The 144,179-nt window shown below is 40.2% G+C and overlaps 5 protein-coding genes and 1 long non-coding RNA gene across 9 annotated transcripts in view; 3 read left to right on the forward strand and 3 right to left on the reverse strand.

The window, feature by feature from the left end:
- The first annotated feature begins 13,525 nt into the window (after positions 1 to 13,525).
- Positions 13,526 to 23,495, forward strand: dusp8b (dual specificity phosphatase 8b). 2 transcript variants are annotated; one of them, XM_066685370.1, is made up of 5 exons: positions 13,526 to 13,897; positions 20,005 to 20,171; positions 20,932 to 21,091; positions 21,354 to 21,477; positions 21,644 to 23,495. In XM_066685370.1, the coding sequence occupies exons 1-5, from the start codon at positions 13,789 to 13,791 to the stop codon at positions 22,656 to 22,658; spliced, it is 1,575 nt and encodes a 524-aa protein (XP_066541467.1). In that variant the 5' UTR covers positions 13,526 to 13,788; the 3' UTR covers positions 22,659 to 23,495. The 2 variants fall into 2 exon arrangements, with proteins under 2 accessions (XP_066541467.1, XP_066541469.1); XM_066685372.1 differs by having other exon boundaries at positions 13,880 to 13,925.
- An 11,720-nt stretch (positions 23,496 to 35,215) lies between these two features.
- mob2b (MOB kinase activator 2b) lies at positions 35,216 to 82,975 on the forward strand. 3 transcript variants are annotated; one of them, XM_066684397.1, is made up of 5 exons: positions 35,216 to 35,663; positions 77,056 to 77,216; positions 79,007 to 79,100; positions 80,836 to 80,960; positions 81,289 to 82,975. In XM_066684397.1, the coding sequence occupies exons 1-5, from the start codon at positions 35,647 to 35,649 to the stop codon at positions 81,558 to 81,560; spliced, it is 669 nt and encodes a 222-aa protein (XP_066540494.1). In that variant the 5' UTR covers positions 35,216 to 35,646; the 3' UTR covers positions 81,561 to 82,975. The 3 variants fall into 3 exon arrangements, with proteins under 3 accessions (XP_066540494.1, XP_066540493.1, XP_066540492.1); XM_066684396.1 differs by lacking the exon at positions 35,216 to 35,663 and adding an exon at positions 60,496 to 60,652; XM_066684395.1 differs by lacking the exon at positions 35,216 to 35,663 and adding an exon at positions 66,457 to 66,654.
- Positions 82,976 to 83,218: 243 nt separating this feature from the next.
- On the reverse strand, positions 83,219 to 114,050 carry abcc8b (ATP-binding cassette, sub-family C (CFTR/MRP), member 8b). Its single transcript, XM_066684394.1, has 38 exons — positions 113,967 to 114,050; positions 113,175 to 113,296; positions 112,641 to 112,807; positions 111,110 to 111,352; positions 109,507 to 109,695; positions 108,116 to 108,280; positions 106,638 to 106,793; positions 106,123 to 106,257; positions 104,594 to 104,756; positions 104,237 to 104,277; positions 103,136 to 103,287; positions 102,416 to 102,527; positions 102,158 to 102,289; positions 101,793 to 101,865; positions 100,873 to 100,978; positions 100,017 to 100,049; positions 99,896 to 99,934; positions 99,520 to 99,618; positions 97,691 to 97,775; positions 97,523 to 97,603; positions 96,351 to 96,488; positions 95,992 to 96,105; positions 94,797 to 94,881; positions 91,368 to 91,612; positions 90,828 to 90,994; positions 90,617 to 90,686; positions 90,153 to 90,310; positions 89,790 to 89,882; positions 89,577 to 89,679; positions 88,696 to 88,809; positions 88,405 to 88,525; positions 88,006 to 88,136; positions 87,839 to 87,917; positions 87,644 to 87,752; positions 86,773 to 86,876; positions 86,075 to 86,208; positions 85,530 to 85,592; positions 83,219 to 83,356 (listed from the first exon to the last, which is right to left on the reverse strand). The coding sequence occupies exons 2-38, from the start codon at positions 113,263 to 113,265 to the stop codon at positions 83,219 to 83,221; spliced, it is 4,428 nt and encodes a 1,475-aa protein (XP_066540491.1). The 5' UTR covers positions 113,266 to 113,296; positions 113,967 to 114,050.
- An 8,941-nt stretch (positions 114,051 to 122,991) lies between these two features.
- On the forward strand, positions 122,992 to 129,101 carry scamp5b (secretory carrier membrane protein 5b). The gene is made up of 5 exons (XM_066685306.1): positions 122,992 to 123,106; positions 125,446 to 125,602; positions 126,657 to 126,758; positions 126,919 to 127,036; positions 127,574 to 129,101. The coding sequence occupies exons 1-5, from the start codon at positions 123,076 to 123,078 to the stop codon at positions 127,751 to 127,753; spliced, it is 588 nt and encodes a 195-aa protein (XP_066541403.1). The 5' UTR covers positions 122,992 to 123,075; the 3' UTR covers positions 127,754 to 129,101.
- LOC136709794 (uncharacterized) lies at positions 126,214 to 129,132 on the reverse strand. The gene is made up of 3 exons (XR_010804532.1): positions 129,009 to 129,132; positions 127,541 to 127,734; positions 126,214 to 127,027 (listed from the first exon to the last, which is right to left on the reverse strand). It is a non-coding gene; the product is annotated as an uncharacterized lncRNA (long non-coding RNA).
- Positions 129,133 to 138,730: 9,598 nt separating this feature from the next.
- The window catches only part of loxl1 (lysyl oxidase-like 1), a 15,049-nt gene continuing 9,600 nt past the window's right edge, over positions 138,731 to 144,179 (reverse strand). Inside the window, exons 4-7 of the mRNA XM_066684761.1 lie at positions 143,672 to 143,828; positions 143,330 to 143,425; positions 141,962 to 142,077; positions 138,731 to 141,587 (exon numbers count right to left, since the gene is read on the reverse strand). Of these exons, the coding sequence (XP_066540858.1) occupies positions 141,581 to 141,587; positions 141,962 to 142,077; positions 143,330 to 143,425; positions 143,672 to 143,828 (376 nt within the window). The 3' untranslated portion in view covers positions 138,731 to 141,580. The remainder of the gene's footprint in view (positions 141,588 to 141,961; positions 142,078 to 143,329; positions 143,426 to 143,671; positions 143,829 to 144,179) is intronic.

Raw genomic sequence — 144,179 nt, forward strand, 5'->3', positions numbered from 1 at the left:
ACCCACAACCTTTAGAAGTCATCTAGAAGTCCAATGCGCTATCCATTGCATCACAGAGCCTGCAGCAACATATAAAATCAATGCCACTTAAAAATCTAGAGTTAATACACAATATGTTACACTTGTGGATTCAAGTCAAGTCAAATGAAGTCAGTAATGACAAATGGAAGGAAAGCCATCTTAAGCTACAACTTATTGGAACCACTGATTAGTTCAGAGTCTGAGGGCACTATGATCTTTGGATTGGTGTCCTGTTGATTTTTAGGATAAAGTATGTGTAATTGTCTAATAACTAAGAATAACCTATGACATGTTACATACTCCCAATTTCACCAAAGAGTGCCACTAGTGTGCTTTAAGAAGAAGTATGACTTCAATAGAGATGCCAGCAAAATGACTTGCTAGCAAAAACTATTACTGCATCTTGACAAACCCAGAAAAGTACACATTCATTCAGAATTTCATCTCCATTGGAATGACCTTGAGCTCCTGCAGACACAAAAAAGCCAGTTTAAAAGTTGTAAATCTGTCAAGATAGAAACACTTAGAGCTGGTGTTGTTTCTCAGGTTTATGTGTTTTGTACAAATATTGCTAATATACTTCCATAAGCACTGTGAATATTCATTCATTCATTCATTATCTGTAACTGCTTATCCAAGTCCGGGTCGCAGTGGGTTCAGAGCCTACCTGGAATCATTGGGCGCAAGGTGGGAATACACCCTGGAGGGGGCACCAGTCCTTCACAGGGCAACACAGACACACACACATTCACTCACACACCTACGGACACTTTGGAGTCGCCAATCCACCTACCAACGTGTGTTTTTGGACTGTGGGAGGAAACCGGAGCACCCAGAGGAAACCCACGCGGACACAGGGAGAACACACCAACTCCTTACAGACAGTCACCCGGAGCGGGATTCGAACCCACAACCTCCAGGCTCCTAGAGCTGTGTGACTGCGACACTACCTGCTGCTCTATAATCCACTAATGAATACAGTACTGTAGAGACCACTCATTTATTAGAGTTTTTAGACCTGGTAAGCTCAAACCTCCATCAGCTTTATTATTGAGATACAGGTGAAAGTCATGCTCCGTTCTTGTTTCAAATCTGAAACGACTAGTTTGTGGTCCTTCAGTTGTGAGAAAACAACTCAGAAATACGAGTTTGAAACGATGTGTAGCTTTCAATGAGTAAATTATGTAACATATATAACATCTATTTAATAGTGCCTAATATATATGTTTTGTCTGATTAATCAATCAGTTATCTGTTATATGTCTGATTAATCAATGTTGCTTGATTTTATAATTGATCAAAGGAACACTAGGTAAGATTTGGGTTGTTTGCACTTGGGGCTCCCCCTAGTGTAACTCATTTTTAAAGCACTGGTTTCCTACACACCCCCAAAAGTTACATTGTGCAGTTTCCGCAGTGCTGAGTCCAGAGTAGCAACTGCAGAGCCTCTTTTTACCTTATTACAGGTCCAGGAAAGTAATGTTAGTTAATATTATTTGCTATTTCTTTAGAGCGAGTTCATACCACAAGGTAGTTCTGCATGGCTTTATTAAATTTGACTGACAGCGCAGAATGAGGTCAATCATAATCAGATAATCTTAGGTAATAAACAGCGACCAAGCTTTGGTATCAGGCCAAAAGAAAAGAAAAAAAAAAGTACAACACAGAAAAACGGTAGTGGATTTGACTGCAGATATGACTCAAAAACCTGCATAATTTGCTCGATTTGTTGGAAGGTGGTTCAGAAAGTCATTGCTACAATTTTATTAACTGACGACACATGAACCCCAGACCAGAGGCTCATTCAGCTCAACAGAGAATCAATACACATCCAGTTCATTTAGGAATCTGGCCGTCCAGATAATGGATTACATTTCAGAGACAGAGGTGACTTCAGTGAGTGTAAACCAATCTCCTCTAAGGCAGCCCTTCTCCCTGCCGCGCTCATTGGCTACAAATAGAAGTGCATCTGTTGACATTGGTGATGCATGTTCGGCATCCAGTTGACCCGCTGTTTTGATCATGGTTGTTGCCCCAGCAACACAAACACTGTTATCATACAGTCTGAAAATGGAACCCAGAATCTCCCTGACAGCTGCCAGTAATGGAGGCCAATATCTGTCTGTTTGACCGGTTTGCTCCTGATCCACTGCTAATGAAGGCATGGATATCTGACTCATTCATTATTGTAGTAGTAAAGGATCATCTACTGGAGCTCAGACAGCTCAGAGCTTGTCAGGGAATATGATTTCTGATCAGCATATGCTAATACAAAAATGGAAAACTACATTGCACTACAGTACAGTATGCCATACAAGGTTTCTTATTAGAGTACCCTTTGTAACCTTGTAAATGCAGTCAGTGATATATCCAGGGCTTACACAAGACAAAGAGTAATGTTTCTCTCCATGAAACGATGGTGGATTCTGCTTTCAAATTCATGCTTTTGACACGTTAGCCCTTCTGTCCAATGCCTGAGAATATATTACTATTGTTAATGCTTATACAAATGGAGTATAACTAATTGGAGATTGTTTGTACAGTGTTTTCCTTCACAGGGCAACACAGACACAGACACTTTTGAGTCGTCAATCCACCTACCAACGTGTGTTTTTGGACTGTGGGAGGAAACCGGAGCACCCGGAGGAAACCCACGTGGACACGGGGAGAACACATCAACTCCTCACAGACAGTCACCCGGAGCGGGAATCGAACCCACAACCTCCAGCTGTGTGACTGCGACACTACCTACTGCACCACCGTGCCGCCCTTACCCACATATTATGGAGAGGAAACGATATGAGATTAATTATTGTGCATTTCAAAATGTTTATCCCTTAGTTTCCAACTAAATTTAAATGAAATGAAAATGTATGAATGTGTGTAGTTATTCTTTCATTCATTTGCTTACAAACACACAAATATTTTTCCATATACTGCCATACAACTCTTTAGGCCTCACCCTACGCAACATCTGAGCAGACAAACAAAGCTTCAGATTGATACTACATTCTGCCAATGACACATTTGAAAAATCCATTTCAGTGATTTGATCATTCAGTTGCTGGTTTAGTAATGAATTCAGTGTTTTCTGTTCTTGGCCATTCATAATTCCGCAGGCTAACGGATATCACACCATCTCCTACTAGCTGCAGTCCATTCAGGCCCACGTCTCATTTCCTGTTTCTCTGTGATAGCTTCCATTGTGTAGCTGAGTTTCACTAAATTTGGAGCTTGTGGCTCCTGCGTGAGGAATGTGGCCTTTATTATCATGATAAGTCTGTTCGGTCTTTTGTTTATTTCTCTGCATTAACAGGCCTGCTTCACTCACACGAACATGAAAAGACCCCTGAATGAACCACCACCCATCCTGAATCTTGTGTCCACACGCACACACACACACACACACACACGCACATTCCTCCATGCACAAATAATCTCTCCCTCCTCTCTTCTCCCTTCATAGCACTCACTCTCTGACCCAGGTCTGTTTTGTTCTCACAGTGTTTGTGATCATTATTAAATCCAATGGTGAAAGGCAGATGGTAAATTTAACTGAAGCAGAAAGTCTTTAATGTTTAAACTCATTACACATGCAAGGTCAAAGTTATCATCTTTTTCACATATGTTATGTATTTGTATAATAACATAATGGATCCACTATGACCCTGAACTGGATAAGCGGCTACAGACAATGAATGAGTGAATGCATTAATTATTATATACAATAGAAATAAATAAATATACATATATATATAAATATATATATACATATTGTGCAGGGCGGCACGGTGGTGCAGCAGGTAGTGTCGCAGTCACACAGCTCCAGGAACCTGGAGGTTGTGGGTTTGATTCCCGCTCCGGGTGACTGTCTGTGAGGAGTTGGTGTGTTCTCCCCGTGTCTGCGTGGGTTTCCTCCGGGCGCTCCAGTTTCCTCCCACAGTCCAAAAACACACGTTGCAGGTGGATTGGCGACTCAAAACTAGACCGTACGTGTGAGTGTGTGTGTTGCCCTGAGAAGGACTGGCACCCCCTCTAGGGTGTATTCCTGCCTTGCACCCAATGATTCCCATCCATTCCCATGGACCCACCGTGACCCTGTATTGGATAAGGGTTACAGGTAATGGATGGATATACTGCGCAGAGGTCTTAGGCACCTAAGGTAATTAATTTTTTTTTCTTGTTCTTTTTTGTTAGAATAGTATCTCTGTTTTTGTAATATCACCAGCATTTTGCACTGTTGGTATCCTCCAGGTGCTCCAGGTTCGTCATATGGTCTAAAAACACACAATGGTAGATGGATTGGCTACTCAACAGTGTCCATAGGTGTGAGTGTGTGAGTGAATGTGTGATTGTATGGTGGCCTGAAGTGGACTGTCACCCCCTCCAAGGTATGTTCCCACCTTGCCCCAAGTGATTCCGGGTAGGCTCCAGACCCACTGTGCCCCTGAACCGGATAAACAGTTAAAGGCAATGAATCAATGAAATTTTTTTTTTTTTTTTTTTTTTTTTTTTTGTAGATTATTCCCCTTTTGGCTGTATGCTTACTTCATAGACACACACACACACACACACACACACACACACACACACACAAACAAGCCGGTACAGCATTACGGAGCAGCTGATTCTAATGAATAACCAAATCTCAGAGACAGCTGTGAGCACACAAGCCATCTAATGTGATTTTATTAAGGTTTATTCCCCCTCATACACTGTCAGTTACAACAAAATGCTGAAAAATAGACGCCGTTCTGGTTTAATATGAAGATACTTAGCATGATTTATGTAGAAATTTACTAACAATAAATAAATCACATTAAGTAAATTCATATTAAATCAGAGAGCTTTCCATTTTCCCCCTGAATGAACATACCATCAGTTTCAGTGCTCAGCTCTCCTCATAACACGGTTCAATGTATTACACACTCAATCTCACTGTTTTTTTGTGGTTCAGGAAATACAGAATCAGTAGACTCTGGATGACTGTGTCTGAAGATTAATTGCATTATTTACCCATTTCCAACACTTGTGGAATCAGAAGTTTGCTTCACTTGTTTTTTATCTTCACTTTTGCAGGGATTTAAGTCGTAGTTTGGGCAGAATGTTATTTACACCAGTTTCTGTCCTCACTCCAAATGTAGCTTTAAGGCAACAGGCATGTTTACTTTTTACATAAGCCCTACAAGAGCTAAAAACACTACTAGGAGCTACACGGCTAATATACCTAGTGTTATAGGATCATATGGAATCATATACAATGAATTTCTAAATCACAAGATCTGCTATAACGACCAGAAGAGGAACTGTGTAGTTCATGTGTGAACCTATCTTTGTGCTTCCTTTCACCGAAACCTACATTTACATATGGCTTTCCAATAAGCTTGAAGTACTTGCTAAAACATCTGTTTTATTTATTTTTTTTACTGTGTGCTAGAATATAATTATGGTTACACAACACAACTCTTGATTTCATGATTTCAGAGTCATTTCTACAAAGCCACTTCCATTTGAATTCATTTGTTGCCATTTTGTGAATTATGTGAAGGCTCATTATGATATCAGACCCCTGAAATAAAAACAGGAAGTCAACCATCTTCATTATTTACTAATGATGGCTACAATACTTTTTTAAACAGCTCACACTGTGATGTTTTAATGTCCATATCTGGTGTATACTGAGCACCACAGTGTGCTTCCCTGTAGGGGCCTGATTGTCTAATGCAAAGAGCGGTGCATCGTGTGCCTTGTCTACTAAGTCCATCCAACACCCCAATGCTCCAATGCCATAGTATTACAGATGCTGATCAGTGACTTTGGTTTCCATGGTAACAATGCTAAGACATTTGTATTTCTTGGGATGTAGCAATGTAGCAAGGTCTCACCAACTGATCATCATACCCCACCAAACTCAAAATATTTCATATATGAAGCAGTCAGCTAAAGTCTGAGATACCTTTCCTCACATTTCTAATATAAGGCTTGGCTGCATTCAGACGGCTGGCCACATTTCTCTCTTACTGCCAGTATACCCTGGGAAAAGGCATGAATTGGATTGAAATATGTTCATTTGAAGTGAAAAAAACCCAATTTCTTTTCTTTTTAGTTTGTTTAGTGCATCAATTTCTTTGTTTTTCTGGGCCTTTTGAATGTGTTATTCATCATAGGTCCTGACACTGCATGACAGACTACTATCTATAGAAACAGACAAACGTGTTGAAACTGTAGTAGCTATCGATCTTGATGCTTTCTCTTTACTCCAAATCACACAGGACTCTTTGAGACAAATGTGCGATGATTTCAGTAGTGGTTTGGACAGTGCTAATAAACTAATAAGCAATTAAAGACCATACATTACACATCATCACAGTCCAGTTAAAAATATTTATCTCCAATTGTCATTTTTTAGATTACTATATACTTTAAACACAGCAGAAACGAACACTTCAGGATATGTTTAGCGATGTTACCTTTTTCACATGTAGTTCCCTTTTCTTGCTTGTTCATCTAGTGTGTGATCCCTTGTTGTGATCCCGAATCTCCACAAAATTCCCATACCTTGTTCCTAGCATTCACTTTGACATCTGGTCATCTCTTGTTAGCATTTGTCTACGGTTAGTCCTCCAAATGATTTGAAACTGATCTCTAAAGTTCCATTCCCTAATGTTCTTTACTGTTTTACAATGCTGGTTGATTTTGTATGCATATGCACATGAGCATTTTCCAATGGTTTTGAATATAGCTCAACCAATCAGACTTCAGATCTGGAACCATCTACTTTATAACAGAAGCTCATGTAGATTAACACTTTAAGCCTGATGAACTTCATTTGGTGTAAGACGGGGCAGGAAAATTAGATGTCGCCCAGTCCATCCCAAACTATCTGTAAATATATGCAAAGTAAAATTCAAATAGATTCCCTTTGGTTTAAGGGACAATACTGATGCTGATTTTTGGCAGAACCACTGCTTACTAAAGTTGTGCCCTGACCTCAGTCATGAAAGCATGGCAGTATAACATGCACTGACAGGGTCCACTGAAACCCACACTTGAACACGACTGTGTGTCTGGAGTCAGAGAACTTTAGGGGCAGGTGTGGGCAAGTCAGTGTGTGCTCATTAATCAGGGCCAGATTTCTGAGACTGTGTGGTGATGCTTCTCTCTGGATCTGGATGCCAGAGGTCTGTAGCTTCGTAGGTGAGAAGAGGGGGTGGTGTCCAGTTACAGTCCACTCCAAGATCACTACGTCAGCTCCCTAGCATGGTAGGCAGCTGTGTCCTGCAGCTCTGCTGATGTAATTACATATTAATTGCGTGTTGCTGGTGCCCTGACAACGCATTCTGTCAACACAGAACACGTTTCTGCCTGTACCACAGCGTGTTTTCACCTGCTGCGGGTAAATTAGAGTGCTGGACTGACACTGGACATGATAGATGGACCGGCGCCGCATTGCTCCAGGCTGATATCACACACTGAAACAGGGGAGACTGGGTTGAATGCTGTTGTGTATTTGTTGGTGTTTGTTTCTTTTGCATTTGTGTGTATCTGTGTCTGTTTTCATGCATGTCTGGGACCACAATGTTCTGACTTTGAAGAAAACAAAACTCACCAACACTGTCCATTCTGACCATGCAGGAACACTTTGATTCGACAAGCATAGACTGGAGTCCATATGTTGCTCTGCATGCTTTATTTGCTCACTTACTTCCTGTATTTCAACTGTATTAGTAACTCCACAGTCCCACCACAGAGTAGATATGATCTGGGTGTTGAATCACTCTCAGAGCTGCAGTGACAATGATATTATTGTGATGTGTTAGTGTGTGTGGTGAGTGGTTCAGACACAACAGTGCTGCTAGAATATTTAAAGCCCTCAGTGTCACTGCTGGACTGGGAATAGTCCACCAACCAAAATCATCCAGCCGACAGCGTCCTGTGTCACTGATGAAGGACTAGAGGACGACTGACACACACTGTGCAGCTACAGAGGAGCTACTGTCTCTGACTTTACATCTACAAGGTGGACAATGACATAGGTGGGTCTCATTACAAAAATAACAAAAACAGAGAAGGGAAAAAGAGAACAAAATTGCATATTATTATTATTATTATTATTATTATTATTATTATTATTATTATAAATACATATAATATAATCCCTTGTCCTGACATTAAATAACAACAAACACATGTGGAAGAAAGTAGGAATACGTTGTGAGAGTGGGTGTATGACTTTGAGGACTTGACAGGCACACACACACGCACACACACGCACACGCACACACACACACTCAACACTGAACTGTAATATCAGATAATCCAGAGCAGTTAGAGTCTATATACAGAAACATCATAAATATATCAGGAGGCTGAGGGTACATACTCAACAAAAATTCACAGCCTCTCTACCAGGGCTAATTAACTGAGCTGTGGTGTCTTATCCTGCGTCTTCTCTTATTTCTGATAACCAAACTGGTAATAAACTGCTGTACTGGGGAAAAGTGCAGCTAAATGCAGTGTGTGTGTGTGTGTGTGCGTGTGTGTATGTTTGTGTGTGTGTGTGTGTGTGAGTGGGTGGGTGGTTGAACTGGGATGTGTGTGGAACATGATTTACCTCATTGTAAAAGAATGTGTGATTTATCTCACCCTCACTCTCTCTCTCTCTCTCTCACACACACACACACACACACACACACACACACACACACAGTTTATTATTAGTTTACACCTTTGATAATGAATTGATTTACTACAATACTTGTATTAAAATTTGTGATATTAAAATAAAAGCAGGAGAGCACATATCAAAAGTGTCATCATTTAAAAAAAATAAAAATCTCATCAGAAACACTTCACAAGAGTACTGGTCAGTGAGCTTCTGGACATATTGCACATAGAGTATCACACGTCTCAGAATGAAGAAAGACAGAAAACCTAAAAGTGGGATACATATATAATAACACACCTAGACAACTGCAGGATTTAGTCTTGTAAAACAGCTTCTGAAAATATCAAAAGATATAACAATCAAAATGTAGCAGTTCAGTTCATTCATTATCTGTAACCCTTATCCAGTTCAGGGTCGCGATGGGTGCAGAGCCTACCTGGAATCACTGGGCGCAAGGCGGGAATACACCCTGGAGGGGGCGCCAGTCCTTCACAGGGCAACACAGACACACACTCACACCTACGGACACTTTTGAATGGCCAATCCACCTACCAACGTGTGTTTTTGGACTGTGGGAGGAAACCGGAGCACCCGGAGGAAACCCACGCAGACACAGGGAGAACACACCACACTCCTCACAGACAGTCACCCGGAGGAAACCCACGCAGACACAAGGAGAACACACCACACTCCTCACAGACAGTCACCCGGAGGAAACCCACGCAGACACAGGGAGAACACACCACACTCCTTACAGACAGTCACCCGGAGGAAACCCACGCAGACACAGGGAGAACACACCACACTTCTCACAGACAGTCACCCGGAGCGGGACACGAACCCACAACCTCCAGGTCCCTGGAGATGTCTGACTGTGACACCCACCTGCTGCACAAAAGCAGAGATAAAACACAACCTTGTGGTGAACCAAGAGAAATATTGAATCTGAAAATGAGTCATTTACTTTGACTTTATGGGTCGTGTTTGTTAGAAAAACCCCAAATCCATCCAATTAATCTAGAGTCCAGTGCAAACTGCCAACCTCTCGTCCAGTACACTTGGCTGAATGGTATTAAAGTTAATAATGAAGTAAAGTTGCAGTAGCTTCCTCGGCCCCCATGTTTACCCTGTATGCAAACTGCAGTGGGTCTAAGTGTCTCTCTGTCTTTGCTACTATTTCTCTCTTAATCAATCTCTCAGTCTAATTCTTCATCTAATCATCTGCATATATCCCTTTCAGACTTTAGTCATGCTTCAGTCTTCGGAGAGCAGCAGTCCCACAGAGCACATAGGCCTTGCACCCTCTGGGTGGGTATAGGTTGGTTTTTCTTTTCCTCTATCAGTCAGTATCATGCTAGAAAATGTGGACAGGTGTTAGCTTGCGTAACAGTTCTGGTGAGTTAGGGTTATGAGAAGAAGGAGACAAAGGAAGAGAGATGAAGGAGAGAACAGAAGTCAGAAAAATGACCTGCAATAAGAGAGAGGTGAAGGAGACAACATGAGAGAGAGGAAGGAGATAATGGGAGACAGATGAATGAGAGAACAGTGGAGAGAAAATGGAGATACAGAGAGAAAGATGAACAGGAGAAATGTGGGAATTTGAAACTTGTTGTGCCCTCTAGTGGTTGACAGGGTAGAATCCCTGTGTTCCAAAAGGAAGGTGTAATTCATCCATATGTGGGTTTTATATGTTTCTCTGTTGCTGGGCAGCGTAGCAGAAAGCAGTGGAAATCAGTGATATTGAGCTTCTCTGAATACTCTGTATGTGTGTATGTATGTGTGTATGTGTGTCTGTGTGTGTGTGCGTGTCAGTAAGAGCAGGGTAAATTGGCTGGCAAACCTCCAGGAGTGATTGTCATTGTGTCTCTGTGCAGGATGTGGTGTATTCCCTCTCGACCTCCATCCACCAAAATAACTACTATAGCTGCCTTACACACACCTATTTACAGCCTCTCTCTCTCTCTCTCTCTCTCTCTCTCTCTCTCTCTCTCTCTCTCTCTCTGACACTCCTGTTCTTCTGAAGCCTTGCAGCTCCATTAACCCCACACACTACAGACACCATGTTCAATTTGGCTGAGCATAAACATATGGAAAAAGATTTTAGTGTGTTATATATATGAATGAGATTCTTTTGGATATTTGTATATTGTCACTGTCCAAAAGCACATGTATATGATACGATAGAAATGAACTAATCATAACTACACATTGTTTGTAATAGAAACACTTTTAAATGTGACCCTCAACTCCTGAAGTGCTTTTTCAGATAAAAGAAACAAACAAAATATTCAAACAAGTATTTTAGTGTTATTTCTCTTTGTCTCTCTCTCTCTCTGTCACACACACACACACACACACATACAAACAATGCAGTAGCAATACTGAAACCAAGCAGGTGAGGTGAAACCAACGTCTCAATTCACATCCGTACACAGGTTCTTGATGAATGTCTGTATGCTTCATTGAAGGTTGTATGTGAATGGATTTTGACCCGAGTGTCGAGTTACATGTGTCTTTTTACCGAGCGGCAGAAAAGACGAACCGCTGTGAAAGTGCTCGGCCACAGATTTAATGCTCCATTTACTTCCGCTATTGCATTTCACTGCTCTGCAATTTTTCTGTCCATTACATTTCACAATATGTATATCGTCGCTGCTGTAACAAAGCCTCATGTCTTAAAATGGTCATTTTAAAGGAGAACAGAATATGTATTTTATGTGATTATGATTTTACTTAATATTAAATGTAGACTATTACTTCGTAAATGGTAAGTGACAGACTTGGACATTAGTACAGCGCATGTGTTTGTCTGCAGTCCACTGCAAGTGGCATATTCCTGGATATTAAATAAAGTCTGAGTCTCTAATTCACAAATGTTTATGAAAAAAAAGAATAATCCATAATCCATATGAAATAATGTTAAAGTATTTTATGTTCTTTTTAGAGGAGCACAGTGGTAGTGTCGCAGTCACACAGCTCCAGGAACCTGGAGGTTGTGGATTGAAGGCCTGCTCCGGGTGACTGTCGGTGAGGAATTTGGTGTGTTCTCCCTGTGTCCGCGTGGGTTTCCTCTGGGTGCTCAGGTCCCCCCCCCCCATGGTCCAAAAACACATGTTGGTAGGTGAATTGGTGACTCAAAAGTGTCCATAGGTGTGAGTGTGTGTTGCCCTGTGAAGGACTGGCCGGGTGTGTTCCCATCTTGCGCCCAGTCATTCCAGGTGGGCTCCGGACTGGATAAGTGGTTACCAACAATGAATGGATGAATGAATGAATGTTCTTTTTAGTCGAACCCATTGGAAATCAAGCCTTTGTTGATTCTTTTGTTAATCTCTAATTTTGTTTATGGTTATTCTGACATTTAAGGCCTCAGTTCTGATATCAAGCACAGATACAAAACATGGAAAAATGTTTTAGGACACACCTCCTTATTATTAAATTCAGAAGTTTCATGCAGTATAATTGCCACAGGTGCATACAATTCAGCAACTAGCAATGCTTTCTACCTTTATAAACAGTTGTGTGAAGGACTGTGTCATTATAAAATGCTCACTGAATTTAAGCATGAAATGGTAACAGAATGCCACCACTGCAACATGTCAATGAAGAAAGGCCACCACTGGACTCTAGAGCAGTGGAAACTCTGTAGATTGAAGAATCATGCTTCTCTACCTGTCAGTGTGATGGATGAGTCTGGGCTTGGTGAATGCCAGGAGAACGTTACCTGTGTGATTGCACTGTGCCGACCGTAAAGTCAGGTGGAGGAGGCATAATGCTATGGAGTTGTTTTTCCTTAATGTTGCAGCATACCAAGACTTTTTTGAAAATTGTATGTTTTCAAAACTACAAGAACAACTTGGGGAAGGCGCTTATCTGTTCCAGCAATACTGTGCCCCTGTGCACAAAGCAAGGTCGATAAAGGCATTGTTTGGTGAGCTTCGTGTTGAAGAAGCTGACTGGCCCACACAATGCTTTGACCTCAACCCCATTAAACACCTTCAGGATGAAATAGAATAGAGATTGTCTCAATGTGTTTGTCCATATTGTGTAGCTACAGAATTGAACTATTTTATTTCTAGTAAAAATCCAAAGACTAAAATAATGCAAACAGTCTTTTTTAATGTGAAGTTAACTGACATAACTTTAACATGGAATTACAACTAATCAGTCTGAGTCATCAAAACCTGACATGAAAATGACAAATATCTTACGTCTTATTTCACTGTAAATGAGTCACATCCTAAATTTCCTCTGAACTGCTGTCACCTCCTGCAGACTGTGCTCATTACATAAAGGAGTGTTGATATATTCCTGAAAAAAAAAATGCAGTTCCATTGTTGATTACAAAGAATATACTGGCCCCCTCCTTCTCCAAACATACACACAAACCACATACACACAAACCACACACACACAAACCACACACACAAACCACACACACAAACCACACACACAAACACACACACAAACACACACACACACACACACACACACACACAAATACACACACACACACACACACACACACACACATACAGACATACAAACAGGGCTGTGTCCAGCCTGCGTAGGAGCCCTTTCACCCCCTGAGCACAGCGGCCCCAGAGGTGGCCACATATTTGTGTGGTGAGTAAGGAATGCGGTTACATGCCTTACACATGAGCTATTACTGAACACTCGCCCCAGTGGAGCACAGCCGGTCCACACACACAGAGGCTGTGAGCTCATCCAGAGAGAGAGAGAGAGAGAGAGAGGGAGGGGAAATGGGAGGAGGTTCCACAATAGAGGGATGGCACTCACAGTTCAAGTCAGTTTAGAACATACATTGAGGAGAGAGGAGTGCAGCTCCATCAGACAGACAGCGTAGTTGATGCTGAAGTGGACGCACTGGTTTGGAAACAGCTCTCTGTTGGGGGAAACTGAAGTCCCTTCACTCGGCTGAGTGAAGATTTCAGCAGATTTTCTCAGCAGTTTTGCTTTAGTGCAGTGTGCGGACACTGAGTGGACCTTGCTGTAAAAAAAAGTGCTGCATTAATAATTCTGAGTTGAGTGGACTCTAAGTGGACAGTGAGCAAAACTTTGAGTGGACACCGGTTGCCTGGATGCCAGTTGACGTGGTGATCACTCCTCCGCTGTGGACGAACATGCACGAGAGTGAGATGAAGCTGAAGATTCGTGTGCGGCGCATCAAAGAGGGAAGAGACCTGAGAGGTGGGGGCACAAATGGGTGAGAGAGGAAGTGAGTGAGTGGGTGAGGAACTTGTGGGAGAGTGTGAATAATAGGTACACAGCATGTGAGTGAGTGAATGGGAGAGTGAGGAAATGAGTAAAGTGAATATGTGGGTGAATGAACACCTGAATTGGTGAAGAATAAGAATAAGTGCAGAAGTGAATGAGTGAGTGTGAGTGCAAAAGTAACAGTGTAAATAAACGTGAATGCTTGTATACATGAGTGAGTGAGTGAGTGAGTGAATGCATGAGCAGGCGACTTGCTTCTTGTTTCTATGTGCTGTATTTCTTCAACGTGCAAAGAACATATTGTCAGTTACAGCCTTTTTTACTCAGTAATTACTACTGAGTCCTTTCAAAAGGCACAGCAGAGGTCCAGTTGTGTACTTTAAAAATATATTACATTAAAATATTACATGTTAAAATGCAAGTTGAATGTCTGTACGTTTTCATAATAGAACTGTTTTAAATTCAAAACCAAAACGTGATATTGAAATAGGATTTATGAAATGAATTCACTTTAAGAGGGCAGTTAAGGGGTTAAATGACCCATGCCACCTAAAACTGTCACCTAAAATAAAATGTAAAAAATGATTTAAAAATAAACAACAACAACAACAACAACAACAATAATAATAATAATAATAATAATAAATGCCATCTAAAATAAAAGTTGCTGCAGGGTGCGCACAGGCTGCACAGTGCTTATTGCCAGTCTGTGACCTTAAATGAGACAGGGAAGGGAAGTGTAAACGCTCTCATTAATGTGAATGCTGAACAGGGGACTTATGTGACATCTTGAATTGTAAGCATTATGGTAAGAATGAGTAGACTCTGGCTGTGACGATAAGTGAATATAGACAGTGGATTAAGACCCTGCTGGCTGGGCGTCAGTATTAGCAGGTTAATCCCTCTTGTACCCTTGTTGTTAGGATGCGCCGTCTTAGAGTAAAGAGAGATTGAGGCATTTTCTCTCTCTCTCTCTCTTTCTCTATGTTTTTCTGTCTCAACCACAAAAAGACACTTGCATGTGCTTTTTCTGAGAACTGTTTTCTCACTTTCAGAACAAAATCTCATATCTGTTTTTAAAATCGATTTCTTTTTTTGTTAAGACACTTTTTAAAGCTTGTTTATGTCCATTTTTAAGACTTATTTTGGACACTGGTTTGTAAGCTATGTTGCACTTTGAGCCCACAGTTAATGAAGAATTGCCAAATAGTGGCAGGCTTATGATTCTTTGGATGGCACGGATGGTATGGCATGGTTTCATTGCTCTTAGTTTGAATGTGTCTTTACTTGCCTGGGGTGGCATTCACCCCCCCTCAGTGCACATATTTAGCCCATGCTTGTTGTAGGCTGCTGCTAAGCAAAGACTTAAATACTACTGTGCTGTATTTAAACCCCCCCTCCCCCCCACCCCCCAAACACTCACACACACACACACACATACAGACTGGAAGGCCATGTACACAGGATGATTTCATTTCTGTAGGGACTGCCCCCTATGATTCTTTTTGTCCTGTTTGGGATGAGCGCTATTTGTCTCCAACAAAAAGGGGATGTGTTACCCACTGTAAATGCTTTGAAAGAGAGTTGCAACTGGGCATTTGTTTAGACGCTGTGTTTGATTGCGAATCCATTGACTCAGCCCTAATGATGCTAAATGGAAAAAGGCCCTAAGCCTGGCCTATGGGGCAAACACAGTAACTCTGTCTGGGACAGTGATGTCAGCTAATTAAACCCTAGAGGAAGAAGGAGGGAATGTTGAATCTTTGCCACAATACATTTGAAAAGATTATCAGATCTGCTGCATGACACCTATAAATTTAATAGCTAGCAATTACAGATGAAACAATAGAATATTAAATTTATAATACTGATACAGGAACCTGAAACTGTCAGACGACTGGGACAGTTCACAATAATCTATTACAAATGACTCATTCTTCACTCTAAACCAATGTTACCATTCATGCATTACACATATTTTCCAACGGGAATATAGCAGTCAATCACACATTAAATTTTAAAAATAAATAAATGAATATTGGAGAATATCAGCACTAATATTTGCTTTTGAAATGGTAAAAAGGCTGGCCCTGAGCAATCACAACATAAAACAAGAAACTAGTACTGAGATGGTAACACCAGGTGTTCGCCAAAACTAGCTGGGGGTGCTAGATGCAACTGGAGAGAGAGAGAGAGAGAGAGAGAGAGAGAGAGAGAGAGAGAGAGAGAGAGAGAGCGAGTGTGTACAGCAGCCCAGAGACAGCCCGCTGGCCACCCATGTGTTGGGCGATGATGTCATACCGCTTGGCAGTTGCTTTTAATAGTTAGAAACAGACAGGCCTTGAGCAGAGCTTTAAAGGGCCAGGCAGACACAGCTGGAATATTCACTCGGGACCCTCCAGTCTTTCCTGTTCTCCCATACACTACTCACTTCCTTCCAGGCAAAATAAATCAAATAAATAATTAATAACGATATATAAACTCCATTTCAGTCCAAGACAAGGCCCAAAAATAACTCTTAAATAAAAGAGCTCAATGCAGTAAGAAACACTGCTCAAATGTGTAAAAGTACTATTCAGTTTCAGTTTAACCAGTTTAGGCTGAAGGAATAAAGAGGGTTCGGCAAGTGGTCCTGTAAAAATGTATTCTTTAAAACCATGTATACACCAAAGACACGAGGAAAGAAAATCAAGCAAATGAGCTTTAACATGTTTTAACGCTTTATATATATATATATATATATATATATATATATATATATAACAACAGCAAGTAAATCTAGTAAATCTAAAGGTCTCTGTACCCTGCTGCACTTCTGAGGGACTGAAAGTGTGACCTCTCTGTGCACTAGGGGAGGGTTTGGCGTCGTAGTATTACTGGGAAACATGCCTCCATTATCAAAGGGTAGTACTTAGAAAAACACACTTCTCACCTTTGCACCACCTTGAGGTTTCTCACGGTGAGATGTGAGAGTTGGAGAGAGAGAGAGAGAGAGAGAGAGAGAGAGAGAGAGAGAGAGAGAGAGAGAGAGAGAGCAATATAGAGATTCTGAGCTTGCGTAACGCCCATGCCCTTCGTGACAAGACCTGTCATGATGTCATTCATGAGTCAGAAAGTAAAGAAGCTTGTTAAAGCTTCTGGGACAGGTTTGTGTGCATTGACTCATCATTAATATCTATGACAGAATGGCCTTGATGAGTGATCACATGTGAAACATGAAGTGGCAACTGAGAAAAAAAAACCAAACAAAAACGCTTTCAAAAGCTTTGTTCGATTGCCTTTTTGTACAAGCAAATATATAAAACAGCGACTGAAGGAATGAATGGATGGATGGATGGATAGATGGATGGATAAACAAACAAAAACGAATGAATGAACGACTTGACTGAATGGGTTCATGAACCCTGATATCAAGCTTCACTCTGTTCTCTGTGTTCTCTCTGCCTCTGTCACATGTATCTGTTTACCAACTCTTACCTCACTGCTCTGAGCTCATCTGTTCTTTCATGCTTTGTTGCCTAAATTCTCTTTGCTCTCTTCCTGCTATTTCTAGGTTTCTCTCTTCGTTTCATTATTCCGTCATTATGTAAACCAATTCCCACCCAACTTTAAACATGTTTATGCTATCATTTGCTAATGGACCTTTTGTGAAAACTAGAACAGCAAAAATGGTCCGGGATGATTTCCTTGAAAATGGCCTTTATTCTAAATAATATCTACTTTTACACCTCATTCCAGTTGTTATTCACCTCAACTGCTCTTAACAGTTATATGTTAATGAGATCTGGACTGAAACACTCTGTATAACTTCAGTGTGAATGGGCGGAGCTAAACTGCCATAGGCTACAAGTTTGTTTGAATGTAAAAATGTTTTGATTAAATAAATATATATATTTTTTTAATGACCTGTTTTTGCAACTCACATTCCACATATTGACCGGACTACAATAATGTCTTAATAAGTTTTTTATTGAACAAAAATGAGAAATGTTTTGCTTATGACACAGGCTCACTTAAACCATAATTCTTTCTCCTATAAACTTATAATTTCAGATGTACAAGGATTTGTTATGGCAGCAACAGCATGTTTGGGGTGTGTGTGTGTGTGTGTGTGTGTGTATGTGTGTGTGTGTGTGTGTGTGTGTGTGTGCGTGTGTTTGTGCAAGGCCTAGATGAATGATCAAGAGATCAAGCCAAGCCTGAGCTTTTAATCCAAGGTGATGTCATTGCCCATGCTTGCCAGCCTTACTTGGAAATTGAGCTAACACCTCACTGATTTAAGGCCTGATTCCAGAACAGCAGGCTAAATTAAGCCACTACACTGATGCCATCTTGTCTTGTGTTGCACCTAGAATATAGGGGCCTGTTTTTCTTCTTATCTTAGTTTTTTGTTGTTGTTTTTTTCCACATCTTTCCCTCATTTCTCCATGCACTAAATGAGGGGAGTAGAAAATCTGTGTGTTAGGCATTTGAATGTGCCCATTAGCGCAGGGCTAATTTGGTGCTGTGTTTAGGCGTGAGGTAATGTGCTGCTACAGAAAGGGAGGGGGTGGGACTGGCTCTATTAGAGCTGTAAGATCCCAAAATACACCACTGTAGGTTGAAAAACTGCTGAAATGAACTGGACTTGAGGCTGGTCAGTGGCTGGAGAGGGTTTGTTTGTCTAAGTGAGTAATATGTAGTCTTAAATGCCCATAAGAATCCTGGATTCCACTGGACTTTGGTGTTAGTGGTTGTTTATTTTTGTGGTTGTTTACATTTTATTTGGTGAAACACTGTAGACCCAGTTTTTAAAGCTGCTGCACACTTGTGAGTAAAACCCTGGACCGTGGTTGGGAGGACGTGTTCTTGTGGCCTACTTCATTCCCATGGTGTGATGCTGTTCTCTGGGAGAGGAGATGAGATCATGCAGGAAGCAGAGAGCCGAGAAGCAGACACTGACACCCTATCTGACTCTTAAAGGAACAGCCGTGCCCTTTCGCAGCCCCACTTTATCATTCCTAATCAAGCTAGGGTTTTGAACCTGGCAACCAAACACCAGATCCATTTCACAGGCTCCATTTAGCATAAATAGGCCCAAGCTTGCTACTAAATATACCAGCTGTTTAATTATTAAAATGCCAGTATATTTCATTCTAAACTCTATCTGCTGCATCAGTATCATACCAGTGATTGCCATGGACCATAACATCAACACGTATCATGTACGGGGGGGAAGTGCAGGATGTCTATTGACCACAGCTTACTTAAAATAGCAGCTAATGGGCAGCTGCTGAAAAATGTGTATGAACATTTTAAATTTTTGATTACATGTAGGTCTTTGGGTAAGATATGTGATATTCTCCAACCAAAGATACTAAAAAATGGGAAATGGATTCTATTAGGGCACATTTATTTTTAAGAGTGAAGCATTTGTAATGCTACATTCACTGGTTCAGATTCTCTTACAAATTCTTCCCCTCTAAAACTAAGCTCAGCCCAGTTTTTAAACACAGTTGACTAAAAAATGTATGTGTTCTGCAAAAATATGTGTATGACAGAATTCAGCATCTGTCCAATTGCTTGTATAAAATGTTTCAAGTCAAAGGGTTTCCTGCTCTTTTCTAAGCACAGTCATCTAAATCAACCTCTGTGGTAATTAACCATATGCTACGCATGTAGAGATAAAGATCAAGATAAAAATGGCATATTCTTTAAAGCTTATGAGCGCACAGAATTCAATTAAAAGCCAAGTAAAAACAGAAGGATTGTAATCTCTCTAGGTGAGTGTGAATCCTCTAGCTGTAGGTCTGCTCGTGTAGTTACAGATGGCTTGGTCAGGCAGGATGCTAACACAGGAGCGGAAGGTCAGCTGCACTCCTGTGGGAGTTGGACCGAGAGTTCTTATGTGATTCGGAGAGTTAGAATGTTAGGAAAGTCCCACCATTGTTATTACTATACTGTGCAGTATACACAAGAGCTGTTTAAACTGCAGGTCATACTCTGGGCTGCCATCAGAAGCTAATGCATGGATTGTGTGGATTTATGTACGCCCTTCTTACACTTTTCAAGCCATGTTCTGTCTCTGTGTATTTTTTTAGGTGGCTTTGCAGCCTTCTCCTCCTGCTTCCCTGATCTGTGTGAGAGCAAGCAGACATCTATACTTCCCCTAAGCCTGTCTCAACCATGCCTGCCAGTGGCCAACTTGGGCCCAACTCGCATTCTGCCTCACCTGTTCCTGGGCTCACAAAAGGATGTCCTCAACAAGGTAGATACTTTCTACAAAGACACTGGGGTTTAGGGTATTTTATACCTGTCTTCTTCACTGGAAGATATTTTCTCAACAGTTATCTGTAGAACCGTCATATTCACTGGGTGTTATTGACTTTTTTAAGTCCAGACAATTTGTTTATCACATTTTGCATACCTCCAGATCTGTATGCAGCATGCCAGCATTAATATTCCCATGACATATTTGTCATATTTTTCTTATACCCTTAGGGTATTCTTGTTTATCAGTAAATCATTTAATGTGGTATATATTCTATTACATAACCAGAGGCAGCAGAAAGAGCACATTCCTTGAAATCATTCTCCTTTGTTGTGAAGATGAATTGCAGTGAATGGAGCTACCGTCAACTGTCAAAACAAATGGTTTTAGATTCCATCACTGGCAAAGAATGTCTTGTCATTCTATCATCCTGTATCGTAGGTGCTTACTTCTGACAAGGAAAGAGACAAGGGATGTGGGTCCAAAAAACATAGGCTTATATTTATCAGGCATCTCAAAGTAAGACAGCAGATCTAGTCTAGTCAAGTCTAGTCAAGTTAGTGTAGTTTTATTCAGTGTCATGTAAATGGCATAAAATGATCTTGGATCAACATTCTTCTATCCCAGCTATCAGTCGACTGATTCGGTTTCTATCCATTACTTTTTGTTCATTTTGGGGTCTTGGGTCATTCTTTTTAAGATAATATTCAAATTTCTTTAGCACTGAATAAAATGTCTCCATCCTCTGGATTGACAGGAACTCATGGCTCAGAATGGGATCACCTATGTCCTGAATGCAAGCAACACCTGTCCCAAGCCAGACTTTGTCAGTGAGAACCACTTCCTGCGCATTCCTGTTAATGACAGCTACTGCGAAAAGCTACTCCCCTGGCTGGAAAAAACCAATGAATTCATAGGTAAGAATACCCACCGCAAAACACGCTGATAGACTGGACTGACCCAGAATAGCTCAACTATTCCACTTACGGTAATAACGAATGTGAGAATTATGGTTGACCAATTCTGGGTTTGGAGAAACACTTCATGGGAGGTCTGAGGGTTGTCAGCAGTTGAGGTGGGAAAAGAATGTAAACCTGATGTTTTATTGGTGTGGTGAAGGCATTACTGGTCCTCACTGTTTCTTTATTCTCATCTGTCTTTCCCTTTCCCTTTCTCCAGACAAAGCCAAACTGTCCAACTGTAGAGTCATTGTACACTGTCTGGCAGGAATCTCTCGTTCTGCAACCATTGCCATTGCTTACATCATGAAAACCATGGGCCTGTCCTCGGATGATGCCTACAGGTACCTAGTAGATACTGTTTTTAATTTATGGAGAAATATTAATCACTGTGATGTGGTTATGATTAATCACTATGATGTGACTTTCTCAATTTTGTGCTAAATAACTTCAGCAGAATATAAAAAAAAATTTGGAAATGCAATTTAGCAATTTCTTTACTTCCCATAGGTTTGTGAAGGATCGCCGACCCTCAATATCTCCCAACTTCAACTTCCTAGGACAGCTCCTTGAGTTTGAGAGAGAACTTAAGCTGAAGACCCCCTTACCCTGCAGCCCTCTGAGATCAACCGCCGATCACTTTGAAGAGACCACAAAGATTACAGTGGAGCAGAGAACAGACAACAATCACCCTTATCATAGAATCCAAGAAAATACAGTGGTACAAACTAAGCCACCCTCACCTACCTCTCTGCAGAAAGACCTCAGCAGCCTTAAACTCTCTACAGACCAAGTCCTTCACAACAACAAGCTCAAGTGCTCCTTCTCCCTCGACATCAAGTCTGTCTACTCATCAAATCAGCACCTTCAAGCCTCCCCCAGTACCTCTCAATCAGACTCGGAAAACATGCCCAAGCTTTTCAAACTTGACAGTCCAAAGAACAACAGTGTTGTGTGCCGATACATTTCATCTCAAGACAGCCCAAGTCCAGTTGAGTCATGGTGTTCCCCTGTGGTAGTGCAACCAAGACTAAACCATCAGACTGACAAGCAAGAGAATGGTAGATTTGAGAGGCTATCTACGACAACTCTTTCTCTCAACCTAAACCGGAGTAATCAAAATCCAGGTAAACATGGCACCAACGGGAAGGCATCTTCTTTCCTAAGTTTGCCCCTGGATACATCTGGTGTCTGGACCAAGCACAGAAGCACAACCCAAGCTACAACCCCCGTTACACCCACAGAAGACCACACATGGTTCTTCAGCGCAGACTCTTCAGTGACAACTACAGTTCCAACTGCTAGTAGCTCTGTGCGATTTGGTGGCTCATCACTGAACAATCCTCCCACTTCTGGTGTGCAGATGTCATGGGACAAGTCACACGTGGAGACCCAGTTCAAACGGCGGAGCTGCCAGATGGAGTTTGAGGACATCATCAGCACAACAAGCAGCAATGAAGAGTTTGGTAAGCTCGGGAAGCAGTCCAACTTTTCTGGCAGCATGGAGGTCATCGAAGTATCGTGACAGAAAAAGTTTGAAGAGACAATGGCCACTGTGAAGCTCCCAAAGCCCAGAGGTACCATGGGAAAGAGGACTTGATGACAGAGACCTATTATGAAAGATCGGCTCTGATCTAGCATGGTCTTGTTAGACTGGACAGGGATAGTTTGGGAGATACCGGTTGGGAAAGGACAAACTGCATGCACAGATGCATGCAATTACGAGACACTGTGCTAGACTCTCCAAAGGACAGTGGACTCAGAGTACAAAGTGCTGTAGAGCTTTGGTGCTCCTATTAATTTTTTGACAGGCGAAATGGAGTAGATGACATAAGTCACACCAAAGGGCAAAAATGAAGTTGTACAGATGTGTCATCATAAGGTACTCTCCACATGAAGGATTTACACTAAGAAATTTAATTTTACAGCATGGCTAAAGAAATGTCAGTATGAATGAGCGCTTTACATAACAATAGATTTTTTTCTATCTACCTGAGAGCAACTTTAAAATAAAATAATTGCTGTAATATATTTGTGCTCCATTTTGAGATCATTTCACAAGGCTCTTTAATACTGTCAGCAGTGCTATTGTGCCTAGAGGATTCAATAATAGTTTGTGAAGATAAATTGTGTGTTAAGCTAATATGATCTCTCAGACATACTACTGTTCACTGGGCATGCTCAGAAATGGCTGGCTACCTACAAACAGACAAGCTGCTTCCTAGCAGTACTAGGCTTTATATGTATGCAGAATTATTACATATGTATGTCTAAAAGAAAGAAAGTTAACAGCAATTTAAATGGACTATTTAATGTGTCGTGCATTATTGATTTAATTTATTGTATCCGTTTCATTCTGGCAATGAGCAATAATATAATATTTGAACATTAATTTGTCTCTGTTTCTTTCTGGAAATCACATACATAGCTACATGTATCTGTAATTTATTTCTCTACTGGGGAGCATACTTTTAAGGGTGACACCATATCACAGTAAATTGAATGGCGAGACGATGAAGCCAACTTGATGTGGTAAGGAGGACACAGAAGACAAGAGCGAGTGGCTTTCAAGGATCAGTTAACAGTCACAAACATGAATGAAAATTAATTTAACAGCTTTTCAACGTGATCAGCATATAGCTGCTGTCCAGTGTAAAGCATGTATCTTCCAAAACTTATAATAATAAATGAATTTTGGAGCATTTCTATTGGTCCATTACTCGTGAAATTTTCACACAATATGAAAGACAGCTGCTGTGTTTGAAAGATTTTGTAAACTAAATATCCACAAAAATGGATATAAAAAATATATATACATGTTTTTAGTTGGAAAGTGACAATATAGTCTCCAAAGCAAAGTCAGAGAGTAACAGACTCACACACAGCACATTGTTTGAATGATCATCTGCTGGAATGAAGGTATGAGGTATGAAACCCAGGTACAAAAAGAAAAAAAAATATTTTGTTTTCATCTATCTGACACATTTTAACTCGGTTTAAAATGATTATAGAAGCCAGGCACCTGAAATAAAATCACAAGAGGATTTTTACCTTTTACTTTTGTCACTTCTGGCTACCGACCACAGGGCCACGGTTGACGAGATACTGATTGAGTGTTGAACCATTTCCAGCACTCAACACATTGTCGTTCAGAAGTTGAAATACCTTGCTTTTAGAAGAGAGGTGTGAATTGTTTTCAAATCAGCACCTTTCTCACACCTAATCTTTTCATCCCTCATTGCTCACCAGTGGCTCAACAGTCACGAGTTTTCATAGTCAGACAGCACACATTATCCTGTAACAGAACTGCACATAATCCAGTAACCGAATTGCAAAATAATATATATATATATATATATATATATATATATATATATATATATATATATATATATATATATTTATTATATATATTTATTATATTTTATATATAAAATTTAAGTCATTATAAATAATTGAATTCACTTGTTTAATGTTTTTGCCAAAAGAAAAAGCTTAATAATATACTTCAGCTATTTATTGACTTTAATATTTTTCCAACAATCATCTGACATATACATACTTAAGGAATAATACACTGGAGGTTCGTGATATAACGTGAGATATTGGCACTCACGTTATCTCACATTATAGAACGAACCTCCAGTGTATTATTGCGATTATATCACCGTTCGTTATTGCTGTTTATTATTAGGTTTTAAGATAAATAAGACCCGGATAAATTACTTATCTGTTTATCAACCTTCCGCAAGAAAGAATAGTTCCATTCCGTCACGCATTCCAAACAATCAAGTCAATAAAATGTCATGGTTTAACTATTGTTTACAGTGGATTCAGATAGTTGTGATATAAATCATACACTAAACGATGCCAAGTTCCCTCTATTTAAGTTATGTGAGTATTTTTGAGTATGGTTCCAGAGCCGTGCTGCTGAGCTGGTGAATGAGAATTAAACAGTCACAGAAACCACATAGATTTAGCAATGTACATTAATTTACTTTATTTTCCGTATTTTTCCGAACGCAAAAAAGGTGCTGGTTCCCCATTGGCTGAAAATATCCAGGCACAGCGCTGGTGCCGTTGCTAGGTTACATGTATTTTGTGGAGTTACGCCTGAAGAGCAGTAATATCAGTAATATCGGTACTCCTGGAACGTCTCTCAGCCAATCACATTGCAGGGTCATTCCTAATGATTTGGAGTTGGAAAGAACTTTTAGTCTTGTATTGAGGAAGAAATAAATACATTATTGGGCAGCAGTGTAAGGGCTAGGCTCAGAAGTGCTACATGAACCTTTCTCTTGATTTCCATTTTAAAAATTGCTACATACTCTACATCAAAAAAGATCCACTGATTCAGTGTAGGTCTTATTCCTGGCCCTTGCTCAGGCTTGCCTTTACACTGCAGACATCTCAACTACCAAACAATACCAACAGCCCTCAGCCAGCTGACTCAACCACTGCCAACAATAGATTAGAACACTGGGGTTAATTGTGATCTGCTATTGTTGCAATCAACATCTAAATCTAATTGTGTATAGGTGATATTTGTTGCTGTGTGTTAAAGCCCAGCCTAATAGTCTTAGTAGTGTTGCTTTGCAGAGATTTATTGCATATCATTATGGACTTTCCATTCTGCATGTGTGACAGGGTTAGATTTGTGCATAATGTTCTATACCCTGTGTGTAATTAAAGAGACTATAATTGCGATAATGATCTATACTTTTCAGAAGGTGTCACTTATGTGTGCAGACACAGACTTACAGACACACACACACACACACATACACACACACACTCCAATTTCCTTGCCAATATTTACAGCAATACTTGTCACCTGCTTTAAATACTTGAGACTTAATTGTATGTTACATGTAAGATTCCTTGTTTAATTATAATCAGTAGTGAGATATAAGTCATAACCAATAAATCTGACCTTTCCCTGTTGTCTAATGTAAACTGGACATTGCAGCACAGGGCAGAACCAATGGCATCATGGTCTATACACATGTTTGTGATCTAGATTTGCCACTGTTAACTCACATACACCACTCCATTGGTTTGTTTGCATTCATATTTTCACAGTATCTACTCCTCACAATGCGTTCATTCACTTTTATTTAAACTCATTGTATATTGAGGATGCCCCTTGTTTACAATGGACAACATTTAGCCAAGGTAAGACATAAAATGAAAAGACAATTTCTATAACTTTAAGCAAATATGATATAAAACAAAAAATCGTTTTATATCATAAATCGTCTACTCTATATCTCTAAGGCTTATAGAAATGTCCTCCACTTTGAACTTAACTCATTTCTAAGACAGAGATTCAGCTGTACACACAAATCTGGTGTAATATGAAATGGAATGGGACACACTGAGAAAGTCTAAGGCCCCCACGCACAATGCAAAGTGTGGACTAATGGGGTATAAATTGACATTTGACCCTCAACATTGGGTTGTTCAACAGTGGAACTATGTTCTCAGGCTTGATGGAGTTCCAGCCAGAATCTTTGGTCTGAGCTGGAGTTGCGTTAGTTACTAATGTGTTTGTTACTTTGTTGAACTAATCATTGAACAGAAATATTCCCAGTGGGAATAATAAGGACCAGACATCTGAAGCGTAATGTGTTTCTAAAGGCTCCAATAAAGAAAGCAGCTACATATAATAGATATAAATTTGTCCTGATGATTGAAACAACAGTAAAAGAGAAGATAATTGAATCATCTACACAAAATAAACACATACCTGAAGCACATGATAGGGAATAACAGCGGCCTAAGGAATGTATTGTTGGACTTTACGACATCGCATTACGTTACATATAAAAACTCAGCAGAGCATGTAAGTACATTTGTCGTTTTGAATAGTACATAAATTGGACAAGTGTTGTTGACAATGTGGCCCTTAGTTCTTGTAACCATCACTGTATAAAAATCAGAGCCTTGATCTTTTCCAGATTCAGACGCTCTCTGCTTGTTTACATCTCATCTGTTCACTTCTAAACCATACAGTGCTGTTAAAACATCCCCTACATTTTAAAACCTGTCAGCTTTCAAACTTTGTGAAATCTGCTTAGATCTATTTATTAGAGTTTGAGTTGTTGCCTGACTGTAACCTTTGCTTTTGCAGGACTCTTAATGGAAATCCACGGTAGGTGAGCATGGAATAACCCAGTTTCTGAAAAGCTGCATGTAAGTGAGTGTGTACGAGATACAACGAGTGTGTGTGTGTAAAAGCCTGTGCGTGAGAGAGGCCGAGCAGCAGAAAAAGAGAGCAGTTGATTGTAACCAGACGTGGATGTCTTATGTGGAGGCCTGGCGCCTGGATCCAGACCTTATATATGGAAACTGTTAAAAAATCATTACGTCACCAGCAGAGTTTCTCGTTCCTTTCCATGATCTAGAGCAAGTGACTAATGTGGCCTTAAAAATAAACAGCATTTCTTGCCCGCCCCTTTTCCCCCTCTCGCCCCTCCTCCAGGACTTACATAACCTCCACTCAGCATCTTTTTCTCCTCTCCTTCATCCATCCATCCATCCATCCATCAGGGAACGAGGGAATGAGGCAGACTCATGAGTCGGAAGATGTTCTGGGGAAACAATCTGCATGCGTCAATACAAAGAAATGACAAAAGAAATCACAAAAGAGGATATTGGTTAATAACCAGAGGACACTAAGTCCTTTATTGTACTTCACTGAGGAGAATTGCCTCTTAGCTCACACACACACTGCAGACATGAGACCAAAACTATGCCCTTGCATCATCCTTCAGTCTTCTCAAGCAGGAGAGATGCACACATCCATTTATCCTTCAATCTCTGCAGAATGAGAGAGGAAACATTACATAAATGTGCAGGAATTTAGAAAAACACATCATAGACAACACATGTAGTGAGAGTAGGACAGAACCTCAGTGTCTCGTTGAACAGAACATGACACTGAATTAAAAATGAATGAATTGAGGAAATTTGCTTGATTCCACTGAGTACATCATTTCCACATTAAACATATACAGTGTTATAAAGCTATTAACTATAGCCATTAAAGTCAAAGTAAAGTTGGTGCAAAAGAAACATGTTTTATTCATGTGGAAAATACAATTGAACACATTTCCATTATAAAAGCTGAATAAATATGACATTTACGCTGTGAGTAAATTAAAGCAACGAAGTTTCAAACCTAAGGGTTTTTATTGTTTCCAGTTTAAAGTCTCAATCATTTCCTCTGTGAGATTCTCTGCCTTTTCCTGCCCACAAAGTCACCCAAGTTCAACCCCTTTGAGCCTATTTTTGCAGCCAAAGCAAAGAATGATATCCCCCTCTCCCATTTATTATGCATGAGTATGCAATGCTTTTTCAACCCTTATGTCCTTTAATGGTCTCTTGTACAACAGCAGCATTTATGAATAAATAATGCCATTACAGTTGCGCTTTCATCAGGATGTATAGGCATTTATGCATCTATACACCATTCAGCTTTTTTCAGGCATTTGAAGTAATAATACACTTATAATAACATACTACAGTTATTTGTATTTAATAAAAATAATATAAATGATATTCCAGTGTTCTCCCTGTGTCTGCGTGGGTTTCCTCCGGGTGCTCTGGTTTCCTCCCACAGTCCAAAAACACACGTTGGTGGGTGGAATGGCGACTCAAAAGTGTCCGTAGGTGTGAGTGTGTGAGTGAATGTGTGAGTGTGTGTGTTGCCCTGTGAAGGACTGGCGCCCCCTCCAGGGTGTATTCCTGCCTTGCGCCCAATGATTCCAGGTAGGCTCTGGACCCACCGCGACCCTGAACTGGATAAGTGCTTACAGATAATGAATGAATGAATGAATGAAATTCTATAAACTGTAGATCATATTCCGTAGGTGCTTTGCTGATTTTAACCATATTTGAACTTTTGAAGTTCTTCAGGGGATTTTTTTAGATTAATTGTATTGCGAGGAGCATCAGCTAAAACACCTCATAAGACTGAACTTGCACAGTTTACACCATGTGTCAGAATGTTTGTAATTCAGCAAATTTAAGGTGCACAAATTGTGGAAACAGATGCGCACACACAGCGTGTGTAATCTCCATAGTAAAGGATGAAATGGGACGCTCTGGGGCAGTTGTACATGAGGCTATTCCCTATACTTAAGGCCAAGCATGAACTAGAGGGATATAAACCCAGGATTCCCCCAAAATGTACTTTAAACTGGACACATCTGAGGCTGGTTTAAGACGATAAGAGATACCAGGCAGCTGGAATAAACCCCTTGTGAGGATTATTATTCACACTTTTTACTTCTGCCACATCTGTATAATCCCCACATTTGGCTGTGGAGTGGCACTTTGTTCTCTGAAATGTTGTGGCACTGTTTCATTGTTTTGCGCACAGGGACCCACTGCGACAGACTGAGCTTTGGTCCCATCACCATCAGACCTCTCTAATGTTTATGTGGCTGAATGAAATTATATCCTCGGTGCTATTTTCTAACATCTAGTGTAAAGTTTTCTCAGAAGTGCAGGAGATGTTACTGCACCAATGACGGACAAACTCCCTATTTATAACATTGATTTTAAAAGGGCATGTAAATAAACAGGTGTCTAAAACCTTTTGGCTATGTAACGTAAGCGTCGTCATGGCAACAAAGGTGAAAATGTCCCTACGGTACAATAGCATTTATAATTTAGTGAATTGTATCTCCATTTTGTTGATTTTTAGTCTACTGCATCATCTGAGCCCAGCCACTGTCAATCACATTGTGCGAATATTTCTTTATGGACCTATAGAAAGGTTCCAAAATTTGGAATTAAATTTTATCACATTGACTTCCATTGAAAGATCTATTCCTGTAAAAGTGCAGTTTTGAAGATACAGCTGTGGGCTAAATGTGAGAGAAACAAACTTAAGACTAGGCAGTTACTGGTTTAATCCCCTGGACCTGGAGTGATGGAACAGTGATTTCATCTCCTTCAAACTTCAAGGCTGAAGAGCTTTTGAGCAAGGCACCAAAACTCCCAATTCTCCCTGCGCCCTTCACTACCAGTTTGTGTGTGTTTGTTTTCACTGCCCCTAATGACAAGTATGTGTGTGTTTCAGTGCCATCGATGGATCTAACGCAGAGTCCAAAGGCAATAAAATCAAAAATAAAGTCATAATCCATATTTATACACATTACATTCACGCTTTATAAATAAAGGTCCTTCGGTACACTTGTACTTGTACCGCAGTCTTGTAGAAGAGACAAAACCAGGGGTCGGAAGTGAGGAGGTGAGGTCATGGCTCTGACTGAGCTGAGCTGGCAGGGAGAGCTCAGATGTTTCCCGATCGATCCGGACGACCTTGTGTAGTCTGCAGGTGTCATTTCAGCTCTGCAGCTCGGAGACGAGAAGAGAGCTTCAGAGAGGGAGAATAGCGCCAGTCTGGCACCAACACTGCAGTGTCATCACACACTCCAGAAAGAAACAACAAGGAAAAAAGACAGGATCCCTCTGCCACCTCCCAGCCGGCATCCTCCAGTGTTTCAGTCTTCTTATGGAGGGCAAACAGAGGTGAGCAATGCAATCTAGACGCTAGAAGTCTGAGAATTGATAAGAATGCCTGTGAAGCTGATCTACAAGCACATTCCTGGCCTTTTCGAGATTGTCCTGTTATCTCACAGGAGATATGGTGGAACCTACACTGGCGCAAATAAAATAGCACACTATGAATACATCATAGACTAGGAGTGCACAAGCAGTGAATCAGAGACATTTCCACGACTGCAGGCCATATGCTGCTCTTCTTGGGGACCATCACAATGCAGGTTTTACCAAAGTGCTTAATGAGGGGCTAATTAATGAGGATGTTATTAAAGATTAAAAAAGCCAAAAGCTATCACACAGCCCATGAATAATTTACATTTTGTAAATATTCTGTTGATTGTTATTAATATACCATAATTTACCTTGGTTCCTGTAGTGTAGTAATGACTTGGCCTATAGGGTTCATTTCCCAGCATGAGCAGCAACACTTTATACAAATAAAAGTCCTTGGCAAGACTGCATCAGCCTACGTTTGTAACATGTTTAGAACTATAGGTGGCTGTGGACTAGAGTATCATTAATGGAGTCTTCACACTGGACTGTGTGAAGATGCTTGGAGTGGGGATACTGTATATATATATATATATACAGGGGTTAGACAATGAAACTGAAACATCTGTCATTTTAGTGTGGGAGGTTTCATGGCTAAATTGGAGCAGCCTGGTGGCCAACCTTCATTAATTGCACATTGCACCAGTAAGACCGTGTGCATCCAATGGTTCAAACATTGTTTCCTGAAGGTGTTGCTGTGTATCAAGACGACAATGCACCAATACACACAGCAAGACTGGTGAAGGACTGGTTTGATGAACATGAAAGTGAAGTTGAACATCTCCCATGGCCTGCACAGTCACCAGATCTAAATATTATTGAGCCACTTTGGGGTGTTTTGGAGGAGCGAGTCAGGAAACGTTTTCCTCCACCAGCATCACGTAGAGACCTGGCCACTATCCTGCAAGAAGAATGGCTTACAATCCCTCTGACCACTGTGCAGAACTTGTATATGTCATTCCCAAGACGAATTGATGCTGTATTGGCTGCAAAAGGAGGCCCTACACCTTACTAATAAATTACTGTGGTCTAAAACCAGGTGTTTCAGTTTCATTGTCCAACCCCTCTATCTATCTATCTATCTATCGTCGCATGTTTATGAGTTACTTTCAAGCCCACAAGAGCTCCTCAGTGTGGGACAGTTTTTGTCTTTTTAAATCATACAGCGCCCTCTGCTGGGAGATACTAATTCATTTCTCTTCTTTTAAAACCTCACTGCGAGACGGTGACAATGAGTTAAAAATCATCCTTACTGTAGAGTAATGTGCTGTATTTCTCAGGTCTGGCCACGGATCCAAATAATGGACTACTAACCAAGCCCTAAGGTGAACGAGGCAATTAAGTGTTCTACATTTCTATTATTTAGTGGATGCACTTATCCTGTGTGAGCTTACGAATCTTGCCCAAGGATGGTATAATGTGGTATTCCTGTCAAAACTGGGATTAGAACCCATAGAATCATGTTGTGTGGAGGGCAGAGTTGTTATTCACTACACTACACCAGTTATTTCAGTTCTAATCTGGTGGTCCCAGTTCTGGGGAGAACCTGCTCTGATCAGTGTCAACTTATCAGAGCCCAACCAGACCTTTAGGTCAATATCTAGCTCTTTGTGCTGGAGAGAGGAGAGAAGTTAAACTGCACAGGCATTTCAGAACTGCTGAACTTCTCCAAGACATGGCCCATGACCTTTTTGAAATCAGTGGTGAATGCTGCGCACGTGCACAAGGACCTGTTTTTGGAGGCAGAGAGGGACGCAGATGCTTCGGCTGAATAATGAAGGAGGGAGGTAGCGAGGGATTCCAACAAAAAGAGGTTGGATGAAGCTAGAGTGAACTGTGTGTAGCTGTTGGGTGTTTTCTTAGATGTGAATAAGACAGGAGGTAGGTGGCTCTTGTTGGATCGCAAGCCACTCTGTCTGTGTGTGACATATCAGGCCACGGTGTTGCTATGTTTTAGAGGAATGGCTTTGGAACGAGGCCCGAATGCAATTTTTTTTCGAAACCTGGCTTACACTTACAAGTTTCTATAAATGCACATTCTCCATCTATAGCTAGTAAATGTTACAAAAATAAATATTAGTGTTAAATACATGTACATATTCATACAGAAAACAAATAAAATATAAAATGTATCTGTACCACATTCAATGAATTTAATAGTAAACGCATATGAGTTAACACTATCCTAGAAAGAAATGGGCCAGTAATGACTGTGGCGTTTGTAATAATGTTCATTTATCATTTAATATGTAAGACACTTCCATTTCGTCTCATAAGTCTTTCATCACTCTCGTGCTCTTCAAACCTCATGCTCTTCTCTTGTATCTGCAGAGCTCACAGTTGAAACTTTAAGCAAAACATTGTCTCAAAATGGCAACTTTAAAGAAGAGCATTTTACTCTGAATGGAAATTGGAGAAACAACATTTGTTTATTTAGACCAAAGCAGGACTAAATTGTTAGATCATTTAATTGGTCTATTATTTTAAAAATTATATTATTTTTAAGGCCTCTAAGAATAGGGTGACCAGACGACCTCTTTTACCCGGACATGTCCTCTATTTTACACTTAAAAAAATGACCAGGCGGAATTTCACAAACGTCCGGGATTTTGTTTTTCTAGAGCTTACATAGAACTTCGAGAAGTTTCGTTCACAAACTAGTCCCGCCCTCCCCTACTCCGATTGGTTCACTTGAGTGAGAAGGGGGGCGTGGTGAAGTAGCCTAAAATCTTCTGATTGGACGATCTGACTGTAGAGTTACCGTTATTGGTCGATAACCTTCTTTGTAAACATTTAATTGGTCAGTCTGCACGTCAGTAGTCCTTGTTTACGTCAGGCAAAGCTCATGTACCCACCCTCATCTCGAGCAGCTATGCCGAAACGTAAATGTCAGTTCTCGGATGAATTAGAAAAGGAATTTCCTGTGTTTTGTGTAGCAAATAAAGGTGTAAAGGACCTAAAAGCACACATAGGTTCAGCTAAGCATACACGACCCCCCCAACAAAAGAAAACGTGTCCTCTTTTCACGATCTCAGATCTGGTCACCCTACATAAGAAGGCTTTGAAATGACTTAAGATTATTTAGCCATTATTTTATAAAGGATAGAAATGACTAATATGTGGGAAATAATAAGTGATGGGAATGTGATAAAGTCATTTAAACCCTATATTTTATAGAAAATGGGCGGCAAGGGGGCGCAGCACGTAGTTGTCGCAGTCACACAGCTCCAGGGAACTGGAGGTTGTGGGTTCGATTCCCGCTCCAGGTGACTGTCTGTGAGGAGTTGGTGTGTTCTGCGTGGGTTTCCTTCGGGTGCTCCGGTTTCCTAGTGCCCCCTCCAGGGTGTATTCCCGCCTTGCGCCCAATGATTCCAGGTAGGCTCTGGACCCACCGCGACCCTGAACTGGATAAGCGCTTACAGATAATGAATGAATTTTATAGAAAATAGTACGAAGATAATATTTCAAATGTTGAAACAGACATTTGATTGTCTTTGGAAAAATGTTTTGAAAATGATGGCAGAAATAAGTTTTAAAAAATTAGGGACAGAGGCATGTTTACTATTGTGTTGCATCACCACTTTTTTAACAACGCTCTATAAGCAATTTATTTGTAGTCACTGTAGTTTTTAAACTGAAGTGTTTCCCTATTCCTGCTGGTTATAGGATTATAGATTATAGTGTTTTTCATTTCATACCTCACAGGTTGTTTTCAGTGATCTGAACTTGTTTAGCACTTCTCTTTTACTAAGGAACAATGCTGTTGTAAACCATGCAGAATGTGGATTGGCACTGTCTTACTAGAATATGCAAGGTCTGGGTAGCAGGGAGTTTCAGGGAAGTTATTATTATTATTATTTTTATTTTCTTCCTCATGCACTTGAAGATCACCAGTGGGGTGATATAATTAATCACAAAATATGAATCACCTCAAATTTTTATGTAATTGATTATTACTTCCTGGAACAACACATTTCACTAGCAATTACTTTTACATATTTGTAATTTTCTAAAACTCTAGGTGTGTCTGTTATGCTCTATAAAATGTTGGCTATATTTGAAAAAGGATTGCCGCTTTATTTATTTATTTATTTATTTATTAAATGTTAGTTAGTGAATAACCCATATTAAAATCATGGATAATGGATTAGCATTTCTGCTTTGAAGCTACAGTTTACCAAAGAAGGTATAAAACGTGGATTGAGACAGGCAAGGTTTCTTAAGTCATAAACCTAAAAGAAACCAATCCCATTAACTTGCAGGTGGATCTTTCGTGCATCTACGGCATTTGTTTTATTTATTTACTTTTAGTTTTTTGCAAAAAAGTTCTAAATGTGTATGTTTAGGAACTTTAAAAACTACAGCACCATATAAAGACTACAAATCCCATCGTGCTGTTCGCCACATCCGCGGCGCCGAACCCATGTTTACTTCCGTATTTCCTGTATATGGCAGATCTCTTTAGCGGCGGCGGCGGGTCTCACTGCCACCTTAAAAACGACCTTAAAAACGACAAAAACACGGCGTCCATCGCTGTGCCGCTGGTCGTGGATCGTGTGTGACAGACAGAAGAGCTTCGCCGGGTTCAGAGGGTCGCTCTGGAGCGTCTGCGGAGGGAGAAGGAGGGAGAAAAACAAGAGAAAATCCTCCCGCTTTAAGCGTCCCGGAGAAAACGGCAAAGTCAATGCAGCACCTATCACAGTCTGCGGCTCGCATTTAACTCCGAGCGACGAGAAAACGGCTCTGCTGTGGCTTTTGGAGATCAGAGAACACCTTTTCGGCCCAAGACGGAGACGAACAGCTGGTCCGGGCTGAGATAAGATAACGGAGCCGAAAGAAGAGGGGGGAAGGCCAGCTCCGTTGGGTTTCACCCCTTCTCAGTCGCTATGGATTGGTTCATGGGGTAAGTGCGGGCATTCTCGTTGACTTCACATCTTGAACTTCATAAACGGTTTCCTTTCATACTGGCTGTGTCATACTCAGTCCTCAGTTCTCTTAAAGCTTGTGCTGCCAAGCTGCACCTGTTTACCAGGTCGGGCTGGTGTCGCTGGACGCAAACTCCTCTTAGAAAAGCAGCCTTTATGTGATTCCTCGACTGTGATGCCACCCGTGTCCCATTAATCTTAACGTTTACAGGCAGGTAAATATAAAGTGAACGTGAAACGCCTTAAACAAACAGCCATAACGTGTCCCTGGTCAAATGACACTTTGTTTCCCACCTAAAAAACCAGACTAACCCTCTTCCACACACCACAGATTGACGGTAAGTCATTAATCTACAATCATTAGAAGCTTTTAAGGGTCTTCCTTTGGCACCAGAGTATATATTTTAGTTTTAACACATGGTTTAAGCAATGTACCCATGTAAATAAGGATTAATTGTTGTTGAGAGGGTTTAACACCTGTTCTGTTAGATCAATTGTACGTTTTCGTACGATATTTTAAACAAATGAACAAACACACATGTTAAAGGAGTGCATTTTAATGGTTAGCACTTCCTGTGTCACAATCATTGAACCACTCATTTATATCCAGGTTTGAGGCAGAGGCGAATCTCAGTGTCCCACATTGGTGAAGGCTGCCTTTGCTATTTATAGTAAAGATCTCTGGGCTCTTTCTCTAGGTCTGCGTGCTTTCGTTCTCCCCACATGGACCGGTGGATGTGTGATTTAGGCTGCTCTGCCCGGCCACAGCCTTTTCTGCTTTTTTTTGTCCTGGATTTGCAGAGTGAGGTGAATTTGAAAGAATGTGCTGCTCCCACGTGTTTTTCTCCCTGTTACCGTTGCTGGCAAACTTCATACTCATTATGGCACATTTAAGCTATGAGTGGGGAATTGTGTTCATTGTCTTAGCTGGTATGATGCAACTAAACAGCAAATGAGCCCAGGGCGAGGGAACATAATAGGTATTAGCCCATGGTTCAACTCAGTATTTGGTGTCAAATCCGCCCTTAGCTCAGTCATGATTAGCTTTATATTTCATATGAGCTTTTTGTTTGACCTCTATTTATCTCTGTAACATGTTGTTGCTCTGAGTCTTTAAGGCTGATATATGAACACTGGTTCTGTTCTGCTTGGTTGCGCTATACTGTGCTTCATTCAAAAAACAAGCCATTATGAAACACTCCTAATATTGTCAGTGAAAATAGCCCAGGCAAGTGTCTTTAGGCTGCAGTTTCTATGAGGAGTCTATAGACTAAAAGAATGGCATATTTCTATTTTTTTTGCCGAAATTTCACTCCAACTGTTGCGGGTTTCACCAATATTTGCACCTTGTGTTCTCAGCCTTGGGAGGATGGAGGCAAGCAGGTGCTTCCTCCAAGATATGTGAAGCAAAACCACCAATTCTTTTCAAACGGCTGCTACTGCAATGACACTCAACAGCGTAATACATCAGAGATGATTACAAACTACCCAGATCTGTCACACCAGTACCGTCAAAGGTTTTGGGGGAAGGGGAGGATTAGACTAATCAGGAGCATTCTCCTCATCATTAACATTTAAGTTTCCATTGGCCTTTAAAAGGTTAATTTATGTCTGTGGCTGTAATGTAGGCACAGCATGTGGAGCATTTACTCACACAGTAAAAGAGGTAACTGTCTTAAAGTGAGCTGGAATGACGCAAATTACAACAGTGAAAATGCTTAACATAATTTCAGCCTGTTAAAGAGTCACATGTAAAGAATGGAGCTGCTATCTGCAGGTGTCTGTAACCTGTTCATGAGAAAGAATGTCATTTTTGGGCTGCCATGCGTCTGCTGAAGACTGACGAGAGATAATCCACACTGGAACTTACCAAAGTGTTGTTTTATTTGAAAATGTGCTGCTTATTTCTTAATAATTCAGAATTCAGATATTGCCAACCCACTGCCAAAATTTAAAGGGATATTCCCTTGATGTTTATTTATTGATTTTTAGATTCTGGGGTTCTAGAGAAATTTGCACTCAGAATTGTTCAGAGTTGGCGATGGGAACCATTCACTGCCTTTAATGAATGAGGAAAATGTATGAATATATTGCCAGAGGTCTGAGAGGGGTGTAGGTTCCCTGGTAGTTTTGCATATTTAATCAGATGTAGGCTATATTTGTGTTGTAGACATTACTACCCCTGGTTCCTGTAACCACTACTGTAATGAACCAGTTGCTGTCCAGTCCTCCGGTCATATCCAGGGAGGAGTGTCCAGAGTGAGTCTCCTGCAGACTCACCTCTGAGGCAAATATGCTGCCCAAGGGAGTAGCTAAGAGCCTGCTCGCTGCTGTTTGTGTTTAGTAAAAACTGTTATGTGGTAGTGAAGAATGACATTGAGGTGCTGCATGTGAGTCCTGAAGTAATTAGGATGTTGTCGTCTTGGGGTTTTCTGCCATGATTTGGAGGAAAAATAGTTTGCAAATTAAATCAGTCATGCTCTTTGTTCTAAAGCAAGTAGTTGTGTTCTTTAAGGATTGGAAGTCTCAATATTGTGGCATAGTTTATCATTATGATCATGAAACAAACGTATGATTTGCATATCTATATCTATACTTACATTTTACCCAGCATTCAATTTTTTTATGGAAATTGGGTTTGTGGATCATTAAATGCATGCAATGTTTTTGTTTGATGTTTATTCTGGTATTTCTCATATATTCTCATCTGTCAGTGTCGCAGTCACACAGCTCCAGGGACATGGAGGTCGTGGGTTCGATTCCCAGTCCGGGTGACTGTCTGTGAGGAGTCGGTGTGTTATCCCTGTGTCTGTGTGGGTTTCCTCCGGGTGACTGTCTGTGAGGAGTGTGGTGTGTTCTCCCTGTGTCTGTGTGGGTTTCCTCCGGGTGACTGTCTGTGAGGAGTGTGTTGTGTTCTCCCTGTGTCTGTGTGGGTGTCCTCCGGGTGACTGTCTGTGAGGAGTGTGGTGTGTTCTCCCTGTGTCCACGTGGGTTTCCTCCGGGTGCTCCGGTTTCCTCCCACAGTCCAAAAACACATGTTGGTAGGTGGATTGGCGACTCAAAAAGTGTCCGTAGGTGTGAGTGTGTGTGTTGCCCTTTGAAAGACTGCCGCCCCTCCAGGGTGTATCCCTGCCTTGGGCCCAATGATTCCAGGTAGGCTCTGGACCAACCGCGACCCTGAACTGGATAAGGGTTACAGATAATGAATGAATGAATATTTTATGTGATTGGAACTGTCCAAACTTTGGCATATGACTCTTTGTATGTTATATATTTTGGCTCATGTCTCCTTGGTCACTGATACACTCTGCTGCTGTGTCTGAAACTCGAAAAGCAGTGTACAATTTTGAGTACACTTAAAAAATCCTGCAATACACTGCAAAAAGTAATGTACAACAAAGCAGATGAGTCCTCTCTGGGATAGCGGATTCTCGTAATGCACTGCAGTGTTTGGCAAAAACTTAAATTAAGTATCCTCTAAAAATGTTGACTCCCCTCCTGAAATCAGTTCCCTGTGATAGTGCGGTGTATGGTAATAAGAAATGTAGGGAATAGTGAGTATAGGGATTTCAATCACAGCTTGTGTTGGGGCTTGTCTCTCTGGTCACTGATGCATTGTTGTGCGTCCTGTTTCACTGGTCTCTGACAGCCAACTGATGGAAAACTGCACATAAGTAGGCCACCTTTAACGCACAGGTGGAGACCATTATTGATTATTCACTCATTTGACCAGCTCAACTCTCCATCTTCGAGCACAATCACACCCCTACTGCTACAAAGAGGTCAGATAGATTCTTCTTTTAGTGGCTTTGCAAGATGTCAGACTTGTCACACTGCTTATCTGTGTCAGGGCAGCCATATAAACCCATTGGGTCACCCCTCAGTAAGTGAAAAGAGAATACAGCTGTCGGAAAATCAACACTTTTCAGTAGTTGAGGCTTAAAGGCTAAGCACAACTTAATGGACCTCCATGAATATTTCACATTATTGTAGTTACTGACAGATATACGTATGAGTTAAAATGAAAATAGCAGCTTATTTTGCTTTAAAACTGACAATTGTATTAAATTGACCGAAAAACCCGAGCTCGCTACGGAAATTCTTGAACGCAACCGTGACGTCACTGGTGGACAACAGCTGAACAACGCCGCGGTAAAACACCGTTATGACTGACTGTTATGACAGTATCTAGCTAAATAACCAACATTATTCATGACAATAGCCTAGCAATAAGCTAAACTCAAATTTAGAGGTACCGTTATTCTTGTAAATGTGATCGAAGTCGAACTCGAATTCATCCGACACTATAAACCTCCGTAATGCAGCTACGTAGCCGAGTATAATCTGAGCCACCGAGTTTAGCGAGTCAAGCTAACGTTAACTAACACCAACTAAAACAGGCGAAGTGAGTGTCCTTACCCTGTTTACCTCCATGTTACAGAGGCTCTTGAACACCTTTCGTTGGTGTCCTTACATGCCCATATTGTTGGAAAAACGCCAGTGAAATGAGCTACAGATAACGGAGTGAGCGGATGGTCCTTTCCAAAGTGGCCGTTTAAAGTTGACAAATTTAGTCAATTTTCTGGATATTTTGGGATCTTTGGGCCATTTGTGCAGAGATGTCCCACTGTACATTGAATGATTGCAGCCAAAAACAACACACCTTTTCTTCATTTTGCATTAAAATAAGTGCAACTTCTAGAGTTGTTGTCCACCATCTACGTCACATGCACTATTCGTCACTATTAGAGTTTCCGAACACCGTTTGGGGGGGGGGGGGGTAATGGTCTTTTAAACCTTATGCTTTGAATTAGTAAGAAATAACATGTTTTCTGATTATCAATAAACACAAGTTAGGAACTCAAATTCCACTGTATTTATTTGCTTGACACCTTCATAGAGCTGATGCTTAGCCTTTAAACTAAGTAATTCACATGCTGATATTGAATGGTTTAGTATAGAAAAAAAGACATTTTAAAGTGATAATAAAAGAAAAAATAAGTATGATCCAAACCACCAGTGAATCTACAGACTATATTTGGCCATAATTTCAGGGACGCTTCAACCTCATTCATCCTTACTTTTAAAACGTAGGGCACTGATTGGTAATTTCTCCTCCCCCTTAGAAAAGATTATAAGATTTTGGAACATTTCTGTGAGAATTTGATAGCATCCAATCTTTTAAAAAATTTTAAACAATATCTCAGGCATTAAGAAGCACATTTTCAGACCTTTAATGTGATGGTTCCTTGTGCTTTTTGAGGCATTAATTGATTTAAGCTCCCTCTAGCTCCCTTGTTGAGCGTTGAAATGATATGCAATTTTTCTGCCTGAATATAAGCCCTCATCCGAACTTCTCTGAAATGAAATGTGAATTAAAGCGACATTCATTTGGTGAAATACCTTATAGAAGAGCATTTTACCATTTTCTGCGTCACACTTCACCACAAATGTCCATATCAGTGTGTCGTCCAGTGTGGGCAGTGTGTCTGCAGTGGTTAACTTGATAAAACATGCTCATGCGGGTCCTTTCAGGGCAGAGGTGTGACCGATATGGGTCACTTACCTGCACATACTGTATGTGACGTACCTGGGCAGAGAGAACAAACCTGAAAAAACATTGATCTAAAATCATATTCCACAGGCCTCTTCTGGCTTAGATGAGGGATTGAATGCTGCTGTTTATTTTTTCTATTTCTTTTTACTGTGCTTGAAAGAGCTAGAGATAGATGTGTGCTGGGTGTGTTCACACAGAGCAGGTTCCTGACCTCGTTCTGCTCTGATGAGGGGCTGTTTTTACAGTGAGGCCTGCCAGCTGACAGCTCTGACTAGTAACGATAAAATAAAGAGCCTCAGGTTGACCATGCGTAACAAAGAGAAAGAGAGAATGAGGGAGAGAATAAAGGGCAAGACAGGAAGTAAGGGCCAGAGTGCCCACTATCACCACCTTGATTTTCTACACTTTCAGTTTCTGTCTCCTGCACATATGTAAAGCGTGAACATAAAAGTCATGGATTAATACTGGTATTAGATGTTTTCGCGTGTATGTTTAGAAAGGTGTGGCTACATTGCAAAAGCTGATAATTGAAAGATAGCATGTAGATTAATTCATTTGACAAATAACGTCTTTCAGTGTTATGCAGATAAAGTAGGAACTGCTGATATCCACCCTTTACACCTATGTGTATTTCTGACAGCGCTAATGATTAAGAAATAAATAAATTAATAAATAAACACAACCTCTAGATATTAAAATTGGGCCTGGTAAAAATAAAATACATACATTCTAATGTAGCAGTGCAGCATCACTAGACATTGTACTTTTCTGAAGTATGTTGCAGTGGTTACGGTTTAGAGCTGGGCATTAGTTACTGGTCATAGATTGGGAGAATGGAGAAACCCTAAACTTGCAATCCAGCCCGAGGTCCATGAAGACACCTGATCAGAGCGCATCACTGCTGTCTGGCACCAGGAAGCGTCTGTTAATCCAGAGCAGTTATCTGGATGAACAAGTTCTTGAAAAGAACATATTGTGGGCGATCCGTGGGATCAGACATTCCTGAGATGCAATTTGAAGATTGAGAAGCAGATAAATCATCAAACATTTGAGATGGAGGTTACGTTGTAATTCGGAAAAGCCTGTTTTCAGCTGAAGGTTTGCTGAGGAGCGGTTGGTAGCATTCTGTGTATGTGATACTGGAGTTAGAGGTCCAAGCCAGCATTGGTTCAGATAATATGGTTTGTGGTTTTGCTCTAATTATAAAATCCATTTCTTTGTGTTAAATAATTAATCAACTAACAGTTAATCTACAACCATGAGAGTAAACTTAGTTTTCTGTGGTTAATGTTGTCTATAGAACTTTGAGCTTGTTTCGAAGGTCCTCAGCTTTGGTCTTGGAGGGCTAGGGTCCTGCTGTAACACAGATATGGTATTTCATAAAAATAATAGTACTTAAGCTGCGAGGGGTGGATGTAATTGTACAGGGAAGACATCAAACTGTGCAAGACTCCAATGTAAGGCTCTGTTTACCATTTAAAATTGCAAAGTAATCACCAAGACAGTTCATATAGAACATATATGTTAGTGTTAGACCCTCATAGTGCAGTGACGAGGCTTGTACTGTAAACATCCTCCAGTATTAAAGCTGAGATATTTTTTCTAATGTTGCTGGGAGCTTGTTCCTCTCTAGTTTTTTGAGCACGGTTTATTTTTGGTGTGTGATTGTGCTTTGGTCACTGAAACTCTTTTTTTTCTCAGCGTTTACGTTTGACCTCTTTTTGTTCAGTGTCGTCTTAATTATAGTCAAACACAGCATGTCCAAACCACAGACGCTGTGTTTTTCTTTGGTACGAGCTGCTCGAGTCGCTCGGTCGGCCTCAGAGGTTGCTTCCATGTGGCAGATAGGGGCAGAATCACGTGACTACAGCTTTGTGTGTGTGTATGTGTGTGTGTATATATATATATATATATATATATATATATATATATATATATATATATATATATATATATATATATATATATATATATATATATATATATATATTCAGTATTCATAAATATGTTTTGTTGAAAACACTGAATGCAATTGGATATTTTTCTTCATCATTACTCATTTTTGTTTAAAATGCTTATAATATAGGGTTTCCAATTAGCCCAGAGACAAAGGAACTTGCACAAGGTCGTTACAGAGGTCATTTGCCAGGGCCTGTGCTTTTGGGGACCTAGTGTCCGTATTAACACACAAGAATATTCCAGTGGCAAACATATACGAATAGCAATGGGTTTAGAAATCAGACAAGCTTTTAGACATTTGAACCTGCGTAGTTTAAACAACGTAAGCCCAAGTGCTCTTACGCAGGACAATTTTAAGGTTCAGTGGGTTAGATAGATTCAGTTTGACATTTAAGATATTCGCCAAACATATTAAAAAAAAGCTGAAGCACATGTATTGAAGTGCTCTGCTGCTTTTGAGTCTTTTCAGAGGTCTGAAGGAAGCTGAGGTGACTCTGTTCTCACATGCTTATGTTGGCATGGGAAGAAAAAAAAAAACGTGTCAACCTTTTTGACTTCCTGCTTTCATATCAAGTGGCGTGTTTTTAGGCTGTAGAGGGAGGAAAAGAACGTGCTGTGGTAGGTCCCCAGCCCTAGGCAACCGCAGCATACTTTTGTACATCCAGCTCACCCTAGAGCAATGCTCTGGCTGGCTTACTGGGGATGTGGTGACACATGAACATCCTCTTGTGGGTGTGACTACTGTGTTTTTGCTTTTTGTTTGTAATTTCCCTGAAATAATTGCTAAAGGAAGAAAGACCCATGAATGTTTGTACATTTTTCCATAGATTGTTGAAAGTAATGCAGTAATTAGCTCTAATGTTAATGTTTTGCTTGTTTCCTTTGTCAGTCTGGAGCACTGCAATCCTTAGCGATCGATGCGTAGGCTTTGTGTTTGTGTTTATGTACATGGGCTTTTCAGTGTGTTGCAAAAGATGCTGTTTGAGCTGGTACTTAGTGTGATGTTATGTTCTGCATCTTCACCATCACTCACACTTTGATGGTGATAAAGCTTTTGAGGACCTTCATGATGAACATAATTTTAAACTTCAGTTAATTAAAAAACATATACGCTGTTTCTGAAACTGTGCCCTATTCACTATATAGTGCACCTTTTTGGGGTTCCACCATTTTGTAGTAGTGGACAATTTTCAGGGCACATAAACAACCCCACTATGTACTGCAAAGAGTAGTGTACAACCCATGTACATTAACTGATACTGAATTCACTACCCTGCTGAATTCAGTTCCCTATAATAGTGCACTATATAGTGAGTAATACAGGGAATGGTGAATAGGGGGACATTTCAGACACAGGAAGAGTTTTTTTAGAAACAGGTTGGACTCATTCAGAAAATTAGATGAGAGTCGTGACAATTAAAACAATGTTCATAGGGCACGTGCAGTCATTTACAACGAATCTAGTACAGCACATCCAGACAAAACATAGTCAGTAGATTTAACTGGTTATAGAAAGTTATTTGCCGTTGGCGTCCACCAAGGATCGGCCCTCTGCATGGATACTGCGACCGCTGACCTCCAAACATCACACCCATGGAGCCTACTCTACGCAGATGATGTTGGCCTAAGCGAAACGGGGGACCGCTTGTCACTGCAGACTCGGACACAGGCTTGGAAAGACAGACTAGACGAGAATAGCATGCGCCTGAACATCAAGAAAACGGAGTACCTCGAATGCGGCCCACAGACCGACGGAACCATCTCCATCGACGGCCAGCCCCTGAACAAGGTCAACTATTTTAAATGGCTTGGGTCTGTTGTCACATCCGACTATGACACGCTGCCAGACGTTAGAGCTAGGATCAATGCAGCATGGATGAAGTGGCGGCAGGTTACCGGAGTTCTCTTCGACAAGAGAATGCCCATCTACTTGAAGGCCAAAATCTACAAGTCGGTGGTGCACCCGGTGGCACTCTATGGGTCAGAGTGTTGGCCAGCCACAACCAAGCACCAGCAGGCCATGAATACCATGGAAATGAAGATGCTCAGGTGGCCTTTGGGTCTGACGCGCTTGGATAGAGTGACAAACGAGCGCATCAGGAAAAGGTGCGGTGTGGCACCTGTCACAGACAAGATGCATGAATCCAGGCTTCGATGGTACGGCCATGTTGTCCGCAGCGAGGAGAAGTCGGTGGCCAGAAGGGCCCTGCGAATGGACCCAGGAGACAGGCCAAAAGGGCGACCCAAAAAGCGGTGGATGGACACTATTGCACAGGATATGAAGACCGTCAACGTCAGTTCCAAGGATGCCCTTGATAGTAAGAAATGGAAGAAGGCACGCCGAAAAGCGGACCCCGCACCAACCGCAAGGAAGAAGAAGAAGATATAGTTATTTGCATTAATATCTAATTCGGATGTGTGTGCCAGCGCTGATTTCTGACTGGTATTTTCAAGCATGAAGGACTTGCGTCCTCTCCAGTGTGTGAGCCCGCCTTGTGCCCAGTGATTCCGGGTAGGCTCCGGACCCACCGCGACCCTGAACTGGATAAGCAGTTACAGACAATGAATTAATGAAGGAATTTTCAAGCACGTATAAGCAAAAATGGCACAGCAGTGTAGTGTCACCTCACAGCAAGATGATTTGGGTTCGATTCCCAGGCCTGTGTGGAGTTTGCTTGTTCTCCCGGTGCTTGTGTGGGTTTCCTCCGGGTACTCCGATTTCCTCCCATAGTCCAGGTTAGATTACTCGGTCTCTCTAAATTGCCTGTAGTTGTGAGTGTGTGTGTGTGTCTGCTGACAAGAGATTGGGATGCTCAGTCAGTTTATCTACTCCCATAGAGCACCAAGAGTACAGTGAAGTCCTGACTCTTCCGTGCAGCCAACCATTGCAACGCGATGTCAGCAATGTATGTATAAGCGGCAATTAATTTAGCCGTAATTTGTATAGGATTTAAAATACAATACACCAAGTAAAATGCAGATACATCTTTGCCCAATGTTCTGTAGCGTAAATGAGTCATCGTGTTGTTTTGGAATGTCACTCAGATCTAACCTTCTGTCTGATGATGATTTTATTTTTTAAACAGTTGTATTCCGATTCCGAAATGATGGCTACAACCCCAAGCTGTCCATTTAGACAGTAACTGGGCACTCCGCAGCCTGTGAGTCAGGACGTAGCCATTGTCTTTTTCTCTCTCGCTCTCTCCTTCAGTCCCTCTCCCCATTCCTCCCTCCTATCTCGCTGCTGTGTGATTGTGAGGTGGCGTGTTACTGGTCTGAGCCCTGGGCAGTCTTTGGGAACATGTGGCCACTCTGCCTGCATGTGTACGAGGTACTTTCCACCCTGGCCTCCCTGCTGCCATTGAGGCTTTTTATAGAGCGCAGCCTCAGCTGAAGGTAGCTGGAGAAATCTTAGCCGACAAGTAATTGTGACAGTTGTCTTTCTCAATTTGATGCGTCTATTAAAGTGCAAGTCTAAAGCAGTAAATAAAGCTTATTTGCTTTCTGCACTTGTTTACCTAGCACCAATATTATAACAAAATGTGAGTCTGATCAAACACAAGAAAATATATATATATGTAATGTTTGCGTGTGTGGAAACACTTACCTTGTATCTAAACTCAGTGTTCATTTAATCAGCTCCACTGACGATGCAGGAGCTCTTTGTAGTTCTACAATTACAGAATGTGATTCACCTTATTCTCTGCGTACGTTCTTATCCCTATTTCACCTTGCTTTTCAATGGTCAGGACCACCACAGTGCAGGTATGATGTGGTGGGTGGATCATTCTCAGCGCTGCAGTGACATTGATGTGGTGGTGCTGTCTTGGTGTGTGTTGTGCTGGTAGGACTGGATCAGACACAGCATTGCTCCTTAAGTTTTTAAACACCATGTCCTCGCGCTGTCCAGTCTGTTAGAGACACGTACCCAGTGGTCCATGTACCTCGTTTAGCTCTTTAACATTCTGATACTTTATGTACAATTTGAAGTGAAATTGAAAAAATGCTCAGGCGAATGTGTAATAGTTGAAAGGCCTGGCTGGAGATTTTGTAGAGCAGATGCTGATGAAGAATGAGGAGGAGGAGGAGGAGGAGAGAATGTGAAAACTCTTGGTTTCAGTTTAAGGAGTGAGTTGTCCTCTGTGGACTGACTCCCTCTTGCTGGATTATCTGTAATAGAGACCCTGACCCAGGGTGGCTTTATTGCCTCATCACTCTCACTCTTGTTTTTACCAAGCATTCTGTGCAATAATCAATTGGCGAGGTCCTGACTGATTTCCACTGGCTATTGTAAAGGGTCATCATGAGTTCACTGTCTTTTAGGATTGCTCAGCATACTGTTACTGAATGCTACATCACAGGGCAGCTTTACTGTGCTTCACTGGTAGCAGCGATGAGCTAAACCAGTGCAGAGTGTGTGTGTGTGGGGAGGCTCGTTTGCCCTTGTAGAAGTAGCTATGGGCTTTAATTGGATTATTGTGTGTTATATCAGGCTGCTTGCAGGCTTCCCCTAAACCCCACAGATCAGTAGAGGGGTGGGTGGGTGGGTGTGTGGGTGTGTGTGTGTGTGTGTATATGTGTATGTGTGTTTGCATTATGACACAACTACTCAGTTCAGCTTGATAAATGAATCTTTTATCAAAGCTAAGTACTTTGTGTGGGAATCATGGAGCATCTCATGATAAGATATTATCACAACAAATTGCCCAGGATAATTATGATATCACAATATTGTGATTCTGCGATACTCAGTCTATCGCAATGCAATACTGTAAGATACATCATGTTACACTATATTGCCCTAAGTATTCGCTCATCTGCCTTCGCATGCATATGAATGGCCTTCTTAATCCATAGGGTTAAACAGCTATAACAGCTTCAACTCTTCTAGGAAGGCTTTCCACAAGGTTAAGGAGGGCATTTATGGAAATTTGAGCCCAACTCATGAAAAACAACCCCACACCATAACTGCCAAACTCATATTTGGTGTACATGCTTTACACTACTGCATCTGATGCTTTGCATTGCACTTGGTGATGTAAGGCTTGGAGACAACTGCTCGGCCATGGAAACCCATTCCATGAAGCACTCTATGCACTGTTCTTGAGCTAATCTGAAGGTTGCATGAAGTTTAGAGGTCTGTAGAGATTGACTCTGCAGAAAGTTTGTGACCTCTGCGAACTAGGTCCCTCTGCATCTGCTGATCCCACTCTGTCATTTTACATGGCCTACCAGTTTGTGGCTGAGTTGCTGTGGTTCCCAATCGCTTCCACTTTGTTATAGTGCCACTGAGAGTTGGAACAATTAGTAGCAAGGAAACTTCACCACTGGACTTGCACAGGAGGCATCCTTTCAGGGTACCACCCTGGAATTCACTAAGCTCCTGAGAGTGACCCATTCCTTCACAAAAGTTTGTAGAAGCAATCTGCAATGGACTGGTTGGAACTCCTGAATTCAATGATTTGGATGGGTGAGTGAATACTTTTGGCAATATAATGTATGTGTAACTAAAGAAGTGAAAATATCCCAAGTTGGTGTCTTTTATTCTAATAATACAGTTATTGCAAATTTCACAGTCTGTGTTATTGTGGTCTACATGATGCCTAGTTATATTTCTTGGGAGGCGAGAGTCAGACTATGGTACGGTGTAAGGTTCACATCCATGTGATACTTAGGGTGTAGGTTTGATGCAGAAGCATAAATTGGCCTTAAGGCTGAACATTACAGTGTACCAATATGTAGTTTTTACTCAATTTTGAAAATGAATATGTTACTTTTTTTAAATAGATTACTGCATTTGAAAGTTTAGCACCACCTGCTTGGTGCCTACCTGCTATTAACACTCCTGTCTTTACACACACATAACCACACTCAAGCTGTCTGTGCATTGGGTGAAATGAGCTTACTGTGGCTCTGCAGCGGAAGCTGAGGGGAACTGTCAGCAGCTGTGTTTAACCTCCAGCAACCTATTTAGAGCATGAACAGATAAAGTCACCGAAGGAGGGGGAAGAATTCACACTCAAAAATAACCACTTTACCTGCCTTGAGTTCATTGTTTGATATTCTGATGTGTTTACCTACGTTTCTGTGTGTTTTGAATATAATTTGAGTGTTGAACTTGTTTTTTCAGTTTAGTGGTGTAGGGAAATTAGGCCACGGAAACTGTCTGTAGCTGTTTTTCAAAAAGTTTTTCTCACTTATAAGTGATATTCTAATTAAGGTTGATAACAGGATTGGTCAGAATCTTTGTTGGCTCTTAAATGTAGAATTAGGCTATGATGGTGACGTTGCTAAGGGTTACACACAGTGCTTTACAGTTAGGGCAGCCACCTTGACAACGTCGTCCCCCACCCCAAAAATTAGTTTTGTGCAATTCGTTTTTTCACTTTCTGTGACTCGTTTAATGCGTTGTTCCTCAGTTGTCAGTCACAAACACGTGTCCTGAAGTATAGTCCAGTGTTTAATGCGAGCTGTGGGTCGTCTGTGAGTTTCCCCGCAGCTGTGTGTACACGAGGTCAGAGCATGTGCAGCCCATGCATGTAAAAATGTTTTGAATCATTGATTTGAATTTGCAATCAATTCTTGAACTGATTCACTCAATGAGTCGACTCTACACTCAATCCATCCACTAAGTTCCTCAAAGCGTTTTACAACACGGAATTACGACTTAGTTTGTTTCTTCAGCTTTGATTTCCAAAGGAAGTGCGCGTGGGGGCGGTTGCAAGGTTGTTGCCCTGTTGTCCACCACCCCCAGGTCACAAACAAGAACCAATGGATCACACACACTTGTTTGTGTTGGAAGTAGATTAAACAGGAACATGCAAGAACCTGACTTTGAAAAGGGCCAGACTGTGACTCCGAGAAGTGGTGTCTGCGAATCGGCAAAACAAGAAGCCTTGGGGGTGGGGGGTGGTGTTCCCGGTATGCACTGGTTACCACCTTCCAACAGTGGACAGCCAGTAAACCAGTGGTGGGTTCGTAGGTTCCCAATTCTTATTGATTCAAATGAAGAATGCAATCCGCTCTGGTCCGATGCCACAGAAAAGCTACTGTAGCACCGATTGATGGAAAAAATGAATGTCAGGTGTCAGAACACATAGCCGCTGGCTATATATGTAGCTGTGTAGTCCCAAACCGATCGGGGTACCCATGTTGACCTCTGTGTGCCATGAAAGGGCAAGCATATAATGTTAGTGCTGGTAGCTAGACTGTTGTGATTTGAGCTTTATCCAGGTGCACTTCACAGCCCTGTTATGTAATGTCTGAACTCAGACAGACCTCACCCCCCTCTGCTCCCAGAAAAGTAGGCCTTGGAATCCCACCAGCCAACAGCAAGACTTTATTATGCAAAATATCTCTGTTTGAAAGCTAACATTTGTGCTAGTGTCCTGTTATCCATGTATATGGCGTCAAAATAGGTTCTAAAGTTCTGAGAACCAAAAAAACAGATTCCATAGCCAGTGGATTTTTGTAATAGAGAGAACTTTTTCATTAATATTGAAAGCTATGAGAATATTTCTGTATTTAATCGTCTATTTTGAGTTTTTGATTTCATTCCACCTTGCGCTTCTCACAGTCTCGCTTTTGCCTCCAGAAGTTTCTCGCTTTTGACTTTTGATGGTGTTGGGATCTAGACAGTCATTGGCTGCTGAAGTTAAGCCCCGCCCACTCAGTCGATTCTGCACACCCTAACCCTGATTGGAAAATGACTCTAAGCTTCTATGACGAACTGTTCATTACAAAAAGACATAATCGTTAAACCGTTAAAGGTTGGTCGGTCATTTTCCAATCAGGTTAAGATTGGCGCGATCTTGCTGACGTAGCGGGTTGTGCAGAATCGGCGGAGGGGGCGGGACTTAACTTCAACAGCCAATGACTGTCTAGATCCTGACCCCCGTCAAAAGTCAAAAGCGAGAAACTTCTGGAGGCAAAAGCGAGACTGAGAAAAGGTGGAATGAAAGCGAAAACGGATTCTTCAAGAATATCACACTCAAAAGACATGTTTAAATACAGAAATATTCTGTTTACCAACCTGCTTTTATAACTCTCAATATTGTGAGTTTTCTCAATTATGAAGTGACATTTATTGGTTATGAATTCTGTTTTCTGGTTCTCAGAACTTTAGAACATATTTTGACACCATACATGTAGTAATTTAATTTAAAGACAGTGTGAGTTTGTTGTGTCACATGAAATAAGCTTTGATCAGTTTATTGAACAGCATTAGTCGTATTATACCCTTCAATTGTGCAGCATTCTTTCAGTGTGTATTTTCTGGCTTATGTAAGCCCGTGTGTACATATTGAACTGTGTGTTGTGTTAGCTGGTAGCGATGGAGGCCCCTTTGGCTTGTGCACTGTCATCTGTATGTTGCATAAGGCAGAGCCAGCTGTGGAATGCACTCTGCTTAATGTGAGTGTAATCCTGCAGTGTGGCTGCTGTGGGCAGGGATAGAGAGATGGGGCTCTTCCCTTTACTGCTTCCAACTTAGGATTTTCACCGCTTCGCTTTCAGCTCCTTCTGGATTAAAGAATGGAGCAGTCCCCACAATAATGTCCTCAGGCTTTAGTGCAGACTCATGTTTGTGTTGGCTTCTTCACTCCTTTCTTGTCTTGTCTTTTTTTGTGTGTGTGTTCTAGATCTCATTTGTTTATCCTTTCTGCACAGTGTTTATATTCCACCTGAATCAATAAATAAATGTCCATAAAAAACTTTGCTTAAACCCTATGATAATCGTTCTCATCCTCTAGCTCCACTTATACAGTCTTTTTATCTGAACGCAGGCCACTGTTTTCATTAGTAGACTTGTGGAAGGTGTGTTCTTAAGTCAGCTGTGACATGCTGAGAGAGAGAGAGAGAGAGAGAGAGAGAGAGAGAGAGAGAGAGAGAGAGAGAGAGAGAGAGAGAGAGAGAGAGAGAGAGAGAGAGAGAGAGAGAGAGAGAGAGAGAGAGAGAGAGAGAGAGAGAGAGAGAGAGAGAGAGAGAGAGAGAGAGAGAGAGAGAGAGAGAGAGAGAGAGAGAGAGAGAGAGAGAGAGAGAGAGAGAGAGAGAGAGACCCTTGAAGTGCAATTCCCAACAGTTTGTATGTGAGTGAGTTCCTACCCAGTTCCTTGACAAATTCAAATGTAAAGACCCTTAACCTCGAATCATATTTTACAGCGTATGTACAAATTTACAGACTCTCTGATTGTGTAGACTGCATAAGGGCACACACCCTAAGAATCCTGTTCTAACTCGCAGTGGGGCAGAGTTGCTGTGCTCCTTTCAGGTTTTGCTTGTTTGAGACTGTGTGTACCCTCCCTTGGGCTTTGTTTAGTGTGCGGGAGTTGCAGCTAAAAAGGCGATTGGCTGTAATTAGGCCGGACTCTTCCACAACAACTAAGCCTCAGTCACTGCTTCGAGCATTCGGGGGCCTTTCAGGACGGTGCACAATACTGTGTGCTGCTTGACTTTAACATGCTAATCAGGTGTGAAAGGCTTGCCTGTGAAAAAGGCTCATTCATGGCTGTGGCATGTTAAATGACATTTATTTATTTGTCTTAGTGTAGTTTTGGACTGTGTGAACAAAGCACTAGGAAACAGAGTACAAACGATGGCAGGATACTAATGCCATGAGCTAGAGTAATACTTGTGTACAGTTTTTCTGTTATATATGATAATGATTTAATAATTTGACAGCCCTTTGTGATTTTATGCTAAATTAAACTTGAAATTGTATGAGTGATAATTAATCTTTGAGTTATTATGTAATTGATATTATTTTTATTAAGAAATTTAATAAAGCAGAGAGCAGTGTACCATTTTTAAACACTGATATTTAAACAAATAATTGATCCCGCGGACCAGTGAATTACAACATCCGTTTCTGTGTTGTGCTGATGATAATATCCAGCAGGGGGAGCCAGAGCTTTGTGTATTATATACATAGTATTATTTGCATATTTTTCATTGTAGAAAAGTGTATGGTGGGAACAAGCCACGCAAGTGTCTCTATTCCTTTCTACTTTAACTGATTTTGACAAATTTTTGCCAAGTCATCATTCTATGAACAAATAAATGTAGCAAGATTGTCGTGAGTACGTCCTTGTATTAACCAGATAGATAGATAGATAGATAGATACTTTATTGATCCCCAGGGGAAATTAAAATCACACAAGCACTTTTGTAACTAATCACCTCACACTCATTAGTCCTATCTTTAATCTCTAACATTTCATCAGCTAGTCCAGACCGCGCTTTCCCAATCCTTCCCTGATGATTTGGGAGTGGGTGCATTTGCCATTTTGGGTGGTGTAGGAGACAGGAAGTGGGTGAGACGGGGAGGAAGGAGTGGGCAGAGGCACACAGAAGGGTTGTACTACTTTGTGAATACGCAGCAGAGTATAAACAAACACCCAGTCAGAAATGTCCAGAGCTTTCATGACAGATTTGTGGGGTCTGTTAATAGATGCACCTGGGCGGGGGGATAATATATATATATATAATATTAGTACCTGTGTCCGATGCAGTGCTCCAGGTGGACGGTCTTTCCTGGTTCAGAGATTGCTGTTTGGCTGCTGCTTCACGCTTGTGTGTGTTGATTGAGTGTTGAATGGACTGGTGTTCCGTGTAGTGTTGATTCTAAAGCATCCTTGGGTGTCTAGAAAGGTGCTAAATAAGTGTCGCTATATATAGATAGATGTCAATTCCTCACTTTTGTCAGGGGACTCTCTTGCCTTTCAGGCGACTCGAATACACTCTTTAGTTTCAAGTATCTTTTGTGTTTTACCAGATTATTTTTTTTTCTCCAGTTAGAAGTGATGCTATGTAGCTTTTCATTTTGTGTTAGAAATACAGTCATGTGCCATTTAACATTCTTAAGATCAGCATCTGTTTGCGTTGTTGTGGTTTGAGACATTAAAATGGTTAACAAGTTTATTTAGTGAGAGTTCTGTTTGTGTAAAGTTTCCCTCCTCTGGAATTTTGTAATAAAACCTCATTTTAGGAAATCTGCTTGGAAGAAAATTCTGTGTTCTGACGCCTGGTGTAGTGCCCATAAACAGCCCCACCATGGGCTGGCAGCCTGTAGGTAAGTAGTGCTGACCAGAATGACACAGTACGGAGCTGTGTAATATCATGATTTCATATTTAGTTTTAATCCGTTTTGTTGTTTAGACTCCGGTCAACATCCATTTCGATGAATGTTCTGTTCAGTGCAGAAATTAAACACCACATGACTATAGTGCAGTGAGTGTTGTTTGTGTCAGGTTTTGAAAACCATAACCACACTTGAGACCACGATTGACTTGCCGTTGCCCTGACTGTGTGGTAAGCTTGAACCGAAATTTGGCACAGATTTATTTGACGGGAATTGGTACTCCAGTATTAATATCAGTGCTAATACACGAACGTTTGTCACAGATTGAAATGAGACTTCTTGGCTGAAACCGAAATTCAGGTCACAGTGGACTGGAAAACAAAACAGTTGGGTAGATTTCACTTGTCTAAAGAATTGTGGTCCTGCTCAACATCAAAGGTGTGAGCTCCCTGGTCACTGAAGCCCACTCATCACAAACTAACCCTAGGTATGACAGAGGAGATCATCACAGAGTGATGTGTGGGCCCTTAAATCTGGAGTAGTGATTTTGTAAGAGCCAGTCGAGTAAATGGCCATGGCTTGGTAAGTCACACAGAAAGAGGTGTGCTTTCAAACAGCAGCCGCCTACCTCATGTTTCTCCCAGTATCCTGGCGGTCTCTACAAATACAGGTCAAGTGCTTGGTCCTGTCAGTGACTATTAGTGCTTTTCCACTTCCACTGCATGGGCACTACTCTTCTCTACTCTGCTTTTTTGGTTTTCCATGAGGCGAATCTGGTATTTGGTACATGGAACTGGGGACTTTTTAGTACCTGCTCGCTCGTGGTTCCAAGCCAGCCGAGTAGGGTCTAAGCGCGACGCACAAACCTTGTGGAGCTCTGATTGTTAAGAGAGACCTATTTATATGACGAAGAGGTTCAAATGCTCCTTGGATTGTTGGTTGACGATAGAATCCTGCGAGAGCTGGACGCTGTGAAAAAGCTCTACTGCTGTTTGAACTGATGTGTGGAGCCATTTTCGGTTCCAAAAAAACAACAACAACATGTGGAATCACAATGAGTAAACAGCATTAAACATTTCCAAAGCCTCTGGTTCCCTTTAGAGACAAGGGCGGGGCATTATTATGGAACAGTTACCAGAGACTAAGCGAGTAGAGCTGTGTAGAGTCGAGTAACGCAGGTACCATTCAATGAAAAAGTGACGTATCTGAATAGAGAGGTTGAAAAGTAGTACCCCATGGTTTCTTTGTAATAATAACAATTGACGAAGGCAGGTGTAGTTGTATCCACACTGCAACTATTGTAAAAAAGCTGTGGCGGAACTTGTTCACATGCAGCACTAGAGCAGCTTCAAACCAGAACTTCGAAACCAAACGTTTTGTTTGGTTGAATTTCATTGTATCAGCATCATAACATTCATTCATATGATTGAGGGTTGTTAATAGCCACTTAATGCAGTCTGGAAGACGAGAGAGTTTGTAAACATGGTTAATCCTCCTTCTTCACCAGGGTGTGGAAATCATTAGCACTGCTCTGTGTTTTGAATCTGTGTCTAGGCATTCTGGGAATGTGAGTTTGCCGCTCTGAAAGAAACACTATTAAAACAGCATGGTTGGAATTAAATATACAGGATGAGTCAACGTCGCAGGACCCCCTCTAATTTCAGTAATGAAAGGGATAATTTCAGTGATACTGTTGTTTGTTACAGGCTTGACCAGACCTTAAACGCTAAGTGCCTTCTTTGGTAAGAATGGATGGGAACACGGTTCCCTGCAGCATTGCCAGGTTGCGCCTGTAACAAACAACAACAGTTTTGTAATTTCTGGGTTGGTAACTTAAGAGATCTTGCAGCAATCAGTTTCTGAGACAATTCTGGTCTTCTTTGATATGCCACATGACCACCTTCCCACTGGAAAAACATGCCCCTGGTCCCTCACACATTACTTGTTGGGATAATCTGATTATGCCATTTTCCTATCTGTTTCTGAAATAAAGGGGTGATTTGCCACATTTGACTCACACTGTACATCTCTATTTTGAGTATAGGCACCAAAAAGGTGTAGTCTACCTTGTACGTTTGATTTTTCACCATGCGTTCACTATAATCTCAGTGTGACATACTTGGTGATATAAGGTGCTACAGTTTTTTGAAACTTTAATTAAAATGATCCTTGAGGCTCTAATATAAGCTGATGATGTGGCTATTATTTTCTCTGCAGCACCTCACATTTGTCGAGCTCCACTGTAGCAGTGGCTCCTGCTTGTGCTCTGGGAGTTTTTCCTCTAATCTCCAGTGGGTGTCTGGGTGCTGCTGAGGCTAAAATTTGCTGTATTTGGCTTTATACCACAGGCTGGGTTGGGTGGAGTTGTGTGAAAGGCCACTCCTCTGAGCCAAACCTCAGGCTCGCTGTTCATACTGAACAAAGTCTCCAGTGTGAGTGTGTGCTGAGGGATAGTCTTTTCTAGTTCAGGAAACAAAACTCTCAGTATGCGTACATACACACAGACAAAGTTCAATTTATGCTTTCACAAAAAAAAAAAAAAAAAAATCTTTTAAAAGAGGCTTTTATTACCAGTTCAAAACAGTGTAATTAGTTTTGCAGGGTAAGCAGAGTCAGGGCAGTGAGGGGTTAAGTTCTATTCTTAGCCTGGTCTCTTTCTGCCTGCTTAGATTTGACTGAGGCCTATGGAGCAGCAGCCTTACTTTACAGCAGCGGACCATACACACACAGACAATGCCATGTCTAGAGGGACAATAGCTTCGACAGTCCTAAAGTCTACCTCTCAAATGATTACATCATTTTTTTGAGAGATTCTACATGATGCAGTTGTTCTTTAAAGAATAAACTTGTGGAGAGATGGCGGAGAGATATATAAAAATAATGGAATGTGCAGTATTCTCAAAGATGGTTATTTTTAAAGGTATATCTCTGTTTAGACGGGTATAATATGTACATACGGCATGAACAAAACCCAAAATGTTCCGTGATATTTTGGATATCAAATGTTTCAGACCATGTGACCTCTGGTTCCCATTAGCGCTTTGTAAAGAGATCCATCGACACTGTACCATTCCATATCAAACCAACCTGAATAATATTTTCACCTTTTAACTAGTGATGCACAATATAATGTTAATATATTATTTGCCGATAAGTGGATTTTTTATTTTTTTATTGTTATTGTTATCGGTCCTATACAGGAGGTCCTCCGATTATGTCAGTTCTGAGTTACGATGTTTCGTGGTTACGACACATCTCCCATTTACTGTATAAAGCCTTGTTTTCGACTTAAGCGGTTTTTTTGTCGTAAACGTCGTAACACGAACTTCATGTTTGGTGTGCGCGGTGGAAGAATACACGGTTCCGCGGCTCGGGACCGAGGAGGATAGGTGTTAGGATAGGACAAGTGCTTACAGTATGTTATTTACGTACAGTATGTACGTATGTTCCGACTTACACCGAAAATCGGTTTACGACACGACGTAGGAACGGATCAACATCGTGAGTCGAGGACCCCCTGTATTAGAATTTTAGCCGATATTTTAACCAATACCTTTTATTATTAATGATTTATGAATATTAATATCGGTATCGGCTACTCCAAAGTGCTAATTATCAGTTATCCTGTCGGCCCAAACAATTCTAAATCGGTGCATCCCCTACATTTAACAATAGAATCATGCACTCACTTTGGAAGTGGTGAGATTCCCCTTTAAGATAATGCAGTCAAGGAGAAAACATTGAGATTAATTATGTTAATTGGATTGTTTTGTTCAGTTGCCTGAAGTGTGTGTGTGTGTGTGTGTGTGTGTGAAGTGTGTGTGAATCCTAAGGAAAATGCAGCAGTGTCTGCAATCTACTCTTAAAATTTAAAGCTATATATTTGTGGTGTGCATTTCTATTACTATTTATTGAATTATTACTTACAAGATGCACATCTGTATGAATAGCACCTTGGAGGAAATTTATTTCATCTTCTATTTTGCCAGTGCTGCTCACTCTTTTTTTGCTAGAATTGTCTGATTTATTGTAAATTAATCTGGATTATTTCATCCAAACCTTCTCTGCTGGAATGAGGTTTAGCCGGGCTGGCTTTCACTCTCTAAGCAGGTGGGTTTCTTTATTTAAAGACATGCTGTTTTATTCATTACAGATTTACGAGGCTAAAACGTCTCATGACCATTAATTAGACAAGATTAATATTACAGATTTTAATGTTACTATTTAGTACATTCTTACAGCCGTGGTTCTAAAATTACAAACAAAATATGAGCTTCAAATGTCTGAGCTTTTTGAGCACACTGAGGAAATTGTGGAAATTTAGATTTAGCTCAAAGTGTTTGCTTTTAAACAGGGAATGTGTCTCCTGTCGATTCCCACAAGGAAAAAGGTTGATTGTTGAGCTTCTGAAGTATAATCTTACAAATCATTGTTCATTTCAATGCGACTGGTGCCATTAAAAATGACAATGCTGTATACAAGTAGGATGTAAAAAAATCAACATAATTAACTCAAAGAACACTTCTGTAGAGGACAATAATGGATTCTGACTTTACAAAAAGGATACAGTTGAATTGAACACTGATTCATATCCATGTGTTTACTGCTCTAATGCCTGTGGAGACAACTTTCTCTTTTTATTGGTCGTCTCTGTGGACAACACACTGTTATGTAACGTGTTGTATTTTGCAGAACATCTAATTGAGTGTCAATGGACTCTTTGAAGAAAATAAATAAACAATTGATCAGAATTTTATTTGAAGTTTTGAAGTGGGGTTAAAAAAAACACCTTCTCTCACTGGACTAGATCATCAAGTGATTTCAGGACAGCTGAGGTGAAGTGTCCTACCCTCCCTCAGTTCAACACTCTCATTCTTTGATTCACTTTCAGGAGGACTGGGGGACTTGAAATGTAATAGCTTAATTAATGTTTGGGGTCAAAGGGGAGGTACCTTGGTAGCCAAGACGTTATCCTGAAAGAAAGATCTGCCATTAGATCTAGAGGGTTTATATATATATATATATAGATATGTGTGTGTGTGTGTGTGCAGCTTCAGATATTTAATTTATAGGAACCATAATTTACAGTTGAAGACAATGGAAACTTTTCCACGCTCCATAACTGTCTTTTTGAAATACAGCTATATCATTTAGGGCCTAGCATCTGTTGTTTTGAATGTAATAAATGTGCGTACAGCGACACAGGTGCAGCTCTCGCCTTAGTTTCGTCTTCTAAGCCATTCTTTTCCCAGGAAGTCCACAGCCCTCTCTTTTAGCAATAATATTTGAGGAAGGTGCACTGGCAGCTTCCCATCAAGCCGAAAGCCTGAGCAGGTCCTTATCGAAAGCGCACATAAACACAGGAAAGCTGATTGTGTATATGAAAATGTCTGAGGAAAGGAAATAGCTCCGGACAGCACACAATACAGTGCACATTCCTTTCTTCTACTTTTTTTTCTTCTCTTTTAGGGACAGGAAATGGTGAAAGTGCTGACCTCCAGGGGCAAACTTTAACCCATAATATTCCCACAGCACTGAAGGGTGCCCGTGATGGACAGATATGTTACATAACAGCTGGACATCTTGTCGGTGTTACAGAAGCAATGCACGCTGGTTTCACTTGGGAAATTGATAGGTGGGAAGTTTCAGTTGTGCTTACACGTGTCCAGCGCAGTTTAGTGTTTTTCTGACTGCTTACAGTACAGTGTTTTCCTGCCATTTTCTAGCAGCAGTGAGGGAATGAACAGGAGCACATTAGCGTGCTCATGTAGAAAGGCACAGGCACCCCACAAAATTATAAAAAATGGTGAATGAATTATTGGTAATAATAAATACATGTATATTACAAGGTTGCTGTTTACTTCCACAAAGTAGAGTAGCCTCTGAGTGAATATTGCTAAAGAAACTTGGTATTATGTGAATTATTTTAATGACTTTTAAGGCTTAGAATTTATTTATTGCGTCTTATTATCCCTGCTTCTCTTCGAAAAAGAAACGCATTTAAAATCCTTGTAATACCATTTATCTCGTCACTCCCCGGACACTCTGTGATGACATGCATTAATCTGTGAGGACTAGGCCTGCTGAAGACACTCTTATCAGCCAGTGTAGGCAAAGAAGCGACTTATCCGGACACCACAGGCAGAGTTCAGCGCTCTTCCTCTCACTCTCCCCCCAGCACTGTGTGTCATTATAGAGCACTATGTGTGTGGTGCAGGAGTGTATTCATTTCAGAGAAGTAGGGAAAAGAACTAATCTCTAATCCAGGACCTATGCACTGAGAATAGCAGGATGGCTGAGGCAGAGGGAGATCCCGTGTTGGATGAGATTGTTCTGGAGCAGCCTCGAGGAATTCTCAGCTCTCTTTTTCACAGGTACCATACTGCACTCACAGCCTGTACGCTAGGAAGTGTACTGTGTGTCCTGAAACAGAGCTTGTTGCTAGCAGCTGCATCAAGGCTTGAGCACACATGGTACGTTGTGTTTGAGAGGAGATAAAAATGGAATTTAGCATCTCCCCAAGATGGTTAAGTCTTAGTATTTGAACTCCTGGGATAGTTGCACCTTTTACATGTAGGATAATCATAGCCTTTAGGCTTATTATAGGTTTAGGTTTATTATAGGTTTAGGATTATGCATCGAGAAATGAAGTGGGAGTTACTAACCTTTACTCCCTGTACTAAGTGTTTATGAAAATGGAGTGAATCAAAAAAGCATGATAAACACATGACCCCCAAAGGCTGATTGCTAAAGTAATTTTTTTGTTTGCTAAGCCATCCGCCTTGCTGGCTTTCACTCAGAAGACTATAGTGTCTGTTAACTAGCAACTGTTAACAAAGCTGAGTATTTGGATGTTAAAAAAAAAACAAGTTTTAACAGGTTTTAACAAGTGTCCATTGCAGTGTTCATGCAAAAGTATATTACTGTATGTTAACAAGTAAACGTTACTCTTTAAAACCTTACTGTCTTACTGCTCATGAGAAGTTACTTAAAGGATAGTGTGAAACTATTAGTGAGTACTTTTTACATACTCGCTTAGGGCTGGACATTTATTCAGTTTCAATATATATCGCAATATAAAATGTTTCATATATATTTCCATATATATGACTGTCATTACAGGCCGCAGCCATCAGCTCACTGCATTCAATTTTAAAGTTAGTTTAAATATATTAATATTGACAAAGCCAAGAGGTTGTCTTTTGATGGTGATGTCATGTTACTTTCAGTTCTTGGCAGATTTTCTGTGGCTTTTTTATTGTTCATATCGATATTATCGGTATCATATTGTATTGACTGAAATGAAGAAACATATTGCAATATACAGGAGGTCCTCAGGTTACGTCACTCCCGAGTTACGATGTTTCGTGGTAACGACACATCTCCTATTTACTGTATAAAGCCTTGTTTCGACTTAAGTGGTTTTGCGTCGTAAACTTCGTAACGCGAACTTCGTGTTTGGTGTGCGCGGCGGAAGAATACACGGTTACGCGGCGGAAGAATACACGGTTACGCGGCGGAATAATACACGGTTACGTGGCTCGGGACCGAGGAGGTTAGGTGTTAGGATGGGATAAGTGCGTACAGTATGTTATTTACGTACAGTTTGTACGTATGTTCCGACTTGCACTGAAAATCGGTTTACGATGCGACGCAGGAACGGATCAACATCGTAAGTCGAGGACCCCCTGTAAATGTTTTTGACATATCGTCCAGCTCTTTACTCACTGAAGCACTGAAGTTTACTCACTGAACATAATTAAACCCAGGACTGGTCGTTTTCCAGTAAATTACAGTGATGCTGTCCAGTTTTTGCAGTGGTGTTTATAATTCTTAAAACATTGCCTGCCTGCTTGATTTGGCTAGAATTAATATATGATGTAATGTTTGTGCTGTGAATATCGTCCAGGTATCATCAATATTTATAGAAATTATAGAATATTTATAGTATGGTATAAGTAAAAAAAAAACACAAAAATTATGACACTATATACTTAAAATTGCATAATAATCCAAAGCTAATTGGATGTTAGTCCTTAATTTATTTAATTGTTGCTCCTCTCTTGCTGGTGTATTTTATCTGTTGAGTTGGTCTATTTCAACTCGTTAATCTGTATATAACTCGGGCTAGTAGTTTTGGGAGTTGGGCTATTTTAGAATGAGGTGCCAGACAGACTATAGCCACAAAGAATTCAAGTTACAGAGAAAATATACACCACCCTTGTTTCACTTCCTTATGGCGTCACTGCTTTCGTAGGCACACACGTTGTTTTATTTTTTTACGTATGTCTACAGTGAAAGGAGCCTCTGTTCTGCCCGTGTCTGTTCACCTGGCCCTGCTCCTGCCTCCTGGACAAACATAGACTGTGAGTCCTATCTGACCAGCGCTGGACCCCTCCCCTCCCCATACAGAGTCTTGCATTATTTTCAGCACGAGCACACACAGCCCCTCCAGCAAGTTCTGGAAACATCACTTTTTCCAATTTTTTTTTTCCCCCATCTGAACATTTTATTTTGGGCTGACCTTAAGAGGGTTGTGCAACATTAGGCAAGGGGCAGGCTGTAATGACTGGTCCACAGGAGGAACTGGACAGAGTCTTGATCTGATGTCACTGTGATAGTGGTTTTATAGGCTGTTCAGAACATGATGATTCAAAGTTCCTTTTGGCTACTTTTTTGATCAGAAATTGAACCAGATGGCCACAGCTGTGTGAAGTTATGTTCAGTGGGATGACTCAAAGGACTGGACTATGCGTTTCCTTATTGTGTGACCACTTGCTTAACCTGCTGTTTCTATTTTAAAATCTGCATATAGTTAACCAACTTACTCAGCCCCCACATGCTTGCATTAGGGGTATTTATAGTGCACGGGTATTTGCAGCCTATAGTCATCGTGTCTGAGCAAAAATAGCACTAGGCGAATGGCTGCGCAGCAGAATGCAAGAGTACTGTGTATTTAGTACATAATCTGGACTCAATTTCTGGGCCCTGTTAGTAGCTTGCTGGTTCTGAATGTGTGGGTTTCAGTCTTTCTCCAGATTTTAGGTCTTTGCCCCTCGCAACCCTTATTATCTCATGCAAAGCTCTGTCGTTTATTGTGGTATTACTACTATACACCACAGTATTGTGCAAAATCCAGATATCCTCCTTTATTTTCTTTGTCTGTTTCCTTTTTCTAAGTAACAGCTGCTTTGTAGCTGTACATCTTTCAGACCCATAGCATTGAGGTAGTTTTTGTCACAGTAAACAGACACAAACACCCGTGTCAAGTCTGAAACAAGTGTAGTGGTTTATAAGATTCAGTTTAAAGAATCTAACAGGTCTTGAACGGTGGTTTTGGAGACCTTGTGCTCTCTTCTTCATGGCTCATATTTTGGGGCACCAAAGACGTGAAAGCTTCTCCTGTTTGTAATTGGTTTCAGAAGTAAAGAAATAATTGGAATACCTTATAACAAACATTCTTGATTGTTACTACATTGTTGCTACATGCTTTAGACACCTAGAAGTGTCACAGTGTATTTTTGAGGAACATTTATTTGTGCATCAGCTGGGCTGTATATCGTTTGTTTAGTATGCTATTGGAGGGGAGTCCTGTGGGAATGGGAAGTCGTGTATACAGTGGAACCCCGAGTTACGAAGTGTTCCAAATACGTACAAATCGAGTTACGAGTAGAGGTGCGAGGAAAATTTCTGATCCACTTACGAATGTTTTCCCGCGTTACGAAGAGCTGATCTTCGGGATCCTACCGATAGTTGGCGTGGTGTTCGCTCACAGATTCCTCTCGCATCCAGCCACCACGTTCTTCTCACGTGTGACCGCGCAGTATCAAATCGTATCTCTTTTTGTTTAAAGTCCTGTTATCTACGCTTCGTTCCGTGCCAGAATCCCTCCCTCCCTCCCTCCTCAGCCGTTCTCCGTTAGCTACGCTCATCTGTCACCAAGGTAAAATTACTGTACCGTATTTTATACATGTTTCTTAATATATTTTGTATATGTTCTTTCATCTATTTATTTTGTTGTGTAATTTTAAGTTTTGTGTGAGCCTTTCATATTGGAAAAGCATTTTTTCATAATTTAGGACATTTTGAGGACTTGCTCAGACTCATACATCACTAATATACTACATTCACATTACTATAACACATTCATCTGTCATCATTTCACTTTTACTTCTCTTCTGTTCTCTGTTGTGTCTCCGGTGTCGACCCGAAGAGGATGGGTTCCCCGTATGAGTCTTGGTTCCTTCCAAGGTTTCTTCCTCGTGTGCTGAGGGAGTTTTTCCTTGCCACGGTTGCCCCTGGCTCGCTCATAGGAGGCTCGGAACAAGATCTCTGTAAAGCTGCTTTGTGATGACTTTTTTTGTTGTGAAAAGCGCTATATAAATACAATTTGATTTGATTTTGCTTTGTCAGAGGGCGGGAACCGATTAATCCAATTTCCATTATTTTAAATGGGGAAACTTCTTTCCAGTTGCGAGCAGTTTTAGTTAAGAACTCAGTTCTGGAACAAATTAAATTCGTAATTCGAGGTCCCACTGTATTTAAATTTTCAAATGAGTTTAGCTACTGATATAAAACTGGGGCGCTTTACTTGTTTGTTTGTTTGTAGTTTTGTGGATCTATACACTCCTAAACGGCATTTTAGGAAAGTAGTTTACCACCATATATTAGGTCAATTAATGTAGCATATGTTACTGTGGTGTTTTGAGTGCCCTTCTGTGCTTTTAGTTCACTAGGACTTTAAACAGGCTTCCTTTGTTAAGATTAAAATACAGTACACTTGACTTTTTAAGACAATGTTAACAAGCTATTGAGCCTCTATCAAGTGCATCTGTGTTGGTTTGGAAATGTATTTCCTCAGGGCAGAAGCCTTCACTGTTTTGTCTGAACATGCCTGCTTAGTACTGCTGGGAAATTCCATTCTCTTGTACAGCCATATAACATTGTCACAACATGTCTCCCCAGTCAAAATATACTGTTATATGCAGACGTAGCAGTGTGGGTTGAACTTGCTTGGAAATGGCCATGTAGCGCTGTGTTTCGTACATCTGACCCTTTGAAAGACAAACATTTCCTAGAGGAAGTGTTTCAGCCAATTCAGTTGGGACATATCTGAGTTAATGTTTCTTCAATATAAACAACTATAAATAGAATGTCATTCCAGTAAGTTATAAAACAGAAATCGGCCTGGGATTTCCTTAACATATGAGCAGCGTTGTTTGGATTAAAATGGAAGGAGGACAGTATATCCGTCCACAAATATCTCCAGTGATTATATATCAGTTTGCTGTCTGCCAAACCAAAGTCAATGTACATGAAGAATCTCGGTCTATAGATCAGTCTTGTACTTATTAAGTGTTCTACTACAACATTTTAAGTGATTGAGCACATGGAAAATATAGAAGCATTGTGCAGCTTACCTGCACAGATTTGTGTAACATGACACTGCACTGAATGTGTTTCTTAACTCTAGACTCAAGTAATAGGAAAAGGATATCAGCTGATTGCTCAGTACTTTTCTTCTACTGTTTTTTATTATTTGGTATAAAATTAACCAATAAAAATGTGCTGCTTTTATTCAGTTTGCACCGGTCTAAGAATGTGCATTTATTCTCAGCCTGAATCTCCATTTACCTCGCCACTGCTCATCTGTAGCATAAAAGCACTTCCCTGTGAGGTGATCGAGTTGTTTGCTTAGGTTTATGGCTTAAGAAATCTTGGCTCTCTGAATTAGCACATCTGAGACTGTCATCTGAGCACTACATGTATTTTTCTTATGATACGTTTTGAAGCACATTTAAAACATCAAACAGATGTGTTAAAGAGGTTTAAACTTGTTTTTCCACAGAGGGGTTCTTTAAATTCTCATCTCTGAACAAAAAGTATTCAGGAACTGAAAGTTAGGTTTGATCTGATCGAATCCGATTATCACCTCATTCACATCTTATAACCGAACAGTGACTTTACCACTGATCACCACTGACGTGTAGAACTATGTTTCTAAGTCATGCAGTATGTCTCAGTGATTGCAGCATTTGTTTAGCCCCATCTGCACCCCTTGGCTCCTCCCACACCTTCTCTGATTGGCTTGAAGTTGAGCAGGTGGGCCAATGAGATCTGGTTTCTGCAGAAGTAAAATGAGAGTGAGAGAATCAGCGCTACTACAGTCTGAGTGCTTTCTCTTCGTGTCTGATCAGATCAGACCCTGGGGAGTTTAAGAGCAGGAGTGTGTGTGTGTGAGAAAGAGAGAGAGGGATACAGTTTGAGTCATGGTCGGGGATCACACTCTTCCCGCAGACAGCGCTATAAACCAGCGCGCAGCCAAAAACGGATTAAGTTGCAAAATGGTGCTTCAAGCAGTGGGCAAAGTGCTGAGGTAAAGATTGTCTCTGTGTGTGTGTGTGTGTGTGTGTGTGTGTGAGAGAGAGAAAGAGAGTGTGCGCATGTGTGTGGGACAGTTGCTCTATTGTTTCTGATTGTTTTGTTAAGTTTTGAAGTGTGCATTTAAACTCACATTTAAGTGTGTCCTGCTGATGGTGCTATACAAAGGTTATGGTTGTATTTTCAGTTACTGTTAACATCACTATGGAGTTACTTGTCTCTTTACAATAGGTGGAAATATTATAGTTGTATAGTGACGTCATAATGGGACCTTAAGTACAATTGTTAGCCACTTGTTAGAACATGTAATTTGACAATGTGTCCAAACTTTTGCATAGGGCTATTACTGGTTTGGATTATCAGTGGCTCATTAAGAGTTAAATGAGGAAGATTCTTGATTAAATTGAAGCCATTCGTCCAGTCTGTAATGGCAGGGGTGCTGAGATATCCTATATTTTTTCTAGATTAGCTCACTAGGTTTGTGTTTATTCTACTGTTTTATAGTTTTAATGGCCAAGGCACCAGTGTCACTGATTTATTTTCAAAAAGTTCCTCTGTAGACTCTTGAGTGTCTATAAATCTCAAGCTCAAAATCCTCCTGCTTAAGAATTTAATGCTGTACTTGCACAATATTGACACTCTGACCGAAGCCTTTCAGGTATCACTCTGCCTCATATGTACAATACCTAGCAACAATGCCAGCACTTACAGGACAGTGGTGGAGTGCCTAGACTTTTTAAACACCGAGTTTCCATTCGTGTGCCTTATTTTGAACAAAGTAAAGGGTTATGGACAGTGAGTTCATTATCTGATTTCTGCCTTGAAAACAAAGGAAATTAGCAAGGAATGCTAAATGCTACATGAGCGTGGTTCGTGTGACTGTGCTCAGCGTGAGTGGAGGCACGTCTTTATTTTTAATTTTTTTCCCCTTGCTCTTGTTCAGCAGCACAGTTCCGGAACCACACTCCAAAATACTCATTTTTAACTTGGAGAGAACTTGGCATCAGTTACATGGGTATGATATATCATTATGATCTGAACCCACTGTAAACAGCCAAACCATGACATTTCACTGACTTCATTCTTCTCTGGCTTTGGCACTGTACTGACACTTAGTAGGTTCACCGATTGTTTATGATGTAAATAAAAGGAATATTTGCTTTGCACACATCTAATCCCATTTTCCTGTTACCCAAACTTTAAAGAACATTCTGAATGATGTGATTTACTTCCCCAAATCTGAATTATGAAGAAATATATAAAACGAAAGACAACGTTCCTTTACCAGTAGACATGATGTTGATGATTGCAGATTAGATGTGTTATCAGTTCCAGATGTAGCATGTAAATAAGACCTGAGGTGAATGTAGTATTAGTAACAATGAAGAAAGGAACAGTTATGGCTTCAGGTCAGGTATTAAATGCTAAGTAATTGATGCAATTAATTGAATTCAGGCCAGTCGCTTGTTTAATTGGTGAATAGGTGTTGTCACGGATCTCTTGTCCCCAGACTTGGCCTCAGGTGAGAGATGAAGCAGTGTGTTAAAACGGCAGCAATATCTTCCTGTTTCAGCATATCCCCGCTGTCTCGGAATTACCCCCAGGATTTCAGTGGAACATCACAACATCGGAACTTGCAGTGTCTTGCGTGTTGCTGTGGCTTCGGTTTTATTGGCTTTCTTGTTGACTGTTAGCGGAATAAAATCGTCTCAGGCTTGTTACATTGCACAACAACCGTTTGAAATGGAGTTATGTGCCAAATTTCTTAAAGCAATAAAAGTCAGTGCACTAGTAATACCTCAGTGTTGTGGTTTGATCCATTTTTAATGCAGTGGTTGATTTAAGATGTAAAGCTAAATATGATGCAGTTGTTGGTTTTTTTTATGTATAATTATATGTGGCTAAAATTAAAAATGTGTGTTTTTTGATTGTATGGTTTGGTGGATTAGTTGTGGGTCAAATGTAGAACAGTAACAAATCTTATTCTAACACTGAACTAAATCTGCATGTTGCATACAATGACCCTATATGACTTAACACTTGTGGACACCTGCTCATCCAACATTTCTTCCTAAAGCAAGGTTATTAATAGGCAGCGTTGTCTCCCTTTGATGCAGTACGTCTTACATTGGATTTCAGCGCATACTGATATCTGCTGATTAGTTCTGAATCACAGATGCCATTCTAGGCTTTTTCTCAAAGGTATTGGTGCTCCATCACTAGCACTAACCAGCCCAATGCTGAGGGAATGTTTACTTCTTTAGCTGACCCATGGCATTGAGCATCACGATCTTAAGCTTTTGCAGCTATTGCAAAGTGTACGTTTCATTCTTTTGCTGCTCTGTGGAGTTTTATACAAAGCTGTGCACAGTAAAATGTGTGTCAACAGTCTGTGCACATTAACATAGCAGAATTCACTTGTCGTTGGTGACAATGGTGATGTATAAGAAGATAATGTAATGTGTCTTAGAAATACTCAAGACATTTTGCTAAAAGTATTCCGACTTTTGGGTCACGCATCTCATTTCTACCATCTAAATAATGGCACTGGCTTTCCTGTAGGCGAAGGCTTCCCACACTCTGTGGCTTTTCAGAGAAAGGACTGATTTGGTGCTTCTATAATGGGATTTTAAATGGCAGTTTCAAGGCCCTGGAGCACTGCAGGCTGGTCATGGCAGCCAGACTGGAGTCAGCTTCGCTAAATGACGCTGAATGCTGCGTCTGCTGCTGAAACCCAACCTATTGGATACTTCATCTTTCAGTATGGTTTGTTGACCTCATTTCACGTTTTTTAAGCAATGGCACAAAAAAAAGACTTTTGAGAGACTGAATAACACACACTTATTGTTATTAAGTAAAAAAAGTTGCTTAATATTATACTATAAATTGTCCAACTTCCTACAATTGTTCACCACCTACTGGGAGAAGTAATGTTGTGGGTTACACTGCTGCTTTCCCCACTGAAAACTTAGGTTCCATTCCTAACTGCTGTATTAACAGTGCGTAGTCAGTGCGTAGGATGATTGTCTTTTAAGATTAATCAAATAGTTGACATTCTAGGAAGAGGAAAGGTTCAGATAATATTTGATCATTCTTTATAAAATCAGAAATGACCATGTTTGATAACTTAGAATATAAAGTACTCTCTTTCTCAGGTTCAGGGTACTCACATTTCCTGGCGTTTTTTTTTTTTTTTGTAGTGTGCTGTAATGCGTCAATACATTCAGGAATGTGTTTTATCACATCTGTTGTCTTTAAAAGTAAGAAAATGCGTCAGCAAAGCCAGTGGAATGTTTCTGAGGATGTTTGACCCATATTGCAAATACTATCAGGGGAGTCTTATTACTTGCCACAGAAAATGCTTTGAGATGATGGAATTAATCATGCGTGTTCACCAGTATGTAGAATCTACTTCTGCAAAAAAACAGTGTAACAGCACCCCCCCCCCCCCCCCATAGTCCTTATTTTACCTAATGCAACCAATAAGACCTGCCGTTGATGCTGAGATATTGTGTGTGCTTATTATACATTTCCAGGAATAACTGGGGAGCATTTGATTTTATGGCTTGTCCTCTTTCTATTCCTTAGCTTTCAGCAGTTGCTCACATTTCTGGATGGTTGACTCTCGCACCCCTGTCCCAGCACCGGTTCAATCATGTGATCGGCATTCTCTTTATGATCAACATACTCATCTCTCAGTTGGAGCCCATCTGCACTTAATACAGCTACAGGGCCTCTGCATGGAGACCAGAATAGCTCATGCATTCCCTCCACCTACTTTCATTCATCTGTCCTTTAGCCAGTCTGCTTCCTCCAAGGCCAATAGCGCAGAGAAATTTCTCTCGGTCTCAGCGGCTGACGTGTGGACAGACAATAGCTCCGTGAATTACTTTGCCTGTGTATCTCATTGTATCAGACTTTGGTCCAGGAAAGGGAAATGGTACAGTTAAGTAGAAACTTCATTGCTGCGTTTTTACTTTCCCGAAACTCATTCCAGTCTTGACTCTGGGCTTATTTTGAGGAAAAGAAAACTTCCCTGGTGCCAGGAGTCATCCTGTTAGCTGCCCTCCACCCACTCTCTGAATGATTAGCCATAAATGGAGCTGAATGTAGCCAGGTCAGGCAGCAGAAGCAGTCCTGTATGAGCTTAGGCCGCAGGCATTTGAAGCTGTGGTTTAGATGGGCTTGCAGAATGCTTTACAAGAGCTGCTGATCATGGTGAATAGAAGTATTCGAACAGAACGATGCAAAAGACTTCTGATCTCAGGCTTAAGTGTGGTCTTATACTTGACAAGCTGAAATGTCGTAGAATGTCTTGTTCAGCACTGATGGTTTTACAGGAGCTTAACGCTGGTTAGGTCTTCATTTAGCAATAAATCAGAATTCACAGTCGCTTACTTCATTGTGGTTACTTCCGAGTACATATTTTGGCAAGAACATTAACCCGAAGGTTTTCAAGACTCTACCTGTACCTGATTCACAGTCATGAACAGAGCCTCTGTAACATGTTTGAGTATTACCCCATTAGTAGATTTATCCCATTTCATTTTCAGGACTTACAATATGTTCTTTAATTTTACACAGTTCTATAGTGACATTTTTAAATATTTACCTCTCCTTCTGGAGAAGAGAATATAATGTACCTTTAAAGGCTAAGCACCAGCTATATGAACAACTCTAGAAGTTGCACTTAATTTAATGCAAAAAGGCGTGTTGTTTTTGGCTGCAAAGGTCCATCCGCTCACTCCGTTATCTGTAGCTCATTTCACTGGCGCTTTTCCAACAATATGGGCATGTAAGGACACCAACGAAAGGTGTTCAAGAGCCTCTGTAACATGGAGGTAAACAGGGTAAGGACACTCACTTCGCCTGTTTTAGTTGGTGTTAGTTAACGTTAGCTTGACTCGCTAAACTCGGTGGCTCAGATTATACTCGGCTACGTAGCTGCATTACGGAGGTTTATAGTGTCGAATGAATTCGAGTTCGACTTCGATCACATTTACAAGAATAACGGTACCTCTACATTTGAGTTTAGCTTATTGCTAGGCTATTGTCATGAATAATGTTGGTTATTTAGCTAGATACTGTCATAACAGTCAGTCATAACGGTGTTTTACTGCGGCGTTGTTCAGCTGTTGTCCACCAGTGACGTCACGGTTGCGTTCAAGAATTTCCGTAGCGAGCTCAGGTTTTTTCCGTCAATTTAATAAAATTGTCAGTTTTAAAGCAAATTAAGCTGCTATTTTCATTTTAATTCATACTTATATCTGTCAGTAACTAAAATAATGTGAAATATTCATGGAGGTCCATTAAGTGGTGCTTAGCCTTTAAGGAACACAACTGGACTTTAAAACCACTATTGTACCTTTTTAAAGATACGTTTAACCTATGTGTACATTTAGTGAAAAACGTACCTTTACCATACCGTATTTTGAGACTGGATTATGACCTTTTACTAATTGACTCATATCCTCAGGATCTTATGTTTGTGCTCAACGACAGAGCCACAATGTCATTAGTAGAGAATTCAGAAGAATTTCCACTAAACTTTATGTTGATTTCACTCTAGTTGGTTTACATCTCACTGCAGTTGATTACCACTTATGAGTCACATTTCCACAACATTTTGTAAACTTTTGCTTTTATATGTAATAAATAAATAAAAATAAATAAATTGGTTGGGTCCTGTCTTCAAGCTTCTTGAGGTTTTGAAGATGCTTGGTGACAAGCCACTGAGGCAAGCCATGTGATTTCTTTTCCCCTTTTTAGAGGTATGAAAAATAGGAAGCGACAACACAGATGAAAATCAAGACTTAACATGCCTGAGAAAGCCCTCCTTAATCTCAGAGGAATTTGAGTTACTTTTTTTCACAGTAGTGTATGTGAATACATGCAAGGTCAAGGCCTGACAGAAGTAGGTTATAAAGAGATTAGAAGCTATTTCATCCTAATTTAGGCATGATTTATGTCCAGTTCAGTGGATGACCTGCCACACAAGGCAAGGTAGATGAGGTGTGGCAGGAGAATAGATATATAATAAATATAATATCTGCAGTTGTATAGTTTGTCAAGCACCTTTCCAGTTGTCATACGTTTCTAGATCAGATTGTAGAGTGCTACCCTCAGGTTGCACTGCTCTTCGTGTTCTGTTCTGTTCTTTATAATACTTGAGATGGTTTCCCAGGAGGCTTGTGGATGGCACTGGGCAGGCTACCAGCTGCACCCCCAGCTGTCACCTGCCTCTACGCCACATCAATGGAAGAATTTAGGGCATGTTTTGTTTTCTTCAAAGTGAACATTGCCCAGGCAGTCTGATAACAGCAGTGTGTGTTTTTTTCTTAAGTTGTGAATTGTCCAGTGGATTTTAATGGGGTTGTTTTCCACTATCTTCTCTTTTGAGCATCAAAGACTTGGCTTCTACTTTTCTTCTGAAATCCTGCAGGCTTCTGGTTCTGATTGTTGTATTGTTAGAGGAGACAACGCTAAGCTTGAAGAAACAATATTAACCCACGGGCTATCTCTTTAAGGTGGGGATCAGTGGCCTCTTCTTGGCTGGGCAACCACGGTTTTCCAGGAATCAAGAGTCATTTATCTGAATGAGCCAAAAAAACAAGCCAGAAGAACCCTGTTGGGGGGGTGGAGCTTTGTGTTTGAACAGAGGGAGCGTTCATAGAGTCCAAAAAGCAGGCCTGCAAAGACACACGCATTCTGTAAATTAAAGCCAGCTTCTGCTGCTCCTCACTGCTGTCCTCACACAACCTAATATTCTGTACTGCCAAGAAACAAGTCTGAAATGCCAAACTGTACCCCGGCCTGTATAATCCCACAGGTTGTGTTTTTGATCTGATTATGCTTAAGACTATAACCTCTCCTGTAATCCCAAAACAAGTGTGTGTAGTAACCAAGTATTTATACAGATACAGGGCACTAATTTTGTGTAAGCAGTGTGCCACTGGGGCATTAAAGCTGCTGTAGGCTGCAGGTATATTTATTGCCATTTGTTGATTTGGTGGACAGAAATAAACGCACCTGCAGGGTGTTTGGAGTGGCACAACAGAGGGTGTAACATTGTGAAGATATTTTAGCTTAGAAAGCATGCAAGCGCCTTGGCCTCCTTGCACCTCACAAATGCCAGTGTGACATGGTTATTTTCCTCAGTTCAGCCAGGAGCAAAAAAATCCTGTTCAGCTTTTCGCAATGAGACTTTGACTATGAACGTCACCTCACTAAAATAAATAAATAAAAAAACAGCATTTCTGCCACACCTACACCTACACATGCCTCCACCATGGTATTAGCCTTAGTTGTCTTTAATAACAAAGTGGAAATCTTAATTTGCTGAATGCTCCATTTCATTCAATCATTCATTATCTGTAACCCTTATCCAGTTCTGGGTCGCGGTGGGTCCAGAGCCTACCTGGAATCATTGGGCGCAAGGCGGGAATACACCCTGGAGGGGGCGCCAGTCCTTCACAGGGCAACACAGACACACACATTCACTCACTCACAACTACGGACACTTTTGAGTCACCAATCCACCTACCAACATGTGTTTTTGGACTGTGGGAGGAAACCGGAGCACCCGGAGGAAACCCACGCAGACACGGGGAGAACACACCACACTCCTCACAGACAGTCACCCGGAGGAAACCCACACAGACACGGGGAGAACACACCACACTCCTCACAGACAGTCACCCGGAGGAAACCCACACAGACATGGGGAGAACACACCACACTCCTCACAGACAGTCACCCGGAGGAAACCCACGCAGACACAGGGAGAACACACCAAACTCCTCACAGACAGTCACCCGGAGGAAACCCACGCAGACACGGAGAACACACCACACTCCTCACAGACAGTCACCCGGAGGAAACCCACGCAGACACAGGGAGAACACACCACACTCCTCACAGACAGTCACCCGGAGACTCGAACCCACAACCTACAGGACGCTGGAGCTGTGTGACTGCGACACCTACCTGCTGCATAATGAAAATATAATTTAGCACAGTAAATACATTCTAATGTTTTTTTAAAATAAATAATTCTTGATTTAATTGATATAAAAACAATTCACATACCAGTATACCCAGTCAGCTCTAATTGTATTGTGATTAAATTTAAGATTTCACTAAATCATTTCATAATATTTCTACCTGTAGTGGTACGTCTCTCGCAGATGTTGTTTGAGCTGCTTGTTGACGGTGGTCAGTTTGTGGTTAGGGTGGAGAAGAGGCTTGGTTCATGGCTGCTGTGTGTTTAGTGTTGCTGGCCTCTGGCAGAGTACACTCCTCAGCCTCAGAGCAACAAGGCCTGGCTCTGTGTGAAGAGGAGCAGCAGCCCAGGGCAGAAAGACAACATGAGAACAGCTGTTTAAAGAGCGGGCCAGACTGCCTCCACACGCGCACACTCACAGTGTTATACAGTAGCACTGCTGTTAGAGGCCAGGCAAATGCAAAATAAGAAGCCAACAACTTGAGGCCAATGTGGCGTGAAATCAACTTTTTTCTCTTTTCGGTGAGAAGGGTAATTGAATCAGAGAAGAGCTCTTTAGTGCAAAGGAGCAGTGGCAGTAGACATGAGCAAAGATGCACGTTTGCAACAGACAAATTTATTCATAAGCTGCTCATAAATTCCTCTGTTTACTTGCTTGATTAATTCCGAGGAAACCCCCCCTGTGTTATTTCTCCATAACAATTCCTGGTGCTATTGTACTTTGTATCATTTGGCAGTCAAACACAGGTTTATCAAGATTTCAGACATCGATTTTTTATTTTATTTTATTGCTCTTCAGGTCACCTGCTTCATTACTGCCAATTTTAAAAAGAGGAAGCGAGATAATTGAGGAAACGTGCATCGAAAAAAACAACGCTACGTTCCAGTAAACCTAAAGAGTTTATGATAGAACTGAAGAGGAAATTGTACGTAAACCGATGTTTTGGACCTGTGCAATTTGAGAATTGTTAATTATTTACACACGGAGATGGCCTACTTGTGGTGTTTATCAGTAATTAATGATGTACACGCATATTCATGATTTATTAGGTCCCAACCGTAAGTCGTACAGGTCCGGTATACTCACTAAACCTTCTCGGGTCGGAGCTTTTGAGTTCCAGTAGCAAGTATAAGGAACTCTGCTTTTCCCTTACACTTTTCCTGGTGCGGCTGTTTTTTACTTTTATTATTTGTCAGTTGGACACCTGCTTTACACCTGTATTTACACTTTACTCTCCCTGTTGTATATTTTGCATTGCATTGTAGGATTTAGCAACAACGTGTGTCAGTATTTGTCATGTTATATTTGCTGAACATAATAAAATATACATTGATTGGTGTTCACTTATTGAAAATAATAAACCCCATATGTCTGGAAAGGGAACAAGGTCAGTGTTGAATGTACCCTTTTTTTCCCCCTCATTAGCCAGACTCGGCTAAGTGCTGCTACGTCTTTGTAAAAATTGCGCTTTGACCAACAGAAGTCCCCAAACTCGCCTCCCCCAACCAGGGCTGGGGTGGAATATTTGATGTTTGACCCTGGGCACTGGGTGTGGTGGTGGGGAGTGAAAGTTGGGATGGGGGTTTGTTCGTAACATAAACCCTTCAGAGTTAAAAATAACCAAGGCAGGAAGAGCCTGCATGTCTGTGGTCTCATTGGCTAATTACAGGGCAAGGTTAAGTGTGGAAGCAGAAGAAAAAAGAGGGGAAAAAATGGCTCTAGCCATATTGCCTGGGCTAATGGTTCCTGCTTGTGCAACCCTGATACCGCCCTCTATTCAGGCGCTGTTCAAAATATCCTTGGATTTTACACACCATGATTTTATGATCATGTGCAGCTGCTCCAGAGCGTTCCCTTTAGTTAAATGCTTTTCTGAGGAGATTAAATAAGTGTGTGGCTGATGAATGTGAATATTGTCTGTAGTTTGTGCTCTGACAGATTTTGAAACCAGTGCGCAATGATCTAGTACATCACCTGGGTGGTAACTTCATTACATCCCTTTTAATTTTCCACTGTGAAACCATTGCTTTGCACTAAAAACACACCACCCAGAGCACCTCCCTGACCTGCACACGTTTAGAGGTTTCTGTTCTGCAACACACCCCCTTCCGCACAGAAAGAGCCTGTTAATTAGCTCATTAGTTGGATCGGATGTGTTTATGCAAGGCAGGCTCCAGGACTGTGATTGGGGCTGTTGGTATGTGGCTCTCAAGACAATTCACACACCATTAGGCATCATCCATTTTTACAGATTTTTTTTTTTCCTGATTTCCCCACCTACAGAAATTGTCCTTTGGGTTTGAACAGGTCTGGGGTCAGCGGTTTGTTGGTTTTAGCTTGATTGTTGAAACACTTGTGACCCATGTTCTCCCTTATTTGCCCCTTTTCTTTAGGAAGTCCAAAGGGAAGCCGAATGGAAAGAAGCCACCCACGGAAGAGAAGAAGCAATACCTGGAGTCGGACTGCACCAAAGTGAGGGTGGTCGATTTTGAACTGAAGGAGCTGGTCGTGTTGCCTCCAGAAATTGACCTGAACGAATGGCTCGCCAGCAACAGTACGTTCAAGTCATCTTTTTTCCTCTTTGTCTTTATTGATTTTCCCTCACTGACATAATGCCTGGAACACGGGGACCTACTAATAATGCCGTCATTTTATTTTGAGAACTAAAATGAGTTGCGCACATTCCACAATAGTGATTCCTGTCTGGTCAGTTCAAGGCGTGTTTTCAGCCCCAACGTCGTGGGAAAGCGTCCTGGTCTTGTGATGTTATGACTACAGTTAGCAGATATTTCTGAAGCATTCTTCAGTTGTTTGACTTGTGTCCATCACAGGAAGAATGCAGCACATTCTGTTTTCACGTTCAGAGTTACGTAACAGCCGCAAAGACAGGACTTTGATTAACATTCCACACTCTGAAGATCATAAACCATTGTTTGTGTTTCCCTCACTTTTTTCTTGGAGTTGAGCTTTCAGAAAACAAGCCTTATTAAAACAACAAACACGGCTTATTTTGGGGACTAGTGTTTTTCCAAGATGAAATCGTCAGTTATGCAAACACTGTACTACAAGGCTCTATATCAAAGCCTTTTATGGATAACTGAGGCTGTTAGTGTAACTGTTTTATAGAACTTATCAGCCCAAGGTTGACTGTTATTTTTCACTTGCACCTTAATTTGACTTGGGTTATGAGCCGAGAAAAGTCTCATAACGCTAACAATTTCTCGTTTTTGAAATATTGACGTCAGTTGCAGTGCACCTCATGAACCTGGCTAACTGCCCAGTTCCTCACTCAGTCACTAGGGTTGAACCGATTGGAGGAAATAGTCAAAAGCCCTATTCGGACGGGATTCGTTTTACGTGGGGAGCTGGGGTAGTAGCATATGGTGGATTCACACTGGATAAGAAATCTCTGTAAAAATAACAGAGATGGGAGTGGCTACTACCGTCACACAGCATGGATCAGATTGTCACACATGTTCTGAGAACAGCCTAAAAATATCCAACCATTGACGACATTAACTTCGACATTAACTTGTTTCATAACAGATAACGGGCGAGAAGACGGCCAAACCTTTACTAATCTTTCACAGTTATTAGAACTGATATTATAAACAGTTTGATAGTTTATGAAAAACCTACCTACAGCTACCAGAAATGTCTCTTCACTGAGTGATTCTTCAGGTCGTTTTGTGGATTTGATCATAGTGCATCGTTCAGCCACTGAGCTTTTACTTAAACTGTATATGTCATCACAACCCCTCCTTCAACACCATTCGCAAGGAAAACAGTAGAAATCTAATTTCCCACCGGGAATATGACGGAGTATTCCCCCACGTGTCAGTTCAGACGAGATTAATAACCTGGGGTTATTTTACAGTAGGTAAAAGGCTCAGGAATCTTTCCTAAAACAGGAGCGCACACTCCGGGGAAACGACTGAAATGGGAGATACCTGGGTAATATTTACTTCACCCCACGTTCACAGGTGGAACAAAACCTGTCCGAATAGGGCTAAATGGTGACATTGCATCCAAATACAACAGACGTGTTGGCGTAATTTGTTACTATAAAATGTTCCAGTCTGTATAGAAATGTAACAGTGAGCGAGCCACTACATTTTTGGAAATAATTAGGGCCAGTTAATCAAGGTAAATCACTGTCCACAACTCTGATTAACAGTCTCAATATACTACTACTCTCTACTGTGATCAGTCCTACTTCCTGTTCTAGTGTGTATTGTTGTTGCTGAGGCTAGAAGACCATGGGAGTGGCTGTTCAAAGAAGAGTAGAGCACAATACAAGGTTACGACCTTGTTTGACCTTCATTTTTTCTTTGTCCCTCACAGCCACAACATTCTTCAATCTCATCAACCTGCAGTACAGCACAGTGTCCGAGTTCTGCACCGGAGATACGTGTCAAGTCATGTCGGCCTGCAACACGTAAGTCCCACCACTGCTCTCTCATGGGTTATTAATGCCTACTCTGGCATCCATTATTCATCCTGCAGCTTGAGGGAGACACAGGCAGGCAACTCAACACCCCACCCGCCAGATGACCCCATGGGGTCGTTCCCTGGACCCGAGGTCAAGGCCTAGCAGCGTACTCTGGGACATGGAGTGAGAAGTCTCATATCTTGACCTTGTTGATAGAGATGAGACAGGGGAGATTAAGTGCCCTGGGCACAGAGGACACAGGTGCGTGTGTGTCAGTGGTTGTATTTAGCCCTTGCGAGGATGTCATGAGTTTATACGCATGGGAGAAAAGAATTATTAAAGAATATGATCTCTTTGTTACTAAAATATAATTTACACAATTATAAATCGTATAGATCTTATAAAGTCTCCATTCTTCAGTTCGAGTTATTAAAGGTGGTTTAATGTGAAGTTATTCCTTGTAGAGAACCTTGCCAACATGTAAATTAAGTTATTGAAAATGTCTTTACGGTGCTGGGGATAGAAAGCAGAGGTAATCCAAAAAAAACAAAAAGAAAACATAGTTATTTGGGACTTTTTACTCACAATGTCCTGTAAGTACTTCTGTGCCATTAATGAATTAGAAACTAACACTTCAAGCCAAGACTTCTTCACAAAGCAGTTTCTCAGGCATTAAATGCATTAGATGTCTGGTTCCTATCCTCAGGACTGTGGACAATACTGACTCTGTAAAGCTTCTGTAGAATGAATAATGATTTTTGTGTGTTGGCCAAACTTGAGATCAAAGATTTATGATAGTGTTACAGTTTACACAGCTTAAATACTTGGCCTTAAATGCTTTTAAAATCCATCCTCCTCTCGTTATATTCCTCAGGTATTTGGTCTTTTTAAAAAGATGGGCTATCTAGCAGTTTATAAAGAAAAATGATGAGTTTTTTTTTCTTTCCCCAAAACACACCCCTTGGGCTTGGTCAGCGTTACTTTTATTTCTCTGTTTCGTTATGAGTGAAGTCAGGATGTGAGCATAGATGAACTTTTGTTTGTAAAGGCCACACCCAGATCTTGCAGCTGCTGTTGTATGGAGGTGACTCGCCTGGAGATAAGGAGGAACCCAGTAAAAAGGGACGTCCCTGGACGTTCAAAATGGGTCTAAAAGTAGTCTGTCCGTCAAGGACATATTTTAAACGTCAATGGACGTCCAAAACCCATCTTAATAAGTTAGTTAAGTGGTGACTAATCGATAACGTCAGTGGACGTCCAAAACGCGTTTTATACAAGTAATTTATATCGGGACCAATTAATAACGTCACTGGACGTCCAAAATACGTCTAACCGTCGTCTTTTCAATGTCTGTGTTTGGACGTCTTTTCAACTTTCATTTTCAACCTTAAGAGAACGTTGATTAGACGGCAGTCGTTACGTTATTTCAACGTTGAATCAACGGCTAAATGTTTACTGGGAAAAGACGGTTAGGGCTTCTGTCAGCCAATCGAACAGATCATGAACGTAGACGTCTCTGTAAGCACATGCACTTACACATTTTATTCAATGATACACCAGAATGCGTGGGGAGGTGTCATGAGGATTATATTGTTATCAAAGCCTCGTGGTCTCCTGTGATTTAATGTGAACAGTAGTTCATTGCTGCTGCTGGGGAAAAAGGATAAATAATGGAACGCTAGGGAAAGCGTTTTGCCTGAAGATACACATCAGCTTTCTTTCCTGTCGTTTCCTCTCTTAGGACTTACTACTGGTACGATGAGAAAGGAAAGAAGACTAAATGTACAGCGCCGCAGTATATAGACTTCGTCATGAGTTCAGTCCAGAAACTTGTCACTGATGAGGACATCTTTCCCACTAAGTATGGTGAGTACAGTCCTCTACTGCCACCTAGTGGTACAACGGATATACACTTATTAACCTGCTTCAAACTCGAGATTGAAGCAATGTTAGGACTGCTGTCTTTTCAGAAACTCTGCAGGGCTGTAGAACAGAAATGTAAAGGAGCAGAGTAAATAAGAAAATCAGATAGTGGTCACATATTGGACAGGAAGTCCCCTGCTTGGTCTAAGAGCTGTTATGAAAAAAAAAAAGAATTCATGAAGTAGTTATTTCATTTACATGAAGTGTAGTTTAATTGATTGCTTTTCCTAATCATCTGGAATGAACCGACGTGTATGTCCCACTCCCGCAGGTAAAGAGTTCCCCAATGCCTTCGACTCTCTGGTGAAGAAGATCTGCAGATACCTGTTCCACGTGCTGGCCCACATCTACTGGTCTCACTACAAGGAGACGGTCGCAATGGACCTGCATGGACACTTAAACACCCTCTACACACATTTCATCGTTTTTATAAGGGAATTCAATCTGATGGACCCCAAGGAGACTTCCATAATGGACGACCTTACGGAGGCCCTGTGCACGCCACTGCCGCCCACTCCACAGAACCACGTCACAGAGAGATGAGGCCCGCAGCCCTCTCTGGTCCTGCCAAGCTGGGGTCCCCCAAACCCCCCCCCCCCCCCAAAACCCCAGGGAGGAGAGAAGGACTGCAACAGCCCCGCAAGCGCTGGACAAAAAGCCCTTCAGCCTCCCGCAACATTGCTCTTTTTAGGACACAGTCAATCAGGAGGGTCAGCCAGGCCTGCAGGGGGCAGCACCTGTGGAAGTTAACCCTGAGGCTGTCCTGTCTGTGAGCCTAGCCCTTTAACCAGGAACCATTCAGAACTGTTTTTCAAGTCTATAGAATTTTTGTTTTGTTTTGCTGTTTTGGCTGTTGGCTTTCCTCTTGCCCCTGCACTAATGAGTTTGGGTTTGGGACATTGTCTCACTTTTTCATCCAGAGTGATGTTAGCTCTTCCATTTTAGAGTACCACGAGGAAGCTGAGGGCAGCATTTTTTTTTTGTCTGTAGACCATGTCTCTAGTTTCTTTTTTTTGTGTTCGCCAATTGCTTTTACCCAGCATCTCTACATCTGACAAAATTGCTGCACCCACCCCCTATTAGAGTTTCCATAATAGAACATCTATGGATGTAAAGAGACGCCCCCCCACCCCTCCCCCCAAACCACTACCACCACCACCTCAGTTGTCCTCTGGTCAGTTCTGACTGCCTCCTGCAGGCAGCCATATATGATTGATCCAAGGAGCCATGTTGACTTCCAGCTCACATGCAGCACTATGACAAAGACAAATGCTTTTGTCTGCTCTGTGTTTGGATGATGTTCTCTTGGGCAGAAACAAACAAAACAATAAAAAAAAAGCCCAGGCTAAAACCCCCTCATAGCTAGAGTAGGTCCAGTCAAGGTACAACCCACATTTAGCAAAATTAGTATAATTGAGAGAGAAAAAAAAGAAGAAAAAAAACAAAAAGAAAAAAAGGCAAAGGGAATGGTTGGACTGGGATCAGTGGCAAAAGACATGTAATCATGTCCGAATCAATGTATCGTCTTGGCTCGCTTTGCAAGGACACTTTCTAAACGGAACCGTGGAAAAGAATGTAAATCTAGTCTTTATGTATTTAACTGTCTGAGGCTATTATCCAGAGCGAATGAGTGTGTGAAAGAGAGAGAGAACGAGAGAGAGAGATGTAAGTTAACATGAAAGAGAAAGAAAGATATTTTAAAGTCCTCCCTTCATCACTGTTCAGAGAGTTCTCAAAGGCCAAGGGTTCTCTTGCTATAGGGTTGGATGTCTTTCATTTTAATTTATTTACCTTTGTTTTCCCATTTGGTTTAGTTTTGGCATTTTTTTTTTTTCAGGGCTCCTCAGTTCTGGCTTTCATTTTTATGTATTTTAATAATACTTAAGTTAAAAGCGATTTAATATTTTAAGCTCTGCAGATTATAACCTAATAAAATGTTCTAAATGTCACAGTCTTTGGCTGTATTATTTTTGGAGTAGTATTAAGTGTTATCTTCCACCAAAAAATAAAAAAAGAGCAGATAAACACAAGTCGTCCAACTGTGCAAAACTCAAAGGTTTGGTTACAATTTATTAGTTGTTTTAAATCAGCTATATCTTATTAAACATTACATATATACTGTATGAACAATTTATTTACAAATAATATACAGTCCATAGAAAAACCCCACCCCTTGCCCTGCCCACTCTTCCCTGACTGTCTCACTTGTCCGCCCTGACAAATGAGGAGAAGACACTGTCCTTCTGCTCCAGCAGTACGTCTGGACCAGCGTACTCCAGAATGGCTCCGTGCTTCATCACGATGACCACGTCTGATTTCAGTATTGTGTGAACACGATGCTGCAAAAGAGTCCAGGTTCAGTCTACAAGGATGCTTACTGAATTCAGTGTATATTGATATTACTGTTTTTAAACGTTAAATGAAAGATGCCTACTGTGAAACTAACATGCTTGGATCATACCGACACAAACTGGGAAACTAGCCCAAAGACATGTATGAAGCCTAGTCCTGGCTTTTTCCTTTCAGTGGAAAATCTCCATGCCCAGGATGGTCTCGGCTGTAGACTAGCCATAATCCCTGTGATTGGCCCAGTGTCTCAGACACAGATTAACACTGTTCCTAGAATTCAAAGGACTTCCAATTGCGATTTACCATTGGCAATGCAAGTTAGTACGAAGGTTGAGACAAGGCTTAATTTTCTGAGTTCGGCGGGTTATATAACATCACTGTGGTTCTCAAACTGTTGTACGCCAGATGACCTTAAACAATTACTACTTAACTAAGTAATTTATTCTTAACTAAAAATCTCGACTTACGACATTGATCCGTTCCTACGTCGTGTCGTAAACCGATTTTCGGTGTAAGTCGGAACATACGTACATACTGTACGTAAATAACATACTGTAAGCACTCATCCTATCCTCCTCGGTCCCGAGCCGCGTAACCGTGTATTCTTCCGCCGCGCACAACAAAGTTCGCGTTACGACGTTTACGACGCAAAACCACTTAAGTCGAAACAAGGATTATACAGTAAATGGGAGATGTGTCGTAACCGCGAAAAATCGTAACTTGGTACTGACATAACCCGAAGACCACCTGTAATGTTTCACAGTTTTCATAGTTAGCCCCCAATGAAAACAAAATAATGTTGTAGAAAACTACAACGTTCTAGGCGTACACCGTAGCTGATTACGTCAGCAAGGGAACGGCGGGTGTGGGGACAGTGTTTCCAGTAAACAAAGAACGTCCTTGGACGTTCAAAATAGGTCTAAAAGTAGTCTGTCCGTCAAGGACATATTTTAAACATCAATGGACGTTCAAAATGCGTTTTATACAAGTAATTTATTTCGGGACCAATTAATAACATCAAAGGACATCCAAAATACGTCTAATAGTCATCTTTTCAATGTCTGTGTTTGGACGTCTTTTCAACTTTCATTTTCAACCTTAAGAGAACGTTGATTAGACGGCAGTCATAACGTTATTTCAACGTTGAATCAACGGCTAAATGTTTACTGGGTTACTCCGCTTTTTTCCTAGGGAGGGAAAGTGATCCCACAGGTTTTTTTTTGAGAAATCTGTGCAAAGAAAGCCCAGTTTCAGTTGCTTACTGGATGTAAGCAAAGGCTAGAGACAGATGTGAGAAATTTGGATTTTATTATAAAAAGGGCAAAGCAAAAACAAGCCGAGACATGCTCCGAATTCTGTACAAGTGAAGACAAAATAGAAGAAAACACTTGGCTAAAGGAAAACGTAACCGTTTTTCGCATCATTACAGCCCTAAAGCAGGATTTAACACGGCGCCACCCCTCCCTCACCTACTGCTACAAGCGCAGAGAGCCGCTGTGACCTGCCCCAAGCGCCCGCACGCGCTGCTTTCACCTGTGGCTTGTTAAAGCACATAACTGATATTAAAATGACCTCTTCTTCTTGTTTTGTATAATTGTGTTTAGGTCGAGTTAATTGCATTCTCTCTAGTATTTTTAGTGATAATTGTGTGTTAAGCTGCAAATTCCACGTACATAAAAAGCCACAAAAACATGCAAAAATTCAAGCTTTGCCCCTGGAACAGAGGGAGAACCAGGGGCGAATGTTTCTGTGGTAAAGGATGTGCATTGGTAATGAGTGGTACCAGGTCAAAAGTTTGAGAACCACTGTAATATCAGATAATGGTCAAAAAATTGCATATTGATGTTTTCCCAAATGGTTCAGCCCCACCATGTACCCTTCCAGATAAATACAATAGGTCAGACATGCTGATTGAAAGAGCTGAGACATGTGTGCTTAACCTATCACCCGATCACAGAACTGCAGGGCTTTTAAGGGCAAAAATAGAAAGCACCGCAGGGGAGCACCATGTGACACTGGCGAGCTGAAAGTCAGTAAAAATAATAATCCTCTTGACATCATTGTGTTGGTTAGTTAGGGCACATGAGTACACAGCAGCATCAGTAAGGCCTCCTTTTCATATTATTACACCACAGTTAGAGCAGAGATCTGCCAAGGACTTACAGCGATGTTTACCACCGTCCGATCGGCAAAAGCAGTCATGACCACTTTCTGCAGAATGCTCTCCTGTCCGGAAAATATTGAGCAGAATATTAGAAATAGTTTTAATTAATGTTAGTAATACTTTTAAAACACTTACACACATCTGTTTTTATATTGTGTGGATGTTTTGCTGCAAATGACTTCGAAACAAGGTCTCGTGTCCACAGTGATCACCTGTCTATACCACAGACACCCATTTATTCAGATTCTTCTTCAGGTGAGGGCTTTGTTCCCATTTGCTGCAGTAACAGCTTGTAGTCTAAAAGTAAGGCTATACTCGACATGTTCTGAATCTCAGACCCCACTCCAGCGGTTCTGGGGGCTGCTGCTGGCGAGCTGATACCTGGGCATAGACCCTAAACTCCTGCAGCTTCTCCACATCAAACCATTCCACTGTTCACTACTCTTCTTGAGTGTTTCTAACTCAACACCTGTGTCCAAAATGTGCTCATTAGTGTAGCTGAAGTCATTTTGTGTTTCCCAGAATGTAACTCGAGTGTTCTCACAGTGGCCATGTCAATAGAAGCTGTAGCTTCGTCCATAATGAGGACGCTGCTCTTCCTCACAAACGCTCGAGCGAGGCAGAAGAGCTGCCGCTGCCCCTGGCTGAAGTTTTCTCCTCCCTCTGTCACCATGGCATCTATGAAACAGGCAGAGCATTTCGACTGAGACAGGGACATGGTAAACGAAAGATCGTCTTTTTCAGTTGTTTATATGATGTCAGTTCTCTTTTGGACAGATACATCTTAAAGGAACAGTTGGTAAGATTTTGCTCCTGGGGCTCCCCCTAGTGTAATTACTTTTTACAGCACTGTGCTGAAATCAATTGAAAGGGAGAGGGGGTGGTGGTGATGGTGGTTTCCTAGCCTCCTCCAAAAGTTACATAGTGCAGTTTCTGCAGTGCTGAGCCCTGAGTTGCAGCAACTGAGGCGCTGTTCTCCCTTTTACAGCTCAGTGGAACCTCACAATGAATTCGAAGCTGTAATTTTAAGGTAAAAATATGACGTAGTGTCCCTTTAAATGCCTATCAAGTGTGTAGTCATTTCGCTCTACGCTCTCAAATACTCTGCAACAAGAATAAGTTGTGATCTTGAGAAAATGACATTTGTCCTCTTAAGATATTCACTTACAGGATATTAGCATAGATTTCTTATTGTTTAAAAAAATGATGCTCCGTGTCTTAAAGAGAGCAAGCGTGTCTTACCTAGCCCCCCAGGTAAGGCTTTGACCACAGGCAACAGCTGAGCAATCTCCAGAGCTTCCCACAGCATCCGGTCTGTGGCCTTTCTCTCTGGGTCCAAATTAAAGCTGAGGGGGAGAAATAAGTACGTGCCTTTACTGAAATTACTCGAGTCAAATACCAGTTTCCAAAAAGACATGGATAGAAGACAAATACGCGTTCATACATTCATTCCTTTTCTATATCTGCTTTATCTTGGTTGCTGTTGCAATGTGTCCCTGGAATCAATGGGTGCAAAGCAGGAACGCACACTGGATGTGGCACCAATCCATCACAGGTCATCACACACTCACCTATGGACATGTTAAATAGCCAATCCACCTACAAGTATGTGTTTTTGGAAGAGCATACCCTATATTCTTCACAATAATACTTCCCAGTTCATCTAAACCATAGACACAGATCAGCCATATCATTATGACCACCTCCTTGTTGGGTCCGGATGCCTACCCGGAATCACCTGGCTCTACTGTAAGCTTTTTTTTCTCCTTAGGTGTTAATCATAAAAGAGAATTCCTAAGTAATTTAGACACAACAGCAATGTCCTGTACACTGCTAATTTTAGTGAACACTATGGCTCACCACACTAGCTGAACGTATACTAAAATGCATTAGGGGTAGCCACCGAGTCGCTAAAATAAACCATAATTATATGAAATTAAACATAGCAGCTCTGTACCATCAAATGAACAATGAGTGAGTGAGGCAAGATACTGCTTAGCCAATCAGAAAAAAGGTCATTTACATATATCACTTTCAGACTTACACATCTATTACGTATTTCTCTGGGGAAAAACAGTAAAATATACCGTAGTCTTTAAGTCTAAATAATTACCGAATTGTTCCACTGAACAAAAAGGGTTCTTGTGGAATGATGGAGAATCTGGAACGCAGGGTCTGGAGAGGTAGTTTAGCAATATCAATGCCATCGATTATGATCCGGCCTAAAAGGAGAAAACAAGTCTGAATGAGATGCTAAACGTAAATACTGATAATGATAGAAATCTCAGACCTGAAAGAACCCATTTACCTTCAAATGCATCAACCATTCGGAAAAGGGCCAAAGAGAAGGAGGACTTTCCGCTTCCTGTTCTCCCGCAAATTCCCACCTGCAGAAAAAGGACCTTCCTAATGATTACAATGCCTTTCTTTGTAGGAGGAAAGTGAGCAGTGACGTAAGTGAAGGTGCTTCTTTGCCTTTTGTCCTGGTTTGATGTGGGCAGTGACGTGTTTGAGGACAGGTTTCAGGCTGCTGTCGTAGCGTACACTCAGGTTCTCAATCTGGATCTCGCCGTATTTGGGCCAGCCTGATGGAACCTGAGCTGGGGCTACAAAACCACACTGAGTTAATATCAGCTGAAATCACGGGAAAATATTTATCACTCACAATTAACTGCACTTAAACCCAACTCGATTTTTTAAATCCCGGAATAAAGCAGTATATGCTCCATAGAGTGGGTTCCCTGCATAGGCGCTGCCATGACTCAAATGTTTACAAATCAAGCACATGTTTATAGGCATGTTCAGAAGTATCCAAGAAGTCTGTTAACTTTTGCACAGAGAGATTTTGATATTAATTTAAGTTCCTGCTCTCACTCAGTTCTCCGTAGTAATTCTCCGGCTGTGCGTGCAGCAGGCTGCTGATTCTCTTCACACAGCCCAGCTGTACCTCCATGTCCGCCAGGTTCCGCACCATCCAGTTCAGATAGTTAGACACCTGCAAACACACCAGATGTGGGTGACATTCATAAGTAACCACTAAATATAGCAGGATCAGGCTTTTATAATCCACCAAGAGAGGGCTGATGTGAATACAGTGGAACAATCTGCATAGTGTGTGTGTGTGTGTGTGTGTGTGAGTGAGAGAGAGAGAGAGAGAGCTCTTACCATGAGTGCATATGTGAGGCCAAGGCCCACTAATCCCGCTGAGAGCTCGCTGTATAGAGCACTGGTGATGGAGGCCACAGCTGCTATCAGCACCACAAAAGCTCCGATATATTCCTGCACATTCAGTATTTAATCTGTTAATACTGAGCTATCAAACAAACAAAATGATACTTTGGTTTTATTAAAAAAAATATGGTGAACTACTTATAACCCCACACATCTGCCTCCTAGTGGGCGCTCTGTGAATTTCAAGCTGTACATTCATTTATTCATTGTCTGTAACTCTTATCCAGTTCAGGGTCGCGGTGGGTCCAGAGCCTACCTGGAATCACTGGGCGCAAGGTTGGAACAGACCCTGGAGGGGGCGCCAGTCCTTCACAGGGCAACACACACAATCACACATTCACTCATGCACTAACACCTTTGGACACTTTTGAGTCGCCAATCCCCCTACCACCATATGTTTTTGGACCGTATGAGGAAACCAGAGCACAAGGAGGAAACCTAGCAGACACAGGGAGAACACACCACACTCCTCACAGACAGTCACCTGGAGGAAACCCATGCAGACACAGAGAGAACACACCACACTCCTCACTGACAGTCACCCAGAGGAAACCCACGCAGACACAGGGAGAACACACCACACTCCTCACAGACAGTCACCCGGAGCAGGACTCGAACCCACAACCCCCAGGTCCCTGTAACTCTGTGACATTTTACATTTTAACAAATTCGTTATGTAGAAATGTTGAAAGCATGGTAGAATTCCAGTAAAAAAGGAAGACACCACAGTCATGCATTAAACTTATCATCTTCTGTGAGAATATTGATATAAGGCTGTAATGAAAGGTGTGAGGTTTCTAATGGTCTTTTATTACCATGCGAACTTCGAGCCAGCGATTGGCTGCCGTGAGGAAGAGAGAAGCGATGTTGTTTGCATCTGTGTACTCCAGAAGTTTCTTTCTGAATCTTTGTTCATGCCTGAATACCAAATATGAACAATGTAAGATCACTGAACACATTACAAGAACAGTACTTAATCTCATTCTGTAATTTCTTCTTTTCAGTCTGTAAGTGTATAAGCGCTGTACCCATAGGCTCTGATGGTGGTGAGACCCTCTAAAGTCTGAGAGAAGTGAGAAAGGAGGGGAATCTGGGTGCTGTCTTCTAACTGCTGCAGATCCCTGAACACATACAAACACACACACAAAGTGCAAATGCCTTTACAAGTCATGCCTTTCCCCCCTGTAAGTTCAATTCTGCAAACAGAGTAACTCTTAAAACGTGCAGTGTAAAGTGTAAATGTAAAAAGCATTCACTGTCATCTCTAGTTTCACTTTCAACAGGGTCACCCCAACGTTTGTACACTCAGAATCAAACCTTGTCTAACATCTAAAATCTCAAACTAACAAGTGAACTGAGCTCAACTTTCATTCGTCTGACCCAGGCCTCACCTGGACGCCACGCGGAAGTATTTTTGGATGAAGTAGTATGCGATTGCCAGTGGGAGCAGGGCGATGAGAAAGACGGGTGTGACGAAGGAGATGACCCCCACCGCGGACACACACAGCAGAGTGGACCGGCTCAAACACTCCATAGTTACTGGGATGTGCTTTAAACACAAGTATTTAGGGTTTATTTTTTTTACATATATAAAGAGACCAAGATTATTGTCATAAAGATATATACATATAGATACAATAAAACATTTTAGTGGCGCTCTTTATCATGAGAGAATCAAGCTACTTTAAGGAGTACAAATCAGCACAAATTGTACCCATTTTAAAAATCAGTTTGTACAAATTTTACAGAGAGTCCTAGCCAAACAAACAGGACACTAGCAGCCACGCTAGTAAATAAAATAATAAAAAAATAGCCACTTTATAAAATAATGTCCATATGAATTCATATTAATCACCTGATCGATGGTGTTGGTGTCCCCAGAGAATCGGTTGAAAATATTCCCAATAGGAGTTATCTCAAACAGCCTGTAAAAGTAGTTACAGTTTTAAGATGAGCTATTTACTTCGTAACTATCCAGCTATGTTTTATTCCATCATCTTTTACCAGGCCTTTAATGTTCAGCAGACTTCTGTATATTGGTTTTTGTCTCTTGCTAAAACACACACCTCATAGGAGCGAGGACAATGATGCGAAGAAGACCGCAGTGGAGCTCCCGTGCAACTCTCAGACCTGTCCACTCTACGGCCAGAGAAGTGACCAAACACAGTACTATACCCAAACAACACAACAGGGAGAACACCTGCAGATAAGGAGCATGACTAAACGCACAGTCCTGAGAGAGAGAGAGAGAGAGAGAGAGAGAGAGAGAGAGAGAGAGAGAAATGGAGAGGGAAAGAAAGTAAGACAGGGAGAGTGAGGTAAAGAGATAGCTTTTTGTTAAATGGCAAATGCAGAACTGCTGATAAAATATAATATATTATTTATTAAAAATATTATATAATATAACATAATACATCATTTATCATTAATACACAAATGTCAGAATTTTGCATTTTGTCAAACACATTTTTGGAAACAAAATCTTCACTTTAATGAACAGTTCAACTCTACAATCACATTTTTTTAAATTATATTTTGAAAGTGAATTTTCCCACCAAAAGAGGCCTGTTCTACTCGTATGTATTAATCTGTGTATGCTCTCTGACCTGTGTGGCTGTACAGTTGCTGTCGAGATTGTCCATTCTTGCGGCGATGGCCTGAGACGTCCAGTGGGCGAGCCAGTAGTCTATGGCCAGCATGAGAGAGTGTTTGGTCAGCTGTGAGAGGAGCAGCAGAGGTAGCAGCAACAGACCAGCTGTCCTCAGGTATGTACCAAACGAGCTCCAGGGGATAGTAGCCCTCTGCTGTAGCTCGGCAGACAGACTCTCATCATCTGTGCTCATGAAGTCATCTGCGTAGTCAAACAGTACAGAGAAAACCTTGATTTCAAGTAATGTCTGGTTCGCTTCACGTAGAGCCTGAAAGTCGGAAAAAGCCTGAAATAAATGTATAGGATGCTTCAACAATTTAGTCTGAATAAACCACTGAAAAACAGACCTTATAGTGCAACAGCACATTCATGCTCACTGTGGATTAAAGTCATGCAGGAGGTGCACTGCAAGAAATATGTCTCAAGACAAAAATAAGGGACAAAAAAGCACTGAAAATGCCCCTTATGGAGCAGTTACTTAATGTATGTCAGTATGTGAATGGGTGAATGAATAACAAGCCAGCATCATGAGGTGCTTCACATCTGATAAGTATCTACCAAATGGAGTAAGATAAATACACACAATTGTCTAGAACTTGTAAACCATATTATATTTAAGAATCTCACAAATATTATTTTTTATTTCCCTGTTCAATATTTTTACATGTCATAAGATTCATATTGCAGTAAATAATCAAGTAATATACAGTAAAATTAAGTGTTAAACAGAACTACATGGCATTAGAGTTGGTTGTATTGTGCAGCCATGTGTTTGTAACTGAATAACCCTTGTGTTCTTTTAAATGTAAAAATTACCCACCACTATGTTTAACAGCAGAGAAAATCCAAATTTAATCTTGTTTTTTCAACTTGGTGATTGGACGACTTTTCCTAAAGTGACGCCAACATTTGAAATAATTAAAAACCTTTTACATATTTACATGAATGTTGTGCATCTGGGTACAAAGATTGTATTAATGTCATTTTTGATTATAAAAGCTCTTAAAGAAAACAAAAACCAACCAAACAACCAAATGGTCTGCTTTCCCTAAACACACAGGTAGTAAACTATCCACAGGTGTGATTTGTATATACTGTTTACAATTATGAAAGTATTATTATTATTATTATCCTATATATTTTTGAATTTTGTAACAAATTATGTTTCTTGTTTCTTCATGCAAATTTGATCTGGGGTTTCAAAATAAATTAAGCTGCTTTATAATAGAGGTGTACACACACAAGTGCACACATCTGGTACAGCTTCACAACTCAATGCTGGGTTGCTTTATACCTCTAGCCAATGCTTTGCATTGAGCATGGTGATCTTAGACTCATGTGCAACTATAGAAATTAGTAAAACATGTAAGCTGTTGTATAGTAGATTTTTGTAGCTACAGTTTTTTGTGAGGAAATGAAAAACAGCACGTTTTCTATATTTCTGCCTATTCAGAGTGCAGCAGTTCAGCCTGACCCATTCACACAGAGGTTATACACAGTCTACACAGACTTAAAGGAAACGCAGTTCCCTCTGGTTTGTTAGGTTCAGAAGCTTTGCGGACTTTAAGGTGGATCGGAATGTTTAATGAAACAGGAGCAAAGAGAAACTAGGAAGGCCTAGTTTTGCCGGACCACCATTAGCCATGTAGTCATTGTCACAAAGATGTTTCTGGCATTTCAAAAACAGGAAAGCCCAAAATACAGACCTTTATCATTGGAAGTTCTGGAGAAGCTTTAGCGCGTAATATAAATGTCTTTGTTTACATATGGTTTTTATCATGTGATTGTGTTGTACAGAAAATATGGAGGACAGGACTAATACAAGCAGAGATTAAAGAAGGAGTTTTGTTCATAATATATAACACCGGCATCAGTGTTTTTCTTGTTCATTACATTTGTAAATAAATACTAGACGATACAAAGAAGATACTAGAAGAACAAAGAAAACAAAGAACACTTTGTTGATTTTAAGAATTACAGTTACTTATTTATTCGATGTAACTGGTTAGAGTAAAGCATGTGAAGTTTAATGTGGCTGTGCGCAGCTACATGGAGTTTTATAAACACACTAAAGCTACAAAACGTCTCCGTACCACTTCTCTTTACAATATTTCAGGCAAAGACATTGTCGAGCCAAACACAGCCCCAGAAACACACACAAATGGAGTGTTTTCCTGTCTAATTTCCTATTATTCAACCATGGTTCGCACTGAAAACCTACTGTTCTTTGGCTCCCCCTAAGAATGGATTTTTCTGGTCCACTAGGTGGCCTCAAAGGGACCATTTTTGTATTTGACTGTGACCTTGTTTTTATGTGACATTGTTTGTATATGACTCTAAGTTTGTATTCACTGTTTGAATTACCACAGAAACCCATTTGTAACTTGAGTTGTTTTGTTTTGTAGCACTTTCGCTAGGATTTCATGACCACATTAGAATGATTTCAAGCGTGCAAAGAATGGTAAGGAAACATCTGAATTTTATAAAAAGTGTTTTTTTTTTAATACAATTGTAGACGTTCCATTTAAAGACAATTTTGTGGAATATGTTTGTAATTCATTAGTGAGGCACAAAAAGCGCTAACTATTTTCACATGCAGTTACAGACACGCATCAGTTTAGCAGAGCACATGCAGTGGAGAAGTAAACAGTGCCTAATTGTTAAAGGTCGTATTAGTATTATTATTGTAATATCCCGTTTATATGGCATACATTTTGTTAGCAAAGATGCACAAAAGCATGCCATTCAATCCAGACCTTTAGCCTGTCTGGCAGGAATGTGAGAGGCTGCTGAGATCCCACAAGTCCACACATGAGAAGCCAACATAGACAAAGAGAATAACAACTGTAACAACAACACGGTGCAACTGTAAGAACCCACGCTCAACTCAAAATCAGACACAGAAAATAAAGAACACATATCTCACTTCACTGTTACTCACTCATTCCTACCCGAGGTGGGTAGTGACAAAATGCATTTATTCATTCCCATGTAACATACTGAATAATGTGCACTTTCCTGTGAATTCGAAATTGATGAAAATATTATATTCTAATCCATTTGTCAGTATTTTTCATTTAGAACATTTTAATTCATTACATCCACTTCAAGTTAATTGTCAAACCTGCAAAATGATTCATTTCAATTTGAATTCATTAAGAACCAGGTAATTGCAACATGAAATGGCCTAAAATTCACTTGCTTTTTATGTGGAAATGATTTTCATAAAAATTTAATTTTATATGTAACACAGTCCACTAACGTTTAATCTCATCTAATTTTGGCAACAGTAGTGTTGTTGTAATTTGATTTATTTTGTTTATTAAACATCATTCAGTGTTTTACTTTTCTCAGTTTAAAAAAAAAAAGCCTCAAGGGTGTTTACCTTCATCTTCATCTTCTGTGGCGAGGGTGTCTGTAGAGTACATGGGCTTCCTGAAGCTCTTCCTCTTCAGCTCTACACTGTTCTCCTGATAGACAGACAGACAGACAGACAGACAGATAAATAGCCTGCAGTAAACAGTTCTCAGTAGACTATTTGTGTACTAGGAAATGAGCTGTTACCTTGCCAGCACAGAGATTAAAGGGGATTAATGCCGATTTATCAAAATTTGACCATGTAAATGAAGTCATTCAGAGTGAATTGAAATGAAAGGCACAATTCTAAAAAAAGACTGATTTAGAACGTCTGCAACATTTGCAGAATTGTATGGCTTTAAAAGAAAATTCTTAGATTGTCTCATGTCTATGACATTGTTTTTTGAGATATTTGAAGACATAAATATGTTTTAAATTCATTCATGGTGAAGAAAATTATTCTCTTTTTTTTTTTTTTTTTTTTTTTGGGGGGGGGGGGGGTTAGATTTACTATGTCAACATTATGTCCATAACAAACAAAACTCTCCAAAAGTGACTACCACTGTAAAGAAATTACAGACAATACGTTTCCCTATAACCATTCAAACCATTGGGAATGACTATTTACATCTCAGCCACTGAATCAATCAGTCAATCAATCAATTGATCAATCATTCATTCGTTTGTTTGTTTGTTCATTCATCCATCTTCTGTAACTGCTTTATCTTGTTCACGTTCACAGTTGGTCCAAAGCCTACACAGAATCGTTGGCCACAAGACGGGAACACAGTCTGGACATGGTGCATTTTTTTATTTTATATTTTTTTGATGGCAGGAGGAAACCACCCAAATGAAACACACACAGAGATAAGGAAAACACACATAACTCTTGACAGACAGTGACCTGAGGTGGGCATTGAACCCACAACCCCAGAGCCTTGGCACTGCCTCTGTCTGCAATGAACAATTTTACATGAATTCATATTTAAAGATTTTTTAACTAATAATCTGTAATTAAATGTGGGAAGCAATGGAAACTGCATTAAAGTAGACAAAAGAGGGGCTTGTAGAGGAACTGAATAGTGTTCATTAATAGTTCTTGAAGAGTTGGACCGCCATTGTTTTACTGTACTTTAGTTGGATTAACTTAGGTGCTACACAGATTAATATACTTCTTCCAGTGCTTTTAATTGTTAACTTTTTAAGCCTCAATATTTTTGAACCTTGTTTTGTCTGTTCATCAGGGTCTTCCAGTGTTCATACAGCTCTGGCTCTGCACACTGGATGTCCTTCAGCGTCCCCTGAGCCTGGATTCTCCCGTCCTTCATGGCAATGATCTGGGGATTAAAAATAGAACATATAAGCACTATAGGCCTCTGTGGTGTAGCGTCATGTCATGGCATTTCAAATGCCATGAGTGAAATCCTGTTTTACTGCTCTGGAGCTCTAACATCATATCCCTCTAAATATTTTATACTCCTCCTGAAATGTCCTCAAAAGGTACAGATTTTCATTCATAGTTTCAGCAGCTCTTGCTAACAACTGAGCCTAGAGGAAGTGTTTTGTAGAGTTTTGTACTCACCCAGTCTGCATGTGGTAAATACTGCAGTTTGTGTGTGACCAGAACCACTGTCCTCCTCTCATGTCTGAGCAGCTTCAGAATGCCCTCCTGCATCAGGTGATCACTCAGGTGGATGTCCAGGGCTGAGAATGGGTCATCCTGAGAAAGAATGACAGATGTATGTTACCACAGACTGGTGCTGCAAATCTTTACCATTAAAGACTTTAGTATAGGTGCCTTAAGCTTAGCACTTTTGCCTTTTAATCTACTCTCTTTCTTTGTCAATTTCATTGGTCTTTTTTGTTGTAAACTGAAACAAATCAATGTGAAGTGGGTCCGTACTGATACAAACTCCACTGTGAATGCGTGCCTTACTTTGCTCCCAGATGATTATAGCGCATTCAACTATAAAGGCAGCACAGAGTTTCTTTATTAGAGCGACAGAAAACACAGTAACACTAAGAAAATTCAGTTTCTATACACTGATTAATTTTAGAGGAGTTAATGTGTTCTCCCCTGTGTCTGCGTGGGTTTCCTCCGGGTGCTCCGGTTTCCTCCCACAGTCTAAAAACACATGTTGGTAGGTGGATCGGCGACTCAAAAAAAGTATCCGTAGGTGTGAGTGTGTGAGTGAATGTGTGAGTGTGTGTTGCCCTGTGAAGGACTGGCGCCCCCTCCAGGGTGTATTCCCGCCTTGCGCCCAATGATTCCAGGTATGCTCTGGACCCACTGTGACCCTGAACTGGATAAGCGCTTACAGATAATGAATGAATGAATGAATGAATAAATGATTCATTTTAATGTGGTCTTAGGTAGCACTATGTGGTCAGAGATAACATTGGTTTAATTACACATTATTCGCTCCTTGTTTTTTGGATATACCACCCAATCCACAGCGAAAAAAAGAAGTTCACTTTTAATGGTTGGTGTCAAGTATTAATGGTGTATACTTTAATGGTTTCTGCAAATATTACTCGTGTCTATACTCATCCTTTCATGAGCTATTGTTATATGTCTTAAATGATGAATCGATGAAACAGGAAACTCCTGTTTTTAATTTATTTTCATGAGAAAGGTCTGTATAGCAGAACACTGGCCAAGCAGCCAGACAGAGAACTGTATATGGCTCAAATAATGCAGTGTGAGGAGCTGTATGTGTTTCTGTAGGAAAGGTCTTCTCCTGCTGCACTCACCAGGAACACTACATTGGTTTCCTGATAAAGAGCCCTGGCCACACTGATGCGTTGCCTCTGACCTCCAGACAGAATAATACCCTGTTAGAGAGAGATCGAAATGTGAGAACACACACACACACACACACACACACACAATTCCATTTAAGGTAGTGTAAACAGGTGTACCTTCTCTCCAACCACAGTCTGATCTCCTAGAGGAAGAGTGTCAATATCAGGCTGCAGCTGGCAGGCTTCAATCACATCCTTATACCTGGAGATAGATACAAGAGACAGAAAGTAAGGGGGAATGAGGAGGAGGCTTTAAAGTCTTATCATTATTAACAAATTATAGAAAACTCGGAGATCAAACCAATCTAATGCCTGTTGTTGTTATTGGGCTAAATCAGATATTGAACAAATCTGATCCAGTACTGGAAAACAACTGTCCTGAAACCGCACACACACACACTGTAATATGATGTTGTTAGCTGCGCATATCTGTATGTAGGGTGTAGAATGTTTGGTGCTATTTTGTTGGTAGAGAGGCCTTTAAAGTTTAAATATTATTTGCAGTGATTACATTGTAGAACAAATATGTCCAACATGAACACATGTCAGTATTGATATATAGCTATTGCTCCTGTGGGGGGTTATTCAGTGCTTTCCATTTTGGACACGGTGTGATCATAAGACGAGCATCAAAACGTAGGCTTTCGCGCTCAATCGTTTTACAGGAAGACGTGGGAAAATGTAATTATGTGTAAATATTTTTTCCAAGTGCCTGCATGGAAAATCCTTTCTCACAGGATCCATCAATCCATCCATTATCTGTAAGCGCTTATCCAATTCAGGGTCATGGTGGGTCCAGAGCCTACCAGGAATCATTGGGCGCAAGACAGGAATACACCCTGGAGGGGGCGCCAGTCCTTCACAGGGCAACACAAACGCACACACTAACACTTTTGAGTCGCCAATCCACCTACCAACGTGTGTTTTTGGACTGTGGGAGGAAACCGGAGCACCCGGAGGAAACCCACATGGACACGAGGAGTTCTCACAGGATTTGATGGATTATTCGAAAGCAAATATAACCTTGGTTTATATCCAGAGTCCAGTTTATAGCAGAATCTTTCCTAAAACTTAAGAATTACTGCTGGGATTAAATTCACTGAGAAATATGTATTGGTAATAATGATATTTCCCCACATCTTCCTGTACCTGTATGCTCATCTCATGTTCACACAGCTTGATGCAAAGCACTGAATATACCCTTTGGGAGCATTTTATGTCAAATGTGAGTGAGTGAATGAATATAAAAATGTGTGAGTAGAGTTAAAAGAGGTGAGGTGATCTGTATGTAAAAAGAGCTCAATTTAAAATATATATATTAGTATTTGTTCAATGTTTCAACATCTATATATGAAAGGAGAAAATTGTAATGTTTAAAGAAAAAAAACCCAGTCCCATGTATTATAAGATCTGCCAGAGCTCTGAAGACATGGAAAGCCTCATTTGTTTTCCCTGAGCTGTCCAATAGAAGCGGCTCATTAGGCTGACGTGACTAGCCAGTGGCCAAACGCGTGAGCCTCGGTGGCTGTCTGAATGCAGAGATCTGGCTGAGCATGTAGGTCCATTAATGAGGAGATCTCATGGGCGTTCATAAGGGCCTGGCAGACAAAGAACATCGTGCCCAACCCAGCTGTCATTACATAAGAACTCTGAGACTGAGCACAGTACACCAGCTTTAATCTTCTTCCTCACAGTTTCTCCAAAACATCCATTACAAAAAAGCACAGGAAGTCCCTACAAAGGCTTTTTTCTATGTTCTAGGAAGGGGTTTGTTAGTTAGATAAAGACATTTCAATTTGGCCTCACGGCAGAGATTAAAACAAGTGGGATGAGTTATTGTGTTTGTGCAGAGCGCTGTGATTACTCCGCTGAAACAGAGTGTGCCTATCAACAGTGTTTCACATGAATAACCAGCAAGAGAGGAAGAGCATAAAGAAAAGCCCTACCTTTTTCCACTGGGGGCCATGTCGAACAGAATGTTCTCCTCCACCGTGGCATTGAGGAGCCAAGGCCTCTGGGAAGCATAAGCCACTGGAACTCGTTTACTGTAAATCAGATAAATCGGCCATTGCATAACAGTAGTTGTTATAGAGAAATATACACCGTCTCAGAAGCTACTGACTGACTTTTGGGCAAAATCAGATGTCATTTTATTTATTTTATGTGTCTCCAGGATTTTTTTTAAGCTCAGAATGCTGTTTTTATAGAAATTGATTTTGGCTATTTATAGTTGTCTATGTAGGCAATAGGGATCAAGGCAGTTAACTGGGTATTGGGACACTAAATAATTGAATGAATAATGAATGAATAATTTGCACTTACTCAGGTGTTTTTTGCCCACCATCATTATTAACAATCAGTCTAGAAAACAAAACAAAACAAACAAATAAATAAAATACTTTCAGACACCTTTTAGTGCAGGTACAAACAAATTAATATTTACCTTTCATTTCCTTCCTCGTCCAGCTCTGGTAACCTATGAAGTGAATGTAAATGTTATATATATATCAATATATCAATATATCAATACAGACAGACACACACACACACACACACACACACACACACTCAGTGTCCACTTTAAAAGTACAAAAAAATAATGCCATAAAATTATACAACACCCATGAAGAGGATAATTTCACAAGGTTCACCAACATTAAACTTTATATACTAATAATCCCCATCTGTGGGCAGTGACCTGTGGCTATTGATGAAGGACTAGAGGAGGAGTGTATGGACCAACAATGTCTGTCTAACACAGCAGCCAGTGAGCAGGTACAGTGATTAAAACTCCAGCAGCACTGATGTGTCTGATCCACACTGTATCAGCCCACCAGACATGAACACACCACCACGTCAGTGTAATTTCAGTGAAGAGAATGATCCACCACTGAAATCATACCTTCTCTGTGGTGGTCCTGACTATTGAAGAACAGTGTGAAAGTGGGCTAACAAATTATGCAGAGCAACACACTGACTACACACTTTAATTGTAGAATAAGTGTACCTATATGCAAAGTGAAGCTGATAAAAATGACAGTGGGTGTAGAAACAAAGAGGTAATTTGAATTTTATTGCTGATTGGTGTTGATACTTGTACTCTTATAATTTATAACAGAAATGATGTTTACAACAAATATATACCAATGTGCACTCAATAATATGCACCCAAAAGTGACTCTCTGGTCAGAAACAGAGATTACTGAGAACTGAGGGCTAGAGGAACACTAACACTGAGAATTAACTAATTAATTTAACTAATGAAATAAGCAAACCACTGCTGCTGTGTGACGTCTCACCTGTTCCAAGTGACAGTTCCTGAGATCTTCTGCATTTCTCCCAGAGCAGCCAACAATAAAGAAGACTTGCCACATCCAACCTGACCCACAATCATTGTCAACTCACCTGACACACACACACACACCACAGTGAGAAATCCCAGAAGAAAAGGTACCAGAGCCATCCGGTATATTCTAAGGATATAATGCACTTTACAAAGAAAGCTAGCACAATAATCCAATTTCCTTTAATGAAAAAGTGTAAACCAATTTGTCTCTGCGCAATACTGAGGCTCCAATGTCAGAATGCTAGTCTAGCAGTTCATCTAAATTGAAGTATTGCATTTCTCAAATGGAAGATTTTTGCCAGTGTCCTCACTGAAAAAAATGAATTGAGTTCACAGGTTTTTTCATGTCAAAGGAATGTTTATGTTGTGGATGCAAAACAGGAAATGTATATCAAATATATACTGTATATTGTTAATGTATTGTTAATGTATAAGTTGATACTTATTTTCATTTGTATTTTGCTAGTCTTTGGTTTCATCACTTTAGTTTTCTGGTTTTTAAATCTGGAAGAATGAGCTTTTTTCAATACACTGCAGCTGGTAAACTGAACTTTAGCATTAAAAATTTAATACAAAGGTTAACATTAATTTATTCATGAAGTAATGTGTCCTTGAATGGATTCTTGACTACCCTCGTCATAGCATGTTCTCTGCTTAAATTAAAGCAGTTGCTAAAAATGTCTTCTGTTTTTTTGGCTGATTTTTCAATTTAAACATATTTAATTTATTTAATTTCAGGGCTAAAATTGGACAAGCAATCTATGCTACTGAAAATTAGAAATGGCTGATATGTGCCACTAGAATGGCTAAGTGCATATGTGCATTAGTGGAAGGAAATTAGAAACATTCTACTGAGTTAAATGAAGCACTTACCAAATGGAATTTTAATGTCAATGTTAGATAAAGTGGGGCTTCCTGGAGTCCAGATGAAAAAGCCATTGTCAATCTATAAACATGAGAAACGTAGAGTTTCGTTAGCTAATCTATATTCCATGTACTGCTAGTGCATTGCTTATTTAATATGTCTTGCTATTATCTCTTTATTATTTACATATTTATCCATCCATTCATTATCTGTAACCGCTTATCCAATTCAGGGTCACGGTGGGTCCAGAGCCTACCTGGAATCATTTGGCGCAAGGTGGGAATACACCCTGGAGGGGATGCCAGTCCTTCACAGGGCTTACATATTTATATATTTTATTATTTAATAATATGTCTTGTCTTTAATCTCTTACTTTGATGCAGATATTATCTTCTTTTGCCATGGCACCCAGTTCTTGATCTTGCTGAGGTAAGTTGCTGTTCTCATCCTGTTTGGATTTGTTCTTCCGGTGGACGAGTTTCGAGGCCTCGAGCTGTAGCATGTACTGAGAAAGAACAGGCCTGATCTTACTTATGATGCTCCAAATAAATTTAGCAGCTTTGTACAGATTTAGTTCAGATGTGAATAAATAACAATATGAACTGCCAAGGTGATTTTAATCTGTACTTACAACTGACTTGATCTGGCTGTGGTCGTTTGTAGTAGTGGCTGGAGGAGGTGTTTTCGGCTCTTGATCAAGTTCGATCTCACCACTGGTGAGGAATTCACCAAGTTTTTGCACACTGGAATGAATGGAGAAGAGGAAAACAACAAATACTTTTATTACAACAGCAATGTTATGCAATCTATGAAATATGGTCAGTCACATACAAATGTTCAGGTGACCCTGGACCAACTGCATTCCAAAAATAAGTAAAAATAAGTGTGTGTCCTATATAGGTTAGAAAATGGATTAGCAATCAATACCTAAGTCCATACGTTTCAATTAGCAATATAAGCCTCTTGGACCCAGTGCAAATTAAAGAAGCAAACTTCAGAAACTGAATATGCTTTACTTTATTTGCTACATCTATGGAAACCATGAATGTGATTTGTTGCCTACTGTTTTAATGTGTAATGTGCATTAGCAGAAATAATTAGGACAAAGACAAAGTTGCTCCTGGACTAGGATTGTGTGTATTACCAGACAGCATGACAAGTGTACATATTGTTTGCATACTATAGATTGGTTGTCACTATCACTCTAAGTGTCTTCTGTTGCCGTATTTATAAACAGACATGTAAGAGCAGTGATAATGGCCTGGAGAATTCCTCTCAGCCAGACAGATGTTTACATAACTGAACAGAGATACTGTGATTTGATCTTCGATTTCCCGAGAGGGTCAGTCACCTTACGAGAGCCTTGACTGTGGAGTGCAGGACACTGGAGAGCAGGAAGAGGGGAGTGACCAGGATGTGGAAGAGAGAGAGAGAGGCGAAAGCCACAGCAGGGGACAGGTCGGTGTCAGCCGAACTGTGCACGTGGACATGCACCACAAACGTCTGCGAAATGCAAATAGGATTATTTCATATATGCAAAGCCCTACTGGAGCTGTCCTGGATTTACTTAGGGAGATAATGTCATTTAAATGATGGGTCATTTTTGCAGGCTAACATTAATAATTCCTGAGAGAATGGTCCTCTCTGATTGGCTGAACTTGGAGCTCTCTCTTGGCTTGGTCACACTTTATTAACATCTGTATCAAGTGACCTTATCATTAGTTGGAAACTAGACATGTACAGCTAGCATTTCTATGGGCTCTGAATAGGTCTCCTGTCTTGGCTTATGATCTGATTTGGTGACTGGAGGCTGGGTCCTGCACATATTTACTACAACTTGAGTTTATGTACATGGAAATAATAATAATAATAATAATAATAATAACTTTAATATTTCCCTACTGCTCTAGTGGTGAGGCTCCAATGCTTTCACTTACACAGCCCGGGTTAGATTCTCAGTCAGGGAATGAGATTTTGGGGGCAGTCATAGCCTTAAAGTCAAAGAGGTGAGCTTGAGACCAAAGGGTCGTTGGTTCAATTCCCAGAACTGGCAGGAAAAGTAATCTACAGCTGAAGTGCCCTTGAGCAAGGCAACTAACCCCCTAACTGTTCCATAAGGGCTCTGGCTAGTAGCCCACTGCTCGGGTTAGGGTTATGTATGTGGCAAAAAATAAAAAATAAATCACCAGCATGTGTTTGTGTGTTCACTACCACAGATGGTTTAAATGCAGAGAATCAATTACCCCAAGGGTATTAATAAAGAAACTCTAACCTGTGGAACTGTGAGAAAATTAAACAGATCTATTCACTTCATCTAAAGCAATTAGAAGAGCAAATCCCATTACTGAAGCTATTCTGCTACAAATACATCAGCTTGAACAAGGCTTAAGAGAATAGTAAATAATTCATATAGTAATATTCATCAAACAAGAAAAAAGAGCAACACACTCACAGTAAGAACTGCTGCAATAGGAATGGCTGCATTCATGAAAACTGCAGAAAAAAAGGGGATTCATTTATTAACGCCTTAAACATGGGCTTGTGTATGAGTCCCCACTTTTACAACTACATAACTTACGTACAGTATTAGTTTATTATCAGTTACTACGTTATTAGCAATTATTAAATAACGGAATATATTTGAAATATGTCTAGAATTCAACAAGCATTTTTAAGATACATATTTAGGCTTAAATGAGTAAAAGATGTGGGCCCATACTAATCTTACATTCTTTTGAAATTAGATATAAATATTTGTGTGTGTGTGTGTGTGTTAATGTGTGTGTGTGTGTTTCTGTAAAAGCCTCACTGGAGAGAGACGTGTACAGAGCGAAGGTTCGGAGGCTGCTCAGCTCTTTCTGCCGAGTGTCCTCCACACTGGACCTGAATATGTGCTCCCAGGCGTACAGTTTTAGCAGCTTAATACCCCTCAACAACTCGTTTGTTTTCTTCAGTCTCTCGCTAGAGTACTCCTGCAACACACACACACACACACACACATACATACACACATAAATGAAACTTGAAATGTTCTAAATTTTAAGTTTATAAAAAGTTAGGAGCATTTTTGATGGTATCATAGATCAGCCTTGTAACTTAACTATACACTTAAGTAGTATTGGAGCTCTCTAAAAATGTCTTGCACTCAGCTGGCAACAATTTAGCATATCATCATTTTGTCACTATATAATTTTTCACAGAATTACAAAATGATGCAGTTTACAGTGTATTCGATTTTTTTCGAGAGATAAACAGAAAGAATCCAAAATTAATGCTCATGTGCTAACGTGCTAATATTAAGTCCCACTCCGGGTGACTGTCTGTGAGGAGTGTGGTGTGTTCTCCCTGTGTCCACGTGGGTTTCCTCCGGGTGACTGTCTGTGAGGAGTGTGGTGTGTTCTCCCTGTGTCTGCGTGGGTTTCCTCCGGGTGACTGTCTGTGAGGAGTGTGGTGTGTTCTCCCTGTGTCCACGTGGGTTTCCTCCGGGTGACTGTCTGTGAGGAGTGTGGTGTGTTCTCCCTGTGTCTGCGTGGGTTTCCTCCGGGTGCTCCGGTTTCCTCCCACAGTCCAAAAAAACATGTTGGGAGGTGGATTGCCAGCTCAAAAGTGTCCCTAGGTGTGAGTGTGTGTGTGACTGTGTTAGTGTGTGTGTGTTGCCCTGTGAAGGACTGGCGCCCCCTCCAGGGTGTATTCCCGCCTTGCGCCCAATGATTCCAGGTAGGCTCTGGACCCACCGTGATCCTGAAGTGGATAAGCAGTTACAGATAATGAATAATTGAAAGAAAATAACATATGAATTTAATGGTGTTCTTCTTTTCTTTAAATGTTACTATGTATAACGGCACTGTGGATATACAGTATATGTTGCTGTAGCATAATAGGTAACACCCCTGCTTTCCACACAGCAAAATAGGGCAGCTACAGTAAACTATACCAAAAGTCCTTGGGCAAGACTCCTAATATTACGTTTGTCTGAATCTGTACCGGCATGTCGGCGCAGCAGGTAGTGTCACTGTCACACAGCTCCAGAGATCTGGATGACTGTATGTGAGGTGTTCGGTGTGGTGTTTGGTTTCCTCCCACAGTCCAAAAACACACATGGATAGGTGGCTCAAAATTGTGTGTGGGTGAATGTGTGGGTGTCTGTGTCGCCCTGTGAAGGACTAGCGCCCCCTGTGTTCCCGCCTTGCGCCCAGTGATTCCGGGTAGGCTCCGGACCCACCGCAACCCTGAACTGGATAAGTGGTTACAGAAAATGAATGAATGAATCTGTAATATGATTAACATTGTAAGTTGCTCTGCATGAGCGTGTTAATATGTAATGAGTGAGATATTCACCAGTGTGCTCTTCTGGGCAAGAGAGAGTTGTGTGGCCACAAAGTACTGCATTGGGGCCAGAACAGTAATCACGGCTGCTCCAATAAGGGCACTGACCCCCAGAAAGTAATACAGCAGAATAACACCAATCGTGATCTGTCAAACACAGATAACTACATTTCATATAATTACACAGCATAATGACATGGAAAAGCAGATAAACAACTTTAATTAATTAACACACCAGAGATGATGCTGTTCTTTCAAATGATCACTGACCCCCTTTTCAGAAACCTTGTGTGAGTACTGTGATGGAATGCAGCAAGGCTGTTTATGTGGAAGTAAATTAAGGTGTTTTTAATAAAGTGGCCACTGAGTGGACATACAGGTGGGTGTTTCAAATCAAGTGTACAGTGAGTATACACAATTTCTTTGACAACGTATTCTCCTCACTAGGACATGCATAGTATAGTTTGAAATGCAATTGAATGTCAGTGTTACGACAGATACAGACAAAAACACACTGGGGCACTGACCTGTACTGGCATGGCCCACAGGTTTGGACACAGGAAGAAGAACCACATGAGCTGGTTGGTGTCTCTGGCCACTAGGTTACAGACCTGAGAGACAGTTACTTCTCCCTTAGAAATGGTGGAGGTGCAGAGACGCATGATCTTATTATAGACCTTACACTGAAAAATAAGAAAAACATACACATGATACAGGTTCGTTAAGATGATCCTGGTAAGAAACAAACAGCACTTTCCTTTTCATGTTATTGCGTCTTTCTGAATGTAGTTTCGTTTTGCGTTTATACATTAATAAATTATGCTAGTTATTCAAACATATTTATCATAATTTAGTAATTATTTTGGTCATTTAGTCATTGTCTGTAACCGCTTATCCAGTTCAGGGTCGCGGTGGGTCTGGGGCCTACCCAGAATCATTGGCCGCAAGACAGGAACACACCCTGGAGGGGGCGCCAGTCCTTCAAAGGGCAACACACACACACTCACACCTACGGACACTTTTGAGTCATCAATCCACCTACGAACGTGTGTTTTTGGACTGTGGGAGGAAACCGGAGCACCCAGAGGAAACCCACGCAGACACAGAGAGAACACACCACACTCCTCACAGACAGTCAGCTGGAGCGGGACTCGAACCCACAACCTCCAGGTATTAATTTGCTTATATATATATATAAATGATTCTGAAACATAACTCATTTCTTTTGGTTTCAAATTAAAGTTTTGACAATAATAAAAATGCTAAAACAAACTATAATTAACATGAAATGAACAATTATCCTTCACATAAAATTATCTTCTATATGGGGTCCCAGAGGCCCCTGCTATAAAACAAGGGAAACCAAAGCAAATTGGATGTCCATATACTTTTTATTTAATTTTTGTGTTTTGGAAAATTCAGCCAAAACATTAAAGCCAACGTCTTGTTTATACATGTATTGTCTGTTTGAGGTGCCCATCATGGTGGGCCAACAAGATAGATGTGTCTAATACAGCAGACAGTGAGGGAGCACAGTTTTTAATAACTCCAGCAGCACTGCCGTTTGATCCACTCATACCAACAAAACAGACGCCAGAATACCACCCCCACATCAGCGTGACTGCTGCGCTGGTATTAACTGGTATTACTGCTCACTGCTTGTCCTTTGGTGGTCCTGACCATTATAGAAAAGGGTGAAAGGGGGCAAACAATGTATGCAGTGTAACAAATGGAGTAAAGTGTGTAATAGCAGAACCACAAAGTGCACTTATATGGTATTGGAACTGAAATATGATGGCTGTAATGTTATGATGGCAGATTGCTGTAAGTATTGTATATAACATTTTCACACACCTACTTTGCACTAAACTCTTATTCTGTCCATGGGATATTCATTAAATGATATAAAAAGTGATAATATTAAATTATTAAAAGTTCATGATAAAACCAAGGTAATAAAAGAACTGAAAATTTAATGCTGATAACAACAAAGGAGAATTTAAACCTGAATGGCTCCTCTGAGTTTGATTCCGGTTTCTATGGCAACATAGTAGGAGGCCTGCAGCAGGGTCCTCTGGAGGAGCAGAGCAAGGAAAAGCAGCACAGCCAGAACGTACGCATTTGCTAAGAAAGCCTGAGAGGAAATGAAGTGGACCCCCAGCAGCTTTACCTGCAGCACACAACGTGACAAACTGAAACCAGAGCTGACACCTCAACACCACACACACCTCCACAGTATTGATCTGAAGCTCTGAGATAATCAACTGCTGCTTTCTTTCCAACTACGGCTTCTTTAACCCTCTAGGTTTATTATTCATTTAGTAACCCTTATGCTTTTAATCAGTGATAATTAATTACTCACCAACAACGAGCATATAATTCAAGATATTAAATTATGAGCAAATACAAATATAATCAATTACATTCAGGTACATATGATTAAAAAGTACTTGATTTTTTCACATTTATATTTAGTACATTACCACATGCATCAGAGTGTCTTTGTCCCTGTTCACTGCATTACAGTTTAGCATAAACATATATTTAAAGTGAGTCGGCAAAACAGGTGAAGCTTCCTTTATTCCTAAATATAAACAGGAAAATAAGACCTATATAAGATCAATAATAAATCGCATATAATGATTTTTCTTCAGTTGTTCCACATGAGCATGAAATCTTATTGCTCATTCTTGCAAATGGAGAGCATCAGTGCAGATGCACAGGCCTTTAATCTACTGTTAATCAAGAGAAAGATCTGCTGTGGACACTTTCTGACCTTCAAATACAGTGTTTAGAATTCAGACTGCATGCAACGGTCCAAGGTTTTATGGTGACATTTCCATGACACTTTCATATCGCTTAGTTTTGCAGTTCTTATAAAATTGCAAAAATAAAATGAACAAATATCTAAAATTAGATTCCCAAATGTGTAATGAATGGCCATATATAGATATATCATATGTCAGGCATATATTTATAAACATATGTTAACAAATGTGACGTACATTCTATATTATACATATATGCACAATATGTGTTCCCTTTTCAATATAATTGCCCTGTTGAAAAATCATTAGAAACCACTAGGGATTTCTAATGGTTCTAAATAGATTCCAGTTGCTCTGTAATGGGAATCGAATTGTAAGTGTTGTTCCTTAAGGTTCCTGTTTAGTAAACTATTTTATTTCCTTCGGCTTCTGATGGTATATTCTGGTGTTTACAATGTTTCAACTGGAACTGAGTTACTGAATGAAATAATGATAACTAATAATATGACTTTTTTAATGCCTCATATTGTTACTACTGTGTGTGTAAAGGCTGATGCAGTGCAGAAATAATATTTTGATCCAAACGATGATCTCTCTTATTGTTTTAATGTGTGGTCATGAGCATTACCGGGGTTTTGATGGTGTAATTGTCACGGCTGATGTGATGTACAATGCCAGAGATGCAGAGGGGTCCCGCGAAGCCCAGCAGGTCAGCCAAGAAACGAAAAGTAATGCTGAGGAGCAGAGGTCTGCCAAACGCCTGCTTTAGAGCATGCCATATCCACTGAGAACTGTGCACTGACACAACTCCTTTCTCCTGCGAAACAGACCAAAGAAAAATGTATGCATTACTGTATACGTATTTGCCGCGACTGTGGTTATAAAGAGGTTTGAATACATTTTATAGTGATATATCGTGAAGTACTTTGTCAGAATAATGGCATTTACATATTGGAAGAGAGACTCTGATTAGAAGCTGCTCAATCTGAATATTTTGTTATCAGTAAAATTTGAAGGATCTCAAAATTGTGATAATTCAGAATGTAGCATGTCATTCTGCTGTGACAAAGGTGCAAATAGTTGAGTGTAATGAGCTACTAGTGAGCAACAAGGGTAAAAAAAGAAGGACTAACACACTCCTACTGTGAAAACAATTCACACTTCAAATCAGGATGGATGAAGTAATACGTACAACTGCCACAAAGCAAGAAAAAACAACAACGACTGAAACAATGACACATTTCCACCCAAACTTATTCCAAGAATATTACTGCCAAAGAGTGAAAAGGGTTTAATCCATGTGCTTTCTGAGAATTCACTATTAATACAGTGGTATAATAAGCATCACAATTAAACCCTTAAAAGCATGGTACTAAGTGTGTTTTTAACCACACATTAAAGCATTCAGTGTTTCTTTATTTATGTAACACTTCCAAAAACCATGCTGGACCTGTCCTGGCTCATGTAAGCAGCTTAATATGACTTCTTATAAGGAATCTCACATCACAAAGATGAAGAACAGAAGACAACCCTCCCAGTTTAATACTTATTCTCCCATAATATATGCAAACACACACACATCTACAAAAATCTACCAAAAATTTAGAACGAAAAATATAAGCAGGCAAGTATACAAACATCGTTGTGTACCGAGTAAAAGGGAGTCTCGTTTTTTTGTTTGTTTCCTTCTATGCTGCTCTGCACGTGTCATTGATTCAGCTACAGTTTAATCCTGCGCAACATCTGCTGAGTGCAATACAACTCTCACCGTGATTAACTCCTATCGGCTCTATGTGAAAACACAAAGCAATTCCATAACACTGTAATGCCTGCCTTCTTTAAATTGGTTTTGTCTTAGGCCTGAACAGTATATAGAGGTCAATCTGACAAAACTGAATATCATCTACATAAGGACAAACGTTTAACGGTTAAATATATTTACATCTAACAAAACAACAACTATAAAACTCCACGGAATTTACTTTTCTATTTTACACTGTTAAAAGAGTTCAGTATTTTTCTGGTCATTATTTTGTGTTGAGAGTTTTCTGGTGAATGTTGTCCAGATAAGAGTCCTAATTCTGGCTTATATCTGGCTATACTGCACACACCATGCTGGAATGTTTTGATAGTACAGATATCTTTGTTATTAACCAGTGGAACACGTACTCCTAATTAGGTGGTATTCCTAAAAAAGGTATTTTTGTGATGATAGCAAGCCTGGAAAATACCTTCTGAATATCAAAAGCCTTGCGTAGCCTCTGGTAGTTGGTGATGGCTCTCACGTCAATGGGCAGCTTGCCTATGCTCTTCTGGGTGATGGGCCGCATGTGGGCTGATGTGATGAAGGTGTTCATCCACCAGTATGTGCTTTTAGACAGCAGGTTGACGAAGGGCTGGAGAAAGCGTACCCCCAGGTCCTGCAGGTCTTTAGGGGGCTTCAGCTCAGTGGGATGAGGGAAGAACACATAGCGCTGGAACACACAGGAACAGATGGAGGACAGAGGAGGAAGAGGATTACTCACACATCATCACCACAGCAGCTAAAGAGGTCATTGATATGGACAGCACCATTGCCAGGGCTTTGGTAAAACAATGGGTAGCAAACAGAAACATCAGACAAACGGTGGCCATAGAATAACGCTTTATTTCACCTGCCCTAACTCACTTAACTCAGCTGACACTGGACCCCGCTCGGTTCAACTAAAGCTCCCACATGCCTCAGTGTTGCTTGTAAATCGTGATATTGAGAATACTGCATTTTGGCGCTCATCTATCAATGCGATCGATGTAGACATATGAAAGTAGTTATGTGCCCTCCTCCCAGTGTTGTGATGTAACTGCATATATGAACACAGTCTTTTTGTGCACATGAAGAGGCTGGGTTTTAACTGCACAATCAGATGTCTATTACCCAACGATCCAAAAACCACAACCTCTGTTCACCTCAGTCTGCTGCTAAACGGCTTAAACGGCAGGGGAGAGGGGGGATTTATGCACTGCCCCCACCTCTGGCGGAGAGGACAGCTGTGGGGTCTGAACCATCAGTGAGACATGACAAAACCGACAGATGAAGTAGATAAAGCGCAGCTAGCTCCATGCCTCTGTTCTCTTAATCCTGCATAGACAGGGAAGGCTTTCTGTGAATGTAATTATGCAACAGAGTGAGAGGATCATAGTGCACAGGGCAGGTAAGTGTCCTTGCCATATCATTTGTTGTGTGACACAGCTGTAGCTTATCACAATTCGGACCAAAGCCTTCCATCAGAGCCTATTCAGCGTCAGGGTTATCTGTATGGGCTTAAATGGGATTCAGACATTTCTGTCTTTAAACAGGTTGAAAGTTTTTTTTTTTTATAAAACATACAGACAGGTTTACAGCTAGAAGGGAAAGCTCTATGTCTATGCTCTGAATACAAAGTTTTGTGTATTAGAATTAGAATCACTTTATTGGCCACTGTACTTTAGGAATTTGTTATCTGCATTTAACCCAGTTTGTGCAGTGAAACACACATTTACTCACACTAGTGAACACTAGGGGGCAGTGAGCACACATGCCAAGAGTGGTGGGCAGCCCTAGCCACAGTGCCCGGGGAGCAGTTGGGAGTTAGGTGCCTTGCTCAAGGGCACTTCAGCCATGACCTGCCATGCCTGCAATTTTTCCAGTCTCAGGTTTCAGTTTGGTAACCTGATCACTTAAAAACAATATTCTAATGAACAGTAGCTCCTCCTCCTAACCCATAAATACACTCATCTTCTCACCCAGCGGAGTATAACGTTGACCTCCACAGCAAGCAGAAGGCCGTAGATCAAAGCCAGCAGTCCAGTGATACAGAAGCGTAACTGCCCCACTCCAATGCCGTGTTCATTAAACTTCGCAAACTTGATGGTTTTTGTGACAAAGGCCAAAATCCAGTATATAAGCAATGCTACAAGAAAACGAAAGATAAAAAACAATGATATATTGCATTAACCATTACCTGAAAATAGATTTAAGCTATATAATGGAGAAATATGGTAATAACCATGTGTAGCATTTTAAACTTACAATGCACCGTTATATAGAAGCCCTAAAAAGACGACTACCATTTTTTATAGGAAGAAACTCAAAAGAATTCTCTTAACTTTGTCCAACGTTGTAGGAAAGCCTATATAGGACTGTCTACGAATGAATGTGTATAGGTTACTTCAGACATATATTACTCTTAACACACTAAATACGAAGGTAACATGTAACATCGCCATATAACTGTGATCAGTCTCTAATGTGTATTTAAATCCCTATCCTGTACCTACCTAACAATAAGTTGGGAAAGTTGGAGGTTTCTATGTTGTGGTAGTAGATTATAGATGTGATAGCAGCTAGAATGCCCAGTCCAGCTGGCATGTAGAGGTGGACGTGACGTGATTGGTTGAACCTGAGGATAGAGAAATGTTAATATAAGAAATTAACATTGAGCAAGATAATCACAACCATACTATACTGTTTATAATCGGACATTTCTGATTGGCTGAGAAACATTCAAAGCCATTGCAAAAATATCCAGTGTACAAACACATTACATACCAACTGTTATTAAAAAAAAGCACTGTGCATCTCTGGGGATAAGCTTTGTGTTGCTTGGCAGCAGCAGTCTACTTTAAACAGTCCATTCATTATTCCATTAATATGTAAACAACATATTCAACATTATACAGAGGACATTATACATAATGCAAAGGATGGAGATTTAATCTAAGTTTGTGGCTGGAATTTTCCTAAATAATGCCCAAAAATGGAGGTGTTTTATCCAATAGGGAATAACGCCTTTAAAAAAATTATGAATAAAATGTTTTATCATTTCTGGCCAACTTTGAAACTCTACACAAATAATTCAGATCTACTCAAATATACACAGTATATATGGACAATATACTAAATGTGTCTAAATATGTCAAATGCACATGTATGTTTCACCTTTATCCACTACAATGTACAGTAGAAACAGACTTCCATGGTTTAGGAATTCCAGACCAGCGTGGTTTTATCAACAGGTCAATAACAGCTATAAGTATTTAATTATTCACAATAACATAATGATCTCTCACCCATCGGAGACAATGCCCTCAGCGATCTCACACACCAGCACAAAGAGCAGAGCAGCAGTGAGCAGCCAGCGGACGTTATGTCCAGGAAAATGCAGCCAGGTGCTGTGGTGAATGTGGACTTTAGAGCTCTGACTACCCCAGCCTACAGACACCCAGAAACATCACTCAGATGGACATGATTTGGATTGTTTTATGGACAATAAAGCATTAAAATGACATGACATAAATATGTACTTCCTTAGATCCGTTTGCTTATTGTGGTTAGTAACTGTGTTGATGCAAAAAAGAATACTGTCATTGTCAGTACCAAATATTTTATCCCCAAAAATGAAGGAATGATTTATTTATATTAAGATAAGTATTCATTCATCCATTATCTGTAACCGTTTATCCAGTTCAGGGTCGCGGTGGGTCCAGAGCCTACCTGGAATCATTGGGCGCAAGGCAGGAATACACCCTGGAGGGGGCGCCAGTCCTTCACAGGGCAACACACACACTCACACCTACGGACACTTTTGAGTCGCCAATCCACCTACCAACGTGTGTTTTTGGACTGTGGGAGGAAACCGGAGCACCCGGAGGAAACCCACGCGCACACAGGGAAAACACACCAACTCCTCACAGACAGTCACCTGGAGCGGGAATCGAACCCACAACCTCCAGGTCCCTGGAGCTGTGTGACTGCGACACTACCTGCTGCGCCGAAAGCTGTGAGAACTTAACTTTGAATCATCTAAATTGAAACTGCTGTTAATGTTTATGTTAATGGTGCGTACATATATTATGCAGGACAATTGCTTACATAATGCTGTCCTTATCCTACTTATTTATGAGTTTCCTATCTCCACATTCAGTTCCAACTCGAAGAGAACATCTACGATGGTGGGGAAACCCTGTTCTATCTGTTTTATTTACGTTTAGTCTCTCTGCCTCTTTTCAGGTGGAATGGTATGTTTGAGGGGAAAAACAACAACTTTCCTGTAATTTTTTATTCACTGTTTGAATAACCACAAAAACTCATTTGTACGTTGTACTTTTGTTCTGTATACGTACATGCAGTTAGATGTCTCCCAAATTTGGAGACATTTCCACATTAAAGAATCCAAAACAGCAGAAGTCAATGGCGCAGGAATAGAGCAATATCCTCATCCTGGTTCATGCTTTTTAAAGTTTTGTTATAAATTCTTTAAAAAATTATTTGGCTATTTACTGACACCAGGGCTTCGTAAACACATCAGACTGGTTTTGAGCACACAAACAGACCACAGAGCTAACAAATGGTGAGGAACCATAGAAAAGTGATTCTTAATTTTTTTTTTTCATGAATGTAGCTTTTAAACGACACACAACACATTTCCTTCAATACTTCTGAGTGTCCTGATAACGATGCTGTTTTACACCCCACATATTTTGCTTCTGTTGTGGTTTGGGATTCCCCCATGTTTAAATATTGTTTAAATATTAGCTTTTATTTCTATTTACTACAGTAACGAACCAACGAATTTATAAATACAGACAATTGTTGTGTGAGACTGGAAAACCTTGTGTTATTTTCCCTCAGGTGCACAGCTCTGAGCATTAAACCATGTATAATCTTGGACATAAGTTTTATTTGTTTGGTACCATTTTTGAAGGCAGTGAGTAAGTTGCCTGGTCATGTTCATCCTGTCATTTATACTGCCTCAATCTAGAAGTCTGAACCATCAAATGTTTTTTTGTTTTGTTTTTTTACACAGCACACAAACAGATCCAGACCTAGACCACCCCTCTTTCTTTGTTTCACCGTTTACAGTTCCATCAACATCAGACATATTCCAGGGTGCTAAAATTACAGAGTGTTAGGTGAACTGTGAGGAAAACATTTGCATCATTTTTCAAAACTCTATTGGATTGAAATTGTACTTTTGAACTGTTTGTAGTGATGGACCAACAAGAAGAAACACTCATGAACTCAAACATTAAAACCTGACCGTACGATCAGCACTGAAGTCTCAGGACACAAAAAGTGTGTGTAAAGTGGGCAAAAACACATCACATGCCTGGAGGGGGAAAAAAAAAAACACTGACCAATGAAGAGGATGGGGAAGACACTGAAGAGGAGGAACACATGTGATACGACTCCCAGAGCATCCAGGAAACAGCCGTTATTCAGCAGCCCATTATCCACCTTATACGCAGAGGAGTTATCAGTCCCACAGAAAGAAAGAGTACTGTTTGAGACAGGAGCCTGAGAGAGAGAGAGAGAGAGAGAGAGAGAGAGAGAGAGAGAGAGAGAGAGAGAGAGGAGACAGAGAAACAGAGAGTGAGAGAGGAAAGAGGAGAGAACACAGAGAGAGAGAGAGAGAGAAACAGGAGAGTGAGAGAGGAGAGAGAGACAGAGACAGAGAGAGAGAGAGAGAGGAGAGAGAGAGAGGAGAGAGAGAGAGAGAGAGAGAGAGGGAGGAGAGACAGAGAGAGGAGAGGAGAGAGAGAGAGAGAGAGAGAGAGAGAGAGACAAAGAAACAGAGAGTGAGAGAGAGAGAGAGAGACACAGAGACGGAGAGAGAGACACACAGAGAGAGGAAGAGAGAGAGAGAGAGACACAGAGAGGACAGAGAGAGAGAGAGAGAGACAGAGAGACAGAGGAGAGAGAGAGAGAGAGAGACACACACACAGAGAGACAGAGAGAGAGAGAGGAGAGACAGAGAGAGAAGACAGAGAGAGAGAGAGAGACAGAGAGAGAGAGAGAGAGAGAGAGAGAGAGAGAGAGAGAGAGAGAGAGAGAGAGAGAAATTTGCCATTACATTTATTTAACAAATCTCCCTGTCAATTAAAAACATGTATCTCCATGTTTGTGGATTTTTAGTTTACTACATTGTTTGAAAACAGCATGTGTCATTAACACTGTGTGAAAACTGCATGGTAAATGGACCAATAGAAAAGCTCCAAAATTACTTGAAATAAAATATTTTTACATTGACTTCCATTGAAAATTAAAGTTTCTCCTGTAAAGTTGCTATTTTGGGAAATACATGTTTTTTAACTGGACAATGGATTTGTAGTAAATTCACTGCATTGAAAGCAGTGTATGTTTTCCCAGAAGGCAGAGGGCAGTCCAGTGGTCCAGTGAAGAGTAGTATTTGAACTCAGAGCCTGAGGCAGTCTGGAGTTAAGTGCCTGCTGTAGCGTGTGTGTGTGTGTGTGTGTGTGTGTGTGTATACCTCTGTACACTTTAGTGAAGTAATGACTGAGCCTGCAGTGCCTCACCTCAGGTTTACTTTTACATCAACCACAAGACTGAATCTACTGTACACTGCCTAATAACAGAACTATCTCATCTCATCTCTCTCCAAAATGGAGACATTTTTAAGTTATAAAAATATGTATATGTTCATAAACATATTCAATCCAAGCAATTTTGGACAGTTTCTCATTTTTTTTATCATGATATTGTCACACAAAGAAAAAAAATTGTCTATTTTCAGATTATGTCAAAAATTAAAAACAACCAAAATGAAAAATATAGTGCTTTGCTCCAAATGCAGCAATCTCTATAGAGACGTGTATCAAACACACTGCCATTACAAACTGGATCATATACAGTACATCACACCCAAAGCCAGAGTTGATATTAATTATTAATAATGTAGAGAGAAATATTATAAACTAAATACCGAAAAGCTTATTTTTTTAAATTCTCAGTTTTTGGAAACTATATGTGTGTATTAAATGATAAAATAAAATCTATATAATTATATACAATATATTTTGGATATTATATTGTTGCAATTGTATTCTCTCAGGACCATCTTTCTTGGCCATTCGAATAGTATCAGCTCTGACACAATGTTCTTCTGTAGTTTCTAGATTATGTAGAGCTTTAGTAGAATAATTTACACTAAACATACATAGAGGTATATATTAAATAGCAAGAACTACAACTACAATGATGCTATACTATTTAAAATAGAGATTTGACAGATATTAGCAAACAAATGAACCCATAAATATACAGAATACGTAGTATATAGTAAGTGGGCTGTAGCTCATTTATTTACACACAGGGACACAAAAATTAAAGGAGTACTCTGTTAATTAAACTTATTTAAAGGGGGTTCAATGTATAATGCACTATTCTATAGAAATGTAGACTGTCAGAATATGCCTTAAAGCTACATCAAAAAGCTATAAATTTGAATACACTGCCAAGATACTGTTATCATGAGGACAATGCTAAATATTTAAGATGAAAATAATTGACCAAATACAATACATTTGACACATCTGACTCTACATCTGACTCCTAGACTAACAACTATAAACAGAACAAAGCCTGTACCATTTCTCTACAGTGAAACATTTCACATGAAATCATTTTGAACAACTTTAGATCTCAGTCACTGAAACAAAAACAGGCAAACAGTGTGTTAACAGTTGTGTTAAATGGAAATCTATGTTATTTTAACAGATCAGAGTGGTTTAGCACATGCTTCATTTCAAGTAAATAATAAACAGCCAAACACTTTATTCTTCAAAATGTATCCAAATTGATCTTGTTTATGTTTTAAAGCGCATGAATCACACCAGTGTCATTGAGCAGGTTCTGTATTAGCATTCTGTTCATTAAATGGCCATTTTAAATATTTTAAAAGGTGAGCTTTGTGCAGATGAGGTATAAACTATTATCACCCACAAGGTCATTTGAAATGATGTAATATGAGAAAACATCATCCGTTTACTAAAGATAAAAAAATAATATCAAAAACTTACGAGTTTGTGTTGATATTTATATAAAATACACCATATAATTGGCTGCTGTTTTACTGTATTTGTAGCTTTTACAGGAATATAAACGTAAAATTGTTCTATGAAGTGGACCTAGTCTCAGCTTCTACATTTTATAAATGTTTCCAATCCATATCAGCAGATGAAATATATGTATTATTACAGATCCATACTATTAATATGAATGTACCATTAAGAAATTAATATTTACTTGTGTACTATTTAACAGTTGTTTGACATTATTTTGTTCGTAACAAGATTGTTCTTAGTGAAGTTAAAGCAGGTAAAATGGGATACTACTACTGTGTTTACTTTCTACGGCAGCGTGCATCTTCTATTTCTTTCTGTAGCCGTGCATGTAGCCGCCTGTGACATCACAATTGCCAGCAGCTGACCCCTCCCCTCAGGAGACAGCCACAACTTTCACAACTAGTTCACACACTGAGATAAACGCACTTACCGGTCTGTATCCGCGCAGCATCCTGACAAACACGCGCTTTCACTTCATTCTTCCCCTCTGCTCAGGAGCTCACTCTGAGGGACACTGAGAGTTCCAGGTCCATTCCAGTCTCCGGGGTCTGCTCTGCCCAAAACACCGCTCAGCCAAAAAACACTGAGGCTGAGCTCTAATCCAGCGGATTACACAGCGCACATACTGAGTGCTCACACACACACACAGCAACGTCAGAACTGGACAGAGCTACGTGGAATGCACGAGGAGAGTGATAGTGAGCGCGTGTTTCTCACTCTCTCACACACACACACACAGAGAGAGAGAGAGAAAGAGAGACGGGTTTTCACGGGTTTGTTTATTGGTTACAACGTGGGGTGAAAGGTTTGTTCTTTATATGAAATAATATCAGTTAGTAGATATTTAAAGTGCATTTCGTACGCCGTTGTGCTTGCTTCTGTCTTAAATCTTTATGTTAAGTCGTTTATAAAGTTTCTGGTTAAGTGTAAAGCGTTGTGTTAAAGTGAGCAATAATAAGAAGGGTACAACATTTTTGTACCAACAAGAGAGACCACTCTCTTATTTACATCAACATTTCCACTTCCACTAACTGGCAATAACTCAAAGTTGGGTAAAAAAGAAATGGCCAAACTGCCATTTTCACCTAAGAATACAAGTACTGGCCTTGATATGTTTCAGTGCAAATCTACCTGTAATTATTGGGCGCAAGGCGGGAATACCCTGGAGGGGGCGCCAGTCCTTCACAGGGCAACACTCACAGTCAAGGACACTTCTGAGTCGCCAATCCACCTACCAACGGATGTTTTTGGGCTGTGGGAGGAAACCCGCGCAGACACAGGGAGAACACACCACACTCCTCACAGAGGGTCACCCGGAGGAAACCCGCGCAGACACAGGGAGAACACACCACACTCCTCACAGACAGTCACCCGGAGCGGGACTCGAACCCACAACCTCCAGGTCCCTGGAGCTGTGTGACGGCGACACTACCTGCTGCGCCACCATGCCGCCCTCCAAAACAATCTAATGTTCTGCCCACACCAACTGCCACACATCCAGCTCCAAAACACACACGAACACAATTTTAACCCTCCAAAAGAACTCTGTCTGCAGAGGAGCCGCAAAAGAGCTCCCCGGTGAGCTCCACCCCCTCTGACTAATAAAGCACACATGACATTCTCTTATAACCCAAACGCCACTATAAAAACATTTTTGGCCATGCAGTCATTTATATAGTGGAAACTTCCCTACAATGCACCATATCAACCTACTCCCTCAACCGTCTCAAGTTCTGAACCTCGCAGAATTCTTTAGTCATTCCTCTGTAGCAGCGTATGGTCATGACCCGGTTGGATAGACAGTGTCCTCTAGAGGTCACAGGATGTATTACTAGCCGCGTGCAATGGGCTTAACTTTTGTCTCCAGCCCTCAAACTGTCAAAGCATTAAAAAAATCAAGGTCAAGCTGATTACGTGTTCTTCAAAGTGTTTGAGGCTGATGTAGCTAAGAATGCTAATATATTAATATTAGGTGACAGGGCACAATGAAATGTCCACATAATTAAGCTTATTTTTTGTTTAGTGCTCAACTTGGGCAGGGAAGTGACGTGTCTATAGATTTGCACATAGGGGAGTGCCATTTTTGCTCCATGCAAAGAGGTGTTTTGCCCCATTAGAAATTAATTTCGCGCCACTGGAAGAGGGTATTTTACCACATAGTCTGCTTTTTTTTCTTTTTTTTTCCCCATGTAAATAAAATGATTTTCCAGTGGAAGTGTTTTTTTCCCATTGGATCTTGTTTCCCCAATGGGAGTCAATGTTTTTCCCCACGTGAGGGGGCACTTACACCATTTTTCTCGCATTGGAAATGGCGTACTGTCAAATGGGAAATGATGTCTTGCCGAAATAGGAGGGGTTGTTTTACTTCATGGGAGGTGATGGTCTGCGTTGTTTGACGTGGAATATATATATATATATATATATATATATATATATATATATATATATATATATATATCCCTCATGGGGCAAAATGTACACCTTTATTTGGGAAAATCATTCCCTTTAATGAGGAAAAAGCATTCCACGTCGAACGAAGCAAAACATTACCTTTAACATGAAGAAAAACATAATGAAATAACAACAACATAATAACCAAAATATATATATTCGTGTTTTTCCCCAAAACGTAAACGCCACTCTCGTTCTGTGATTGGTTAAGGGAAATTCTCCTCCTACGCCGGGATTGGCTACTAGTTAATATTCATTAGAAGTCCTGCTGGTTGGTTTATGGCAACGCTAAGGGCGGGACTTGACCGAAAACAGGTGTGAAAAGTACACTCTACCGCAGTACAGTCAGTCAGGGGAGGCGTTAATAAGACTTTCAGCACCGCGGCCAGCGACCACAAGGGCACAATATCATTGGTTCAGTGAGCGGAAATGGGGCGGGTCTCTGCTTCAAGTTGCTTTTCAATTGGCTGGCCCAGCGTGGACGGAAACGCAGGGGAGGACCCTGCTAACACTCAGGGCTTTAGAAGAGCTTAGATCTAAAATAACGATACATAAACATAAATGTAATATTTTCACCTCAAACTTTTCTTATCAAACGTTTTATTTAACTGTATTTATAAGTGAAGTGAAGGTCAGAGGAAGCATTACGAGACTCATGACCTTTTAAATAGCTGTGCAGTGTGTAAGAGAAGGTAAGTAGATTATTTTAACGCCTCCATGCAGTTACTATTTAAACTCCAGGTGGATTTCACCGTCCTCATTGGAGTGGTTTTCTTCAATCAGAGAGTATTTATTGCCTTGTTTAGAGTTTTAAATGAGCTGCAAATGGTTCTAAGTGTGATAAATGTACAAGAGAAACTGTTACACTCTAAAATCTGTCTAAAGCCAAGCCTAATGACATTTTGTCTGTTTCATAAAGCCAGTTCTTCCAGGTCCGGAAGAACTACCCCAGGTATGTATGGGGTACATAGTGTAAATTATTAGACAATTATTTCACAAAACAAGATCATTATAGTTTCTGCAGTCAAAATTCCATGAAACTCTTTTGGGTAAAATGATAGTAAACAATATACAGAGGAGGTAAAACATTGTGAATTTGATTGTATAAGAAAATGATGTCAATTGAAAGCAAATCCAGCCCATCCTTTTTATCAGTATGGCCACTATTTTCAAAAGAGAGAATAAGTATATTGTTAAGGATTGAAAATAAACTATTACAGAGAGCCAACTCACTAAAGCTCAGTGCACAAGACATCAGTTGTCCCCAGTAATGACAATTGACATCAAAATCGTAATTAAAACTTAAGGTATATTTGCTTTTATATGAAATATGTGCACTTTTATATATATTAGCTTTATTAATTTCTACATTACCTTAATATTACCATAAATCATATGTAAACAAATAACCAGTAATAAATCCTGAAAATTCATATAATCAAATACATTTTACATATATATTTTTAGCACATTGATATACAGTGGTAAGCCCCTGGAAACTCACTCTATATAAATTTGTTTTATGTTTATTTTGCATTGATTTATTTTAATAATGCATGCATAGTGTTTAGGTTTCTGCAGTGAACTAAATGTTGGGTCAATTTATTTTCAGAGTGTAACTATTGGACTACTGAAGATCGAGTGGACATAATCTACAGCAGACATTCAAATGGCTGGTATGTGATGCCGGGTTTTTGATCTTACTGTTTACCTTCAATCAAACTAAGGACTAATGAACCAATAAAGGCTCTTTTTTTTCTTTTTCTCTCCAACAGAAAATAATTTCCCCCCTCTGCCTGGGTTTATCCCACTGAAACCTTGCTTCTATCAGGACTTTGAGGAGATCCCGGACCAGCACAAGACCATGTGCAAGAGATTGTATCACTTGTGGATCTGTGAGTGTCTGAATCTTAAATATGAAAGTTATACGGATTCTTATATTCTTCTATTTCATCACTCCATATAATCTTCTATGGATTCTTTAAAAGTGTAAATGTTAAAGGGGGTAAACATAAGCATTTTAGCAAGGAATTAGATAAATGAATGAATTTTCAGGAATTCAAACTGCATGTGCTGTGTATTTCTTACTATTCTCTATTACTGATCTGTACCAATTCAGCGAGGAGTTCGTTTTCTATGTTTATTTGCAATATATTCATCAGATGTCTAAAGATAATCAGTGACGTATTGCTATGTCTTAATCTAGCTGACCCCTGTGGTTGACCTCTGCAGGTATTCTGATCTCCCTGATCAATCGAGAGTGGCGGCATGCTTTTGCATTTCGTGTGTATGTGGCTTTAATGTACCAAACGCCACACCGGTTTTTAGCATAGCAGTATGTTCTTTTTCTACAGTATGACTGTTTCTACATGTTTGGTTTTGGCATGTTATTTTTGGTGTTAGTGTTGTCGCATGTGGGTGTATACACTGCATTAACACTTCAGCAATATATTACTGTACTGTTCTTTTGTTTAAGGTGTCTGTACATATAATCCATAGCTGTTTTCAGGACTGTGAATACGAATTATTTTGCAGTTGCTGTTGAGACACTGGTGAATTCTAGTATATGGATCTACAGGGTGGGCCATTTATATGGATACACCTTAATAAAATGGGAATGGTTGGTGATATTAACTTCCTGTTTGTGGCACATTAGTATATGGGAGGGGGGGGGCTTTTCAAGATACTGGAAGCCTGTGCTAGCATTTCTCCTGTGGTGTTGCTATCAGTGTGTGAAGAGTGGGAGAAGAGGGTTGCATTGACAATCAACACAATGGGCAGCACTTTGAACACTTTAACATTTTATAAGTGGTCAGGAACTTGTAAATGACTCATGAAAGAATAAAGTTACGTTAAAACCAAGCACACCATTGTTTTTCTTCTGAAATTCCCAATAAGTTTGATGTGCCACATGACCCTCTTCCCATTGAAAAGCAAAAGTTGGATCCAAAATGGCCGACTTCAAAATAGCCACCATGATCACCACCCATTTTGAAGTTTCCCTCCTCCCATATACTAATGTGCCACAAACAGGAAGTTAATATCGCCACGCACTTCCATTTTATTAAGGTTTATCCATATAAACGCCCCCCCCCCCCTTTATATACACTTTCTTTCTTTGCAGACAACAATAAAATTCACACTACACATTTTTATGCAAAGTCAGAGACAATTCTTTGTTCATTTAATTTCCAAAAGAGCTGTAATATATTTCTCAGGAGATTAGTTAGAGAGATGAGGTAATTCACCAAGCCCAGAAAGGAGAAAGACAAAGTAAAATACATTTTAAAAATAGTTCAATTCCAATATTACAGTGTAATAGGCGAGGGGAGCAGGAAAATAATATCTATCCAACCTAACCATCAGAACATCAGAAGGCCTGCAGGAAAACCTGAAAAGCCTCAGTCTTACATTTCAGACTCCACAGAAGTAGATTAGATATGCTGAAGTGCAAAGTAGTGTTGGTTAACAAACTCCAAAACATATAGAACTAGAAGACTGTTTACAAACACAAAAGTAAGACAGCACAGGAACATCAGCCAAGAAACCAGAGACTCACAGATAGGCCCAAGGAGATCTCACACTCACTTTTCTGTGTGAGCTCAGCCACCACTTTCAATCTTCAATGAACAACAGTTTAATAGTCTCACCCTCCACCATCATGTGACTGAAGACTGCAACACATTCAAAACATAGGGTCTGCACATAACAAGACCTTACTGAGAAAAACAAATGCACAGAGAAGAAGAAAATAAGAGTCACATGGCAATGGAGGTGAGTTCCCTTGGTCTCTGTTAGCAGTTGTTAGCGGAAGGGTTAGCTTCCATTAGTGGCTGTGTTGCATGTTGCTAGCTAGATATGGAGTCCCTTGATTGATACTAGCAGATTTACTTATGACAAGTCTCTCACTCCGTCACTCTCTCTCTCTTTTTCTCCTCACTTCCTTTATGCAGTTCTTGCAAGATGTTTTCTGCTCACCTCCAAAAGTTACATAGTGCAGTTTCTACTGTGCCAAGCCCAGTTACATGTCAATGGATCATCACAATGATTCTGAAGCTGTAATTTCAAGCATTTAGTGTAAAAATACTACATATTGTTGCTTTAGTCTTCTCTTTGAATGGAAAACAAAATTAACAAAGAGTGGTCTCTGACTTTGGCAGAGTATATTGTTATTCAACCATAACATCATGATCACCTCCATGTTTCTACACTGTGTCCACTCTCGTTTCTTTAGTATACAGTGTTACGTTGGCTGTGAATTTCATTGGCTGTATGGCGTGGATGTTTGGTGGAGGAGGGGTGACTAACTTTGGCATGTCCATCATCTGGTTGATGCTCTTCACTCCCTGCTCCTATGTATGCTGGTTCAGGCCCATCTACAAGGCCTTCAAGTAAGTTTCATTAGGCCTGGTTTTACCAGTCCTGCAACCACCCATCTAACCAAAAAATAAACTGTAGGAAATTTGACCAAATTCTACTGGGCCGATCTTTTAAAGGAGCAGCTGTGGCCTGGCCTTCATTCGTTCATTCATTATCTGTAACCGCTTATCCAGGGTCGCGGTGGGTTCAGAGCCTACATGGAATCATTGGGCACAAGGCGGGGAATACACCCTGGAGGGGGCGCCAGTCCTTCACAGGGCAACACACTCACACATAAGGACACTTTGGAGTCACCAATCCACCTACCAACGGGTGTTTTTGGACCGTGGGAGGAAACCAGAGCACCCGGAGGAAACCCACGCAGACACAGGGAGAACACACCAACTCCTCACAGACAGTCACCCGGAGCAGGAGTCGAACCCACAACCTCCAGGCCCCTGGAGCTGTGTGACTGCGACACTACATGCTGCACCACCGTGCCACCCAAAAAAAAAAGTTGTAATAGAGAAAGGAAGTCGAATGTAATATGGAAAACCAACACAAATAAACACACAAACAAACACAATAATAATAGCAAATCTTCATTTTCACACGTTGTTGGCCTCAGTTAGGGACTCAACCACTTACTGTATTTCATATTACAACCTTTTTAGTAGATGGTAAATATTGGTATTTAATAAATTACATCAAAAGTCACAATAATGGATGTTTCATGGCTTTAGCAACTTAGTTAAAATAGACATGTACCAAAGTACTACATAAACAGCTTCTTGTGGAGTGGGAAAATAGGAAGTAGTTTTGTTCCAACACTTTGTTGAAGTGCTGGAAGTTTTGCTTTATGTGAAGAAAAATATATTTTTGGTGCAAAAGCTATTGGGGTATTCTGGGTTCAGCTGCTTGACACCAATTGTCATGGGAGCTTATACAGTGTCCAGTACTTGACAGTTTTGAGAGCTCTTATTTATAGGGCAGCAAACAAGGCCCGTGGGTTTGACAGTCTGGGACAAAATAGAGCTTCCACCATGTATCTGCCATCATCTCTCCCTGTCCATCTGCTGCCTTTAGAACAGATAGCTCCTTCAACTTCATGGCATTCTTCTTCGTCTTCATGGCCCAAGTTGTTATCACCATTATCCAAGCCATCGGCATCCCGGGATGGGGCGTCTGGTAAGTTGATCTTACTTTTCAGCTTTTTAAAACATACACTTTGTTTGGATCATTTTATGGCAGGACAGAGGTGATTTGCTTATTACTGAAGCTTTGTCTGTTCTTTAGAAAGGAAAGCTATTTTTATGATATGTAAATCTGATTTTCTCTGTTATCCCAGTGGCTGGTTAGGGACCATTTCCTTCTTTGGCACCAGCATCTTTGCCTCCATCATTATGTTGATTCCCACCCTCATGTTTACAGCTGTGGCTTCTCTGTCCTTCATTGCCCTCACAAAGGTATCAGAAAGAAATTATTCAAAACATCTTCGTTGTAATTCAGAACTTTAAAAAATTTACTTCATTAGCAAAAATGTATTCAATCAATTACATCATCAATGGATTTAAATACACAGGACTCTCATGGAATTGCTAAACAATGAACATTAGAATGAAACATGACTCAAAATGAGAGAGGTTCTTTGAATAACCCTATATTTTTCAATCGAAACTCTATCAAATGTATCTAAAACATAAGATTTAATACAAGCAGAAATTGCACAGCTGGGGATTCGCATCACTCCCATGTTTTACCATTCATTGTTCACTAGCAACACAACAGAATCATAAGTGTCCCCATTAATTAAATAACAGTGTGATAAAATAAACAGAAAAATCAATATGAATATATTTGGTTAAATATATCCATTTAAAAAATTTTAATAGCACCATCAGAATGGCTAATAGTGGGCCTGAAAAAGCTGCTACAGAAAAAAAAGTATTTATATAGTTCTGCATTCTTACCATCCATCCTGGTTTCTTTGGTCAAACCTTCAGGTTCATAACTTCTACAGAGGCAGTGGAGGTAGTATAAGCAAGGCTCAGGAAGAGTGGACAACCGGAGCCTGGAAAAACCCCCATGTCCAGCAGGCCGCTCAGCAGGCAGCACTCGGTGCAGCTCAGGGAGCTGTGCAGCAGCAGCAGTATTCCACTCCCTCCTACGACAACCAGATGTGAAGTATTCTAGTATAAATCTGGAAAAACTACAAAGGTTGTGAAAGCCAGGGCAAGTGGCATTTGTTTATTTTTTGTGAGGTACAGCTACACTGAAATCAAGTGTGTGTTTGCTTTTCTGCTTATTTACAGTTGGACATCTAAATAAGTTAGTTTAATGAAATATTGATGGTCAGGATTTGTTAGCTATTTATTTGTAAAACAAACATACTAATGAGGGAAAACCTTACATTAAGACTTAAAATGCTGGAAACACTAAATCAACTCTGTTATAGCTTTTAAGGTCCATTATATTTAATATGTTTTTGATTATCACTACAAACATGCAATTTTTCAATTGTATAACAGCACTAAAGTATTAAACCAGAATATTCACACATTTGCTGCTTTTATCTAACCATTTCTAACCTATAGTATTGATAATGAATATGCAAGACACACTTTGCACTGAGTTACTATATTGCCATCATATATATGCAGAAAAAAAGGGATTTTTTTTCTATACATTTTTAGTATAGTAGTGTGCATGTGGAAAAATATCTCAGGTAAACATGCTGTGAATGTCTGGTTTTAGTGTATTATTGTTATGTTTTATCATATTAAATTAATTTGTATGTAAATATTTGGGCATACTTGGATAACTGACCATTATTTTTTATAAAACTTGAATTTGTAAATTTAAATAAATGAAAAGGTTGTACTTATATTTGCATGAAAAAATCGCACAGTATTAAGATACTCAACAAAATTAGACAATCAGCAAAATGTCATTCAAACAGGTGTGTCCAAATTTTTGAGCATAAATATCATAGTTTTCACTTATTGTGTATATTTGTAATGTCTGTAGTTCAAGTGTAATTTGTGTTCTTTTCTGTGTTCTCGTATGGAATATACAAACTTTATTTACAGGGTAAGTCAAAAATCGCAGGACACTCTTTTACGTTTAGCAAGTAACGTACCCAATTTGCGCCGCTCCCTGATTCGAAGTGCGCATGCGCAGAACACCATTCGTGTGAACACTACTAATATCTCCGATATTTTATTAATTTCTTCGAGTGTAATTGTAAAGAGCCACGGCCCTATTTGATTGAACGCCATGTGTGTCCCACATCGTTTTTCGTAATGTTTTGTTTAAACAAAAGACTACCTCAACGCGGAGTTGTAAAGAAACACACTTTGCAGGTACTCCAGTTGTTTAAAACTCAAAGGACAGTGAGGGAAGGCTAACTCATGTGTATGTGAGTTTAAAATTACTCACTCTTAAAGATTCGCTCTTCTTTGCTTTGGAAAACAGTCTCATTGCTGCTATAAGCTATATGGGTGAAGGTTAGCGCATGCGCCATCCAAATCAGGCAGGTTGCGCAAATAGAGTAGCGACAGAGCCTATCTTTTAGGTTATGTCCAGAACATGGCCGCCATCTTGTAAGTTGCCATAATGGATCAAGGGCAAGTTTTTCCAATGGGAAGGTGCTCATGTAGCATATCAAAGAAATAAAAGGGTGTCCTGTGACTTTTGACTCACCCTGAATTGCATGTTTTATACATCCTTAGAGTTCCAAAGATTCATATAAATAAATGACATGAAAAAAAGTACTGACCTTAGTGCAGTTTATTCAGAACTGAAAGTATGTACGAAGTCATTTGTATTGGATACTTGATTGACACTGATCTGTAAAATGTTAAAATTATTTTGTTCATTTTATTCATTTATTGTTCAAATAAATCTTATATCATTACAATGTCTGACAAATATAAATAAAATAATATTTACTGGTTTGTTTATTTATTTGTCTGCACACTTCATGGTTTTAAACAGTAAACAACAAGGGAAAAAAATACCAAACTCTACCAAAAGAGGGCAGTATTGATCCAAAAGGCAAAATGTGCAGTTTCATTATCTCACCACAGAGGGCACTCGATTTTGTTTTCTTATTTCTTGCTGTTTTCTTTTTTCCTTTCTTGCAAATCCCTGATTTCCCTTGGTGCTCCTCTGAGGGAATGTGAAGTCCAGCTATTCCCTTTAGCTTAGCATCAGTGTGACCAGTGTGTCCTCTATCAGCTTCTCACACCAATAACTCACTCTTGCTAAAACACAGATTTAACCAGGTGTACTTTAACCTCAGATGTCCTCTGAGAGTGACTAGATTAAATTGGAAGTCCCTTTAAATAGATTTATTTCTCACTTTCTTGCTGCCCATGCTTTAGCCATGTGCTTATCCTACCTGAGGCCTGACATTGGAACTTTTTCTAAGCTGGGGAAGAAAGACTTACCTTGAATTCTGAAGAAATTACATTCTTTTTGAACACTCAGTTTGAACATTGCACAAAGTAAAAGTAGTGAATTCTTACAGTCCGGTTACATCTTTTGTAAAACAGTGTTATTTTTTTTTCCTGCAGTAGTGCCATAATAATCCTGAGATTGAGATTTGGAGTGTTAAGACAAGAAAATCAGATCACCTTGAATGTGAGAGGAACATCAGGTTAGCTGTCTAATGCAGGTAGGTAGATGCTACATAGTTCATTATCATCTATGAATTATTATATTTATTCTCCTCTAAGTCTTTAGTTTTCATATTGCTTGCATGATGTGTAATATTATATGCTGGCCATTGTACTTAGAGAACACTGTGATGTCACAAAAAATAATACAACTATGGCAAAGGGAAAAAAAAGGCATATTTAAACACCAAGGACCTACAGAGCATCGTTTATAGCCCTGCCCTATTTATTCTGACTAATGTATGTCTTGTGCACTATGCACAGTACTGTGACACAGCACTATCTTTAGGAATCAATAAAGTCGTATCCTTTATCCTGTCTCTCTAAAAGCTTGCAGGAACTGCTTATAATTAGTGAATTCTGCAAATTCACCTATGGACACAGTTACTAATTTGTGCTGGTTTAATCTTGTTTGAAAAGCATGAAATGAAATAGGAAGCCTTAAAGAGCCTAAGGTCACCACACTGCCAATTATTGGCTAAAGGCTAGGCAATTGGACACAGAATGTCTGGGGGGAAATCAGGAGTAATAAGAATAAACAAATGCATTTCTGTCCCTTTTTAAAATGTAAATTTGTAAAAGTACACAAGTGGCTAATTAAATTCACAGCAAATCCAGTGTTTACTGAATAATCAACTGAATAATAAATAATATTATATTTTAAGATTGATCACTGCAGAATAAGGCCTAGCATTCAAGGGGTTAAATGTTCAGTGAGGTGGTTTTACTGGAGGCATTCATTTTTGATAAAGTAACGGTCATTTAGCCATGATCTCATTTCTGTGCTGTGGTATTCGGGTCAGTAGCGGAGTCGGAAAGGGAAAACCGTCCAGTCCTGACAGGCCGTCCCAAGACTAATGACCATCTCTCAAAGCCTTTCAGCTGTCATCCTGTGGCCTTCTAGCCTTATCAATGTTATGAATAAGGTTCACACACAGAGCTGACAGGGTTTCTGCTGCAGAAAACACACCACCACACTTAGTTTGGTTCTGGACTGGGCAGACATCAGAGGAGTTGAACAGGGGGAGGTGGAGAAGGGTGGGGGTTAAGTCTAAACACACAGAAAGCCACTGTCTACAGCCAAACTGACCACCAAATACACAGGGGGTGCTTTATGTAATTCCTCTCCACTGTGACAGGGGTGCAGTGTCTGGCCGAACAAACATACAACACATAAATACAGTCTCTTTATGCTGCTTATCTGTGTTTCACAATCTCTCTCGCGCTCTCTCTCTCTCGCTCTCTCTCTCTCTCTCTCTCACACACACACACACACACATACCTTGGATTTTTAGACTAATGCTATTAGTCTTTCAGTCTAATAGTGAGATGTATATGGCCAAAGCTTATGGTCTTTGAGCCTAGATGTCATTTCCTTTCTCTCTCTCTCTCTCTCTCTCTCTCTCTCTCTCTCTCTCTCTCTTTATCTCTCTCTCTCTCTCTCTCTCTCTCTCTCTCTCTCTCTCTCTTTATCTCTCTCTCTCTCTCTCTCTCTCTCTCTCTCAATTTCTTTCTTCCTCTATTTGATTTGCCCCACTCCTCCACTATGACAAGTTCAGCACACTCAATTTATTTTTACCTTGAGGTTGAAACGAACACTGACGTGAAAGTTAAGGTGGACTGAACGAGAAAAATCGAAATGTGAATACAGACAAATTCTTGCTGGAGTCTAAACTCTGCACACGTTATTTCTTGAAAGTCAATGGCTGTTTTGAAAACTTTCCCTGATTTTCTTTTTCTTTTCATGAGTTCATGGGGTTCTTTGTTTCTTTTCAGTGTAGGCCCCAGCATCTTTAGAAACTTTACAATGTATAAATACATCCAAACTTTGTTGACGCTTGCCTGTACAATGATTGTTCTGAATTCTAGGGTATTAAAAGTCCTTATTTGCAGTAGCAGCCTATACTAATTTGAGAAGGTACTGGTACATATCTGAGAGGAAATATTTGTAATCACAAGAGTATTAGTAAACGCCGTTCCGGATGTTGGGTTATTATTTTTGGATCATAAAGGCTACTCAAACTCATCCCAGATGTGTTCCATTGAACTTTGTCGCATTAAACAAGACACTTTTTTACATTAAAGACACATACTTTCGGAAACATATTGTACATAAATATAGGGCATATTTCAAGAGGCCCTTCAGCATCAGCGGCACTGGGTCAAAGTTCCTCATCATTTTCACATTCTCCGGTTTACAGCTGGACAAGTGTGCACATCTGGTAAAGCTACACTTCTCTATTAAATAACTGTGTTTATTCTCTCGTGATGTTTCTTGATGTTTATCAGCTGTTGACCAAAATATTTGTGTTGTCTGCAGCGTTATTCAGAAGAAACTAGACACAAGCATAAACACTGCTATCATTTCCATCAGCTAGACATTACTGTACAAACCTGAAAGCCTAATTAATACCTAGACTGTGTAAAATGTACACATTTGTCTGTAAGAAAGAACAGATGTGCTGTGGTGAGACCTAGGAGTGTATTACTGTATTACAGATGTTCACTGTTCATTTTCACATTTCATCTGAAAATCAGTTAATATCTCTGTACTGACCTAGGATTTTCATATTCAGGCTGTTGTGCTAAAGTCTTCAATCCCTATTTTTATATTTTTTGAGCAAAGGGACAATAGAAAATTTTCAAATATATATTTGGTAATAGATCTTCTTACGTTAAGGTTCATTTGCATTAATTTCACATGAGAAGGGGGAAAAGGCTTTGTTCCAACCATGACAACATTTGTGCTGGTACTTGTTAATGCGAATTACAAATTTCTAAAGAAATCCCCCACTTTACATTGGCTTGTCCTCTCTTAATGACATCATCAGACCTAGCCTGTTTAAAGAGGTGAAGAATGAGCATGGCGCTGGTTGCTAATGTAACCCCTGTTACATCTGCTACTGCGCTCTCAAAAATATGAAGCCTTGCTCTTTCTGTTTAAGTAATAGTTTGTTGTTTATTAAAGGGTGTGTTATAGTATTTTCAGAATATTTTGAACACACAAACACACACACACATATATATATGTGTGTGTGTGTGTATGTATGTATCTGTATGTGCTGCTGTTCATAGCTTTTTGTTCTAATTGTATTAATATATTTGTTATTGGGTTGTTTTGACCTGCTGCATGACATTTTAAAAGGACAATTTTAGAGCAAGGTTTTAAGAGGAAATCTTGTACAGAATTTACATCCAAGGGACATTAAGCAATGAACATTCATGGTCGATACCTGTTATATCATCATGTTGAAAGATTTCCCTTGAAAGGTTTCTGGGAATGTGGGTCTTTGAAACTATAAAGATTGTTTTAAGTACATATTAAAGATGTCATTTTATTAGCTGTTAAATTGTACATGTGTTTACTTTTAGACTTTTGCTGAACTGCCCACTGGGCTGACTGACTGACTGAGTGTTGAAATGCTCATGCGGAATTGTTAGCTAAGCTGTATTTCACAAAGAGAACTTACTACTACACTGTCTGTTGTTAGTTCAGCCATATTTCTCATTCCAGTTTGTGGAGTAAATTTGGAACCATTTGGCACATTTCCACCGACATAAACTGGTTTGCGAACCAGACAAATTTGTTCCAAGCTGGAGTGTGAACTGTGGCTGAATAATAGGAAATAAGACAGGAACACGTTCTGTTTGTGTGTGTTTCTGGGGCTGTGTTTGGCGCGACACCATGTGCGTTGGCCAGAGCCTCGGTTCTGCGCTGGTTAGTTCAAAAGTGCAGCAGGATGGTTCGGAACTCAACAACATTTACACACGTATTATATCTCACAGGGAGAGGAGGACTGCTGAATTTGTCTTATTTCATGTGAGTGTGTCTTTGCCTGAAATATTGGAGGTGTTAGTGTGTTTATAAAACTCCACATAGCTGCACACAGCCACCTTAAACTTCATGTTTTACTCTAACCACATACACTGAATAAATAAGTAATTGTAATTCTTAAAATTGACATTTAGAATCCAATGTACTGGCCCATAACAGGAATCTAGGGCTCAGGCCAGCTCTGTGAGAATGAGTCACTCCACTATTGCAGGGTAATGGACAATGCTGCTGGATGGGCAGACCTTTGAGTGAGAAACTGAGCATTAAACAAGAAAGGCAGCTTCCCCCTCACACACACACTGGCCCAGTCATTTGTTCCAATTGTCTTGGTCTATAAACACGCATATCCCTGCCTCACTTTCCTCCTCTCCAAGCAGGCTGGACATAATGAGAATTTATCGTCCGGCCATTCTCTTTTGTACGGACTCCCACAGAGCAGAGGAGAGAGGCATTTGCATACAATTCACGATTGATGGACGACACGAAGGAGACTAGGGAGGGATGAGTCTTTGCTCAGGATTCTTCACACAGGAAAAAGAGAAAACTTGGAAGCTTTTGAACCTTGGAAGTCAGTATTGCTGATATTTATATGAAAGAAGTATTCTGGGGAATTGTAGCACAGCATTATATCTCTCAGTTTCATTGTTTTGAGTTTTGACAGGAATATCCCTTCAGTTTTCTACTTTATTTGAATAAATTGGATGTCCTTTATGTTGTGTCCAGGGTGTAAAATGAAATGGACAAATATAAATAATACAGAATGACTTGGCAGAAAATCTTTTTGCATTAATTTATACTATAATTTTAGAACCATACCTAGATTGTTTCTTTTAAACAGCTGTAATATATATATATATATATATATATGTATATCTGTGACTACCCAGAAGGCATTAATACAATGGCACAGGTGTGTAATAAAAATGGCAGGTAAGTTTTCCCATAAATATAATAATAATAACAACAAAAATTACTTTTTCATTAAAAGAAACTGACTCAAGTCATTCTTTACTGTGTCAGTGTGTTTGAGTTGTTATTTAACAGAAACATTAAAAAACAAATTCATCTGTAAATCTAATACCAGTGTAATTCATTATGCAAATATGAGTATCTAATTCCTCATGTAATGATGTAATTGGATTTAAACAGTATACGGAAATGACAGTAGTAAATCCAGAATTAAGAGAGACGTAGGTGCAGTAGACAGATGGGTGCTGAATCAGTTCAATCTCTCACCTTCCTTCAGTACCTTTCACTTTTAATGGCTCAGAGAAAGGAGCGAGATGAAATGGTTATTAACTTGACTATGTCCAGCAGTGTTCAGCGAGCAGGTGCAGCGAGGAGCAATCCATCATTAAAGCAGCAGGTCCCACTGTGTGGAATGTAAAAGAGCTCTGTGTTTTTGTTTCTCTATTTCTCTTTCTTTTGTAAGTGATAGTGAATTTATTTACCCACAGCCTCTCTTAGTTTTTCTCTGCCCCCCTCTGTCTCCTGTTTTTCTTTCTTTCTTTCTTTCTTTCTTTCTTTCTTTCTTTCTTTCTTTCTTTCACTCTTTTTGGTGTCATCATGTGTCATCCCCCAACTCCCCCCCCAAGTACCTTTAAAGATAATCTCCTGTGGATTGTCTTGTGGAGGGAGTCGTTAGTCTTTTGATTAAACGGTAAAGCTGAGGTCTTCTCTGCAGATAAATCACCTCTTGTCTTCATATAGTTCTGTGGAGTGGCACCATAGCACAGACAGAACAGCTTCCTGGACCTGGAACTGCCATTTACAGATTTCTGCTTATTTCTCGGCTTTAAGTCTTTATTTTATACCAATGCTGTGCAGAGGTCAGAGAAAACTTTTTTTTCAATTTCAGCCAAAATTGCCAGTAAATGTATATGTTTTTGGTAACACTTTACAATAAATGTACTTAATTCATAGTACTTAAGACAATACTAAGCCTTACTAAATGGTTAGGTGAATACTAAATAAGGACAAAGAAACTAAACAAGAACTAATTAGGTATTTATTCATTCATTCATTCATTATCTGTAACCCTTATCCAGTTCAGGGTCACGGTGGGTCCAGAGCTTACCTGGAATCATTGGGCACAAGGCAGGAATACACCCTGGAGGGGGCGCCAGTCCTTCACAGGGCAACTAGGTATTTATAAAATCCTAAAATAATGTTTGTTCTGGTTTCTGTCACTTACCTTAATTGTAAAATGTCACTTTTTTTTTACTATATTAAAGAAGAAATAGAGAAAACTGCAGCAACCAACCTCCATTAACACACCTTAAACCGTGCTTAAAACTTTTACTCAATATTTCAGAAGGGAAAAATTAAGTTCCATGCTTGTTTTGTACCTGAGAAAACTCCAAAGGTGTTTATCCATTCTCTCACTTAGCACTAACAACCTGAAGTGTCTGAATGGATTTAAATTATGAAGTCATTATGTAGAAAAGGATATTTAAATAATTTATTTTAAAAAAAGCAGTGGGCTGTTCGCACCAGAGCCCAGACTCCAACATCACTGAATGTGTTTGGGATTCCCTGAAACATGAAAAACAGAAAGTGCATTCAAATGAATTTAAGACTGGATTTTGGTGTGTGGACAAAATATTCCAGCAATATTTTTTTTAACAAAATGAAGCAACCCCAAATATCCAGCCAAACAGTGTCCTCTGGGCCGCATCCATATGTGTGTATTGTATAAGACCATTCTGACTGGAGATGAGATGAATGTGCAGTAGTGTAAGTGAATTTTTAAATAAACATTACGAGTCAGACAGTTGCAGTCTGTTTTCTTGCCCTCAGTTTCCCCTGATACTGTTGCTGTGCAGTGTAAGAAATGTAAAATATGTGACATTTGCCTCAAAATTTCCTCATTCAGTCGCCTCTTTTATTCTCTTAACCTCTTCCCTCTCTCTTTCTATCTTTCTTTCTCACATCAGTCTATCAGTGCTGTCTTGGCACTGAAAGGTTGCAGACCTCATCCACTCCATCACTGCCCTGTCTAATGTGAGTGAAATCTCAGGAGTGAGGCCTTGGGTGTGTTTACTCTAAACTGAATCACACCGAAAGCACTCGGAGCAGCGTTCTCTGAGCCCTCTACTGAAAATAGCCCCCCGCCCTGCTTTAAACTTAATTTCATGTGAGTGGAATTCACCAAAGGGGCAGTGTCTCATGGCCCTGGGGTTGGGGGCTAGCAGAAGCCCAGTGTGTGTTTCACATGAAGCGTGCACTCTTACACAGCAGCTGCAGATGACAGAGAACTAGTTTACACTGTAAGACCATGTGGCTGTAAATGAATGAAACTGAATTGCAATCCCTGGTATTATCTAAATGTTGTGCTTATTCATGCAACCTACACACGTTATTCAACCATGATATTATTTCAACACACTCCACATATTGTTGCCTCCTTTGAAAAGTGTCATGTGGAAGTGATCTAGTAAATGTGTGATAAGGCGTAGTTGGAAATCAAATGTCAGTGTTTAGATGTATTTATATTGTCTTTGCTTTCCCTGTGGAGGTAGAATGAACGCATATTAATTAGCATGATTCTGGCTAATATTAGCTAGCATAACAGAACTTGGTGTGTTGAGTTGGACAATACGGTTGTTAGTGGCATGTCATGGTTGGCTTCACATGACATGGAAGAAGAATGTGCCAATTTTCACCCATGATTTGGTAGCATTATATGATACAGGGAGATCTAGTGAATGGAACTGGTCCCTAATTTATACACTCTGGTGGCCAAAGTATACAGTATATACAGTATGTTAAATAATGCTTGTATTGCACATTCTGCCTGGCCTGTTAGCATCAGTCGGATCATGTTTGGCATTAAAGAATGTCTTGAACTACATGTTGTAGACATAGTTGTATCAGTGTTCAACCCGTACAGCTTATCTCCATTCTGACTTTAATATATGTGTGTAATTTCAGTTTCACCAACACAAAATATATCTCATGTTTCTAGTTTCAAGTAACCACAGACATGTGGCAGAGCAGAAATAACACACCTACTTTTTGATTGGTTGCACATGGTGGTCACATCAAATTAGGCTCCCTTCCCTCTGGGAAATCATGACTAATCCTGAGTATGACCCAATTGAACTGAGTCATCCTCAACTTTCTGCCCTCACTCTTCTCGCCAGTATTAAACATAGCCAGTATTCTGTGATGAACACACAAGGCATTCTGGGCCTTCAGAGAAGATATGCCTATGTTATTTACTTCATTTTTATATAATATAATAATCATGCTTGCATGCTTCTACACTCTGTCAGCATTGTAGTTATAGTCATCTTTTCCTTGTTGAGTTTTAGCTGGAAACCAAATTGTTAAAGTCAAACTGTCCAATCAGGGTTTCTGTCCCTTGTGGTATATCTGTAGACACAGCCATGCTTATTCTCCTACTGATTAGGTTTCCAGGAGCTGAACAGAGAGGAATACTGAACCTATTACTAAAGTGATTACAAAGTAACATAGGAATTTACAAATCACATTTTAATTTTCAAAGGGAGGAGCCAAACACCTGACAAATTTATAGGTCTAGATGCATCAGTGTCTGTAAGTGTAAGCTGTTTTTAGAAATTTAAAATAGCATCACTAAGCCAAGGGTTTTTAATTGAATATATCAATATGTTATTGTCTTATATAGAGTTTTAGTCATCACATACAGTATAGAATATAATGACCACAGGTAACTACATTTGCACCAGCATTAGCTTAGTGCTAACATAATAGAACTGCCATATGTGTGCTATTTTTTGTACAATTTTGAAGTTCTTAGAATGTTATAGCATCAGTTCGGGGCACTGGTTGTCATACATTTGTTCCTTTATTTAAAGGTCCAGTATACAGTCTAAGACAAATGTTCTGAAGCATAGAATACAACACAAATAGCAACATACCATAGAGCATATCTACAAATCACTGTGTTGTCTTTCTTAGTAGAGCTTTTAGTTCAGACTGTGCTGAACTCTATAGTGCACCTGGGTTGGAACACTTACAGCTAAGTAAATGGATGACAAAGATAGGCTGTTCCTTGTTCTGTAAGCTGTGAGGAATACAAGACAGAACTGAATACAGTAAACATGATCTGTTCTGCTGTAAGTTGCCAGATGTGTCTCCACCATGTAAAGTATATTGCTGGGAAAGGGAAAGTGGGTAATTTTGGTAAGAAGAAAATGAACTCCTTTATGTAAGGCAATTATAAATCATCAGCAAACACTAAAACAGTATTTCCAAATGCTTCTAAGAAAAACACCTAACACAGCATATGAAAATGTGCTGTTTTTTTTCTATAAGCATTTCTGAATGGTCCCTTCAAGTGTTGAAATAAAGGGAATTGCTGTCTACTGCACTCTTCCAACTGGAAACAATAGCTAACTCTCTCAGAGGTAGGTTGAGATGGCATTGAGCTTGTCAGTAACATCAAGCTTTCGCAATGTTAGCCTTGCAACAGTAGTATCATAGTTACATTCTGCCGCAGCACAGTTATTGAAGTGAAGGTAGAAATCAGATCTGAAAATCTGAAAATCAAAGAAACAAATACAGCAATGCGTCTTTCAAAACAGTACTTGAAACCATTACAATAAAAGAACGGAAAAAAAAAATCTTTACTAACTAAAGTAATACAATAGTTGGGTAACTGTCACAAATAACGTTGACGATGACCTGCGGCATCTGACCAGTGTTGGTAGCTTAAGAAAAACGATATATTTAAAATCTAAAACAGACATAGTCATTCACATAGTACAAGTTTAGCTCGACAGTACAGACATAAAAGTTAAGTAAATGTAGCCTGCATTCCAAAACTATTACAGAAGCTGCCAAAATATCAGTTGATTATAAGCTTTTGTCATCCATCAACCAAGTATAACATGACTTTCCAACTGCTGCTAATCAAGAAAATAATAAAGCTGAATGGAAACAGTTTAAGTGTTGGGCAAAGGCAAACCTTTAAGCAAAGTGGCCAAGTTAATAGTGTGTTGCTGCCAGTGCTTGGATATAAGGCTTTCATTCAAATCGTCTAACTCCCTCTGGCATGTTCAGACCCAGACTACGCTCAGAGTTCCCTAAACTGATTTTCTTGAACAAACCGGCTAAGATAGCAAGTGATTCATGCGGCTAAAATTCTCAGACATCCCTTTCGACCACATTTCATTATTTCACCTTCTTAGAGTCTATAAAGTGGAGAGAAAAGAAGAGATACAACAGAATGTTTGCTTCCAGTTGTCGGGTCTCTTTGTCCAGCTCTTCAGACGGTACAGATGAGTGCCTGGAGGAGGGCCTCTCCTGATTTGAAATGGTGGTTTATAGTGCCATATCAAGGCTCAAAATGTTATACTTCAGCACCAGTCTCTAGTTATATTATAACTGTGTTGTCTTTGCCAAATATGACAATTCTGAGACAAAAGAATGGTGCAAATATGTCAGTGTTTTCAAGCAACTATAGGGGTTAATGATAGTTTGCTTGTGTGTGTGTATGTATGTGTGTGTGTCTGTGCACTGAAAAGAAAAATATGACTTTGTACTGCTTAGAACTGATGTGTGACAGTCAGAAGCACATTAATAAAATATGCCACATCAACAGAACTGTTTTTACCCTTTTGGCAAGATGTGTGTCAGTGAACCCAGTGTTGAGGGTAAGGTCAATGTAATATATTTTAGCTCCTCACACAAAATAGTGTAAAACATTACAGTTATTAACGGAGCATGTTTCCTCTATATAGATTACATGTGTAAGTCCGTACATATTTTGTATGTGTTTTGTATTTGCCACTTGCTACTGCACAATGCTGATAGAGTGATGAAGCAGTGTAGTGTGAAGTAGGTAGTGTTAGCAGTGCAGTACGAGTGTGGGAATCGCTGTAAACTTGGCGAGCAATCTATCAGAGCATCTGATCATGCTAACATGAAACTGAAGCCTCACCAAAATAGGCCAAGCCCCCCCCACTTAGCTCTATCTCTGCACATGCCTGAGAGAAATTTATTTTCCTTTGCACGTCTCATCTGGTGCAGATTTGTAAATGTTTTTTTAAGAAATTAATATGAAAGTAAAGGAATGAGAAATATGTTTACTTTCCCTAAAAGCAATCAGTAAATAATACCATTTGCATTTGAGTGAAGTATATATTAGTAAGGAATCGCCCCAATCCTGGTTGTTACTCGTTTTGTTTATGTGCATCACTGTTTTTCAGTGTACATATTGAATATGTTGTACGAAGGTATAGCAAGAAAAAATAGCCCCGGAAATGTTGGCCCCCACTGTGTTGTTGTGAATAAGGTCTCTCTGTATGCCTGAGTGAATGCTCTCACATGCTGAGCCCAAGCTTGCAATCGGCTTATGGGACCAGAGCTACACATAAACAACAACATGGGTGAAAACTAAAAAAACAAAAAAACAAAAAGAAAACAACTAGTATTCCATTCACATTTCAATGAAACAGGGCTTTGCAGGACATGAGCTTCTGGCTCACTGCGTCTGCCTGAGCAGGTGATCAGGACCTGCACAAAAACACAGGGAAATAAAATCACCCAGAGTGAGAAGCATGTAATGGAGCTCTAATAATTCACAGAATCACCAAACAAAGGCAGAACGTCTACTGACTGATATTGCATAATGAGAATATTTTTAATAGATGTTACATTATGCAAGATTCTGCTCATTTGTGCCATGTCTTCATCAATTTTAAACGTCACAACATACATAAACAGATCTGAACTTTTAAGTGGTCATGCAGATAACTGATTGCATAGAAAATGATGTAATAATCATTTCATTACATAGCAATTAAATCTAAATATGTGTGAACATCAATAATGTCTGTACACGCTAACAAGGAAAAAAATGAGAATGAAAATACAGAGCATTTACTCACTGGGAAATCTTGCAATTTGTTGCTGAGACAAAGCGCCCCGTGTAGTGAATGTTACACCTCACTATGTTGTTGGTGAAGTCCGACTCATGCACTAGATATTTGGGATTAACCTGGAGCTGGAGTTCAGACAAAGAAGAGAAAGAAAAGCTCTTATATTCCACCGCTTTGATTAACTTTATCTAACGACACTCTCATATCTGATCTGAAAGGATCTGACATTATACACATCTGAGACATTGCAGTCAGATCAGAATGCTTAGGTAACTGTCTCTTGCATCTTGTCTAAAGGGTCAGAGACACTTTTCCAGGAGACATTAGGCATGCCTGTATTTGTCTAGCTTATCGGGAAAGACAGAACTGTAGGAAAAAGGAGCATACCAAACACATTGCAGCATCATTCATTTAACATTTGTTGGAAGACTGTCCTCTAGCAGCTGCACTGTTCTGGTATAACGTCAAGGGCCCCTTCAGCCAAATATCCAGCATGTCTAAGCATGCTCTGTTCGCCTTTGTTGCAAACAGGATCATCTTTTCATATACTGAGTAACGAGCCCCAAACGTTTTTGAGCATTATCACAAATTGACTTTGATGCAGACTCTTGAAGCATATGTAAGAATTCAGTTCTTGAAATATTGGACCTAGATTATTGAGCATACAATATTACACAGATTTGTCATTTTGCTTGTTTAACAGCACAGGACAAGTTGTGTCCAAACATCCGGCCCAAATCTTAAATGAACGCTGTAAAATCTGAGTTTAGTTTCAGAGTTCACAGTTAAGACCCACAGATGTCCTGTTGTTGCTGATATCACTGGTCTGTGTTGGGCTCAAGCAAGTTGGGCTAAATTAAATCAGTGCCTTTGTTTGTGTTTAATTAAAGCAGTGAGCATTGGATTCATTCAGAATGGCAATGAACACTAACATCATCATCATCATCAGAAAACAAACATTTCATTCTCACCACATTTGAATACCTAAATACAAGAGGAGATGTGTTATTATGGTTTGTAGAGTTCTAAGTATCAATTATGTTGTTCCAAGTGAAACTGTAGGGCTATGATCCTGTTGATCCCAATTAAAAGCCAGCAATAAAAGATAAAACACCTATAAAACATACACCAATATGTTTGGTTTGGAAACAGTCAATATATATATTAAATGAAAAGACTAATCTGACTCATGATCATTTGGACTTGGTCTTGCCTCTTTTAATGCTGTCTGTCCTGAGCAAATATCTTCTTAGCAACAGCTCTATCCTGGATCAATATATTCACCATACACCAGGGAACATTCAGGCTGTTAGCCTTTGGGCAGACCAGTTTTCATAATATTCCATCAAATGAAATGAATAAGCAAGTGATGTTTACCTTCAGTATGTAGTTTCCTGGCTTTATATCTGTGATGTCTATCCATTGGCAGTCTATGTCTGCATTGTAGGTATCATAGCAACCTGGACTGAGACCCTGAAAGAGCAAAAAATAGATTAATTTGTAGAGTGAAGTGAATGAAAGGACTTTTTAAATGCCTTTACATCTCAGCTTATCCTCTAGAACACCAAGAACACTACATTAAACAATGACGAATTTACAGTGATGTCTACAATCTCGCAGTGATTAACTGATATACAGTTCTGATGTCTTTACTGTGATGTTTGCTCAACTGAGCTCTGTGTTTGCTTTTTAAAAGTGAACCAAAGCTGGGGATTGTACCTGTGTGTGAGCGGTGCAGGCATAGCGTTTAAGGTGCCCAAAGTCACACGTGGTGTCTTCCAGACAGAAACTGGCCTTGTGTCCCTCGGCTACTTTCCTGCCTGTGCTGACCTCCAGCAGGTCATAGTGACTGAATTCATCCATGCTGTGGTAATGTCTGCAGAGAGGTGACATAACACAGTGCTGAACATTCTCCATGGGACATGAGGCAGGCATTCAGCTGGGAATGATCATATATCATTATAAACAAGCCAAGAAACATAGGGTAAAAACATAACATACCTGTTCAGTTTCAGTACATAAGTCAAACCTAGTTTACCAATCATTAAAGGCAAAGCAAGCAGTCACCACTTCACTGTTTGACCTGTGATCATCTTCAATATTTCACAAGTTTTAAGTTCACAATGAAGTATGATTTTGTATGTAGGCTTTGTCTAGGGTTTTTAGACTAAAAGGCTTTGTTTTTCCTGTGCAAATTTGCATGGACTGGTCCATTCATTCAGCCAGC

This window comes from Hoplias malabaricus, chromosome 11 (genome assembly GCF_029633855.1).
Source record: "Hoplias malabaricus isolate fHopMal1 chromosome 11, fHopMal1.hap1, whole genome shotgun sequence".
NCBI lineage: Eukaryota > Metazoa > Chordata > Actinopteri > Characiformes > Erythrinidae > Hoplias > Hoplias malabaricus.

Bases quoted from the DNA above. Each gene is read 5' to 3' on its own strand.
- dusp8b (XM_066685370.1), top strand. From the start codon at position 13,789: ATGCCAGTTGACGTGGTGATCACTCCTCCGCTGTGGACGAACATGCAC. The intron at 13,898-20,004 runs GTGGGGGCACAA...GTATTTTTTTAG, and splicing joins AGAGGGAAGAGACCTGAGAG to GTGGCTTTGCAGCCTTCTCC. The intron at 21,478-21,643 runs GTACCTAGTAGA...TACTTCCCATAG, and splicing joins TCCTCGGATGATGCCTACAG to GTTTGTGAAGGATCGCCGAC.
- mob2b (XM_066684395.1), top strand. From the start codon at position 66,548: ATGGTCGGGGATCACACTCTTCCCGCAGACAGCGCTATAAACCAGCGC. The intron at 77,217-79,006 runs GTACGTTCAAGT...TGTCCCTCACAG, and splicing joins CGAATGGCTCGCCAGCAACA to CCACAACATTCTTCAATCTC. The intron at 80,961-81,288 runs GTGAGTACAGTC...CCACTCCCGCAG, and splicing joins CATCTTTCCCACTAAGTATG to GTAAAGAGTTCCCCAATGCC.
- abcc8b (XM_066684394.1), bottom strand. From the start codon at position 113,265: ATGCCAGCTGGACTGGGCATTCTAGCTGCTATCACATCTATAATCTAC. The intron at 106,794-108,115 runs GTTTAAATTCTC...CTTATTTTTCAG, and splicing joins AACTCAGAGGAGCCATTCAG to TGTAAGGTCTATAATAAGAT. The intron at 88,137-88,404 runs GTGAGAGCAGGA...GTGGTTTTGTAG, and splicing joins GAATTACTACGGAGAACTGA to CCCCAGCTCAGGTTCCATCA.
- scamp5b (XM_066685306.1), top strand. From the start codon at position 123,076: ATGTGCAAGAGATTGTATCACTTGTGGATCT. The intron at 123,107-125,445 runs GTGAGTGTCTGA...TCGTTTCTTTAG, and splicing joins ATTGTATCACTTGTGGATCT to TATACAGTGTTACGTTGGCT. The intron at 125,603-126,656 runs GTAAGTTTCATT...TGCTGCCTTTAG, and splicing joins CCCATCTACAAGGCCTTCAA to AACAGATAGCTCCTTCAACT.